The 144,179-nt window shown below is 38.2% G+C and overlaps 2 protein-coding genes across 2 annotated transcripts; both read left to right on the top strand.

Annotated features, from left to right (window-relative positions):
- Positions 1–36,111: 36,111 nt before the first annotated feature.
- Positions 36,112–51,685, top strand: IDO1 (indoleamine 2,3-dioxygenase 1). Its single transcript, XM_059156155.1, has 10 exons — positions 36,112–36,320; positions 40,642–40,737; positions 40,865–40,984; positions 43,880–43,998; positions 45,182–45,196; positions 47,150–47,249; positions 48,241–48,358; positions 49,439–49,490; positions 49,952–50,100; positions 51,099–51,685. The coding sequence occupies exons 1-10, from the start codon at positions 36,222–36,224 to the stop codon at positions 51,410–51,412; spliced, it is 1,182 nt and encodes a 393-aa protein (XP_059012138.1). The 5' UTR covers positions 36,112–36,221; the 3' UTR covers positions 51,413–51,685.
- An 18,644-nt stretch (positions 51,686–70,329) lies between these two features.
- Positions 70,330–126,082, top strand: IDO2 (indoleamine 2,3-dioxygenase 2). The gene is made up of 10 exons (XM_059156212.1): positions 70,330–70,554; positions 84,541–84,636; positions 94,864–94,983; positions 97,547–97,665; positions 99,844–99,858; positions 101,117–101,216; positions 102,581–102,698; positions 117,125–117,176; positions 123,572–123,720; positions 124,917–126,082. The coding sequence occupies exons 1-10, from the start codon at positions 70,456–70,458 to the stop codon at positions 125,270–125,272; spliced, it is 1,224 nt and encodes a 407-aa protein (XP_059012195.1). The 5' UTR covers positions 70,330–70,455; the 3' UTR covers positions 125,273–126,082.
- The last annotated feature ends 18,097 nt before the right edge of the window (positions 126,083–144,179 follow it).

The following is a 144,179-nucleotide window of genomic DNA, read 5'->3' as shown; positions in this document are numbered from 1 at the left end:
ACTTGGGGCCCCTTGCATCCCATGGATAAATTCCACCTGGTCATGGAAGATAATCTTTTTAATGTACTGTTGGATCCTATTGGCTAGATTTTGTTGAGAATCTTGGCATCCATATTCATCAGGGATATTGGTCTGATATTCTCCTTTTTGGTGGGGTCTTTGCCTGGCTTGAGGATCAGGGTAATGCTGGCTTCATAGAAAGAGTCTGGAGGTTTTCCTTCTGTTTCTATTTTTTGAAACAGCTACAGAAGAATAGGTATTATTTCTTCTTTGAATGTTTGGTAGAATTCTCCAGGGAATCCATCACGTCCTGGGCTCTTGCTTTTTGGGAGGTATGGATCACTGTGTCAATCTTGTTACTAGATATTGGTCTATTCAGGTGGTCAATTTCTTCCTGATTCAGTTTTGGAAGTTTATAGGTAGAACTAGAAGAAAAATTAAACCTAACGTTGGCATAAGGAAGTAAATAACAGAGTAGAAATCCTTACCTCAGGGCTTAGATATCTGTGCCTCTACTTTTGTGGTAGTGCTATCCCATAAATAGAGTTAGCTTCAGAGTAGGGCAGGAGAGAAAGAAAAGAGAGGAGAAAAGAAATGAATATTCACTCTCATGCACAATTTCCAACAGCGAAGAATACTTTCTCCATTCCTTTCACTAGAAATATGGCCTTTTTATTTAGTGCCTGACAGACCTGTTTGGAATTAAAACCAGGAAAAAAAAAATAAAATTGCAAACTTGGGGCACCTGGGTGGCTCAGTGGGTTAAGCCGCTGCCTTCGGCTCAGGTCATGATCTCAGGGTCCTGGGATCGAGTCCCACATCGGGCTCTCTGCTCAGCAGGGAGACTGCTTCCTTCTCTCTCTCTCTGCCTGCCTCTCAGTGTACTTGTAATTTCTCTCTGTCAAATAAATAAATAAAATCTTTAAAAAAAAATTGCAAACTTTATCCTCCTACAAATTAATACTCAGATTTTGACTTTAGTCTTCAGTCTACCTGACAGTGTGTATTTTCAGAGTTCTTAGTAGTTTATTTTATATTCTGCCTAGAGTATTTAATTGTAATCAGTAGGAAAATAGACAGAAGGCATTTTATTCCATCTTGGCTGCATAATGCAAATCTTAAATAAAAAGTAAAAAGAAAACAAGAAAAAGGGAAAAAGGGGCAACAATGTATTCTTTCAGCTCATGGAAACTCTATCTTAACATTTATATGAACTACTGTTTTAGAACAGTGTATCTTACAAACATCTTCAAGGAAACTTCCCCAAAGAAATTATTATTTAAATGCCATCAATTTCTTGTTATATAAAGCCAATTAAACATTTAGAATATAATAGGAAATTTTATCTTTTTTATCATGTCTTTCATTATCAGAAGAAAAATGGGAAATCATTGAAAGCCCTGAAAATACTTAAAAGGTAAAAAAGAGATAATTAAGCAATCATTAAGTAAAAAAAAAAAAAAAAAAAGAGTCATAAAGGAAATTAGATAACACATTTTTTTAAAAAGAGGACAAAAACACAACATAGCCAAATATATGAGATAAAATGAAAGCCCTACCAAGAGGCAAATTTATACCATAAAATACTTACATTAAAAATATCTCAAATACAATTTAACTTTACATAACAACGAGCTAGAAAGAGGAACAACAACAACAAAAAAGACAAAACCGTCAGGAGGAAGGAAGTAATAAAGATTCAAGTGGAAATAAAGAATAGAAAAGCAATAGAGAAATTCATAACACCAAGAGTTGGTTCTTTGAAAAGCTCAACCAAATTGACAAACCTTCAGTAAGACCGACAAAAAAAAAAAAAAAAAAAAGACTTAAATTATTAAAATCAGAAATGAAAGTAGGAACATTACTACCAGTATCACAGAAAGTTTTTTAAAGTATTATGAGAAAACTTTGAACAATTGCATGCCAATAAATTGGATCACCTGGATGAAATGGAGAAATCCCTGGAAGAAACAGACACTATCAAAATGAATTCATGAGGAACGAGAAAATCTGAATAGACCTGTGACAAAAGATTAAGTTAGTAACCAAAAACCTCTCCAAAGAGAAAAATCTTGCACCATAAGATTTCAGTGATGAGCAATGCCAAGTATTTAAGAAGATTTTACACCAAACTTTGTTAAACTCCTCTAAAAAAAAGTCAGACAGGATGAGACACTTCCAACTGTGTTTAATGAGGTCAGCATTTCCTTTAGAGCAAAGCCAAACCAAAGTACCACAAGGAAAGAAAATTATAGGCCAATAACCATAATGAATTTTGACACAGAAACAATTGATGACAAAATACTAGCAAACCAAATTTAACATCTATTAAAGAAGTATACACTATGACCAACTGGAATTTATTTCTGCTCTGCCAGTCTGGTTCAAAGTACAAAAATCAATGTAGTATATCACCTTATATTTTTAAACTGTAACTTTATTTTTTTATTGTGTTATTTTAGTCACCATACAGTACATCATTAGTTTTTGATGTAGTGTTCCATGATTCACTGTTTGTGTGTAACACCCAGTGTTCCATGCAATCTGTGCCCTCCTTAATACTCACCTCCAGGCTCTCCCATCCCCCCATCCCCTCTCCTTTCTAAAACTCTCAGTTTGTTTCCCAGAGTCTATAGTCTTTCATGGTTCATCCCCCACTCTAATTTCTCCCCCTTCATTTTTCCCTTCTCCTAATGTCCTCCATGCTCTTCCTTATGTTCCACAAGTAAGTGAAACCATATGATAATTGACTTTCTCTAGTTGACTTATTTCACTCAGCATAATCTCCTCCAGTCCCACCCAGTTGATGCAAAAGTTGGGTATTCATCCTTTCTGATGGCTGAGTAATATTCCATTGTGTATACAGACCACATAATTTTGTGGGTTTTTTTTTTTTTTAAGATTTTATTTATTTATTTGAGAGAGAGAGAAAGAGAGAGTGAGTGAGAGAGCATGAGAAGGGAGAGGGTCAGAGGGAGAAGCAGACTCCACGGTGAGTAGGGAACCCTGTGCAGGACTCGATCCTGGGACTCCAGGATCATGACCTGAGTTGAAGGCAGTTGCTTAAATAACTGAGCCACCCAGAAGCCTCTATGGACCACATCTTTATCGATTCCTCTGTTAAAGGGCATCTTGGCTCTTTCCACAACTTGGCTATTGTGGACATTGCTGCTACAAACATTAGGGTGCATACAGCCCTTCTTTTCACTACATCTGTATCTTTGGGATAAATACCCAGTAGTGCAATTGTAGGGTCAGAGGGTAGCTCCGTTTTTAATTTTGTTTTAAAGATATTTATTTATTTATTTATTTAAGAGAGAGACAGTGAGAGAGAACATGAGAGAGCACAAGGTCAGAGGGAGAAGCAGACTCCCCGTGGAGTTGGAAGCCCAATGTGGGACTCAATCCTAGTACTCCAGGATCATGACCTAAGCCAAAGGCAATTGCTTAACCAACTGAGCCACCCAGGAACCCTGTTTTTAATTTTTTAAGGAACCTCCACACTGTTTTCCGAAGTGGCTTCACCAAGTTGCATTTCCTATGAACAGTGTAAGAGGGTACTCCTTTCTCCACAACCTCTCCAACACTTGTTGTTTCTTGCCTTGTCGATTTTTGCCATTCTAACTAGTATAAGGGGTATCACAATGTGGTTTTGATTTGAATTTCTATGATGACTAATGATGGTGAACACTTTTTCATATGTCTGTTAGCCATTTGTATGTCTTCTTTGGAGAATTGTCTGCTCATGTCTTCTGCCCATTTTTTGACTTTGATTATCTGTTCTTTGGGTGTTGAGTTTGAGAAGTTCTTTAAAAATCCTGGATATCGGCGCTTTGTCTGTAGTGTCATTTGCAAATATATCTCCTATCCTGTGGGTTGCCCTTTTGTTTTGTTGACTGTAACCTCTTAGACATTGGCCACATCAACCTCTTTCAAGACTCATCTCCAAAGGTAAGGGAAACAAAAATGAAAATGAACTTTTAGGACTTTATCAAGATAAGATAAAAATCTTCTGCACAGCAAAGGACATCACCATAATAGACTAGGGTACATAAATATGATAATTTCAGTTGATTCAGAATAAGTATATAACAACATTTAAGAAACATTTAAAATAAAAACTCTCATAAAACTAGAAATAGAAGAAAACTACATCCACATAATAAAGGTTATAGAGGAAAAGATCATATACCCAATGGTGAAAGATTGAGAGCTTTCCTTCTAAGAGTAGGAACAAAACGACATGCCTTCTTTCACCAGTTCTATTCAATTCAGTACTGGAATTATAAGCCAGAACAAATTGACAAGTAAAAGAAATGTAAAAATATCTACATCAAAAAGGAAGAAGTAAAATTATTTCTATTCACAGATGACATAATTTTATATCTGTAAAAAACCCTACAGATTACACACACACACACACACACACACACACACACACACAGTTAAAACTAATAAATTCAGCAAAATTCAGGATATAAAGTCAATATTCAAAAATCAATTGCATGTCTGTACAATAACACTGAATAATATGAAAGGAAAATCAATAAGACAATTTATTTAACAATAACATCAAAAATAATGAAATAATTAGAAATAAAATTAACCAAGGAAGCAAAAGACTTGTATGCTGAAAACTGCAGAACATTGCTGAAGAGATTTTAAAAGACATGAACAAGTGGAAAGACACTGGTGTTCACAGATTTGGAGTTTAAATATTAAGATGTCACCAAATCACATGTGTCTGTTGGCCATCTGGATGTCTTCTTTGTAGAAATGTCTGTTCATGTCTTCTGCCCATTTCACAGACCTGGGGATAAAAATATATGTATATAAAAAATATATGTTTATAAAAAATAAAAAAAAAAAAATAAATAAATAAATATTAAGATGTCAATTCAATGTAATCCCTATTAAAAACCAAGGGGTATTTTTTGGAAAAAATAGAAAACAAATTTTTATAAGATTTAATTATTTATTTGAGAGAGAAAAAGAAAGCACAAGCAGGAGGGGCAGAGGAAGAGGGAAAGAAAAAGTCAAGCAGACTCCCAATGCCAGTCTTGATCTAGACCTTGAGATCACAACCTGAGCTGATACCGAGTCAGATGTTTAATCGACTGCCACCCAGGCACCCCAAGAAGAAGCATTCTAAAACACATATGGAATTTTAAGAGATCCTGAATAGAGAAAACTATCTAGAGGGAGCAAACTTGGAAACTCATGAGTTCTGATTTCAAAAATTTTTTTTTATAAACATATATTTTTATCCCCAGGGGTACAGGTCTGTGAATCACCAGGTTTACACACTTCACAGCACTCACCAAAGCACACACCCTCCCCAATGTCCATAATCCCACCCCCTTCTCCCAAAACCCCTCCCCACAGCAACCCTCAGTTTGTTTTGTGAGATTAAGAGTCACTTATGGTTTGTCTCCCTCCCAATCCCATCTTGTTTCATTTATTCTTAATACAAAACTGAGGAAATCAAAATAGTATAATTCTGACATAAAGATAATATAGAATACTGCAATAGAGAGCTCAGAAAGAAACCCTTATCTATATGACCAAATGATTTTTGGCATAAGTACCAAGGCCATTCAATGAAGAAAAGACAGTCTTTTCAACAAATGGTTCTGGAAAAAGTGGATATTCACATGCAAAGGAATGAACTGGATTTTTATACCATACATAAAAGTTAACTCAAAACAGAACAGCAACTTAAATGTAAGAGCTAAAAGTATAATATTCTTAAAAGAAAACATACATGAAAGGCTTCACAACATTGGATTTTGCAATGATTTCTTGGAAATGACAAAAAAAAAACACACCAACAAAAGCACGAACAGGTAAGTGAGAATATATCAAACCCAAAAGTTCCTCCACAGCAAAGAAAAAAAAAAGTGAAAGGCAACCTATGGGTTGGGAGAATATGTTTGCCTACTGTACATCTGATAATGAGTTAATGTCCAAAACATATAAAAAAAGCTCTTACAACTAGTAAAACAAAAAACAAAACCAGAGAGTCTGATTTTTAAATGGGGAAAGGTCTTGAACAGACATTTCTGCAAAGAAAACAAACACACAGCCAACAGATATATAAAAAGATCTTCAATCACTAATAATCAGGGAAATTTGAATCAAAACAATAATGAAATATCACCTCAAGTCTATTAGTAAAATTAATAAGAAAGATAGATAATAAATGATATATAGCTAGATAGGTGATAGATAGATGATAGATAGACAGATAGATAGAAGATAGATTAAAAAAGGAAATAACCTGTTGGCAAGGATGGAAAGAACTTAGAAAGCTTGTAAACTATTGGTGGAAATATAAAATGGTATCGTTACTTCGGAAAACAGTATGGAGGTTGCACAAAATAAGAATAGAACCAGCATATGATCCAACAAGACCAATTTCAGATATTTATCCACAAAAATTGAAATCAAGTCCTCAAAAAGCTATTCCACTTCGGGGCGCCTGGGTGGCTCAGTGGGTTAAAGCCTCTGCTTTCGGCCCAGGTCATGATCTTGGGGTCCTGGGATTGAGCCCCACATCAGGCTTTCTGCTCCCTGGAGAGCCTGCTTCCGCCTCTCTCTTCCTGACTGCCTCTCCTGCCCACTTGTGACCTCTGTCAAATAAATAAATAGAATCTTAAAAAAAAAAAAAAAAAAAGCTATCCCACACCCATTTTCTTTGCAGCATTAGTCACAATAGCAAGAGGTGAAAACAACCTAAATGTTTGCTGATGGATGAATAGATAAAAAAAAAAAAAAAAAGGTAAGCTAAGCATTCAATTTCATTATTTTGCCTGTGGATGTCCAGCTTTTAAAAATACCGCTTGTTGGGAGCCTGGATGGCTTAATCAGTAAAGTGTCTGCCTTCAACTCAGGTTATGATCCCAGAGTCCTGGGATGGACTCCTGCATCTGACTCCCTGGTCATCTCCCTCTATCCTTCCCCTAGCTTGTGATCTCTTTCTCTCTCTCTCTCAAAATGAATAAATAAAATATTAAAATACCACTTGCTGAAGAGGCTTTCCTTTCCTGATTGTGTATTCATGATCCATGAGTTGGCCATTTTTTTGTGTTTTTTCCTATGCTCTTAATTTCCTTCTGCCTACATGTCTGTCATTATTCCAGGACCATGCTGTTTGATTACTGTAGATTTGTGATATGTTCTGGAATCAAGAAGTGTCAAACCTCCAGCATTATTCTGCTTTCTCAATATTGTTTTGGCTATTTGTGGACCTTTGTGGTTTTATATGAATGTTAGTTATTTTTTTCTATTTCTCTAAAACGTGCTATTGAAATTTTTAAGGGAATTGCATTGAATCTGTAGATTGCTTTTGGATAGTATGAACAACTTAGCAGTACTTAGCAGTACTAAATTTTCTAATCCATGAACATGGAGTAGCTTTTCATTTAATTGTGTCTTTTAAAAATTATTTTCAGCGATGTTTACATTTTCAAATGTACAAGACTTTAAACTCCTTGGTTAAATTTATTTCTATGTATTTTATTCCCTTCAGTATATTATAAATAAAATTGTTTTCTTAATTTCCATTTTTAGATTGTTTTCCACAAGTGCATAGAAATGCAACTGATTTTTGTGTGTTGATTTTGTATCCTGTAACTTTGGTGAATGTGTTTATTATTTTTAACAAATTTTTGTGGAATCTCTAGGTTTTCTACATTTAAGATCACATCATATATGAACAAAAATAATATTATTTCATATCCTATTTGAATGCCTTTTATCTTTTTCTTAACTAATTACTCTGGTTCAGTCTTCTAGTACATTGTTGAATAGAAGTGGCAAGAGTGAGCATCTTTGTCTTGTTCTTGATCATAGAAGAAAAGCTTTCAGTTTTATACCACTTACTGATATGTCTCCTGTGGTCTTTTCATGCATAGCTTTTGTTATACTGAGGTAATTCTCTTCTATTTCTAATTTGTTGAGTCTTTTCATAATGAAAATGTGTTGCATTTAGTTAAATGCTTTTTCTGCACCGGTTGATTTTTGTCCTTAATTCCCTTAATGTGATGTGTCATATTGATTTACTTCATATATTGAACCATCCTTGCGTCCCAGGAATAAATCCCACTTCATCACAGTTTATGGCATTTTTAATGTGCTGTTGAATCTGATTAGCTCATATTTTGCTGAGGATTTTTGCATCTGTATTCACCAGGGATATTAGTCTGTAGTTCTCTTTTCCTGTAGTTTCTTTGCCTTGGTAAGTCTAATGTTAGCCTTATAAATTGAGTTTTGAAGTGCTTCCTTCTATCCAGTTTTTAGGGAGAGAATTATTATTATTAGAAGAATTATTGTTAATTGTGCTTTAAATGTATAATAGAATTAACCAGTGAAGCTGCCTGGTCCTGGGATTTTCTTATTGGGAGGTTTTTGATCACTAATTCAATCTCCCTACTAGTTCTGTTCCCTTTTAGTTCTGTTCAGATTTTCTGTTTCTTCATTAATCAACCTAGGTAGGGGGTTTATGTTTCTAGGAATTTATCCATTTCTTCTAGAGTATCCAGTTGTTGGCAAATAATCATTCATAGTAGTCTCATAATCCTTTGTATTTCTGCAGTATCAGTTGTAATGCTTCCTTTTTAATTGTGAATATTTTTATTTTAGTCTAAAGGACTGTCAGTCTTCAAAAAACCAACTCTTACTTTTGTCAATGACTATTCTATTTCCTGTATTGTGTATTTCTGCTCAAATCTTTATTGTTTCCTTTCTTCTGCTAATTTGGGATTATTCTTCTTTTTCTAATTTCTTGAGGTATAAAATTCTACTGTTTGGTTACCTTTCATTTTTTTAATGTAAGTAATTAGTGCTGTAATTTCCTTTGGGGACTCCTTTTGCTGTATATCATATTTTGATGTTTTCGTTTTTATTTTTTCTTGTGTCAAGATATTTTCTAATTTCTCTTTTAATTACTTTTTGACCCATTTATTGTCAAGAATGTGTTATTTAATTTTCACACATTTGCTAATTTTCCAGTTTTCTTTCTGTTATTAATTTCTAATTTCATTTTATTATGGTAGAAAAATGTACTTAAAGTGATTTCAATCTTAAATTTGTGAAGAATGGTAAACTGACATGTGATATATCCTGGAAAATGGTCCATGTATGCTTAAGTTGAATGAGTATTTTGTTGCTTTCAGAGGGAATGTTCTGTATATTTCTGTTAGGTTCATTTGGCCTATAATGTTCACCTTCTTGATTTATTTATTAATCTGCTGTTGGGAAGTTTTATTTATTATTGCTTTTTCTCTAGTTTTGTTAATATTTGTTTCATACACTTAGGTGTATTGATGTTGGCTCTTTATATATATATTTATAATCATTATATCTTCCAAGTGAATTGACAATTTTATCACAATATAATGTATTTATCTCTTGTGGTAAAACAAAAGCAAAATGATGTAGTTAGGGATTATAACATCTTTACTTCAATCACATACAAAAATTCTGCACTTTTATTTCTCCCCACCACAAACTTTGTTATTGATGACACATAACATCTTTTTACATTGTATATCCATTAACATATTTTTATTGTCAGATTATTTTTAACCTCCTTATCTTATATGTTAGAATTGAAAGTGATTTATGCATGGCTGTTTCTATAGTACAATATCCTGTATTTGTCTGTATACTTGCCTTTAACACAGAGCTTTATACTTTCATATGCTTTAGGGTTCTTTTTAGCACTGTTATGTCAACTTGAAGGATTCCCTTTGACATTTTTGTAAGACAGGCCTAGTAGTGATGGACTTTCTCAGATTTTATGTGGGAAGGTCCGTATTTCTTTCAAATATGAAGGACTTTTTTTTGTCCAATATACTATTCTTTATTGGCAGGTTTTTTTTTTTTTCCTTTCAGCACTTTGCATATATGATGCCACTTTCGTTTCACTTTTTCACTGGCAAGTCTTTTTTGTTTTTCTTTGTTTGTTTTATAAGGGTTTTATTTATGTTAAAAATCACTTTTTCTGGGGCGCCTGGGTGGCTCAGTGGGTTAATCCTCTGCCTTCGGCTCAGGTCATGATCTCAGGGTCTTGGGATCGAGCCCCACATCGGGCTCTCTGCTCAGCAGGGGGCCTGCTTCCCCTTCTCTGCCTGCCTCTCTGCCTGTATCTCTGCCTACTTGTGATCTCTGTCTGTCAAATAAATAAATAAAATCTTTAAAAAAAAAATTGGGTTCATTTAAAAAAAAATCACTTTTTCTGCTTTCAAAATGATTCGTTTGTTTTTACGTTTTGACAATTTGATTATAATGTGTTTTGTTGTGAGACACTTTTGATTTATCCAATTTTAAGACTTTTGGGCTTCTTGGACCACATGTTCGTTCCCCAAATTTGGAAAATTTTTGCCTGTTATATATTTCTTTACTTAAAAAAATATTTCTCCAGGTTCGCTGAAGTATATTTGACAAGTAAGAGTTACATATTTAAGGGGTACAATATGATGTTTTCATAATCATATACCTTGTGAAATGATTATACCAATTTAACTAATTAACATGTTCATCACCTCACATAATAACAACTTTGTGTGTGTGTGGTTGGAGCACAAGATCAATTATCTTTATAAAATTCACATACACAGGAGAGCATTATTAACTATAGTCACCATTCTGTAGGTTAGTTCTCCAAAATTTATTTATTCTACATAAGTGAACATTTGTACTCTTTGACTAACATCTATCCATTTTCTACACCCCTAGCCCTGGAAACTCCATTCTGCTCTCTGTTTTTATGGATTTTATTTAATCCATATTTATTTATATAATCCATTTTATTAACTACATATAAGTGATACCAGGCAGCATTTCTCTTTCTATGCCTGGCTTATTTTACTTAATCGAATTTCCTTAAAGCTTAACAGTGTCACCACAAATGGCAGGATTTCCATCTTTTTTATGGCTGAATTATATTTTCACATTTTTTCTATCCATTCATCCACCAATTGACATTTACGATTAGTTCCATATCTTAATCATATCATAAATAATGCTTCAATGAACATAATAGTGTTATATTTCTTCAAGATACTGACTTAATTTTCTTTGGATATATATATACCAAGAATTACAACTCTGGATCATCATTTAGTAATTCTATTTTTAAGTTTTTGAGGAATCTTCATGCTGTTTTCTATAATAGTTGTGTCAAATTGCATTCCCAGCAACAGTGAGCAAATTTTACCCTTTCTGCATTGTTTCCAACATTTGTTATCTTATAGCTTTCTTAAATTGCTATTTTAAGAGGTATGAGGTGATATTTCACTGTGGTTGTCATTTGCCTTTCCCTGATGATTAATGACGTCTATCTTTGTCCATTTGTGTATCATTTTTAGAGAAATGTCTGTTCAGGCTCTTATCTCATTTATTTTGTTGTTTTTTAGCTATCTGTTTGAGTTCCTTGTTTGGTTTTGACATTAGCCCCCCTTATCAGCTATATGGTTTAAAAGTACACTCTCCCATTCAGTAGGTTACCTCTTCATTCTGTTCGTTGTTTTCTTTGTTGTGCAGAAGCTTTTAGTTTGATATAATCACATTTGTGTAATTTTGTGTCTGTGGCCTGTGCTTTGGGTGTCATATCCAAAAACTCATTACCAGGACCAATGTCAAGAAGTTTTTGCTTGTGTTTTCTTCTAGCTGTTTATAGTTTCAGGCTGATGTTTAAATGTTTAATCTAATTTGAGTTGATTTTGTATATAATGGGTACTAAGGATCCAATTTCATTCTCTGTGGATATTCAGTTTCTCCAACCACTTGTTGAAGAAATGATCTTTTCCCTATATTGTGTTCTTAGCACCCTTTATGAAGATCAGCTGACCAGGCATTTATTTTTAAGCATTCTATTCTATCCCATTAGGTAATGTGCCCTTTTGTGCCAGTACCACACTGTTTTGAATACTGTAGCTTTGTAATATAATTTGAAATCAGGAAATATTATGCCTCTAGCTGTGTTTTTCTTTCTCAAGATTACTTTAGCTATTTGAGTCTTTTGTGCTTCCATAAGAATCTTATAATTGTCTTTTCTATTTTTGTGAAGAATATCATTTAATAGGGATTACAATGAATTTGTTAGTTGTGTAGATTACTTGGAATAGTATGAACATTTTAACAATATTAATTCTTGCAATCCAAAAACATGGGGTGCATTTCTATTTGTATCTTTTGTAATTTCCTTCATCAATGTTTTGTAATTTTTCAGTGTACAATTTTTTGTGTTTTGTTTTGTTTTTACCTTCTTGGTAGTTTGTTCTTAACTTTAAATATTTTTTATTTTAAAATATCTTAAAATATTTATAAAATATTTATAAATATAAAAATATAAATATAAAAATATAAAAAGTATTTATAAAAATATTTTTAAATATGTAACTTTAAATGTTTTTGTCGGTGTTGTAAATGGCATTGTTTTTTCTTCTTTTCCTTTTCAGATAGTTCATTGTATATAGAAATGTAACTAGTTTCCGTATGCTACAAATTTGCCAAGTTTACTTATTAGTTCTAACAGTTTTCTCTTGACTTTCTAAGGTTTTCCACATAGGTGATCATCTCATCATCTGCAGAGTTAATTTTATTCAATTTGAATGACTTTCCTTTCTTTCTTTTTTCTTTCTCTCTTTCTTTCCTTCTTTCTTTTAATCTAATTGTTCTTGCTAGGTGTTCCTATACTATATTGAATAGTACTGATAGTGGGCACTCTTGCCTTAAACTGTATCTTATAAGTGAAGCTTTTAGATTTTACCCCACTGATTATATTATCTGTGGGATTTTTCATATATGGCCTTCAATGTGTTAAGGAAGCTCTTTCTGTACCTAGTTTGTTGCAAGTTCTTATCATGAATAGAAGTTGAACTTGTCAAAAGTTAAACTGGACCAAAAAGAAATAGAAAACCTGAACAGACTAATAACAAATAAGGAGCTTGGATCAATAATCAAAAGTCTCTTAACAATGAAAAGCCCAGGAACAGAGGGTTTCATCAGTGCATTCTACCAAACATTTAAAAAAGCAATAATACCAACTCTTCTCACTATGACCAAAACAGATGAAAACAATTTCAATCTCATTTTATAAGGCAAGTATCACCCTAATACCAAAGCCAGAGAAAGACAACATAAGAAAAGAACACTATAAGCAAATATCCTTGATGAATACAGATGCAAAAATTCTTATTAAAATGGTGGCAAATTCAATTCATTAGTACATTAAAAGGACTATAAACCACATCCAAATGGTATTTATTCCTTAGAATCATAGATATTTCAAGGTTTGCAAATTAACTGATGTGATACAACACATTAACAAATGAAAGAAAACAACATATAATAATCATCTTAAGACAAAAGACATTGGCCAATATTTTTCTCAGTAAGCTTTTTTCTCCTTTCTCTCCTTTCCTTTTGGGACTCCTACTATGCATATATTGATCTATTTCATGAAGTCTCCTTAAGTCTCTTAAGGTTTCTTCACTCTTTTTCATTGTTTTTTTGTTTTGTTTTGTTTTGTTTTTTTTGCTTCTCTGATGCCACCAACTTTGGTTTTCAAAATGCCATGAATTTTTTTATTGTCTTCATTTTGGCTTTCCACAGCCTCCCTCTTCATCTCAGAGCCTTTCAACACGTTTGTGGATTTCTAACAAAAGGAATTGGTCCATGTTGTTGAATCAGCAGGTTTGTGAGAGCAAGGAGGGTCCAGGGTTTCATTTTCTATCTCTTGCTGATTCAAATATAGTAACTTTGAGAAAAATAGAACTTTCAAAACTGACCTAACAACATATGGAAAATTGGAATAAGCATATGTTTGTTAAATAAATTAAAATCGTAATTTGAAATTTCTCCATAAAATAAACCCTTAGGCCCACATTGTTTCATTATTATACTCTATGAAAAAGTTAAAGCAAAATAGTATCAATCTCACCCAAATCCATTCAGAGACTATAAAATAAATAAATACTTCTATGCTTATTTTTTAAAACCTGTGTAATCTTGATATCAAAATCTGGCACGGACATGAGAATAAAAAAAGAAAGAAATAAAACAAACAAAAAAAATAGAGAGAAACTCCAGAACACAAAATTTTAATAATTAACAAAATATTAGCAGAGGAAATCTAGCAATATATAACAAGAATAACATATTATGAGAGTACACTTATCTTGAAGAGCATGAGTGATATATGGAATTGTTAAACCTTATATTGTACACATGAGGTGAATATTACACTGTACATTTACTACAATGAAATTAAAATTTAAAAATGAGAGAAATAAAGGGGAAAATTTTAAAAAATATGTATTATGACCAAGAGAGATTTAACCTGGGGATGACAGATAGCTCTAACAGTCATAATTAAAGGTAATAAGTAGAAAAACTACATAATCTTCATGGATTTCGAAATGTGTTCAATAAGATTCAAAACCAATTAAAAATATTCATTCCTCTCATGAAAGAAAAAAAACTTCAATAAGTAAATAGCATTCACACTATATATATATATATATATATATATATATATATATATATATTCTGATATTCAAATACTGAATGCTTTTCTCTAGGTCTAAAATAAGGCAAGAACATGGGCCCCATATATTCTATATATTGTTGTCATCGAGGAACTAATAAATGCACTAAGTTAGATAAATAGATCAAAGCAGGAAATCAAATAGTCGATATTTGCATTTGATAATTGTATATGCAGAGAATCTAAAAGAGTATCAAACCACTTATTAGAACAATTAAGAAAATCTGAAAAGGTCAAGGGACAATAAGCAAAAATCAGTTGTACTTATATACCAGAAATAAAAAAAAACTATTAGAAAATGAATTTATAGGAGATTACTGTCTATAAAAACATACCTAGAAACAATTTTCAAGACTTCCACAGTAAATGTTAATCACATTTTTTTACACAGCTTGAGCAGATAACTAAATTGATGGAGTTGTATTTATATTCATAAATTAGAAGACTCAAAATAAGATATAAATTCTCTTCAAATTGATATGAAGATTCAATGCAATGACAATCAATAGCCAAAGAGGTTTTTTTATTCTACTTTCAAAAAATAAAATGCAGAGGATCTGGAATAGCCAAAAAATCCATTAAAAGATCGCTATTTCAATGAGTAGTGTTGGAACAACTGAATATTCATATACAGGAATAATTAAAAAGAAAGAAAATATTTTTATTCAACAATATAAAAATCAATTGAATGTGAAATAAAAACTATAAAATTTACTAGCAGAACACAAACTAGTCTTTATGAATTTGGTGTAGACGTTTTCTTAGATACGATACTGAAATGTCCCAAACATGAAAAAAACTGATATAGTGATTATTTTTAAGATTTTATTTATTTGTTTTACAGAGAGAGAGTACGGGCAAGGGGAGCAGCAGGCAGAGGGAAATGTAGACCTCTATCGCAGGACTCTGGGATCATTACCTGAGCTGAAGGCACCTAACAGACTGAGCCACCCAGGCACTGCTGATATATTGATCTTTAATTAAAAATCCTTCACCGAGTACACCATTAAGAAAGTAAAAAGGCTCCTTACTGGTTATGGGTCTGTTCAGGCTTTCTATTTCTTCCTGGTTCAGTTGTGGTAGTTTATATGTTTCTAGGAATGCATCCATTTCTTCCAGATTGTCAAATTTATTGCCGTAGAGTTGCTCATAGGATGTTCTTATAATAGTTTGTATTTCTTTGGTGTTAGTTGTGATCTCTCCTCTTTCATTCATGATTTTATTTATTTGGGTCCTTTCTCTTTTCTTTTTGATAAGTCAGGCCAGGGGTTTATCAATTTTATTAATTCTTTCAAAGAACCAGCTCCTAGTTTCGTTGATTTGTTCTATTGTTTTTTTGGTTTCTATTTCATTGATTTCTGCTCTGATCTTTATGATTTCTCTTCTCCTGCTGGGCTTAGGGTTTCTTTCTTGTTCTTTCTCCAGCTCCTTTAGGTGTAGGGTTAGGTTGTGTACCTGAGACCTTTCTTGTTTCTTGAGAAAGGCTTGTACCGCTATATATTTTCCTCTCAGGACTGCCTTTTTTGTGTCCCACAGATTTTGAACCCTTGTATTTTCATTATCATTTGTTTCCATGATTTTTTTCAATTCTTCTTTAATTTCCCGGTTGACCCATTCATTCTTTAGAAGGATACTGTTTAGTCTCCATGTATTTGGGTTCTTTCCAAACTTCCTTTTGTGGTTGAGTTCTAGCTTTAGAGCATTGTGGTCTGAAAATATGCAGGGAATGATCCCAGTCTTTTGATACCGGTTGAGTCCTGATTTAGGACCGAAAAAATGAACTACTGGGATTCCATCAAGATCAAAAGCTTTTGCACAGCAAAGGAAACAGTTAACAAAATCAAAAGACAACTGACAGAATGGGAGAAGATATTTGCAAACGACATATCAGATAAAGGACTAGTGTCCAGAATCTATAAAGAACTTAGCAAACTCAACACCCAAAGAACAAATAATCCAATCAAGAAATGGGCAGAGGACATGAACAGACATTTCTGCAAAGAAGACATCCAGATGGCCAACAGACACATGAAAAAGTGCTCCATATCACTCGGCATCAGGGAAATACAAATCAAAACCACAATGAGATATCACCTCACACCAGTCAGAATGGCTAAAATCAACAAGTCAGGAAATGACAGATGCTGGCAAGGATGCGGAGAAAGGGGAACCCTCCTACACTGTTGGTGGGAATGCAAGCTGGTGCAGCCACTCTGGAAAACAGCATGGAGGTTCCTCAAAATGTTGAAAATAGAACTGCCCTATGACCCAGCAATTGCACTATTGGGTATTTACCCTAAAGATACAAATGTAGTGATCCAAAGGGGCACGTGCACCCGAATGTTTATAGCAGCAATGTCCACAATAGCCAAACTATGGAAAGAACCTAGATGTCCATCAACAGATGAATGGATCAAGAAGATGTGGTATATATACACAATGGAATACTATGCAGCCATCAAAAGAAATGAAATCTTGCCATTTGCAACAACATGGATGGAACTAGAGCGTATCATGCTTAGCGAAATAAGTCAAGCAGAGAAAGACAACTACAATATGATCTCCCTGATATGAGGAAGTGGTGATGCAACATGGAGGCTTAAGTGGGTAGAAGAAGAATAAATGAAACAAGATGGGATTGGGAGGGAGACAAACCATAAGTGACTCTTAATCTCACAAAACAAACTGAGGGTTGCCGGGGGGAGGGGGTTTGGGAGAAGGGGGTGGGATTATGGACATTGGGGAGGGTATGTGATTTGGTGAGTGCTGTGAAGTGTGTAAACCTGGTGATTCACAGACCTGTACCCCTGGGGATAAAAATATATGTTTATAAAAAATAAAAAATTTAAAAAAAAAATAAAAAAAAATAAAGTAAAAAGGCCAGAGTCTGGAGAATACGACATGTACCTGGAACAGTATTTGTATCCATAATGAATCAACAACTCTTACAAGTCAATAATAAAAATTAAATCACATTTTTAAAAACTTTAGGAAGTCGTGAATCAGCACATTAGAAAAGATATATGAATAGCAATTATTACCATAAGGAATCCACAGTGTGATACCACTTACATCTACTAAAATAGCAAGGAAAATTTGGTGAGAATGTGAAGCAACTACAAATTTTATAATGACAGTGAGAATATAAAATGGAAAACGACCTTGGAAAACTATGTAGCCGTTTCTAATAAGTTATTACAGAATAACTCCACTCTTAGCCAAACACTTCAGAAAAATGAATTCACACACACAAAAACATGGACCAATGTTCACAGAAGCTTTACTCTTTCCTTTTTTTTTTTTTTTTTTTTTTTTTTATTTTTTTATTTTTTATTTTTTATTTTTTATAAACATATATTTTTTATATACATATATTTTTATCCCCAGGTCTGTGAATCACCAGGTTTACACACTTCACAGCACTCACCAAATCACATACCCTCCCCAATGTCCATAATCCCACCCCCTTCTCCCCAACCCCCTCCCCCATCAACAGATGAATGGATCAAGAAGATGTGGTATATATACACAATGGAATACTATGCAGCCATCAAAAGAAATGAAATCTTGCCATTTGCAACAACATGGATGGAACTAGAAGCTTTACTCTTAACTGTCAAAAGCTGGGAACAAATTAAATACTTATAAGGAGAATGGTTAAACAACAAAATCAGTATATTTATATAATGAAAAATGACTGAGCAATAAGAATAACAAGTTATTAATAATTCAATAATGAATCCTCAAAACACTATGCTGGGTGAAAGAAGCCAGATCCTAAGTGTACGTATTGTATGATTACATATGTATTAACTTTAAGACCAGACACAATTAATCTCTGGTGATAAAAATCAAAATAGTGGTTGACTCTGGGTGAGAAGGGATTGAAAAGAGGCAAAGGGAACATTCTAAATGATGTAAATTTTCTCTATCCTAATCTAGGTGATGGCAAATCTTATTAATCTTATAATGTAACACTATTATTTATTCTGTCAATGGCTCCTTGAGTGCCAGCACCTGCCCTGGATGTTTTGACTTTATCCAGCTATTTCCCATGTCTGGGTATCTATCCTCAATGTGTGTTGAAGCAATAAGTCTCATGAAGATCTCCCTATTTTATCCCTTTCCTCTTTTCCATATTCAAATATCCAATGTGAATGCTTCCAGGATACTTCAAACTACCTCACTCATGACAATAAAGGTATTTACTCATTGCCCATAGGTAATTCCTCTGCTTCTTCCTTGCCTACTATGATCAAACTTTGGGCTTTTGGAGACTGTGTGGCCATCTGGGTCTATTTTGCCTCCTTTTTTAGAAACTGTGAGTGTAATAAATCCTTTAATTTTATCCTCATTTCAGAGTGTAATTTCACAACCGCACTGAAATGATCCTTAAAGAATCCACAAGGGGGAGTTACTCTTCCATTTACAACACAAATCCCTAACTGAAAATTTAGGTACTTTCCTGTATATGATTTATATACCTATTAAGTCCTGTTTCCATATGAAATTAAATACTGAAAAAAATAGCGTTCAAGTGCTCTTACAGACTTTTAATGTGAATAACTGCTATTTCATTCCTAACTTTATTAAAAATTATGTAATAACAAAAAGTCGTAAGTATAATGGAGATTCTCTGTATACATTAATCACTTATTCACACCCATATACAATGTGTATAATTTTTATAATTTTTTATAAATAATGTGTACTTAAAAATAAATAGATGCATTGGAAATTAAATGTGCATCTGTTGACTCTAGTAATAAAAACGTGGTATTTTATATTTTACCCATTTTATTTTATTTTTCTAGTAAATAATTTGTATTGCATTTTTTTTGCATTTTTTTAAAAGCAATAGTTTAATAGGATTGAAAATAAAAAGAATATCTCATTCTTAACCATAAATAATTTGAGAAGTACTTATCTACAACACATAATTGTATAAGAATTAGCACATTAAAATATTAAAAATTACAGATCAATACATAACTATAAACCTCTCCAATCAAAATTAGCCAAAAGACACAATTATTTCACAGAGTAGAAAATACAGTTTGCCTTAAACATCTGAATAGATGGTTAATCTCACCAGTAATCATAAAATGCAAAGTTTAAAAAAAAAAGGAAAAAAAAAACTCTATGATTCTAAGTATGTGGCATTCTGGAAAAGGCAAAAGTATGAAGACAATAGAAGATTAGTGGTTAACAGAAGTTTGGAGGGGTTGAGTTGATGAGGCATGGCAATTTCTAGGAAGTGAAGGTACTCTATAAATACCGTAATGATGGACACTTTGATTATATATTTATTGAAACCCATGGAATGAACAACATAAAGAATAAAACCTGATCAACTGTTACAAAAGCAGTGACCAGTACAAGATATAAATAATAGATAAACAGTATGGAATCAGAGTAGAACTGGGGAGAGGGAACTCTGCATTTTTTTTAATCAATTGTTTGTTAAACTAACTCTGTTCTAAAAAAAATTAAACATAAGTTCAAAAAGTACAAGCACACAAAGAAATGGCATTTTTACATTAGCCATATGAGCAAAAGTTAAAATTACAAACACTAACAAATATTTGGTGAGGTTGAAGAATGTCTCAACAAAAATATGATGAGACATTCTTACACACTTGGTTGGAAAATGTTTTGGTAGAAGTACCTTGTAAAAAGTGGCACATCTTTGCCTCTCTATTCAATAGTTCTCCTTTTCTACATGTATTACTTTAGTCACTCTCAATCACATGCAACTTCTGCCCTCAGGGGACATTAGGCAAGTTAGAAGACATTTTTGGCTGTTAGAATTGGACAAAGAGGCACTACTGGTATCAAGTGTGTGGAGGTTAGCGATGCTGTTAGACATCCTCAAGTGCATATGACAGCCCCACACCTAACCAAGAGACATGGCCCAAATGTGAATGAGACAAAGGTTGAAAAATTTTGCTTTAAATAAACTCTTTTATAGATTCACCAGAAGATTTTTATAACACTGTTCTTTATAGCAAAAACAAGAAAACAAATAATAAAAAAGAAACAACCCAGAAATAGCTTTTATGTACAGAAACATGAAAATTGATAAATGTAACATATTTATAAATTGAATGCAATAAAGTGGTGAAATATAATGACAATTAAATGTATCAATATGGATGACTGTTACAAAGATAATGATCATTGAAAAAGGAAATTGTAAGACATAACCAATGGAGTATCATTTTCAAAATTTTTAAAAGCAAGTAATAGTCAACATATAGTTTACATGCAAAACTTGTAAAACTAAAAAAAAGTAAAAATAATGTTTAAAAAATGCATTCATATTTATTTAGGTCCCCTGCCCATTTTATTAATCATACTGTTTCCTTTTTGGGTGTTCAGTTGTGTAAGTTTTTTATATACTTTGGATATTTAGACCTTCTCAAATATATCATTTGCAAATATCATCTCCCATTCAGAAGGTTGCCTTTTTGTTGTGTTTATGGTTTCCCTCACTGTGCAGAGTTTTTTACATTAATGTGGTCTCAATAGTTTATTTTTGCTTTTGTTTTCCTTGCCTTAGAAGACATACCTAGAAAAATGTTACTAGGGCCAATGTCAGAGAAATTACTGCCTGTGCTGTCTCCTAGGATTTCTATGGTTTCGGGTCTCACATTTATCTATTAATCCATTTTGAGTTTATTTTTGCATATGGTATTAGAAAGTGGTACGGTTTCATTCTTTTACATGTAGCTATCTCGTTTTTAAAGAATCCTTTATTGAAGAGACTGTCTTTTCCCCATTTTATATTCTTTCTTCCTCTGCCATGGATTAATTGACCATAATAATTGTGGGTTTATTTCTGAACTCTCTTCTCTGTTCCTTCAATATAGGTGTCTATTTTTGTGCCAGTTCCATACTATTTTGATTACTATAGCTTTGTGGTTATCTTAAAATCTGGAATTGTGATAAGGAAGAGGTGGTAAACACACACACACACACAGAGGAATATCATACAACCATAAAAAAGGACATGATCATGGCATTTATGACAACATGGATGGATCTAGAGGCTATTATGCTAAAGTGAAATAAGTTAGACTTGAGAAAGACAAATACTATGATTTCACACGTTTGAAATTTTAAAAAATGGAAAAACAAACAAAAAGCAGAATTAAACATGAAAACACAGAGACCAAACTGATGGTTGCTAGAAGAGAGCATGGTGGAGGAATGGGCAAAATGGGTGAAAGTCTTCCAGGTAGGCAAGGAATAAGTTATGGAAATAAAAGGCACATCATAAGGAATACAGTCAGTGTAACAGACAGATGGTAGCTACACTTGTGGCGAGCATAACAAAATGTATGAACTTGTTGAATCATTATGTTGTCATCTGAAACTAATGTACCATGTGTGTCAACTACACTAAAAAAACTTAATAAGAAAAAAATCCCCACACATGCATTCAGGATACTGTTTCCCTGAAATAGGAAGGGGGTCTGGGGGAATGTGATTGAGAAGGAGCATCCAGTTTGGGTATTTGGTGATATTCTATTCTATAGGCTTGTTTTAGTATTATCCTTTATAACTTAAATGTAGTCTTCATATGTTCACTGGTCTTTACCAACATTTCACGATAAAAATATTCAAAATGTAAAAAAAGAAAACAAACAAAAAAACCCCAAATATTAGGTGAAAGATACAGTGATAAATAAAAAGAAATTTCCTCAAGAACACGTTCCTGAAACCTGTCTTTGTCTATTTGCCCCTCACAATACTTTATATTACTGGACCCTAAGCAAAATATTACAAGATCTATTTGGTAGAATATTTAGAAGTTTGGGTTGGCAACCTGGCATTCCCTTTGGCATTAGGATGAAGTAATGAATTGAGAAAGATACTTCCACATATGTTTTTATGAATTTCTTTAAAGGGAGATTAAATGATAATTTCCTATTGTCTCAGAATTTTGGTTGAAGCTCAAATCAGAGAATAATGTTCAACTAAACTCATAACAATTCTAATTCACTAATTTTCTATATAGCTGTATAAGTTCTGCTATTTATTATGAATGTTAACAACTACTTTTTCTATACCAAACTTCTGTCCTTGGTTCCTTTTCCCCTTTCCCTGTTTTATTCTCATTGAAAATTGCTTCTCATTTTTCCTTTTATTATTTAATATATGGAGATTTCTAAGTACAGTTAGGTTGGGATCTCTGAATAAAAATATATTTTTTCCATGTAAAAGTGCTCTCTTGACTGTGGGGTGTTTGAGCTATAAACAAATAGAGGTATACTAGCATAAATTTCACAGAATTATCACAACATGTAATTAGTTTGTAGAAAGCCTCTCCTGGAAACTTGTGTAACTTGTTAAACCCAGAAGTGAAAGAAAACAATCAAACAAAACCAGTGCTTTGTAGTCCCTTACCGGAGGCTCCATAGCATAACAGTTTTAAAATCATGGACTCTGGAACCAGACTGCTTAAACTCTAATCTTGTTTTTTCACACTTATTTTGTGAACTTGGAGAGTTACTTAAATCCTGCATTTCTGGGGTGCCTGGGTGGCTCAGTGGGTTAAAGCCTCTGCCTTCAGCTCAGGTCATGATCCCAGAGTCCTGGGATGGAGCCCCGAATCGGGCTCTCTGCTCAGTGGGGAGCATGCTTCTTCCTCTTTCTCTCCTTGCGTCCCTTTCTGCCTTCTTGTGATCTCTGTCTGTCAAAAAAGTAAAATAAAATAAAATAAAATAAAAAAATAAAAATCCTGCATTTCTTATATTTCTCACCAGGAAAATGAGAATAATAGCATACATACCTTTTATGATAATTGCAAGGATGATATGAGTTAGAATTTATAAATTGTTCAGAAAAAAACTTATTTAAGGACTTCATAATTAAAATATTGATGACGATTTGATTTATAGGGCATTCTTACAAAAATTCATAAGAAAAAATTCATATTTATTCCATATAATTTGGACTTCATTTTAGTTAAAATTTGCAACAACAAAAAAAGTGGCACATAGTCTCACTTAAATATTAATGTTTTAATTGACTGTAGCATTCTAGTGATGTTCCTTTTTTCATTCCCGACATTAAGATATTTGGTCCTTTATTTTTTTCTTTATTATTCTTATCGGGGGTCACATTTTTTTTCAAATATATATATATATTTTTCTTTTACTTTTCTTTTTTTTAATTTTTTTAAATTAATTTTTTATTTTTTATAAACATACATTTTTATCCCCAGGGGTACAGGTCTGTGAATTGCCAGGTTTTCACACTTCACAGCACTCACCAAAGCACATACCCTCCCCAATGTCCATAACCACACCCCCTTTTCCCAAGCCCCTCCCCTCAGCAACCCTCAGTTTGTTTTGTGAGATTAAGAGTCACTTATGGTTTGGCTCCTGCCCAATCCCATCTTGTTTCATTTATTCTTCTCCTACCCACTTAAGCCTCCATGTTGCATCACCACTTCCTCATATCAGGGAGATCATATGATAGTTGTCTTTCTCCATTGACTTATTTTACTAAGCATGATATGCTCTAGTTCCAACCACATTGTCGTAAATGGCAAGATTTCATTTCTTTTGATGGCTGCATCGTATTCCATTGTGTACATATACCACATCTTCTTGATCCATTCATCTGTTGATGGACATCTAGGTTCTTTCCATAGTTTGGATATTGTGGACATTGCTGCTATAAACATTTGGGTGCACGTGCCCCTTCGGATCACTACGTTTGTATCTTTAGGGTAAATACCCAGGAGTGCAGTTGCTGGGTCATAGGGCAGTTCTATTTTCAACATTTTGAGGAACCTCCATGCTGTTTTCCAGAGTGGTTGTACCAGCTTGCATTCCCACCAACAGTGTAGGAGGGGTCTCCTTTCTCTGCATCCTCACTAGCATCTGTCATTTTCTGACTTGTTGATTTTAGCCATTCTGACTGGTGTGAGGTGATATCTCATTGTGGTTTTGATTTGTATTTCCCTGATGCCGAGTGATATGGAGCACGTTTTCATGTGTCTGTTGGCCATCTGGATGTCTTCTTTGAAGAAATGTCTGTTCACGTCCTCTACCCATTTCTTGATTGGATTATTTCTTCTTTGGGTGTTGAGTTTGCTAAATTCTTTATAGATTTAGGACACTAATCCTTTATCTGATATGTCGTTTGCAAATATCTTCTCCCATTCTGTCAGTTGTCTTTTGGTTTAGTTAACTGTTTCCATTGCTGTGCAAAAGCTTTCGATCTTGATGAAATCCCAATAGTTCATTTTTGCCCTTGCTTCCCTTGCCTTTGGCGATGTTCCTAGGAAGATGTTGCTGTGGCTAAGGTCGAAGACGTTGCTGCCTGTGTTCTCCTCAAGGATTTTGAAGGATTCCTTTCTCACATTGAGGTCCTTCATCTATTTTGAGTCTATTTTTGTGTGGGGTGTAAGGAAATGGTCCAATTTCATTTTTCTGCAAGTGGCTGTACAAATTTCCCAACACCATTTATTGAAGAGGCTGTCCTTTATCCATTGAACATTCTTTCCTGCTTTGTCAAAGATTAGTTAACCATAGGGTTGAGGGTCTATTTCTGGGTTTTCTACTCTGCTCCATTGATCTATGTGTCTGTTTTTGTGCCAGTACCATGCTGTCTTGATGATGACAGCTTTGTAATAGAGCTTGAGTCTGGAATTGTGATGCCACCAACTTTGGCTTTCTTTTTCAATATTCCCTTGGCTATTTGAGGTCTTTTCTGGTTCCATATAAATTTTAGGATTATTTGTTCCATTTCTTTGAAAAAGATGGATGGTACTTTGATAGGAATTGCATTAAATGCATAGATTGCTTTAGGTAGCATAGTCATTTTCACAATATTTTTTCTTCCAATCCAGGAGCATGGAACATTTTTCCACTTCTTTGTGTCTTCCTCAATTTCTTTCATGAGTACTTTATAGTTTTCCGAGTATAGATTCTTAGTCTCTTTGGTTAGGTTTATTCCTAGGTATCTTATGGTTTTGGGTGCAATTGTAAATGGAAGTGACTCGTTAATTTCTCTTTCTTCTGTCTTGCTGTTGGTGTAGAGAAATGCCACTGATTTCTGTGCATTGATTTTATATCCTGACACTTTACTGAATTCCTGTAAAAGTTCTAGAAGTTCTGGAGTGGAATCTTTTGGGTTTTCCACATATAGTATCATATCATCTGTGAAGAGTGATAGTTTGACTTCTTTGGAGATTTGGATGCCTTTAATTTCCTTTTGTTGTCTGATTGCAGAGGCTAGGACTTCTAGTACTATGTTGAATAGCAGTGGTGATAATGGACATCCCTGCCGTGTTCCTAACCTTAGCGGAAAAGCTTTCAGTTTTTCTCCATTGAGAATGAAATTTGTGGTGGGTTTTTCATAATTGGCTTTGATAATATTGAGGTATGTGCCCTCTATCCCTACACTTTGAAGAGTTTTGATCAGGAAGGGATACTGTACTTTGTCGAATGCTTTTTCAGCTTCTATTGAGAGTATCATATTGTTCTTGTGCTTTCTTTTATTGATGTGTTGTATCACATTGACTGATTTGTAGATGTTGAACCAACCTTGCAGCCCTGAAATAAATCCCACTTGGTCGTGGTGAATATCCTTTTAATGTACTGTTGAATCCTATTGGCTAGTATTTTGGTGAGAATTTTCGCATCTGTGTTCATCAAGGATATTGGTCTATAGCTCTCTTTTTTGATGGGATCCTTGTCTGGTTTTGGGTTCAAGGTGATTCTGGCCTCATAAAATGAGTTTGGAAGTTTTCCTTCCATTTCTATTTTTTGGAACAGTTTCAGGAGAATAGGAATTCGTTCTTCTTTAAATGTTTGGTAGAATTCCCCTGGGAAGGCGTCTGGCCCTAGGCTTTAGTTTGTTTGGAGATTTTTAATGACTGTTTCAATCTCCTTACTGGTTATTGGTCTGTTAAGGCCTTCTATTTCTTCCTGGTTCAGTTGTGGTAGTTTATATGTTTCTAGAAATGCATCCATTTCTTCCAAATTGTCAAATTTGTTGGTGTAGAGTTGCTCATAGTATGTTCTTATAATAGTTTGTAATTCGTTGGTGTTAGTTGTGATCTCTCCTCTTTCATTCATGATTTTATTTATTTGGGTCCTTTCTCTTTTCTTTTTGATAAGCCGGGCCAGGGGTTTATCAATATTATTAATTCTTTCAAAGAACCAGCTCCTAGTTTTGTTGATTTGTTCTATCGTTTTTTTGGTTTCTATTTCATTGATTTCTGCTCTGATCTTTATGATTTCTCTTCTCCTGCTGGGCTTAGGTTTTCTTTCTTGTTCTTTCTCCAGCTGCTTTAGGTGTAGGATTAGGTTGTGTACCTGAGACCTTTCTTGTTTCTTGAGAAAGGCTTGTACCACTATGTATTTTTCTCTCAGGACTGCCTTTGTTGTGTCCCACAAATTTTGAACCAATTTGTTTTCATTATCATTTGTTTCCATGATTTATTTCAATTCTTCTTTAATTTCCTGGTTGACCCATTCATTCTTTAGAAGGATCCTGTTTAGTCTCCATGTATTTGGGTTCTTTTCAAACTTCCTCTTGTAGTTGAGTTCTAGCTTCAGAGCATTTGGTCTGAAAATATACAGGGTATGATCCCAATCTTTTGATACGGTAGAGCCCTGTTAGGACCGAGAATGTGATCTATTCTGGAGAATGTACCATGTGCACTAGAGAATAATGTGTATTCTGTTGCTTTGGGATGAAATGTTCTGAATATATCTGTAATGTCCATCTGTCCAGTGTGTCATTTAAGGCCCTTACTTCCTTGTTTATCTTTTGCTTGGATGATCTGTCCATTTCAGTGATGGGAGTGTTAAAGTCCCCTACTATTATTGTATTATTGTTGATGTGTTTCTTTGATTTTGTTATTAATTGGTTTATATAGTTGGCTGCTCCCATGTCGGGGGCATAGATATTTAAAATTGTTAAATCTTCTTGTTGGACAGACCCTTTGAGTATGATATAGAGTCCTTCCTCATCTCTTATTATAGTCTTTGGCTTAAAATCTAATTGATCTGATATAAGGATTGCCACTCCTGCTTTCTTCTGATGTCCATTAGCATGGTAAATTCTTTTCCACCCCCTCACTTTAAATGTGGAGGTGTCTTCGGGCTTAAAATGTGTTTCTTGGAGGCAACATATAGATGGGTTTTGTTTTTTTATCCATTCTGATACCCTGTGTCTTTTGATTGGAGCATTTAGCCCATTAACATTCAGGGTAACTATTGAGAGATATGAATTTAGTGCCATTGTAATGCCTGTAAGGTGACTGTTACTGTATATTGTCTTTGTTCATTTCTGATCTACCACTTGTAGGCTCTCTCTTTGCTTAGAGGACCACTTTCATTATTTCCTGTAGAACTTGTTTGGTGTTTGCAAATTCTCTCAGTTTTTGTTTGTCCTGGAAGCTTTTAATCTCTCCTTCTATTGTCAATGAAAGCCTAGCTGGATATAGTATTCTTGGCTGCATGTTTTTCTTGTTTAATGCTTTCTGGCCTGCCAGGTCTCTGTGGATAAGCCATCTGCCAATCTAATATTTTTACCATTGTATGTTACAGACTTCTTTTCCTGGGCTGCTTTCAGGATTCTCTCTTTGTCACCGAGACTTGTAAATTTTACTATTAGGTGACGGTGTGTGGGCCTATTCTTACTGATTTTGAGGGGCATTCTCTGCACCTCCTGAATTTTGATCCTTGTTCCCTTTGCCATATTGGGGAAATTCTCTCCAATAATTCTCTCCAGCATAACTTCTGCTCCCCTCTCTCTTTCTTCTTCTTCTGGAATCCCAATTATTCTAATGTTGTTTCGTCTTATGGTGTCACTTATCTCTTGAATTCTCCCCTCGTGGTCCAGTAGCTGTTTGTCCCTCTTTTGCTCAGCTTCTTTATTCTCTGTCATGTGGTCTTCTATTTCACTAATTCTTTCCTCTGCCTCATTTATTCCAGCAGTGATAGCCTCCATTTTTTATTGCACCTCATTAATAGCTTTTTTTTATTTCAACTTGGTTAGATTTTAGTTCTTTTATTTCTCCAAAAAGGGCTTTTATATCTCCCGAGAGGGCTTCTCTAATATCTTCCATGCCTTTTTCAAGCCCAGCTAGATCCTTGAGAATTGTCTTTCTGAACTCTAGATCTGACATATTACCAATGTCTGTATTAATTAGGCCCCTAGCCTTCGGTACTGCCTCATGTTCTTTTTTTGTGGTGAATTTTTCTGCCTTGTCATTTTATCCAGATAAGAGTATATGAAGGAGCAAGTAAAATACTAAAAGGGTGGCAACAACCCCAGGAAAATATGCTTTAACCAAATCAGAAGAGATCCCAAATCGTGAGGGGGGAGAAAGGGGTTAAAAAGAGATTCAGAAACAAAGAAAGAAAGAAAAAAAGAAAGAATGAAAAGAAAAGAATTAAAAAAGAAAACGAATAAAGAAAAATATAAAAAAGAGAAAAAATATATATATTAGATATACTAGTTAAAAAACGTTAATAAAGAAAAGGGTTAAAGTTAAAAAAATATTTAGCAGAAGAATAGAAAAAAATTGAAAAAGAAAAAAAATTAAATTAACTGCTAGACTAAAGAATCATACGGAGAAAGCAATGAGTTCGGTGCTTTGCTTTCTCCTTCTCTGGAATTATGCTGCTCTCCTTGGTATTGAAGCTGCACTCCTTGGTAGGTGAACTTGGTCTTGGCTGGATTTCTTGTTGATCTTCTGGGGGAGGGGCCTGTTGTAGTGATTCTCAAGTGTCTTTGCCCTAGGCAAAATTGCACCACCCTTACCAGGGGCCGGGCTGAGTAATCTGCTCGGGTTTGCTTTCAGGAGCTTTTGTTCCCTGAGCACTTTCCATAGAGTTCTGGAGGACAGGAATACAAATGGCGGCCTTCTGGTCTCCAGCCCGGAGGAGCCGAGAGCCCAGGGCCCCACTCCTCAGTGCGCCCTCAGAGAACAGCGCCCAGTAACTCCCGTCTGCCTGACCTCTGGCCGTGCTTCAAGCTCACCGAGCCTGTGACAGGTTCAGGGTGCCCCCGAGCTGTGAGCTCACTGTTGGCTCTGTCTCTGTAGCCGGCTTCCCTGTTCTAATACCTTTAAGCTCTGCCACACTCAGACACCCCCGATCCTTCTGTGACCCTGCGGGATCTGAGGCCACGCTGGCCCCTCGTGGGCTTCACCCCGGTTTAGCCTCTAAAACAATGTCCCTCAGCAGAACAGACTTTTAAAAGTCCTGATTTTGTGGTTGTTGCTCCGCCACTTGCCGGGAGCTGGCCCCTCCCCCGGCGGTCTATCTTCCCATCGCTTTGGATTCACTTCTCCACCAGTCCTACCTTTCAGAAAGTGGTTGTTTTTCTGTTTCTAGAATTGCTGTTCTTCTTCTCTTCGATATGCCGATGGATTTGTAGGTGTTTGCAATCTTTAGATAAGCTATCTAGCTGATCTCCTGCTAGCTGAAGCAGTCTCATCCTGCTACTTCTCCACCATCTTGAATCCTCCCCCTATATTTTTCTATTTTTTAATGTCTTCACTTATCTACCTCCTTTCACATCATTATTTACATTTTTTAGATTAATACATTATTTTCCCAAAATCATGAGAATAGATACAGAGTCCTTTTTAAATAATTTATGCATCATAGATTATGCATTTTCCTTTCAATATGACTTTAGCTGCATCCCAGAAATTTTTTTTAACCATTATTCAAATAAAAATAGTTTCTAGTTTCCGTTTTGGTGGGTCTTTTGACCTATGAATTATATAAATGTATGTGTTCATTTTCAAGCAGATTTTCATGTTAACTTTTTGTTATTTATTTCACCTTTCTTAAAAAATATATTCTGTAGGATTTAATCTTCTGGAATTTTTGAAATTTGACTATGCACCTGCATGTACAAATACAGTCATTTCCTGTAAATATTCCATTGTACTTGAAAATAATACATATTCTGAAATTGATGAATTTGATATCTATACATCTTAATTAGATCAAGTTCATTAATCCTGTTTTTTAAAATTGCTTACATATTTAATGATTTTTGACTAGCTGCCAGTGAGAATTTAAATAAAAACAAAAATTTGAAGTCTAATTATGGGTATATCTCTGTCTTTTGTGTTCCATCTCCATCAGTTTTTGCTTTACATGGTTTGAGATTATGTTGTTAAATGTATAGAAAATTTAGTATTGTTATTTATATCATCTTTGTAAATTAAACACTGTATTATAAAGTACTCCCCTTTTAGCTCTGTGATACTTTGTTTTATGTCAACTTGGCTTTGCTATAGCACCCAATATTCAAGTGAACACTAAGTTAAACTGTTCTGAAGGTATTTTGTAGAGGTAGTTAATATCTATAATTAGTTGGCTTTAAGTAATAGAGATCAGGTGTGATAACTTTGGTGGGCCTCCTCTAATTGTTGAAAGGACTTAAGAGCAAAAACCTAAATTTCACTAAAAAAGAAGAAATTCTGCCTATGAACTGCAACATTAGATCCTGTAAGAGTTTCCAGTTTGCTGGATTTCCCTCCAGATTTCCAGGTTTCACACTTCCTAGCCCCCACAATCATGTAAGTCCATTTCTTGATATCTGTTTATCTATCTATAAATCTACATTACTACCTATCTTTCTATCTACCTATCATCATTATAATCATCTATCTATCCTCCATCTCTGTCCATCTAAAATATCTCCTTATTGGGCCTGTTTCTCTGGAGAACTCTACCAGATACAATCTCTAGTACTGTTTAGTCTATGCTACTTAGTATTTATATAGGTATGACAGATATTTTTATTAGTGTTTGCTAATATATAATATATATTTTTATTATTTTTTTATTAGACTTTTTGTAGTCTTATATTTCCAATTTTTATATTTCAAACAGCATATAACTATGCTTTCAAAAGAGCAGTCTGATAATCTTTGTAATTTTAGATGAGAAGGTTTGGCTCATTTATATAAAATATAATTAATGATATATATGATTTTAAATCCAATGTTAAATTATTTGTTTTCTTTTTAAAATTTTATTTATTTATTTATTTAGCCATTCATTCATTCATTTATTTGTTTGTTTTGAGAGAGAGAGTGAGTGAGTGAGCAGGGGGATGCTCAGAAGGAGGGAAAGAATGAGGGAAAGAATATAAAGCAGACTCTTCATTAAGCATGGAGTTCAATGTTGGGCTTGATCTCATGATGCTGAGATCATGATCTGAGCAGAAATCAAGCGTCAGATGCTTAACTGCCTGAGCCACCCAGGAACCCCAGCATCTTTATTTTTTTTTTTTAATGTTGATGTTTATTGATTAAGATTTACTTATAATCATTTTTCCCATCTATTGGCTTGTTGGTTTTCATTATTACATTATTTATCTGTTGTAGCCCTAGGGATTAATACAAATGTATGCAAGTTTTCAAAACCTTTATAAATTAGTTCTTATCAGGAAATGCAAGGAATTTAATTATGTTTCTATGCCTCCTCATATTTATACTGTTGTTGATATATATTTTTAATTCAATCCATCTATCTGAATAATAATTTATCATTTTTTGTTATGCCTGAAATTAGTTTTCCTTCATAAAAATAAACCTTAATTTTTCCTTGATTGTGGGTTAGCTGGTAATACATTCTAATCTTTTGTTTGTTTAACTGAAAATATTTTTATTTTATTTATATTCTTGAGTATTATTTTTTGTAAATATATAATTATGATTTGATTTTTTTCTCAGCATGCTTTTAAGATATTATTCCATTGTCTTCAGGTCCCAATTGTTCTTTGAGAATTTAACTTCCAGGCTTTTAGCTTCTTTGAAGATAACTTGTTATATTTTTTCTAATTTTAGAATTCAAAGGTTTTGGGGCTGCCTGGGTGGCTCAGTTGGTTGAGCATCCATCTTCAGGTCAGGTCATGATCTCGGAGTCCTGGGATGCAGCCCAGCATCTGGCTCCTTGCTCACTAGAAAGTCATCTTCTCCCTCTCCCTTTGCCCCTCCTTCTGGATCATGCTCTCCCTCTCAAATAAATAAATAAATACAATCTTAATGAAAAATAAAATAAAATTTAAAGACTTTTTTTTTGCTCTTTTACTATTATGTCTATAGGTTTCTTTTCATTTAGCCCTTTTAAATAGTGTTTGTCTATTTGTGACTTAGAGTCTTTTATCATGTTTAAAATTTTCTCAGACTTATTGCTTCTCTCTACCTTCTATCTTTTCTTCCTTTGAGACTGAGATTGCATTTCTGCAAGATTTCCTCACTTTACCCTCTCTCTGTGTTCTTCATTCTATTTCTCTCTCTCTTTCCCATCTTTTTTTTTCCTCTTCAGGCTTTAATCCAAATTTTCTTCTGCTATAGCTACAAATTCATTAATTCTCTTATCAATGATGTCAATTCCAGAATAGTCATTTGGTTTTCACATTTTCTGAAAAATTTCCCAATCTTATCTTTTATTTTTTGAATATATTAAACAAATTACTTTTAAAGTCTGTTTCCCTTTTCTTTTATCTAATTCCCTATGGATCTCTTCTATAATTTGTTGTTTCCATGATACTACAAGGTGTGCCTGATTATTTATCTAATAACTGCCAGATATCTATAAAAGTAACAGAAATACTTAGGGGTACTTCTTTCAAGGGAGTATTTAATTTTATTTTGTTCAGGCAACTAGAGGCACAGGAAATCCTGAGCTACCTTAATTTCTTCTTAGGATTATCATGAGGATTTCCTCATAAGATAATAAATGCATTAAAAAATTTTTAAATTCCTGACACAAATAAGGGTTCAGAAAATTTTTAATATTATTAATGTAAACAAAAAAAAAACAGTAGAAAACATAATCACTAAACATTAATGGTGAATGTCAGTGGATATCAGTATTTCAGTGATTTTCTTCATTCTTCATGTATGCTTTAGATCACTTTATTTTTTAACTGAAAAATCCTTTATTTAAAACAAAGCTACTCTCTACGTAAACTAGCATAACTTAATGGCAAAGAGAAACTTGAATTATCATATGTGATCCCATGTTATCAGGGAAAATATTTGTGTTTATCATGGTCCTGGATAAAAGTCCATTTATAGGTCTCCTCACAATAGTTCTGATATTGTGCCCTATGAAACAAGATAACAGAATTTCCAGATGGAGATGTTTACCAGGCAACTGGAATGTAGTTTAGAGCTGTGGAGATAAGTCAGGCAGTACAATTATTATAGAGAAGAGTCCTAGTCATCAGAACGGGTGATATATACAAGATAGATTCATATCTGTCAGAGTTGGGAGGCTGTAGAGCAAAATGCTGAGTTTCAACTTTCAGGAGCCTTCTCTCACAATGAGTTGGCCACAGGTAAAAAGTGAAAGAAAAAGATAAGGAATCTATAGATAATATTAAGATCAAGATGTTTTTCCAAAGGGTTGCCTGGGTCAGGCATCTGACTCTTGATCTCCACTCAGGTCTTGACCGCAAGGTTGTAAGTCAAAAAATAAATAAATAAATAAATAAATAAATAAATAATGTTTTTTGGGCACCACGTGAAAAGGGATTTTCTTTTTTTCTTTTTCTTTTTTTTTTTTTTAAGATTTTATTTATTTATTTGACAGAGATCACAAGTAGGCAGAGAGACGGGCAGAGAGGAAGAGAGGAGGAAACAGGCTCCCTGCTGAGTAGAGAGCCCCGATGCGGGCCTCGATCCCAGGACCCTGAGATCATGACCTGAGCTAAAGGCAGAGACTTTAACCCACTGAGCCACTCAGGTGCTCCTGAAAAGAGATTTTCAATGAGATGTGATTATTGCTGAAGAAAAAGTAAGACAAATGAGGACTGAGGATCAATTGAGAATGTAGTTTCTGAAATATGAAAAGGGTAAAAGTGTGTAAATAGAGATAAATAGGTAAAGAATGAAGCAGGATACTAAAGTATTATTGTTTCTGCAGTCAAAGGTAGGATGGATTTTTTTAAAAGATAGATTTATTATTTATTATTTATTTAATTATTTTAGAGAGAGGGTGTACAAGCATACATGAGAAGGGGAAGGGGTACAGGAAGAAGATTCAGCACAGGGCTTGAAGTGGGTCTCAATCTCATGACCATGAGATCATGACCTAAGTCAAGTCAAGAGCTGGATGCTTAACCTACTGAGCAACCCACCACCCCCCCAAAAAGTAGGACAAATTTAATGAAGTAGTTGGATAATCAGAGTCAAGAAAAGTTTTTATCAAGCTAAAAAAAATCAGTCTTTTTCAAGACCAAAAAAAAAAAAAAAGACAAAATTATCTGAAACTCTATTCCTTGTATCTTTTTTTGATTCACCCATGAAAACAAATTCAGGTACAAAAAGTGAAAAAACATAGGACTAACACATTCTCTAATTCTTAAAAGGTTTTTGGAATTTTTGGCTTTCATATAGATATGATAGCCCAACATGACACATTTTTTGTTTCTTTTGCCTTGGGCCTGGTTTCAGGAACATCAGCCTTATGAATCATTCATTTTCAAGAAGCTTAGCCAAGTGTTCTCTTTGCTGTATAATTTTGGTTTCAATTTCTCTTACTTTTATTATCAGGAGAACATATTCTTAAAAAACTATGATGTAGAGGAAACCCATGATGCAAGAGGAAAGAACAGTCTGAAAGATATTCTAGAATGCAAAGTCATGCACCATCAAAAGTTACTTCAAGTACTGATAAGCTGTATTACAAAACTGCATTTTTATAATGTACTGAACACTAATTTCTGCTTTTGAACATCGAAAAGAATGATATGGTTTCTGCTCTTGCTTCAGCTTCATTAATAAGATCGAACAATACCTGTAAGGGACCACAGAACTTCCTGCAGCCTCAAAAACCTTTACCAAATGCAGTTTTAATTTACAGTTTGAAAGAGACATTTTCAGAGCATTTCATCCTTTATTTAAACTTCTAACACATTACAAGCTCTCTAAATGTGAAAGACTATTGCCTCATCATCAGTCCTGAGCAGTTAAATATAGACGAGATGCATAAAAATCTTCCTAAAAAGGACTTATAAGGAATAGGAAGAAGAAAGAACTGTATCATTGTGAGCACAGATAAAAGACTGGGTAAGAAAATGGAGGTGTAGGGGGTACTATCTTAATTCCTCATGTGTTTCTATTTTTTTCTGGTTTGGAGTCATCAATTGGTTCAGTGTACCACAGGTTGCCTTTTAGGGCTGCAAAATAAGGCACTAAAACGTTCAAAGAACCCTGGAGACTTTAAGGAAAAACCAATGACAGTGCTGACTAAGTGATGGTTTAGGACTTTGGCCTAGGTCAAATTTGTTATCTTAATTCAAAGATTTAAATAGTCCCATAAAAAATGTTTTTTTTCTGCTTACCTATTTTCATGGTTTTGATTATTTCAGTTTCCTTCTGACTTCCCTGATGGCAGTAAACAGATGATGTTCTCATTAATAAACACTTCATAAGAAAAGAAGCTTTCAGTTTCTTCTTGTGATGAATAGAGATGCTTTTGTGGTTTTATTGTTTATCAAATTACAAAGAAAGAAAATGAAACTATTCCAAAACTGGAAGTAATTTTTTACTGCCTACGTGTTAAGTTTGTGGTCATTGGCTATGGCCACCTTTATAATAAATAGATGCTCTGAAACCGCATCAAACTGAGAAGGACCACAGGAGAAGACTGCAAGGATGGCACATAATGCAACAGATTTTATGGGAAATTCTCAGGAAATTTTTGAAAAATACCATATAGATAAAGAGCTGGGCTTCGCTCTGCCAAAACCACTGGTAAGATGGGGCTACTGAGATATGGGCAAAAATGTTTTATTATCATTGCTAACCTGGACAAGTCTACTTCTATTGAACAAATGTGGTTCAGTAATTTTTACTAAACAATTGATAAAACAGTGCCAAAGTTAGAGGCAGATTTTAATAAACTGTTCATACTTAACTTAAAATTTTCTGCCTAGAAATTTAGTATTAAATGCAGTTTTTAGTTACCTTACACAAATAAAGAAAGTGATGTGATAAAGAAACTATCAAAGTTTTTTGTTTTAATACAACTGCATTTTGGGGGGGCATTTTGAAAAAGCCAAAGTAATAAATGATCCATGAGTCAAAGGAACCCTCTTTCTTGGGTGATATATCATAAACTGAATGAAGTATGTCTGCCTGCTTTGATTAGGTTTTTGAGATGATCTATCAAGCAACTTTGTGTTGTATTAATAATGCTTGTTGTCACTAAGTGTAAGATTCAAGTGAGTCTAAACTACCTTTAAAAAGAGGTAATTTAAGCTTTGCTTAAAAATAGTAAAAATAGTAAGACATGTAAACGTTTGACTTTAAAACTACATTTTTCTAAGTCATATTCCAAAGAATGCTGTGAAAACCATCTTATTATCTATTTCAATTATCAAATATTCATATAGAATCTTTAAGCAATTTATAAATATTTTTACTTCGTCTTTACAAACATGCTAAAAGGTATCCTAAATTTTCCTGATGAGAAATTTAAGTCATGAAGAATTTAGGTAATTACCCAAACTCATACAGCTAACGATGGCAGAGATGGAATGTGAACTTGACTCATCTGGCTCCAGAGTTAATGATATTAAAATTATTATAATATGCTGCTTCTCTTAAGAGAAGAAGATATCACCAGGTTTACAAACCTGGTGATTCACAGACCTGTACCCTTGGGGATAAAAATATATGTTTATAAAAAATAAAAAAATAATAAAAAAAAGTGCTATGTATGTTGTAAAAAAAAAAAAAAAAAAAAAAAAAGAGAAGAAGATATCATAAAGCATTACTTTCTCCCTACCCCACTCCTGAGTTTAATAAGGTTCATGAGATTCCAAACGATTTCTAAGAACCAGCTGCATGTTGTGATAATTCTATGTACAAGTATGTATCTATTTATTGTGGCTCAGACTCTGTATTCTAGAGGACATCTTTTATCTTAGAGAGAGAGAGAGAATGAGCGAGGGATGGGCAGAGGGAGAGAGAATCTCAAGCAGACTCCCTGCTGAGTGCAGAGCCTGATACAGGGTTCAATCTCACTAAGCTGAGATCATGACCTGAGCTAAAACCAAGGGTCCGACGCTCAACTGATTGTGACATCCAAGTTCCCCTATAGGGCATCTTTAAATGCAGATCCAAATTGACTGTACTTAGAAATAACATCCTATAAATATCTTGTATAAATAAAGGCAAATCTAAAGCAAATTCTTCCTCCCAATCTTATTCTTCTCTTCAAATTATTAATTTAATTTAATGTTATTGATAAAAGCACCTAGTTTGCCTTATATTTGCAAATCAGTTAATACTCAGACTTGCTACTGTTTCATTCAAGAACACCAAAGTGAGAGAATAAGATGATTTTGAACATGTATAGTGGTACAAGAACAAAAATCTTTTTCAGGAACTGTGAAACCTCATATCACTTTTCCCCCACAGTAAGTTCTCTTAAAATTAAGACAATTGGGGCGCCTGGGTGGCTCAGTGGGTTAAAGCCTCTGCCTTTGGCTCAGGTCATGATCCCAGGGTCCTGGGATCAAGCCCTGCATTGGGCTCTCTGCTCAGCAGGGAGCCTGCTTCCCCCTCTCTCTTTGCCTGCTTCTCTGTCAACTTGTGATCTCTGTCAAATAAATAAATAAAATCTTTAAAAAAAAAAAAAAAAGACAATTATGACAGTTATGGAGACCTCTAGAACAGATTTCCAGGGGCAAAGCAAAACCCCCAAACCAAAGCAAAACAAAACCTTTCCTGAACTGTTTAAAAAATAATGTTGTGGGGCGCCTGGGTGGCTCAGTGGGTTAAAGCCTCTGCCTTTGGCTCAGGTCATGATCGCAGAGTCCTGGGATCAAGCCCTGCTTTGGGCTCTCTGCTCAGCGGGGAACCTCTTTCCCTTCCTCTCTCTCTGCCTACTTGTGATCTCTGTCTGTCAAATAAATAAATAAAATCTTTAAAAAAAAATAATGTTGCTACTTAAGATGCTTAGGAAGTTAGATCATGTCCCGAAACAAGAGAAATAAATTAGGAGCTATTTTTATTTCTTCACTGAAGATATTTCCTTGAAATTATAAACTAAAAAATGTCCATTTCACCTCATATAATCTATTAGCTTTCTATTCCAAAAGAAAATAATATGTCTTCTAATTCTACATAAATACAAAATACATTATATAATCTAGCAGTAGTTGACTGACCCGCTGCGTTATTTTTTACTGATTTATATTATACCATTTAAGCACCCTCCAAACCAGAAGTGTGTGTGTGTGTATACACTTCTTATATATCTTTTATATATATATATATATATATATATATATATATATATATATATATAAAGATTTTATTTATTTATTTATTTGAGAGAGAGAGGGGGAGAGAGAGCACAAACAGAGGGAGCAGTAGGCAGAGAGAAAAGCAGGTTCCTCACTGAGCAAGGAGCCCAATGTGGGACTCAGTCTCAGAACCCTAGGATCATAACCTGAACTGCAGGTGTTTAACTTATGAACCACCCAGGCATCCCTGAACCAGAAGTTATTATTGATTGAATTTTACATCTGTTGATAGTTCTGTCCAACAGGAGGCTAATCATGATATATAACCAAAAAAAAAAAAAAAAATCCATTCTTTGGGGAAAATAGTAACAACCAAAAATTAAGTTATGTTACATGGTAGAAGGCAAAACAAAACAAAACAAAAGATATGTGTATTACTAAAAACACTAGACGATAGCATTTTTTGTGGATAAGGAGAAAAGTTCAGAGAAACAAGAAATGTGACTATCTAGTGCTTGGATCTTTCATTGTTAAAAATCTGCCCCAACAGAGACAAAGACTGTTCTGTTACCTGCAGCCCGTGAAAATGTTTGAATTTTATGTTATATTTGCCTTTTTGTTTTATAGCTTACTTATAATATTAACTTTGTTTTGTAGCTCAAAACTTCATCTACATTGGTTTGAGTTAATCTAATGTTGCTATATCTCCATAGTTCAGAATTGATGACCTCAAGGACATGAAGGAGGAATAGGAAAGAGCATATGGGAAGTTGTGCAGAGATCTGAATCTCATTTCAGGGTGTTGTCTAGGTCTTTGCTATATGTTTTCCTTTGAGATGAAAGTACAAATGTAATAAGAACCAAGGAGAAACTTTTGTTGGTCTTTTATTTGCACTTACTGGTTGAAATATAAGCCTATAGTACCAAAGCAGACAATCAATATGGAAATATACAGCATTTCCTACATGTCCAGTATTGTCCCAGGTTCTGTGAGAAATAGAAAATTAAAAGCATGATAAAATCCTTGCCCTCAGATAGTGGGATTTTAAAAGAGCATTGATTTTTCAAAGCAGGAAACACTTATATATTCAATGACAATAAACTACATATTCGAAACAACTTCATAAACTGAGCTTTGTTTTCCTCATTTATGAAATGGAGATAACAATAAACATTTTTGGTCATTATAACATTTAAATATTTATTGAGCAAAATGTCTAGTCTATTGGTGACATCTAAAAAAAAAATCTCATTTGGGGCGCCTGGGTGGCTTGGTGGGTTAAAGCCTCTGCCTTCGGCTCAGGTCATTATCCCAGGGTCCTGGGATCGAGGCCCGCATCGGGCTCTCGGCTCAGCAGGGAGCCTGCTTCCCTTCCTCTCTCTCTGCCTGCCTCTCCGCGTACTTGTGATCTCTGTCTGTCAAATAAATAAATAAAATCTTTTTAAAAAATCTCATTTTTCTCCCATTCAAAAAAATTTTTAATTTATCCAGGAAGAAAAAATAAATAACAGATAACAATAAATTACTTAATAGTGTAAAGGTATAACATAAGGGTAGACTGGAATAATCAGGATGATTTCAGTGGACTTTTTGAGATGAACTGTGAAAGACAGGCAGGTGAAAGTGCTTGAGAAGAGAAAAAGAAGGTTGTGAGCCCTGGGTGGCAATGCAGGGACTGGAGTTACTGGACGGGGAAGTGTGTGACAGGACAGCATTGCACAGAACAGATCTAGAGGCGAGAGAGACTATCAGTCAGAAGCAAAACTATTTTATAAAAACTTTTGCTACTACATAAAAGTCCCCTTTCTTTTTTTTCAAGGAGGAGCTACCTTCACCTTATGATGAATGGATTTCCATCGCTAAGAATCTACCAGAACTGATTGAAAAAAATAAACTACGGGAAAGAGTTGACCAGGTCTGGAAAAGCATTACATTACATTATATTACGTTACTCCTATGTTAGCTTCTTAACATTTTTAACCTGGCTTTGAAGCTGTGCTATCCCCCATATCGATTTGAATCAACCTCTCTTTTATTTTCAGTTACAAATTCACAGTATTGATGGCCTCAAAGATCACAAGTCGCAGCGCCTTGCACATCTGACCCTGGGGTATATCACCATGGCATATGTGTGGAATCAAGGTGATAAAGATGTTCGAGAGGTTTGGAGATTTTTTTGATATTTCTTATGGTACATGACAATTGACATCCAATTTAATATAAAAACATTCTGAAACTATTATAACTAGATTTTGTGATGCTTGGATAACAGGAAAAAAATAAAAAGGAAAACAATCATTCACTGATTTAATATCCAACTGCTATCATTATTGGATTTTTCATCTCTTACTTATGTAACACACTTGCTCTATCCTGTGTATATAGGTGTATGTTCTCTATCTTTCTCTGAAAGTATACTGTAAGCATTTCTTAGTTAGTACACAGTCCTTCTAATCATCATTCGAAATCACTTTATAGTTTTTTAATGAGTTCCTGAACTTCATTTATTCTGTACTTATTTTTAACATTTTACCATTGTAAATGACACCATAATCAGTATATTTGAATATGAAATTTTTTTCTATTAATGAGTTTTGGGAGATGTAAACATATTATGGCTTTTCTTAATATTAAAGTGCTATCTTACATCCATCAACATGGAAGAATATATGGGTTTCACTCTACTCCCATGAATAGTAGATAACTTTAGATTTAAAATATCATCTTGTATTTTATCTGACAATTCTAATTTCATGAAACCAGTGCAGATTGTAATACTGACTCTTTAAACCACAAAGAGATAAAATAGATTCCAGAAGCACCTTCTGCCATTTAAAGAATATTTTTTTCCCTCCTTGACAAAAGTAATTGGAATGTTATCTTGTTTGTCTTTCCACATGCTGTTTAAATATACAACAACACATATTGTCCACTTATGTGATATGTCATCCCCTGATATCTAAACAAAAGGAAAAAGCTGCTCTGCATAATCATGGGATCATCTTAAATTTCTTTATAATCATTAAACTATCATGTCTAGATTTTTGTGATACAAAGGTATTAGATAGCCTGACAACTTAAGGACCCAACCTCACTAGACTTGCTAAAATCTGAGTCTCGCTAAATGTGTAAGCATTGTATAGAAAGATCATCAATAACAAAGGTAGCCTGTGCTAGATGCAGAAGCATGAGAGCCCAGAATAGCTAAAGAGTAGTTGGTATAATAAAGTGGGAAGGAAGAAGCGGGACCTGAACTACTTCTTGAAAGATTGGTAGAGCTTACCCAAAGAGGAGAGGAGCAGAAAAGAGAAAGAAAGGACCAGCAAAAAATATGGAGACCAGAATGTATGTGGACTAATCAAAAGACAACAAATTTATGAGAGTGAAGTCAGAATTCTAAAATAAAACATGAAAATATATTTTCAATTTATCTAGTTTTTATATACTACATTATTCCAAAAAGGATTTTAGAAGCCAGCAACAAATATATTTAAGTGAGGAAATTGTAGAAAAGTAAAGTAAATGGATAAAAAATAAGATACATCAATATAAGGCACAATTTTCTTTACAATGGGCTAGAAACTAGCGTCTGAGTTTCTTAGTAACTGCATGTCTCTAATAGATTAAGATGTGTTTGAGCATTTCTTTTTCCTGTCATTCCAAATTAACTTTTTAATTAAGCAACTTTCCTTTTGTTTCCCTTTGATCTTTTCTTTAATTCAGAAAGAGCAAAAAATTTCCTTTTGAAACAAGTAAATCAGTTGCAAACCAAAATATTTCAATTCCCAGAGGCAAAGCTCTGTACCGGGGAGCACACATCCAGGTGTCACTTTGATAGCCAATGTTTTTCCTTCTAACATTTTGTTCTTTGTTAAACCATCATCTCGAGGTCTATTAAGTTAATATAAAGCCACTTAGGTTATAGCTCCCATAAGTTTTGCAGAACTGTGGAGAGGACCTCATCATCATACCGCCTCTACCATTGCAATCCCACTGCCCACAACTCCAGATGAGCTACACATCCCTGTCCTTTGCCTGGTTGGATACACATATTCCAACCATCAGCTGCTGATGACAAGTGTGACCTTAATTATTATATGGGACCATCTAGTTATAAACCAAATGATAGTTAGATGAGGAAGTCAGTGAGATAAAGAATAAAAGGTCAGCATTATGATTAATAGAGCAGTTAGAAAATATGGCTTGCATGTGTGGTGAAAATGGGCCTGCTAGAAAAGCATATAGCCATTCAGGATTGCCCATGGGGATAGTAGCCTTTTAGAGTGTGGCCAGGCACAGAGCAGATCCAGAGTAATAGGGTCAGGAAAAAAGTGTTGAAAACAAAGTCTGCTGAGCAGCAGTCCCACTCCCACAGTCAATGGTCAGATAAGCCTCTATACCTCCTCTGAGGAAGGATGAGTGAAAGAGCCCAATGTCAGTCCAGTTGGTGTACTCCGCATGGAAACAGAAAAGAAGGCTAAAGGAGATTCCTTCGGCTGACACAAGCGCGTCTTCAAGGATAAGCCCCAACGTCACTCTAAAAAATCATCCAGGAGAGAGTTTGTTAGCGCTGTGCTCAAGGGCAGCCAACCACTTGCCCTTTTACTATGTATAATATCCCAAAGTCTTAATTACAAGTGATTTTGAGTTTCTTGAAGACAATTGACTTTATTCTTATATTGCCTATTGATAAAGAGCTCCTCACATAGAGAAACCGTCTAACAAATATTTATGGGATGGATACATGAGTAAATAAATGACTACAAGTAACTCCAGGCCATTAGAAAGTCAAGGATGCATTCTTGTTCCTTGTACCCTCTACGTCCTTTTGCTCTGACTAGATTATGTACACAACGCACATCTAAAACATAAACATATAATGATTACTAGGACTAAGTTATGAAACGAGGAAGAGAAAATTATGATTGTTTGGCTTCAGAGTGCCGTGATGAACAGCTCATGTTTTGGCACTAATAGAGTAGTTGGAATGGTAGCAGGAAGCAGAAGAAAATGTAAGACACCTCGAAGGCTAATACTAAATTTTGTGTTTTCATTAGGTCCTGCCAAAGAATATTGCTGTTCCTTACTGTGAACTCTCTGAGAAGCTCGGTCTGCCTCCTATTCTGGTTTATGCAGACTGTGTCTTGGCAAACTGGAAGAAAAAGGATCCCAGTGGGTATGTGAATTGTGATTATAATAGGAACTAAAGAAGCGCATGCTATTTTCATCAATAGGGCACTAGCCATTGATTTAATTTTCGGCAGCACAGCTTTCTTCTCTGTTTTGGAGGTATGATTTCTTTTGCTGGCATATAACTAAAAATATATAAGAGAAAGTTGTGTAATTAATATACAGTGAATTGCACCATCCTAACTGCTCAGTTTGTTGACTTTGCCTGTTCTATATACAGGTTAGCTCTAAGCAAGATACAGAATATCACCTCTGTGGCTCTTTCCATTCAGTTTTCTCCTCTACATCCAAGTAAACCTATTCTGATTTGTCATATTAAAAATTAATTTTTTCTGCTATTGGATTTCATATTAATGAGATTATAGAGTATGTACTCTTTTTGTGTCTGGCTTTCCTTAATTAACATGTTTTGGAGATCCTACAAATTTGTTTTTTAACTATTCAGTTAAGTTAAGAGTTGACACATTTTCAGCAGTAGAGATGGCAATGCCTGGGCCTTCAGTGCCATCTGCTGAGGTTCTAGGCCCCTCCTCTCCTTTAAGCAATGCGATCTGTTACCATAAAGGGACCTGAGACTTCTGGTGTCCCAGGACTCTGGGTGCGTATCTGCAGAGGAGTACTGTAGAGAGCAAAGTGTAAACTGAAAGGATTTGATCTAGAAAAGAATAGAAAGGTATCAGAGAAGGAGACAAACCAGGAGAGACTCTTATCTATAGGAAACAAACTGACGGTTGCTGGAGGGGAGGAGTATGAGGGGATGGGGTAACTAGGTGATGGACATTAAGGAGGGCACATGATATAAGGAGCACTGGGTGTTATATGCAACTGATGAACTACTGAATTCTACATCTGAAACTAATGATGTACTATATGTTGGCTAATTGGATTTAAATTTTAAAAAAAGTTTATTAGTAGCAACTGGTTTTGACTGACCATGTGTGTTCCTTGAATATTTATTATTTTTTTTTTACTTACAAAGTCCTAAGTGTTTGCAATGCATAGTTGATATTTTTAAAAACCACACATGTATATATTTTTCTCTTTTATTTATATCTTTGATAATTCAGTAGTATTAAATTGAATAAGAATAACTCAAAGCTATTTGATTTTTAAATTGATTTTTTCTTTCTCTTCTAATTGATCCATTGCTTCATGGATGTTTTCAAAAGGCCCATGACTTATGAGTAAGTATTTGCTTCTTACTTTATTATAAGAATTGTTATTCAAAGTGGGTATAGGTTTATCAATATCCTCTAAATGTACTTTTTAAAGGACCAATTGAATTCAGGCAAAAAATAACTCGAGTAATTGTTTAAAGAGCAAATAATCCCAATCCTTAACTAGCTCTATAACTGTGATAGGACTGTGTCTGCTTGATATTATAGCTACAGATAGATATAAAAATAGCACTTGCATATATAAAAATGCAATTAATATGCATAAATGCAAAATGCATATACATCTGTGTGTCTTTGACTTAATGACCATAGTGCCCAGATACATAAACCTGTTCTTTTGGACCCAATCCTTACCATTTTGAGTTTATGTATCGGGCAGAGGCTAGGAGTTAGGGATACAAAGGTAAATAACCTAGGAATAATCCTGCCCTGGCGAAGAAAGCAGATATAGGAAAGTTATGTAAATTTCTTTATGATTAAGAGGAGAGTAAGAGGATAAAGTGCTGGGAACTCCAACTAAAGGAAAGGGATGAATAAGGAATCCCTGTAGCGAGTTATTCAAGCTGAGTTCGGAAGAGTAAGTAGGAAGGAATTAGCTAGAAGGAAAGGATGAGTGTTCATAGTGGAGGAAACAGCAAGAGTGAGGGCCTCAAAGCCATGAAAATTGTGTTGCATTATCAGAAGTGAAGGAAGGCTAATGTCACTGATAAGTAGTGACTGATGGACGTAGTAGAAAAGGGATAGAGAAGTAAACGTAGCAGAAAGATTATATAGGACTTTTGGCTATGATGAGGGGTTTAAATAGTATCTTAAAATCAATGGGAATCTATGGAAGGTTTTTATTTATTTTTTTTAAAGATTTTATTTATTTATTTGACAGAGAGAGATTACAAGTAGGCAGAGAGGCAGGCAGAGAGAGAGAGGAGGAAGCAGGCTCCCTGCTGAGCAGAGAGCCCAATGCGGGACTCGATCCCAGGACCCTGAGATCATGACCTGAGCCGAAGGCAGCGGCTTAACCCACTGAGCCACCCAGGCGCCCCTATGGAAGGTTTTTAAATGAGAGGGTGATATCATCAGTCTCATTTTAAAGATGAGAACAAGGAGGCAGAAACGTGTCACGCAGCAAGTTAAGTTGCAGAAATGTACTGGCTTCAGAGTCCGTGAATTTAACCACCATGAATGTATAGATCTACAGATATTGAGACCTTGTTTGCTCTAGTGCAAAACTACAATAAAAGAGAAAATGGCGAGGGGGCACCTGGGTGGCTCAGATGGTTACGTGTCTGACTCCTGGTTTCAGCTAAAGTCTTGATCTTATGGGTTCTGGGATCTAGCCCCACATAGGGCTCCACACACAGGGCAGAGCCTGCTTGAGATTTTCTCTTTCCCTCTGCTCCTACCACTGATCGAGCTGTCTCTTTCTATTTATCTGTCTTTCAAATAAATAAGTCTTAAAAAAAAAAAAAAAGAAAGAAATGAGGGTCTAATCAGTTATTTGCATTTCCCAAATTCATGTAAAGCAGGTAAACCACTGAAAAATTGAATCAGGTTCACAGACAAAAATATGGACATAGATATATTTATTTAAAGCCAAAAGACTACTTAAAATTATACCTTACAATTGTCTCCATAAGCATTGAGTATGTATAAACATACAAATACAGTAATATATATGCATGCGAGAAATTAATGAGAGAATAAAAACAGAAATGGTCTTGGTATTTCTAGCCCTAAATTCTAAAATGGAATTTCAAGTCCCAACTTACCCTACTGTTAGATCTTAGACAATGGACCTAACACTCATATTCCCAACAATGTAACATAGATAGTAAAACTTATACTTAACCTCACAAGATTTTTTTGAAACTAGAATGGAATAAAAATACTTGAAAACTACAAAGCACTCAAATACACCAGTGTTACTGCTAAATTCTTGACTTCCTTGACTTATTTTCTTAGGAACATGGATGTTCTGTTTTGGTTTCCTGGTGGAGACTGCTGTAAAGGATTTTTCCTGGTTTCACTATTGGTGGAGATAGCAGCTGCTTCTGCAATCAAAGTGAGTCCATCCCTACAAGCAAATTTTTATCTCTATTTGCATAAGCAGCGCAATGACTTAGTAACTGAACTATATTATGCATGAAATATATCTTGATATATTTAATATCATAAGTATTATGATTTATAAATATATAAATCATAACATAAATAAATAAATACTGCATTTGATTATTTAATTGGCTGGTAAATGAACATCTGGTAGAAATATTTTATTTTTGTGTATCACCTAAATAAAAAATGTAAGACCTATTTATTTATTTATTTATTTATTTATTTTAGAGAAAGAGAAAGCACAAGCGGGAAGGGGCAGAGGGAGAGAAAGAATCTTAAGCAGGCTCCATGCTAGGCATGGAGCCTGATGGGCTGGATCTCATGACCCTGAGATCATGACTTGAGCTGAAATCCAGATTTGGATGCTTAACCCACTAAGCCACCCAGGCACCCCAAGACCCATATATTTAGAATTAAGTTTAAAACCTTAATAGGGGAGATGCATTTTTTTTTAATTTTTTTATTTTTTATAAACATATATTTTTATCCCCAGGGGTACAGGTCTGTGAATCACCAGGTTTACACACTTCACAGCACTCACCAAATCACATGCCCTCCCCAATGTCCATAATCCCAACCCCTTCTCCCAAACCCCCTCCCCCCGGCAACCCTCAGTTTGTTTTGGGAGATGCATTTTTAATGCAGGTTGGCACTGAAACCAGATCACATAGTGACATAAATCTAATGGTTTTGATGATTAGAAATAGAAATGAAACTATATAAAACTATATAGATTTATCTCTAAGTGATAAATAAATAAAAATAAAACCAAACTTAATTAAATATAAGGAGATTAGTCAAACAATAAAAGGATACTCAGCCCAAAAATGAAGTGGAAATCCTACATTTAATTTAGGGATTAAGAATTAGGAGAATTTTATTCTATGCCAATATTTAATGCTAGTAAACCTTGTATGTTCATCTTTTTTTTTTTAAAGGTAATTCCCGATTTATTCAAGGCAGTTAAAAACGAGGACCAGAATGCTTTGCAAAAAGCACTACGTTATATAGCTTCTTCTCTGAAGCAAGCCCGTAAAGAGTTTGAAAAAATGCATAGTAAGTACTGTATACCCGAAAACATGCAAGGCTCACAGTCACGTGCTTCTGATTTTCTGAGACTAAAGTTGTTGAGAAAACAGAAGAAAAACACTCTCACTTAGTGAGTGTGTTTTCACTTTATCTCCCTAAATGACTATATTTTCCTGTGGAAGGTTTTATTATGTGCATTTTATGGATAAGGTAATCTAATGGAGAGATAAGATAAGTGGCCCAAGGTTACACAGGTAATAAATTGTGAAGCCAGGTCTGCTTAACTGTAAATAATGTCATTGCCTCTCACTGAAATCATGGAGAAACCTGTGGAAGGTTCAGGCTGTTCTAAGTTCTGAAGTACTTAGCTTCTGCTTTATAGGAACTCCCCCAAAATTCTGCTTTTTCACAATTTAAGTAAGAAACAACATAGAAAAGCCACTGAGCTCAAAATTTATTACAAAATTAAGAGCCAAAAAACAGCAATAACTAAAAAAGTATGTAAACAAGGATTTACACACACACACATACGCGCGTGCGCACACACACACACACACACACACACAAATTGCGCCCTGCTGGACAGCCTTAACAATATGTGATTGTGTACCACTGGGCTTTGAGTTACTACTGATTCGTCCTTGGCAGAAAGATTGACCTTTAAATCAGAAAAGTTAGTAATGTTTGGGGAGGGAGACGCAGGGACGGTGTCCATAGAGCCCCTGAGGCTCTTGTTTCTGCTTTTCATTTTGTGTAGTTTTGTTTCCTTATGTAAGTAGTTTATCTGTTATATCAGTAAGCAGATGAAATAGCTTTAAGGAAACGTTGACAGTTTAATTGCTCTCCTGAAGATGAGTCTTGGGTGGGCCTATGTTCTTTGACCCAAGCTGTGTGTCAGCTGATGGTAGACCCTTTGAGTAGATGTGGGCTGCCCTCGAAAAAATCAGGTGAATGAGAGCTTGTTCTCAGGGACTTGTTCTGCACAGGCTGACATAATGCCTTTCCTGCAACCTAAACCAAAACCCATTATCAGTTGTTTACAATATCTTGATCTCCTCTGAAAATTCTGATAACTGCTTAACTAAACACACCTCATCTTTTTTACAGAATATGTGGACCCAAACACATTTTACAATGTTCTTCGCATATACTTGTCTGGGTAGGTAATCTTATGCTTGAATTTGTTTTAAACAATTCACATAAAGTACACATCAAATTCCCACTGATAGTCCCCATTATCCATTGGGTTTAGGACAAAATTCCTATCGTAAAATACATGTTATAAAGAAAGAATAGACTGTCTCTCTGTTATTCCTTGGCCAAGCATGCACTGGAGTATGAACAGGAAAGGTAATCATTTAGAAACAAACAAACAAACAAAAAAAGAATGATCTTTGCTAGTGCAAAGGTAAAATTCCATTTTTAGAATACTTTTGCCAAATTTGCTCAGACCGTGTTATTTGTCTTTCTCAAACATGAACATGACTGGAAGGGGAACGTGGAAGAAGAATAATGAAGTTGATCTTATGTCACTTTCCATTCATCCTCTAGTATAAGATTTTATACCAGAAAATTTGGCAATTATCCAAATAGTGATTATTTTTTTCCTTCCTGGCCTAGGTGGAAAAACAGCTCCAAACTGCCAAAGGGTCTGAAGTATGAAGGCTTCTCGGACACTCCAAGGGAGTATGCAGGGGGCAGTGCTGCCCAAAGCAGCATCTTTCAGTGCTTTGATGTTCTGCTGGGCATCCAGCAAAAATCTGGTGAAGGTCAGTGGACAATGACAAATAATAATCATCTCATATACAATAGTGCTCTGATGTCTAAAAAATCAGCATCTCATCTGACCTTATATGACACTTGTAGAAGAATTAGTAAGGCAAGACTATATTGTCATCATCCCATTCCACAGACAGCCAAGCAGGAACTTCTAAGTTTCTTTAGAGGATAACTGATAGGCTCCTTATTAACCAGCTAGAAAGTAGTGAAGCCAGAACCAAAACCCAAGTTCATCACCCTCTCAATCTTGAGATTTGGGCATGTACATAAGGTCCGAATGGTGAAGCCCATAGCACGTGTTCTGGAAATGTATGAGATCAGTTTCAGAAAGAGAAAGTCACCTGCAAATGCCATGGGACTGAAGTTGGGGAGGTGGAGACCTCAGTGGTAAGGGGAGGCTTGGCAGTGCTCTTGGCCGGCTTACTGACCCATTCGCTCAAATTTTAAAGATGAACCAAAGGTGAAAGATGAACCACATTCATTATATTCCTTCTAGGGGTTTAGAGCAGGCAGAAGAAGCTCCAGTAAGAACTTTTGTACTTTTCTCTCTTTTCCTAAACTTCTATGTAATTGTCAAAGGGAAAGATATTGACATAGGTGAAAATATGCTTTTTTTTTCTTAGTTAATTCATTTATGTAAAAATTGTCCCTTAAACTCTCTTGAAGTCAGTGCCATGATCTGTCAGGTATAGATTAAATATACCCTATCTATATCATCAGCTTTTTAGAAGGATCAAATACAATAGGGAAGTGAGAAAGGGCACACAAAAAACTTTATTATGAACGAATGAGTTCAGCTCATGTGGTTTTCAGCATTAAGTATATATTACAATAATTATCATTACTAATAGCAAGACCAATAGCACTAATAGGATAGTTGTAAACTCAAGCTGCAATGGTCATGTGTGATCTCCTACCCACTCTTCTCACATGGATTGGGGGAACACTTTGGCTTCTCTTCTACCTAATCTCTCTCTTGTTCTTTCAGAATCTGCTGCCAGATTCCTCCAGGAAATGCGAAAATATATGCCACCAGCTCACCGGGAATTTCTTCTCTCATTAGAGTCAGGCCCCTCAGTCCGTGAATTTGTTCTTTCAAAAGGTGATACTGAGCTGCAGGCAGATTACAATGAGTGTGTGAAAGCTATGGTTTCCCTGAGAAACTATCACCTAGAAATAGTATCTAAGTACATTGTGCGTCCTTCATGCCAGCAAGACAATAAAGGAACTGGAGGCACTGACCTCATGACTTTCCTGAAGAGTGTGAGAGATACTACTAAGAGCTTCCAGCTTGAGAAGTAATTAATGAAACTCAAACAAGGGCACATTTTGCCAAGACAAAGATGTGTGTGTGTGTGTGTGTGTGATTTCTCATTATATCAGACCCATGAATTGATAATACACAACTCTTTAATAGTACTTGTAAAAATTTTCAAAATGATTTTTCAGTATCTGTGCCATCCTTATATGAATGTAATAAAAATAAATTAGATTAGATTATAATCTCTATTATGGGATTAGAACATAATGATGAAATTCAATAAAAATTGATATAATAAAATGTCTAAAAATTGCTTTAGTCATAACTATAATTAAATACTCCTCCAGATAAGACCTCATCTACACTGTTATCTTTTAAGCATGGCTAATCAATTCCTATACTTCTCCTACAATAATATCACACTTATTTATAAATACCTGTGTACTTTTCTATTTTCTTATTACATGTTAAGTAAGCTTTATGATATCAGGTATACTGACCCATGCATCCTCCGACCTTAGAAAATACTTCACAAATATCTGTTGAATAAATATATAAAAGATCGAGTGACCTCATGAGTAAATTAATCTGGGCTAACAAGAAGAGGGCACTTTTGAAATATAATTTCTCCTGGGATGTCAGGGTTATTTGACACTCACAGTCTGGCATGAATTTACTTATTAATGGAATGCTAGAGAAAAGCTTAAAAATTATATAAACCAGACTCATTTTAAAGGTGACAAAATTGAGGCTCAGAGGAGTGAAGTTGCTGACTTAGGGTCACACGGTTACTTATAAATGGGAGGAAAACTTAAGTTTTTGACAGCTCTCATCTTTTTCACGGGACTTGACGTAGACCAGGTTCAAGAGGAAGGGAACTTGGGAAGGAGAAAGGGAGAATGATATGACTTGACAGAAACTCATGAAGTAGTAGGATATGATTAGCTGGAGATTGGGTGTGCTAGTAAAGAAGAAAAGAGAAAAAAGGCACAACAGTTGCCTGGATGCAGAATTAGCAAGAACTTTCAAGCCCGGGTTGAAAAGATGGGTTGGGTGTACACAAGCAGACTCAAGGAAGGAAATGTAGTCACATATTTCTAAGGTCAAACATCTAAAAACTATTTTAACATTATTTTTCAAATACACCCTAACCCAGTAAAATTAATGAAATCTTCCTGCTCATAGCAATGTTCTTGATTCTGGAGAAAATATATTAAATGTCAATGGTAATAGTTTTTAGGTGCATGGGACACATTTTCTCCTTCATTCTCTTGTCATTATTTCTGCAATGAGCATATATAAGATTATAATTTAAAAATATGGGACTGCCTGTGTAGCTCAGTCAGTTAAGCATCAGACTCATGATTTCAGCTCAGGTCATTATTTCCAGGTCATGAGATCAAACCCCACATTGGGCTCCATGATGTGCGTGGTTTCCACTTAAGACTCTTTCCCACTCTCCTACTGCCCCTTCTCCCTCCCTGCTCATGTGAAGGTGCAATACACACATCATCTCCCTCTCTCTTTCTCTCTCTCAAACAAAAAGTATGCACGCATGCCTGAACATATGCATGTAGACTAAATACACATATGTCTGTAATTTTTAAGTGTTGGCCAGAAAGATAATCATGTCTTAGGATTTGATGTAGTTCAGAAAGCACTAAACTGAGACTCAGGAGACCAAGATGTGGGTTCCATTTTGCATATCTATCACCTTTGAGACCTCAGGCAAGTCACTTTGTATTTCTGTACAATGAGCAGCATGATTCCTGTCCTGCCTCATTGACAAGGTTACTACTAAAATATTAGAAAAATACAAAGTACTACTATGCAAAGTACTACTAGATTATAAGTAAATAAATTGCTAAATTTGTTAGCTCCAAGTTAAGAATTTTTCCTGTCCTGTCTTCTACACCAATCACTCTGGCTTCACAACTACATACCTAAAGCTTACACATTAAGAATTTCTCCTCCAGAGCTGGTTTCACCTAATTAGTAATAAATCACCTTGACATGCAAAACATCTTTGATTCCTTCAGCCAGACCCTGCACCCACATCTTCCCTTTAAGAACATCATTTATATCTGAGCTGGAGGGATGAAAAGTAGGGAGAGGGAGGGAGAAGCAGGGGGCATTGTCCCCAACACAGCACTGTTGTTAGATTAGTAGACAGACTGAAACTGGGCTTCAAGTTCTCCACAAGTTCTCCTCCATGCTTATTCCTCAAAGGCTACTCTCTTCTATCTGTCCAAATAATAGAAATCATGATTCTTGCTTTACTTTTCACTCATTCAACTCTAGACTAGAATACAATGAAATACTAGATGTGTTTCTAAAGAAGTACTGGTATTCTTGCATCCATGTCACGTGGGCTCTGCTCATCACAGTGAGTGCTCCTGGAAGAGGGGTCATTGAGTCACTGGAAGAAGAAGATAGTCTACTACCATAAGAAAAGGTTTTTAGTTAGATTCAGTCGATTCTTAGTAACATGGGTTCTATTTGAATAGAATTAAAAATAATTCCATCCCACTCTATGTCTTAGGAAAATTAAAAGTGTATAGTGGCATACTCCTCAAGGAAAACTTACCTAATAATATGTATCTTTTTCATATCAAATATTAAGAAAAGTAAGTAGCCCTTTCACCCTTCCTTCTATAATATCTTCTGCACAATAAGTGATTGAATTTCCTTTCATAAAATTCATATCATATTTTTCTCACTCTAATATATTAAATATAATATTACATCATAGAGAGGGAATATTACTCAATTCATATACTCTGGATTCCTCATACATTCCACAAGAGTGGAATTAATATTTAATTATTAGTAGTAATTATTGTTATGCTATTGTTATGACTAAAGCAATTTTAAGACATTTTATTATATTGATTTTTATTGAATTTCATCATTATATTCTAATTACATAATATAGATTATAATACATCTAAAATAATTTATTTTTATTACATTCATACAAGGAAGGCACAGATACTGGAAAAATATTTTGAAATTTTTTATAAGTACTATTAAAGAGTAATGTATTATCAATTCATGGGTCTGATACAATGAGCAGTCAAACACACACACACACATCTTTGTCTTGGCAAAATGTGCCCTTGTTTGAGTTCCATTAATTATCTCTCACAGAGATATACAGTTCTTATGGTGAGCCATGAACTAAAGATAGGAATTTATTCATTTTTCACAGAATTGTTTTATATAACAATAAACAACTGAGGAATGCCTGGGTGGCTTAGTTAAACATCCACCTTCAGCTAAGGTTATGATCCCAGGCTCCTGAGATTGAGTCCCACATTAGGGGGGCTCCTTGCTCAGCAGCAAACCTGCTTCTCTCTCTTCCTGCTGCTCCCCCTGCTTGTGTTTTCTCTCTCTCTCTCTCTCAGACAATAAATAAATAAATAAATTCTTGAAAAAAAATTGAAAAATTATTTCATACAGGCTAAAAAATTTGGCATATAAACATACACTTAGTGGTCTCTAAGGTTCTTGCCAACTATGAGATATGATGGCCAATACAACCCATGAATCCCTCTCCAATGCCTCTGACAATATAGAAAACTATTTGGAGCTTATGTATATCAAATCACTTAATTATTTCAATGGGCCAATGAGATAAATACTAGCTACTTTTAAGGAAATTGAGACTTGATGAAGTTCAGTGGCTTTTAAAAGCTACATAGCTAGTATATGGCAAAGTGAAAGGTTAAACCCAGGCAAAGTGACTCCAGAATTGTCAAACTATTACAGAGTAAAAACTCCACTAAAAGAAAAGCTGTCTGTACACAGAAGCTCTACTTCTTTTGACCGTTGAATAGAAGTATGGGGTACTTGATTGCATGGGCATTCCCCCAAATTTCCAATGCATGCATGAATTTTTTATTATGTTGTAGTAATGAGAGTAATGGAGGTCAGATGATAGTATTGTTCCCATGACTTCTATTTTGTCAGCCAGCCTTAGTTTTCCAAAATGGAAGTTCAGAGGCATAATCCTAACTTGGAAGATGTCTTGGAAACCTTTTTGTGGCTGTGTTTTTTCCATTAGAACTGTAGCCATGGGTAGCCTAATGGGAACTGAGCTTAATAGGGGCAAAGCCAGTGTCTGGAAATATGTGACCTCTATGGGAGAAAAGGTAGGAAATTTGAAAGTTGGAAATCTGCTTGGTAAAGGATCATTTGCTTATCTACAGAGCTGAATTCATTCATACTGACCTTGAAGTTACAGTCAAAATAACAGATAAGAAAAGAAGAATGGGTAAAAAATAGTCTAAAAGGAGGTAGAAAGGCACTGCCAATTGGATCAGCCTTCTACTCTAGATCTTTATAACTATTTTGAAGATAGAATGTATGTGTACTTAGTATAACTCAATGCTGTAAAAGCCATATATGAAAAAGTCACCGCGAATATCATCTTCAAGGAGAAAAAAATGAGAACTTTTCTCCTAAGGTCAGGAACATGACAGGGATGTCCACTCTCAACACTGATGTTCACCATAACACTGAAAGTCCTAGCCTCAGCATTTAAACAAAAAGAAACAAAAGGTATCCAAATTCCCAAAGAGGTCAAACTTTCACTCTTCAAAAGACTGCACCTCAAAATTGCTAGAACTCATACAGGAATTCATCAAAGTGACAGGATATAAAACCAATGCCCAGAAATCAGTTGCATTTCAATTCACTAACAATGAGACAGAAGAAAGAGAAATTAAGGAATCGATCCCATTTACAATTGCATCAAAAACTATAAGATATCCAGGAATAAACCTAACCAAAGAGGTAAAGTATTTCTACTCTGAAAATTATAGGATACTTATGAAAGAAACTGAGAAAGACACAAAGAAATGGAAAAACATTCCATGCTCATGAATTGGAAGAAAATATATTGTTAAAATGCCTATGCTACTCAGAGCAATCTACACATTCAATCCAATCCCTATAAAAACACCATCAACATTTTTCACAGAGTTGGAACAAATAATCCTAAAATTTGTATGGAAAAGAAAAGGCTCCAAATAGCCAGAGGAATGTTGAAAAAGAAAACCAAAGCTACTGGCATAACAATTCTAGACTTTAAAGCTATATTACAAAGCTGTCATCATTAAGACAGTATGCTGGCACAAAAACAAACACATAGATCAATGGAACAGAAGCAAGAACCCAGAAAGGGACCCTCAACTTTATGGTCAACTAATCTTCAACAAAACAGGAAAGAACATACAATGGAAAAAAGACAATCTTTTCAACAAATGGTGTTGAGAACATTGGACAGCCACATGAAGAAGAATGAAACTGGACTATTTTCTTACACCATACACAAAGATAAACTCAAAATGGTTGAAAGACCTAAACGTGAGACAGGAATTCATCAGAATCCTACAGGAGAACACAGGGAACAAGCTGTTGATCTCAGTTGAAGCAGCTTCTTGCTAGACACATCTTCAAAGGAAAGGGAAACAAAAGCAAAAATTAATTGTTGGACTTCAAGATAAAAAGCACAGCAAAGGAGACAGCTGACAAAACCAAAAGACCACCTATGGAACGGGAGAAGATAATTGCAAATGTCTTATCGGATAACGAGTTGGTACCCCAAATCTATAAAGAACTCATTAAACTCAACACCCAAAAAACAAATAATCCAGTCAAGAAATGGGCAGAAGATGTACAAATGGCCAACAGATACATGAAAAAATGCTCAACATCACTCTGCCTTGGGGAAATACAAATCAAAACCACAATGAAATGTCACCTCATACCAATGGTTAAAATTAACCAGTCAGGAAAAAACAGGTGTTGTGTTGTGGTGTTGGTGAAGTTGTGGAGAAAGGGGAACCCTCTTACACTGCTGATGGGAATGCAAGGTGGTATAGCCACTCTGGAAAACAGTATGGAGTTTCCTCAAAAAGTTGAAAATAGAGCTACCCTATGACCCAGAAATTGCACTACTGGGTATTTATCCAATGTCACAATAGCCAAACTATGGAAAGAGCCAAGATGTCCATTGACAGTTGAATGAATAAAGAAGATGAAGTGTATATATATATATTTTTTTTCCAATGGAATATTACTCAGTCATTAAAAAAATGAAATCTTACCATTTGCAATGATGTGGATGGAACTAGAAGGCATTATCCTAAACAAAATAAGTCAATCAGAGAAAGATAATTACCAAATGCTTTCATTCATATGTGGAATTTAAGAAACAACACAGAGGATCATAGCAGAAGGGAAGGGAAAAATAAAATAAGATGAAATCAGAAAGGGATACAAACCATAAGAGACTTTTAACTCTAGGAAACAAACAGAGGGTTGCTAGAAAGGAGGGGCTGGAGGATGGGATGACTGGGTGATGGGTATTAGGAAGGGCACTTGATGTAATGAGCACTGGGTGTTATATGCAACTGATGAATCACTAAACTCCACCTCTGAAACTAATAATACATTATATGTCAACTAATTAAATTTAAATGAAAAATGAAATGTATTATAATAAAAAAAAGAAATATGTAAAAAAAAAAACTGAATGAAAGCCTTTTAAAAAGCAAAGCTATGCACCAGATGGTCACAATAATATTGTATCCTCATTTTCATTACATACTACCCTAGGAACTCTCCTCTATGTAAAATGTGAAGATTAAATGGCCCATTTTAGACTAGCAACTTAATTGAAAATGACATTATAAAAAAGCACTATATTTTATTTGATACTCATTTACCCAAGAAATTGCAATTCAAATTGCACATGGACTTGGATAACACTTGGTCCATGGGCTGTAAGCTTTAGACATTACTTATTTGGAGGACAGCTTTCACACTGACATAGTAAAAAATTCATTAAATAAAGTAGTATTGGCAGATTATAAAATGTTAACATTTTTTTTTTTCCTGAAGAAAGCGAAACCTGAGGTGTGGAGCCACAGTTGTGTTATCAGAAATGTACATTGTAAACCATCACATCTTTTTTTTAACTAGTTACAGGTTAAAATCAATAAGACTGAAAACCATAAATATGTTGCAAATATGCTTTATTTAGAGAATGGGTGAGCAAATTTTCTAAAGGAATTCATATATCTGCTCTTTGAAATGTGATTATTATTTATTACCCAAATGATGTAAAAGGTTTTCTCTTGTTCATAGAACGTGCTTACCTGCTGACAACATCATAGGTACAGACTTGACAAATTACCAGAAGTATTGCAGGAAATAGGAATATACACCCAGGTTCATACCAGATCTTAAAAGATCTGAGACTCTAAAAGATCTAAGACTCTAAAAATCACCTACTATGCAAGGTAGTGTAAATGCACTTTGATGGAAAAGTATCCTGTGTTGGCTTTGAGGTTTGGTTTTATGATGAGCCAAAAATACCCCAAAGAGAATAGTGAAGTCAGGTGGTTGATACAACTGGGAAATCTTACACCTTCATAGCAGATGCTTAAAATTAATAGCTTGAAAGAGGACGTAAAAGATATATATGGTCCATGTCATCAAAAGTCATTGCATTTGCTTCACATTGGGACCCATAATTTGAGGAAAGGAAAATAAAATTTATGTCTACACAAAAATATGCATATGGATGTTTAAAAATTGTTTCATATTTATTTATTTATTCATAATTGGCACAACTTAGAAATGAGCAAGATGTCCTGCAACAGGGAAATGCAAAAAGAAACTGAGTTACACCATAGCAATGTAATATTATTCAGCACCTTATTTTTTAAAAAGATTTATTTATTCACTTTGGAGAGAGAGAGCACAAGTTGGGGGAGGAGCAGAGGGAGAGGGAGAGATAGCATCCCAAGCAGACTCCCCACTGAGTGTGGGCTCAATCCCACCACCCTGAGATCATGACCAGAGCCAAAATCACAAGTAGGATGCTTAACCTACTAAGCCACCCAGGTGCCCCTTATTCAGCACTTTAAAAAAATGAGTGATCAAGCAAAAAAAAAAAAAAAAAAAAAAAAAAAAGAAAGAAAGAAAAAAGTGGAGGAAACCACCATGCATATTAGTAAGTTTAAAAAGTCAATCTGAAAAGGCTACATACTGCATGATTCCAACTATATGACATTCTAGAAAAGACAAAAGCATAGAGACAATAAAAGAATCAGGATTTTCAGGGGTTAGGGAAGAGGGATAGGTGAATAAGCAAAACAGGATTTTTAGTTCAGTGCAATTATTCTGTGTGACACTACAATGGTGGATACATATCATTATACATTTGCTAAAACTCATAGAACAAACAACTCTGGGAGTGAACCCTAATGTAAATTATGGACTTTGGATAACAGTGATGTGTCAATGTAGGTTCACTGATTTTTAACAAGTGTACCTCTCTGGTATGGAAAGTTGTGCTTGTGGGGGCAGATTAATGGGAATTCTCTGTACTTTCTTCTCCATTTTGCTATGAATTTAAAACTAATCTAAAAAAAAGGTTACTAAAAAGAAAACAACAATGTGAGCTTAATAATTCACTTACCTTCACTGGTCTGTTTGTACACTTGTAGAAGATCAGAAATAAATAGACCATCTTAAGGTGATTTCCAACTATGATTCAATTGTATATGTGACCTGCAAATTCATCCATGAAAAAAAATCAAATAAAAGTTTGGGTCAATCTAATGGAAATTTTAAACAACCTAAAGTCAACATGTGTTCAATATTAGAACAGCACTGATATTTCTTCTAGATTACAAAAATAATTATTTTGATGTAACAAATATTTTTATATATTTGTATATTTTACAAACTTATAAAGTCAACAGCATGGTTTCCCATCAAGAACCCTGCCCGTAGTGATTTACGGGCAGGGTTCTTGATGGGAAACCATGCTGCTGATTTTATGGAAATTCTTTTCATTTTTTGCTAATTTTCTTTTTGTTAATTTTTTAAAATTTATTTATTGGAGAGAGAGAGAACGAAAGCAGGGGGAGCAGCAGGCAGAAGGAGAGGGAGACGCAATCTCCCCACTGAGCAGGGAGCCTGATGTGAGACTTGATTCCAGGTCCCTGGGACCATGACCTGAGCCAAAGGAAGATTCCCAATAGAGGTACCCAAACACCTCTATTTTTTGCCAGTTTTCAAAAATGTTGGTGGCAGGATGAATGAGGAAAGAGCAGTACCAGAATAACCTATCTTCGGAAGAGAGTGTCTTTTGAAGAATATGCAAACCAGGCCCTCCAAAATTCTAAGGATGAGTAAAGCCTTGTGAACCCTGAGAAGAGCTCCAGTGATCATGCTGATACCACCACCTCCCACATATTCATTTCTATTTGAGAACCACTATTTTAGGCCATTGCCCAAACCCAAACTGAGCTGAAAACTCAACTTGTAGGGAAGTTTCTCTCAACTTTCTTCCCATAGAGTTTTAAAATTCTATTTTTGAACATGCCAGTTTTGCTCTTATATTGTGATTATGGCACTCTCTGTGGGGTGTGCGTGTGTGTGTGTGTGTGTGTGTGTGTGATCTCAACTGCTAATTTACCAGTTTTCTATAGATAGGCTCCATGGCTTTCTCATTCTTACATCATAGCATTTAGCAATGCATTTAAAATTTTGGCTGCTAAGAGAAGAAATACACAAATGTGTATCGACTCAAGCATAATTTCATTAATGGTGTTAAATCTTACCCTATACACATCAGAACTTCTACCCTAATTACTCATCTGTTCAGTAACTATTTAGTGTGCAAACATGGTGTGCTAGTCCCTAAGCTAGATAGTAGAGATAGAAAGATTAAGAACACTTACCTTACTTTAAGGAGCTCACTAGTGGGGAAAGGGACCAATGAAATAATTCAAAACAATGGGATGGAAGCTATGCAAATACAAACAGAGAGAGCCTTTGCCCCTGCCTTCATGAAAGTTAACTTAGGATATGTTCTATGCGTTCAGATTTTCATATGGAGCTTCCATGGAACAGTCAAGCGAAGACCTCTAATAGATGGCAGAAGAGATCCAACTAGAAACAAAATGTTGAGAATCATCAGTCTAGAGATGACAGCCAAAGTCTTTGAATGGATGAAGTCACCGAAGAGGGAGCAAAGTAAGGAGAGGGAGGTTGGGATCTGAACTCTGGAGATCACCAACAGTAAACTGTAACTAGAATTAACAGGAGAGAATAACCAAAGCAGGGAAGTCCTGCCCCTAGTGGTTAGTAGTGGGGAGTTTATCTTATTTTATTTTTATTTATTTTTAATTTTTTATTCCCTCCACCTCCCCTAGGAGTGGTGACTTTTTTTTTATTAAGATTTTATTTATTTATTTGGCAGACTGAGATCACAAGTAGGCAGAGAGGCAGGCAGAGAGAGAGAGGAGGAAGCAGGCTCCCTGCTGAGCAGAGAGCCTGATGTGGGGCTCCATCCCAGGACCCTGGGACCATAACCTGAGCCGAAGGCAGAGGCTTTAAACCACTGAGCCACCCAGGCACCCCAGGAGTGGTGACTTTAAAGTCAGATTGTTTATGTCCCAGTCCTGACACCACTTATAAAACGTATGACTTTAGACTTTTACTTAAGTTTTACAAGCTTCAGTTTCTTCAACTAAATTATGGGAATAATAGGACCTAAGTCTCAGGTCTGTGTGAGGATTAAATGAGATAATTCGTTGAAGAAGACTTGTCATAGGAGATAAATCACTGAGTATTAATTACTATTTTTTCCTTATTATTTTTAAGTAAAATCAAACCAGAAATAATAGATGTCCTAGAAAATGTCAAGAAGAGGAGAGATAAAAAGAAAAAAAGAAAAAAGGATAGAGGGGAAAGAGAAGAAGAAAAGGCAAAATGCCAGATTCCCACATGGTTCATCAAAGAGGAATGAAAAGTCCCACTGAAATTACAAACAAAGAAGGGATTAATGAGCTATACAGGAATAGCCACAGTGTACCAGCGCTATTTGGGTTGATTGTTGGCGACAAGTCAGATGAACTTAATCAGTTTGAAACTGAGACTAAGTATATCTGAAATTTCCACAATTAAACATATAAATGATACCTTGGGGTGCCTGAGTGGCTCAGTCAGTTAAACCTACTCTTCACTTTAGCTGAGGTCATGATCTCAGGGTCATGAGATTGAGTCCCACATCAAGCTCATGCTCAGCACAGTATCTTTGTCCCTCTCCTCTGATCCTCCCTCTTCTTGTGGTTTCTCTCTCTCACTCAAATAAATAAATAAAATATCAAAAAATAAAATAAACTTATAAATGATGTCTTAAAAAATTCAATTCAGAATATTTTCCTTCTCTGAAAATCCCTCATTCCATTTCCAAAAGGTCCTAATACCCAGTAGAACAAAAGAACCCTTGTTGCACACGGATTCTATTGTAACCTGTGGGAAAGCTGATTATTGAACCCAAGACTCTAAAATTCCAAACATTTCTCTTAGGAGAGGAAGTTCTTGTTCTCAATTATATTTCACCAACTTCCCCTTAGTAAATAAGAAAGATGCCAGGCAGAGCTTCGTGGACTGTGTGGCCACTGTGTCCCTTAGGGAAGAGTAAGTCTCCAGGGCAGGGCCAGTACAAACTTCTACCTGGCATCAAGACACTGGTTCTAAAAATATGAGGTCCACCATGAGACTCTGAGAGACGACTCACTTAACAAAGACTTCTTTTTTTTTTTAAGATTTTATTTTTATTTATTTATTTGTCAGAGAGAGTAAGCACAGAGAGACAGAGTGTCAGGCAGAGGCAAAGGGAGAAGCAGGCTCCCTGCGGAGCAAGGAGTCCGATGCAGGACTAGATCCCAGGATGCTGGGATCACGACCTGAGCCGAAGGCAGCCGCTTAACCAACTGAGCCACCCAGGTGCCCAACAAAGACTTCTTGAGCACCAAACGCTGGACATATGCTGCTAAAGGAAGATGCAAAGTTAGTATGAATTCTTCAAGCAGCTTGCAGTCCTAACAGAAAAGATGAGATAAATATGCTGGTAACTGTCAAACCAGAACTTGAAGATCTTGAATGGGATATGAAAGAATTCCAAAGTGATTATTGAATTTTGCACAGCTAGAAAGATTATAAGGTGTCAGACAATGAACATTATTGAATGCTAGATCAAGAAAACTTGAACTTGAGGGGAGGAATCAAGAGGGCGGAGAAGTAGCAGGCTAAGACTACTTCAGCAAGCAGGAGATCAGCTAGATAGCTTATCTAAAGATTGCAAACACCTGCAAATCCATTGGCAGATAGAAGAGAAGAACAGCAATTCTGGAAACAGAAAAACAACCACTTTCTGAAAGGTAGGACTGGCGGAGAAGTGAATCCAAAGCAACGGGAAGATAGACCCCAGAGAGAGGGGCTGGCTCTCAGCAAGCAGCGGAGCAACGGAGCACAAAATCTGGACTTTTAAAAGTCTGTTCCGCTGAGGGAAATCGCTCCAGAGGCTAAACTGGGGCGAAGCCCACGCGGGGTTAGCATGGCCTCAGGTCCTGCAGGGTCACAGAAGGATCAGGCATGTCTGAGTGTCACAGAGCTTGCGGGTATTGGAACGGGAAAGCTGGCTACAGAGACAGAGCCAACAGTGAGCTCACAGTCTGACTTACCTTGAACCAGTCGCAGGCTCGGTGAGCTCAGAGCGCGGCCGGAGGTCAGGCAGACGGGAGTAACTGGGCGCTGTTCTCTGAGGGCGCACTGAGGAGTGGGGCCCCAGGCTCTCGGCTTCTCCAGGCCTGAGACCAGAAGGCTGCCATTTGTATCCCCGTCCTCGGGAACTCTACAGAAAGCACTCAGGGAACAAAAGCTCCTGAAAGCAAACCCAGGGGATTACTCATGGTAAGGGCGGTGCAATTCCGCCTGGGGCAAAGACACTTGAGAATCACTACACCAGGCCCCTCCCCCAAAAGATCAACAAGAAATTCAGCCAAGACCAAGTTCACCTACCAAGGAGTGCGGTTTCAATACCAAGGAGAGCAGCAGAATTCCAGAGGAGGAGAAAGCAAAGCACGGAACTCATGGCTTTCTCCCTGGGATTTTTTAATATTGCAGTTAATTTAATTTTTTTCTTTTTCATTTTTTTCTCTTCTGCTAAATTTTTCTTTAACTTTTACCCTTTTCTTTCTTAACGTTTTTTAACTAGTTTAATATATATATATTTTTTTCTTTTTTTATACTTTTCTTACTCCGTTTTCTTTTTTTAATTCTTTTCTTTTCTTTTCCTTTCTTTTTGCACCTCTTTTTACCCCTTTCTCCCCCCTCACGATTTGGGATCTCTTCTGATTTGGCTGTTGCCACCATTTTGGTAGTTTGCTTGCTCCTTCATATACTCTTATCTGGACAAAATGACAAGGCAGAAAAATTCACCACAAAAAAAAGAACAAGAGTCAGTACCGAAGGCTAGGGACCTAATCAATACAGACATTGGTAATATGTCAGATCTAGAGTTCAGAATCACAATTCTCAAGGTTCTAGCCGGGCTTGAAGAAGGCATGGAAGATATTAGAGAAGCCCTCTCAGGAGATATAAAAGCCCTTTCTGGAGAAATAAAAGAACTAAAACCTAACCAAGTTGAAATCAAAAAAGCTATTAATGAGGTGCAATCAAAAATGGAGGCTCTCACTGCTAGGATAAATGAGGCAGAAGAAAGAATTAGTGATATAGAAGACCAAATGACAGAGAATAAAGAAGCTGAGCAAAAGAGGGACAAACGGCTACTGGACCACAAGGGGAGAATTCGAGAGATAAGTGACACCATAAGACGAAACAACATTAGAATAATTGGGATTCCAGAAGAAGAAGAAAGAGAGAGGGGAGCAGAAGGTATACTGGAGAGAATTATTGGAGAGAATTTCCCCAATATGGCAAAGGGAATGAGCATCAAAATTCAGGAGGTGCAGAGAATGCCCCTCAAAATCAATAAGAATAGGCCCACACCCCGTCACCTAATAGTAAAATTTACAAGTCTCAGTGACAAAGAGAAAATCCTGAAAGCAGCCCGGGAAAAGAAGTCTGTAACATACAATGATAAAAATATTAGATTGGCAGCTGACTTATCCACAGAGACCTGGCAGGCCAGAAAGAGCTGGCATGATATTTTCAGAGCACTAAATGAGAAAAACATGCAGCCCAGAATACTATATCCAGCTAGGCTATCATTGAAAATAGAAGGAGAGATTAAAAGCTTCCAGGACTAACAACAACTGAAAGAATTTGCAAACACCAAACCGGCTCTACAGGAAATATTGAAAGCGGTCCTCTAAGCAAAGAGAGAGCCTACAAGTGGTAGATGAGAAAGGAACAGAGACAATATACAGTAACAGTCACCTCACAGGCAATACAATGGCACTAAATTCATATCTCTCAATAGTTACCCTGAATGTGAATGTGCTAAATGCCCCAATCAAAAGATACAGGGTATCAGAATGGATAAAAAAACAAAACCCATCTATATTTTGCCTCCAAGAAACTCATTTTAAGCCCGAAGACACCTCCACATTTAAAGTGAGGGGGTGGAAAAGAATTTACCATGCTAATGGACATCAGAAGAAAGCAGGAGTGACAATCCTTATATCAGATCAATTAGATTTTAAGTCAATGACTATAATAAGAGATGAGGAAGGATACTATATCATACTCAAAGAGTCTGTCCAACAAGAAGATCTAACAATTTTAAACATCTATGCCCCCAACGTGGAAGCAGCCAACTATATAAACCAATTAATAACAAAATCAAAGAGACACATCAACAATAATACAATAATAGTAGGGGACTTTAACTCTCCCCTCACTGAAATGGACAGATCATCCAAGTAAAAGATCAACAAGGAGATAAAGGCCTTAAACGACACACTGGATCAGATGGACATCACAGATATATTCAGAACATTTCATCCCAAAGCAACAGAATACACATTATTCTCTAGTGCACATGGAACATTCTCCAGAATAGATCACATCCTCGGTCCTAAATCAGGACTCAACCGGTATCAAAAGATTGGAATCATTCCCTGCATATTTTCAGACCACAATGCTCTGAAGCTAGAACTCAACGACAAGAGGAAGTTTGGAAAGAACCCAAATACATGGAGACTAAACATCATCCTTCTAAAGAATGAATGGGTCAACCAGGAAATTAAAGAAGAATTGAAAAAAATCATGGAAACAAATGATAATGAAAATACAACGGTTCAAAATCTGTGGGACACAACAAAGGCAGTCCTGAGAGGAAAATATATAGCAGTACAAGCCTTTCTCAAGAAACAAGAAAGGTCTCAGGTACACAACCTAATCCTACACTTAAAGGAGCTGGAGAAAGAACAAGAAAGAAACCCTAAGCCCAGCAGGAGAAGAGAAATCATAAAGATCAGAGCAGAAATCAATGAAATAGAAACCAAAAAAAACAATAGAACAAATCAATGACACTAGGAGCTGGTTCTTTGAAAGAATTAATAAAATTGATAAACCCCTCGCCAGACTTATCAAAAAGAAAAGAGAAAGGACCCAAATAAATAAAATCATGAATGAAAGAGGAGAGATCACAACTAAAACCAACGAAATACAAACTATTATAAGAACATACTATGAGCAACTCTACGCCAACAAATTTGACAATCTGGAAGAAATGGATGCATTTCTAGACACATATAAACTACCACAACTGAACCAGGAAGAAATAGAAGGCCTTAACAGACAAATAACCAGTAAGGAGATTGAAACAGTCATTAAAAATCTCCAAACAAACAAAAACCTAGGGCCAGACGCCTTCCCAGGGGAATTCTACCAAACATTTAAAGAAGAACTAACTCCTATTCTCCTGAAACTGTTCCAAAAAATAGAAATGGAAGGAAAACTTTCAAACTCATTTTATGAGGCCAGCATCACCTTGAACCCAAAACCAGACAAGGATCCCATCAAAAAAGAGAGCTATAGACCAATATCCTTGATGAACACAGATGCGAAAATTCTCACCAAAATACTAGCCAATAGGATTCAACAGTACATTAAAAGGATTATTCACCCCGACCAAGTGGGATTTATTCCAGGGCTGCAAGGTTGGTTCAACATCCGCAAATCAGTCAATGTGATACAACACATCAATAAAAGAAAGAACACGAACCATATGATACTCTCAATAGATGCTGAAAAAGCATTTGACAAAGTACAGCATCCCTTCCTGATCAAAACTCTTCAAAGTGTAGGGATAGAGGGCACATACCTCAATATTATCAAAGCCATTTATGAAAAACCCACCACAAATATCATTCTCAATGGAGAAAAACTGAAAGCTTTTCCGCTAAGGTCAGGAACACGGCAAGGATGTCCATTATCACCACTGCTATTCAACATAGTACTAGAGGTCCTAGCCTCAGCAATCAGACAACAAAAGGAAATTAAAGGCATCCAAATCGGCAAAGAAGAAGTCAAACTATCACTCTTTGCAGATGATATGATACTATATGTGGAAAACCCAAAAGACTCCACTCTAAAACTTCTAGAACTTGTACAGGAATTCAGTAAAGTGTCAGGATATAAAATCAATGCACAGAAATCAGTGGCATTTCTCTACACCAACAACAAGACAGAAGAAAGAGAAATTAAGGAGTCAATCCCATTTACAATTGCACCCAAAACCATAAGATACCTAGGAATAAACCTAACCAAAGAGGCTAAGAATTTATACTCGGAAAACTATAAAGTACTCATGAAAGAAATTGAGGAAGACACAAAGAAATGGAAAAATGTTCCATGCTCCTGCTTTGGAAGAATAAATATTGTGAAAATGACTATGCTACCTAAAGCAATCTATGCATTTAATGCAATTCCTATTAAAGTACCATCCATCTTTTTCAAAGAAATGGAACAAATAACCCTAAAATTTATATGGAACCAAAAAAGACCTCGAATAGCCAAAGGGATATTAAAAAAGAAAGCCAAAGTTGGTGGCATCACAATTCTGGACTTCAAGCTCTATTACAAAGCTGTCATCATCAAGACAGCGTGGTACTGGCACAAAAGCAGACACATAGATCAATGGAACAGAGTAGAAAGCCCAGAAATAGACCCTCAACTCTATGGTCAACTAATCTTTGACAAAGCAGGAAAGAATGTCCAATGGAAAAAAGACAGCCTCTTCAATAAATCGTGTTGGGAAAATTGGACAGCCACATGCAGAAAAATGAAATTGGACCATTTCCTTACACCACACACAAAAATAGACTCAAAATGGATGAAGGACCTCAATGTGCGAAAGGAATCCATCAAAATCCTTGAGGAGAACACAGGCAGCAACCTCTTTGACCTCAGCCGCAGCAACATCTTCCTAGGAACATCGCCAAAGGCAAGGGAAGCAAGGGCAAAAATGAACTATTGGGATTTCATCAAGATCAAAAGCTTTTGCACAGCAAAGGAAACAGTTAACAAAATCAAAAGACAACTGAAGAATGGAAGATATTTGCAAACGACATATCAGATAAAGGACTAGTGTCCAGAATCTATAAAGAACTTAGCAAACTCAACACCCAAAGAACAAATAATCCAATCAAGAAATGGGTAGAGGACATGAACAGACATTCTGCAAAGAAGACATCCAGATGGCCAACAGACACATGAAAAAGTGCTCCATATCACTCGGCATCGGGGAAATACAAATCAAAACCACAATGAGATATCACCTCACACCAGTCAGAATGGCTAAAATCAACAAGTCAGGAAATGACAGATGCTGGTGAGGATGTGGAGAAAGGGGAACCCTTCTACACTGTTGGTGGGAATGCAAGGTGGTGCAACCACTCTGGAAAACATGGAAGTTCCTCAAAATGTTGAAAATAGAACTGCCCTATGACCCAGCAATTGCACCCAGCAATTTAGGGTAAATTGGTATTTACCCTAAAGATACAAATGTAGTGATCCAAAGGGGCATGTGCACCCGAATGTTTATAGCAGCAATGTCCACAATAGCCAAACTATGGAAAGAACCTAGATGTCCATCAACAGATGAATGGATATAGAAGAAGTGGTATATATACACAATGGAATACTATGCAGCCATCAAAATAAATGAAATCTTGCCATTTGCGACAACATGGATGGAACTAGAGCATATCATGCTTAGCGAAATAAGTCAAATGGAGAAAGACAACTATCATATGATCTCCCTGATATGAGGAAGTGGTGATGCAACATGGGGGCTTAAGTGGGTAGGAGAAGAATAAATGAAACAAGATGGGATTGGGAGGGAGACAAACCATAAGTGACTCTTAATCTCACAAAACAAGCTGAGGATTGCTCGGGGGGAGGGGGGTTGGGAGAAGGGGGTTGGGGTTATGGACATTGGGGAGGGGTATGTGCTTTGGTGAGTGCTGTGAAGTGTGTAAACCTGGTGATTCACAGACCTGTACCCCTGGGGATAAAAATATATATTTATAAAAAATAAAAAATTTTAAAAAATAAAATAAAATGCAAAAAATATATATATATATATGCCTTCCTTATTGTGCTTAATGATTTTGAAAAATGATTAAACATTATTTCTCAAAGAAAATCAAAGCAATTGTATGTTAGAGTATGTTGTTCAGTGTGTTAGAGTATGTTGTTGTTTGAAACCCTCTTTGGTTCTGACATGCATTTAGAGTCTTCCTCTCCACGCCAGTCATCACCAGCCACTGAATTATCTGTCTAAATGGAACTAACATCCAGTTTTAACAGTTTACTCCTTGGAGAAAAGTCTATACAGATAAGGTTACTGTCAGGGTATATGGGATCAGTCATGACCAAAGTTCTAGTTTAGTTATCCTTTTCCAAAGGAAAACATACTTATGTCTGAATTCAAAACCAATATTCTCATATACTACACCTTTGAGGAAAAAAATATATATACTTTTTTCTGTTGTGGCTTTGTTTGCCTGTTTGTTTTAATCAACCATCTCTAATTGTTTACTCAGCCTTGTGTCAGAGAAAGTTCATGGCAGTCTGGAATTCAACCTCAGACCAAGGTCCTTCTCCGTAGCTGAGGCACTTGCACAATTAACCTCAGAGGGAGGATGCTATTCTGAAGGTCCCTTACCCTAGACCTTTGATATGTGTTGGGGAGAGGGCACTCAGGAACTTAGGCTGTAATGTAGATACTTCAAACAAAATTATGGAGCCTCCAAGTCAGAATGTGAAGACAACACCATTATTATCTTTAGGAAGATTTCACATTTCTGAAGAATATGGCTTCCTTCTTCCTAATCCTCTGGTAAGTATAGAGCCTTGGACCAGGGCAGAATAGGTTTCTCAAGATGTCGATTTGTTCCTTCTTTTGTTTGCTAAATTTATGTGGTCATTGGGAGACAGGTGATCTAAATCCCTGGACAAGACACAACGACTTAACATATAATTATAACCAAAAAAAAGTGACAGTCCCGGCTCAGCACAGCACAGCTCAAACAGAATGTTTTAAGGCCAGCCGCTTTGAATAGATTGTCAGTCAGTCCAATAAACTTATGAGAAAATCTGTAGTTACTAAGGAAAAGTCGGAACTTATAGATCAATTAAAAGAACAAATCAGTTTTTCTTGGCTTGCTAGTGGGAGAGCAAAAAGAACTCTGGAGGTCGGGGTACTTTGGGCATTGGTGGGAGGAATCAGATATTCACAGACATTGATGAGAAGAGGAAGTAATCCTTGAGAACTAACAATATTTATTTCTTAATTGTACTAAAGTTACAATGTAATGTAATTCTTTCATTACTTAACTTTTAACAGCACCGCTTACTCTCTCGAATGTTAAGCTGTAAGACTGCCTAGAAACCATCCTGTCCTAACTTCCTGCTTTTACATTTGGGTTACCTAAAGTTCAGAGGAAGTGACTTGCCAAAGTCATGTAGTGTCAAAAGCAGAACTAGTACTCAAGTCTCTTAACACCTTTTTTTCCTACTACATCATAGATAAGATCCAAACTACTTGGTTGAGAACAAGGGGTCCAATATTGCAGCTATTGCAATAACTTAATAGATCCAATTCCTCCCCACAAGCCTAATTTGTCATTTAACTACGATTAAAGAATGGTCTAGAATTCAATGAGCTTTTATTGACTACCTACTCTAATGCTCATTTACTTTCAACCGTTATTTGAGGAATACCGATGAAGATATCATCTATTCATTGGTTTCAAAAGCTGTCTGTAGAGCTGTTAGTTGAGAGAACAGGTCTTAGAGCTACAAGTAACTTGAACATCAGAAGTAATGTCTTCAGCATGCTGTGGAGAGTAGGGCTGTAGCCCAGAGTACAGATTGTATTCTCTGACTGCCACTGGGGTGACCAAGAATTTGCTTTTGCCAGGGACTTAATGGAGTCCCGAGATGTGGGTCTTTCAGGGCTAAAGCAGGAAAATCCCGAGCAAACCAGAAGGGGTCAGTTGCCCTGACTTGAATTTACTAACTCTTGCAATCCTGTGTTTATCACAAGAACTGCCTGACCCTGTTTTCACATGGAGTGGATGGAGATCTAGTGCCCCTCCTACTGGACTGCTGTGGAATGAAACATTTTAAATAAATCCGATCTAGAAGCAGTTCTCCTGCCCTTCAGTCCAATGCTCATTACGAACTCCATTCTATGTGTAAAACTTGATTCGGGAACATTCTCACCATCCCCGGTTCACAAGGAAGAAAAGGCCAACAGGCTAACACACTCTTATTGGGATTGAATGTATACACTAAGCTGAGGAAAAATAATCTTATAACGTATGTAACTTCATAACACCACAATGATTGAGTTCCACTCGGTGTTTCCTTCTTGACAAATAAGAAAACTAGATAAGAAACAATAACTGGTATCCAGTGTTTGTGATATCCGGAGCCAGATCGTGTTTATCTTGTGACTTGGTTAATGGATAACCCCTTAGAAAAAATTTCCATTCTGAGTTTATATAAGAAAAAAAAAAAAATTCCCTGGCAAACTGGGCCTTCTTTAGGGTAGTCATATGTCAGATTTCTGAAAATGTGATTCTGTGTTTCAGTTTTAGTTTCCTTTGATTTGTGTGAAAATTTTAAACATCTCTGTTTCTGGGAAGAGGTTTGAGGAAGAAGTTCTAATCAGAATCTGCCCCAGGTTGCTCCGTCCATCAGAAGGGATTTTTGTCATCAGTGGTACGAGGCAGCTGGTGTCAAGAGAGGTGTTGAAATTGATCACAAATTAGGAAATGTCTAACACTGACTTTTCTAAGGGCACAAACAGGTCTTGCTTCCCTTTAGTGTAAAGGCAAGTGATGGGAGAGCTTTTCTGTCATGTCAACTAACCCAAAGATACTCTTTCGGCAAGCTTGGATGCTTACTATGAATATTTACTTCAAGACTCTAAAGAAAACAGTCAAGCTAACGAATAAGCAAATATTGTGGCTTTAGGGAAGGGGGCTGGCTCCTAGAGTGTTGAATACTCGACCCCACTGTTTCTGTCCACTCTCAAATATTTCCTGGGGCTAATGTTTCAGTGTGGGAAATGTACATTTGTCAGGCTCCTGTCCATAAATATGTTGCAAAAATCATTTGCCAGATCATGTGTCCTGTGCCTCTGTATGTGTGTTTGGGTGGAGGGAGGTGGGAAGTCATTTTTCTTTAGACATAAAGAATACAAGGAAACCAGTCTGGCAGAAAAGGAGGGACCTACAGTAGATTACAGCCATAGATTAGATGAGTACGGAACAGAGATCTCCAATGTTAGGCTCAGGAATCTGTATTTCACGCATCTGGCAACTGAGATAACCCAGCTGGTGTTTGAATATTTTCCCAGCAGGATGTTAAGTGCAGGGTGAATTAGAGCAGCAGTTCCTGGACTGCACACCAAAATCATTTGGAGGGCTTTAAAAAATACTGACGCCAGAGCCCCACCCCAACAGTTAATTCAGAATCTCCAGGCTAAATGGCTTGTGCTTGAAAGCTACAAAATGCATCGAGGACAATGCAGGTCCAGGCTGGAGATGAAGACTATAGAAATAAAGTTGTCATGGCTACAAGAAACACTGAGTAGAGCTCAGAAGTAATCTCAGTACAAAACCAAAGGATGCTTCTGTGAACATAAGCTTCTTGTCAACTATTATCTTTGATTTACTATTCTTACAAGGGCAGGAAAAACACTTGATTCTTTCCTTCCTTTCTTTTTTTTAAACAGTTCCAAGCTAAAGCGTTAGTTCCCAGGCTTCATCCAAAAGTAACTCACAAGTGGAGAAGAAATGATGGAGTTAGAATATCACTATCTCTCCAAATGTACCAAATCAAATGTAGGCATAGCTGTCACACACACACACACACACAAAAGGCCACAGACAGCCCCGTTCTTCACTACACACTCCTGCTCCAAGTAACATTTGAGTACCGTGGTGGGTGCTGGTGGGTGTGAGAGAAGTCCAGTCCTGCTCCTAAAGTTCTGGTCTGCTGGGGGTGTTTCTCTAATGGGGAGGACAGGATGGTCAGTGGAGTCACAGACTATGCAGGAGGACTGCCATTAGGGGAACCTCCTGAGAAAAGCTTTGCTGAGGAGTGAGTTAGGGGAAATTGGATGGGGAGACAAACCATGAGAGACTGTGGGCTCTGAGAAACAAACTGAGGGTTTTAGAGAGGAGGGGGATGGGGGGTTGGGTGAGCCTGGTGGTGGGTATTAGGGAGGGCATGGTGTGGTGCATAAACAATGAATTCTGGAACACTGAAAAGAAATAAAATGAAAAATTTTTTTTTTTAACTGAGCCCAGCCTGAAGGAGAAAGGCAGCCCTGGGCACTGGGAGGGGGGCGGTGGTTAAGAGTGGGAAGAAAACAAGAAATTCATTTGTGAATCAGATGTTGTCCCTGCATTCTAATCCTCTTTGGAATGCGGGCTGTGCTGTAGGTATCAGAGGAGGAAAAAGATGTGATCTGACCAGCCCTTATTAAGAAGGATCTGAAGGGCAGCAGCAGGGGTGTTGGGGGGGAGGCACATCTGGAGTTGGCAGGTGGCAGCTACTGGAGAAGCAGCGACAGCCTGGAGGTAAAGGCACCAGCAGCAAAGGAAAGGAGGCAGGAGCATGAGGTCTTCCATCTGGAATGGGTGGGAGGGTGCTTTCTGTCAAAAAGATTCTAGCGCTGAATGGGAATTTAGCTGAAGGAGGAGGACTATAATGCTAAAGGGTCTACAGGATGACATATGGGCAATGATAGAAAGGATTAAAGCTGTTCTGGAGAAGAGAAGCTTTAAAGAGTTTCGAGGTGATCCTGGTGCATACCAGAAGTGATGGGGAAAGCTTCCTGGAGAAGACAGAACTTGGAGCAAGTTTGCAAGGTTAAGTGATCGGTTTGGATAGACAGAGGGGACTCCCACACATCATCTTACCTAGACATAGTTTTAATGTTCTTTCTATTGGTTTGTCATATTTTATTTTCTTACGGATTGCTTCGGTAGCATTACTAACCACTTATTTGGGTTTTTTTTCTTAGTTTAATTTTGATCAAAATATTTATTAAGCATATTTTATGTGGGGGAAAAAAAGGAATATCACCATCTTATTAAAACCAGTGACATAATGGACGGAGGAAAGAATTGTCAATGGCGACTCAGGACCAGACACAATGCATCTCCTAAGAGAAGTGCACATTCCTCACTGCCTGTGAACTATTCTGGACAAAAATTCTGATGAGGCTGGCGGTGCTTCTGATGGCTCAGCGTTCTCAAAGACGATCTTTGTCCAGGGCTCAGAAGTTCTCACTGTTTGGCAATAAACCCATAACTGATCCTTTAGCGTACACACACACACACACACACACACACACACACAGGAAACAAACTGAGGATTGTCGGAGGGGACATGGGTGGGGAGATGGGGTCACTGGTTGATGGGCATTGAGGAGGGCACTTGGTGTGATAAGTACTGGCTGTTACATGCAACTGATGAATCACTAAATTCTACCCCTGAAACTAATAATACACTATATGTTAACTAAATTGAATTTAAAAAAAAAAAAAAAATAAAAAAATAAATTTAAAATTTAAAAAAAAAAAAAAAGGAAAAGGGGAATTTTAAGTGTGCCATGGAGCAGGAGAAAAGGACTGGTGCCAATAGTCTTAGGGATGTTGGGAACTTTATTCTTTTTTTGGACTTTTTTTTTTCATTTTTTAATTTAAAATTCAGGTAATTAACATACAGTGCAATATTGGTTTCTGGAATAGAATTCAGTGATTCATCACTTACAAAGGACACCCAGTGCTCATCATAACAAGTGCCCTCCTTAATACCCATCACCTGTCCAGCCCATTCCCCTGCCCACCTCCCTCCATCTCCCCTCAGTTTGTTCTCTGTCATTAAGAGCCTCTTATGGCTTGTTTCCCTCTCTCCTTTTTCTCTTTCCCCCCTTACCTGTGTTCATCTGCTTTCTTTCTTAAATTCCAGATATGAGTAAAATCATATATTTGTCTTTCTCTGACCGACCTATTTCATTTAGCTTAATAAATCCTAGCTCCCTCCTTGTCATTGCAAATGATAAGATTTCATTTTTTGATGGAACAGTACTATCCCATTGTATTTAGATATCACATCTTCTTTATCCATTCATTAGTTGATGGACATTTAGGCTCTCTCCATAGTTCGTCTCTTGTTGATAATACTGCTATAAACATCTGGGTGCTTCTCATTTCAAAAACTGCCTTTTGTTTTGTTGTTTCTTTCACTGTGAAGTCCCAGTAGTTCACTGAACTTTATTCTTTTATAGGGATCAAATAACTATTTGGGAAAAAGAGACACATATATACTGCCCTGTAGAAATTCACAATCCTTGATGGAACCCCAGATGCTTAGAAGGAGGAATAGAAAAATAATTGCTTCAGTACTATTTTGTAGCATTGGAGGCTATAGTTTTCAGATAGAAGTTGTAGGTAGGAAATATTCAAATATTTTCTTGAGAAATTATTGCCACCTCCCCTAGTTTCTGGGGCATGCCTGATCATATTGAAGGGGGATTTGAGGTTTGATGGCAATAAAGTACAGGCAGAGACCAAGAGATCAGATTTCATAATAGGTAATGTAGATCAATATGAAAAAATGTGTTTGGGAGAAGGAAGATTGGATGGTGTAATTCTGTACCAAAATTAAGGAACCAAGAAAGGTCCGGGCAGGGGGGTGGCTGGGTGGCTCAGTCAGTTAATCAGCTGCCTTCGGCTCAGGTTACAATCCCAGAATCCTGGGATTGAGCCCCACATCAGACTCCCTGCTCAGCAGGGAGTCTGCTTCTCTCTCTGCCCCTCACTCCACTCTCATGCTTTCTCTTTCTCTTTCAAATAAATAAATAAAATATCAAAAAATAAAAAAAAAAATAAAGGAACCAAGAAAGGTAAGTCGAGCCAAAGGGGAAATTGGCAGACAGAGATAAGCAAGTAGAAGCAGGGGTAGCTAAGACAGTCCTCTGAACATTGGAATTTTAAACACTGATGCCACTTTAAGTTTTCTGGTGCAGGAAATCTCAGCTGCAGAGAAACATGTGATGATAAGGGGAGACAAGCTGACAGATGCTAAGAAAGAATGAAAAAATTGGCCATAGGAAAATACAAATATGCTCTTTTCACTCAAAAGGAGGCTCAGGGCATTTATTTGTTTCCCTGGACTGCTGCGACCAAGTTATCACAGTCTGGTGGCTTAAAGCAACAGAAATGTATGCTCACAGAATGCTGGAGAGCAAGTCTGAGGCCAGACTAGTTTCCCTCCGGAAGCTCTGCAGAATCCCTACTGGCCTCCTCTGTCTTCCCGTGGCTCCAGGTTTTCCACTTTCATGGCAGAAGAGCTCCATTCTCGGTGTCGACCTCCATGTGGCCTTCTTTGTGTCTCTATCTTCTTCCTCCTCACTGTCACTCTTCTGAGGACACTTGTCCTTGGAGCCACCTTAATCCAAGATGATCTCATCTTGCAATCATTAACTCAACTACACCTTTTCCCAGATAAGGTCACTTTCGCAGTTTCCACGTGGGTCTAACTTTCTCTCTCTTTCTCTCTTACTTACTCTCTCTTTTCTCTCTCTTTCTCTCCTTCCTCCCTCCCTTCTTTCCTTCCGACCTTCCTTCCTTCGTGGAGGCATACATTCACTCCACCCTGGGAGTGAGGTGAAAAGATAAAAGCATTCCAGGGAGAGAGGGACCTGAGCAACCAGAAATACGATTGTCCTAAGATCTCCACCATGCACGCATGGGACAGTAAGACAACAAAGCAGGTTCACGGCCAAGCTGAGAGCCAAATATGGGGCTGGATCCTAGGTCCCAGGGATCATGACCCGAGCCGAAGGCAGACACCTAACAACTGAGTCACCCAGGCACCCCTGGCTCATTATCATTAAGCCTACTAATTTGATTTCAACATTCTTTTTTTAAAACTCTATAAATACCCAGTTTAACAAGTGCTTTTGAACCAACTTTTCCATCTTGCTGATTTCCTCATTAAGGAACCAAATGTATTTTGGACATACATTCTCTATTTGTGTCAGCAATTTTCTTTAACTTTTTGAAAATTATACTTTGACAGAGGTGTAATAGGAAATCGGTTTTTATAAAGGAAAGAAAGCCAAAAATTTTATTATCTTTGCCCATCCCATGCCTGGATCTTCCAGTTATTGGAATGAGAGTAAGAAAAACACACAAGTTTCAGTCTCCTACCCAGTTACACCCATCTTCCATCCCCCTATGTCCTCCATTCTCTCTGTGTTTACTCCAGGGTGGTTGGTGTTAGTGCACTGAACTCTGAGTCAGAGTAGGTTGGGTAGCCTCAGGAAAGCAGAAAGTCATCCAACATCCCTGGGCTCTATTTCAAGATGGAAATGAGGTAATATGTTCTTTTGTTATTATTTTATTTATTTGAGAGAGAGAAAGACAGTGAGAGAGCACAAGTGATGAGGGGAGGGAAAAGCAGGCTCCCCGAGGAGCAGGGAACCCTATGTGGGGCTCCATCCCAGAACCCTGGGATCAAGACCTGAGCCGAGGCAGACACTTTGACAAAGCCACCCAGGCATCCTGAGATAATACGTTCTAACCCATGACATGTTCAACACAAATGTAGATGGATTACAGACATAAGCATCAATAATTAAACTAGAAATAGCCTAAAAGAAATAGTGTTGGGACGGGAAGAAGTTTCTAAAGCATCATGTAAAAACCCAATGGCATAAATGAAAATATCGGTTCACTTGACTATCCCGTTGTGAACGTTGTGAACGGTGGTTTCACACACTATACAAAATGTAATGATCAAAGCATATGAAAAGATCTTCAGTCTTGTTAATAACCACTGAATTACAAATGTATCCGATAATATGATAGCATGTACAATTTCTGGAAAGCTACTCAAGAAATTTGCAAAGTGTTGTTATAACTAGATAGGAGGATGAGAATCAGGGTACTTCTACTTTTCATCTTATAAGTTTTGTGCTTTTGAAATGTTTTGCTATAAATATTGATTGCATTATTTTTAATTATCATTTCCAAAAGTTATATATTTCTTGTGAAGTTATTTTAATAAATTTATTAAACATTAAAACCTTTATAGAACTTTAATGCAATAATACAATACATATCCTATCTTCAAAGCATAACAAAATGAAAAAACGTTTGGTAATGCCCCTGTCTAGAAACATCGAGAAACATCACTAAGCAGCACTCCCATTATATATCACATACTACAACGACAATTATAAATTTATGTAATTTTTCTGTTAAAAAATCAAGAACTGCTTTTCAGCCTTTCCATGTAAAGAACCTTTAATCTAGCAAATCCACTTTCAGAGATTTGTCCTAATAATAAGAAAATATCCAGAAATATATGTATAAGGATTACTGTTTCAGATTTGTTAATAGTGAAAAATTAAAAACAATTGGTAGTATTCGTTAATAGAATACTGGAATACCATACAAGTTTTTAAAACCGATGTGCTAGATATGTGTGAACTGACAGAAAAAAAAGTGCTAGCTTATGAAAAACTCATCAGCTAATCCTGTCTCCTACCTTGTAATTAAAAAAAAAAAAATCTGGCAATCAAAAAATAATTAACAATTCAATACTTTCTTCTGTCTTTAGAGGAAAAGCTAGAAAGAGACACTACATTCTTAACAGATGATGAAATACCTTCAAAATCTTTTCTTCCCTTCTTGATCATTTTCAGGGTCCCACAGCAGTGGTTTTCAAACATTGGAGCACATCAGCTTCACCTGCAGGGTGTGTTTTAGGAAACCCTGGGTCCCATCCCAGAGTCTCTGATTCAGTAGGTCTGGGGTGAAGCCTGAGAACATGCATTTCTAACAAGTTCCCATGCTGTTGGACTAGGGAAGCACAATTTGAAAGTCCAGATCATCATGAAAGCATGGTTTTCTTGTGTTTGTGTGATGTGTGAATCACAAACATCAGAACTTTTAATTTTTTCTTTTTTTCGAATTTTTATTGAAATTCTATTTAGTGAACACACCGTGCACTGCTGGTTTCAGGAACAGAATTCAAAGATTCATCACTTGCGTACGACACTCCATGCTCATCACACCCAGTGCTCTCCTCGATGTTCATCACTGCCTAGCCTCTCTCTCCCTGACCCACCTTCCTCCATCACCCCTTGGCTTCTTCTGTGTTTTTAAAAATCTCTTATGGTACGTCATTTCCCTCTTTCTAAAGAGGGGAGAGGAAAAATCAGGAGGAAGGCAGAGATTCGTCTAGGAATCTAAGGGAAAAGAAAACGTAAATACTCCACCACAGCTAGCTGAAGGCAGGAGGTAGTATGTATGGATTTCCATGCAGGTGAGAAAAGCAGAAATCCAGATGCCTCCATTTAATTTTCAGAATAGGATCACTAGCGTAGGCATCAAAGAAGGAAGGCCGAAGGTGATGATTTGGTTACAATTTTCCTTGTTAAAGCCTAGTTTATTTTATTTTAAAGATTTTATTTATTTATTTGAGAGAGAGTGAGTGTGTGGCAGGGGGGAGGCAGGAACAGAGGGAGAGGGACCAGTAGACTCTGTGCAGAGCACGGAGCCCCACATGGGCCTCAATCCCTTGACCCTGAGATCAAGACCTGAGCCAGAAATCAAGAATCAAGACAGTCAACCAACTGAGCAATCCAAGTGCCCCTTGAATGCTGTATCTCTGCATCTGTTTCTTTTATGCAGATTATATTCCATTGTCTGTAAAATTGCATTCACTTTTTGTTCATAAAACATACGTATTATACAAATGAGATGACAAACAAGTTGCCAGTTCAGAGTCCGTTTACCACAAATGTCTCTGCCTTGATTCCTGCTCATAGTCAACTCTGCGTCCGCTCTGTAAACCCCCAAACTTGCGTCACTGTAATTATCAGCCCTCTTCGGCTCTGCACCCATCGCTGAGCAATGCTGGGGAAGATTATCCTACCATCCTTATAAACTTTTTCTCCCAGGGAGAAGAGCACAGAGCAAGACCGATTCCTTCCCAGAAGCATGGGCATTGTGTGAAGAATGTGCGAGGATGGGGTTCCTGGGTGGCTCAGTTGGATAAGCATCTGCCTATATAGCTCAGCTCATGATCCCAGAGTTGTGGGATCAAGTCTCAGATCTGGCTCCAGCAGGGAGCCTGCTTCTCACTCTGCCTCGCCCTCCCTCTGACTGTGCTCTCTCCCTCTCTGTCCCTCTCTCTCCCTCTCTTTCTGACGAATAAATTAATAAAAATTTTTTTAAGATTTTTATTTATTTGACACACAGAGAGAGAAATCACAGGTAGGCAGAGAGGCAGGCAGAGAGCGAGGAAGAAGCAGGCTCCCCACCGAGCAGAGAGCCCGACACAGGACTCGATCCCAGGACCCTGAGATCATGACCTGAGCCGAAGGCAGAGGATTAACCCACTGAGCCACCGAGGCACCCAAATTAATAAAATTTTAAAGGAAAAAAAGAAAAAGAGAACACCTGCGGAGGAGAATGTGATGGAATTTTCTTTCCATGACATCTGAATCTACAGTAAAAATAAAACTAATATGATGCTGGGGTGCCTGGGTGGCTCAATTGTGAAGCCTCTGCCTTCAGCTCCAGTCATGATCTCAGGGTCCCTGGATCGAGCCCTGCATCAGGCTCCCAGCTCAGTAGGAAGCCTGCCTCTCTCTCTCCCACCCTGCCTGTTTGCGTCCGTCCCCCCACCCCTCTCTCTCTCTCTGTGCCAAATAAATAAATAAATAAAATCTTTAAATAAAAACAGCATCATGATGATGACGGTATAATCTAATTTGTTGTGAAAACTAGTAGGGGATTCTTAGTTTGTCTTGAACTGATTCCGTTTTAAAGATAGCAAAGACAGGATTAAATAAAGTCTAATTTTCAGAGATTGTGGATTGGACATTAGATTCACCCACGTTATGAATTAATTAGGAGTTTGAACCCCAATTTGTCTCACATTCTGAGAGACAGAAGACCGCCTCTAACAAGTAATTTATGGGTAGCTTATAGTTCCATATGTCTTCAAACTGTGCTGGGTCTTATCTAGTATTATAATACAGCATAATGTACATAATATAAAACAGTGTACTGTTCGTATTTTTATGTTTAATTTCCCATTCCTTCTCCCATCTACAATTAATTTAACACCAACCCCTTTCTTCAAGTCATAGAACCTGGGCTTCAGTCCCCTTTGGTGAGAAATTGAGTGCATAAAGAGCAAATTCCCTCAAACTCCAGACTTTCACCTTCTATCACTTCAAAGCCAGGTGCTTCATTTGGCCTTTTACTCCCCTCTTCCCCTTCTTCCCTGACATTTTGCCTGTGATTACTCCTGTCTGTCCTTTATCTTCAAAATCTTCCTCTTTCAAGACTAAACTGCTCAATGTTCTCATTTTAAAATTGAGATAGCTCTCAAACCCACATGACTTCTTGCTAAGGCCCAAGACTCTCCTAAACATAGTAATTTACTCTTTCAGTCCCTATCGGCTCACTTCCTCAACACACTAAAATTTGAACCCTGCTTCCATGACCCTGACCTAAACTTATAAATTTATATGTGTGTGTGTGTGTGTGTGTGTGTGTATCTAGATATAGATATAGATAAAGATATAGATATAGATAGAAAGACTGATATATACGTGGGTACCTTCTTAATTTTTTTTTCCAAAGTGGACAGTCTTCCTTTAACTTTCCACAGAAACACTTGACCTTCTGATAAGTCCCTTCTTTGACGTCTCCTAATGTCTAGACTTCTGTAGGGGGATTCTCTTCTGGCCTACTGAACCTCTTTTCGATCTGTGCTGCTGGATTCACTTCCTCTGCCTGCTTTGTCACTGTTCCCCAGTGTGTGCTGATCTGAGCCTTCTCCTCTCACTGGGAGACTTCTCCTTAATGACTTTATACAATTTTGTGGTTTTAACTTCATGTGAAGTTTTTACCACAGTTATGCCTCCCAACTGTGCATTTCTAATACTGATTTTTTTCCTGAACCTCAAACTGCAAATGCACTTGTCCAGTATGTGGCCATATCCTGACATTCTAGGCTATAAATACTGAACAATAAACTCACTATTGTTATGCCTTCTCCTTGACTCCCTGCATTTCTGTCTCAATCTGTGTTCCCATCGATACATTCAGTAATCTATTTCCTAAACATGGAAACCATCCTTACATGGCCTCTCCTTCTTAACCCACAGACACAACATTCAGTTGCAGTTTATACTCTGAAAAAAGAAGGTCCAGACCGTAGGGATAGATCAGGAGTTGACAAATTTTTCCTATAAAGGGTCAAATAGTAAATACCTGAAGTTTTGCATACCGTATAGCTTTCTTGTTGCAACTCCCTGACTCTGCTGCTGTAATGTGACGGCAGCCGTAAACAATGTAAACATATGAGTGTAACTGTGTTGCAATATAAGTTTATTTATAGCAAAAGGTAAATTTTTGGTAAAAAAGGTAAAAAAAAAATTCCACTTCCTGGGATGGAGCTAGGATTGCTGAAACTCAGCCTATGTTCTACTTGGCTAAACCCTGGGTCCAGCACAGTCAATGCTATTAGACTAGGAGTCATCTTGCCTTCAGTCCCTTTCTCTAAATTTAATCACTCATCATTTTAATTTTACTTTCCAAATATATATTTTTTAATTAATTAATTAATTAATTTGAAGAAGAGAGTGCAAGCTGGGAGAGGGATAGAGGGAGAGAAACACAAGCATTCTTCCCCTAGCCTGAGATCATGACCCTAAGATCACCCTGAGCTTAAATCAAGAGTTGGACACTCAACCGAATGAGCCACCTAGGTCCCCTTTCCAAATATTTCTTGAATATCTCCTTTCTAAATTCATTGTCATTGTCCAAATTTAGTCCTCAAGTAGTACTTCAAAGCTTTCTTAATCTGATTTTATATCTTCAAGTCTTATCAACAAAATTATCGTTCTAAAATTCAGATCAAACCATGTCACCAACTACATGAAAAGAAAATTCTTATGCACTTTATAAAAAGCACATTTGATCTGATTTTCTGGTCTCATCATCAACCACCTTTTCTCTTGAGCTTTATATTGCAGTAACATGGAGTCACCTGTAGTCCCAGGAAGCACAGCTTTCTCCTATATCCACTAACACTTCTGTTTTACTTCCTTTCCATTTTCAAATTTCCCCCAGCAAAGTCACTTTCAGACTCTAACACTGACCCCCATTGTCATATTTCTACAAATACTTCCCTTTTATTTCCCACAACTGTTGACAGAATTAACAATTTCCTCTTCTTTGCAAGTTCTTAAGCTTGCCCACAAGTCAGTAACTGAAAATATTACACTGCATTGGGATATACCTGACTACATTTTTTTTCTGACTTACTAGATTACATGCTTCTTAAACCCAAGGGCTGTATTTCAATCATCTGTGTGTTTGTAATGCTTAGCACAGGGCCCAGCATAGAGTGAATTTTCAATACTTGTTGAACTAAACTGACCTGAATTCTAATTTAAAACTGAAATATGAAAGCAGTTACTCCCCCAAGCTGCTTCCCAGAAAGGTCTAAAATACTGAGATGGGGGCGCCTGGGTGGATCCATAGATTAAAGCCTCTGCCTTTGATTCAGGTCATAATCCTAGGATCCTGGGATTGAGCCCCACATCGGGCTCTCTGCTCAGCAGGGAGCCTGCTTCCTCCTCTCTCTCTCTCTGCCTGCCTCTCTGCCTACTTGTGATCTCTGTCTGTCAAATAAATGAATAAAATCTTTAAAAAAATAAAATAAAATAATAAAATAAAATACTGCAATGTTTCCATTTTGAATGCAGAAAGAACTTCCAGATCATTTTAGGCCTTGGATGGAAATCGCCAATGAACTGCCTCATTTGATTGAGACTCAGCAGCTTCATGCTCGAGTAAATAAGGTATATCTTTTTCATTCTTCTCTTTAAGTTCTTTTTTTCTGTTTAAGTTCTTCTCATCATCGTATTTTCATCCCCACACTACATTTCTTTCTCAGAATTATGAAAGTGGGTCAGTGGACCCAGGGACACCAACAATTGCCATTGAGATTACCAAGAAAGCTACCTTACCTTTTCTGAAGAGTGGAATGACTTGTTCCTCATATTACACATGCATTTCCTTAAAATTTCCACAACCTGCACAAAATAATTTCTGAAACACATTAAGCACTGAACAAATATTTGTTTACAGAAGGAAGGCCATCTGGTTGGGAATTATAGGTAAGCTGATGGATAAGATCTAGCTGGAGAAGGGTAAGCATTGAGATTCTCAGTGTCCTCCTTGTATGTCACATGGTTGGCACTCCTCTCCCTTGGGTTCTGCAGAAACAGTTGATAAGAGGAGCATTATTTCCCAAGAGTGAGTAAGAAACAGTGAAACTTCTTGGTCCCTGGAGCACTGACAGTATCCCACAGTAATAAATAAGATGATGTAACAAGAAAACATGACTTTGATTCAGGAAGACCTGAGTTTGAATCTTGGCTTTATTATATAGTAGCTATCCAACTTGAAAACAAATTATTTCATCCCTGTAGTTCTACCTCCTTTTTTACAGAAGGGGAGAAGTTCTGGTCTCATGGAATTGTTAAAGGGACTAAATCACTTCTTCTGTCCCTGCCATTCAGCAGCATTGAGTATATATTTATACTTTCCTCTGGTCTCTTCTCTAGTTTGGAGTGCTGTGAGATTTCAGAGATACAAGAAAGCTTTCCCATGCTCCCAAATTCTCCATCACTGACTTAAACATATTTAATATTTATAAATACTAACGGATTTAAAAGTACTTACTAGATGCCTGTTAAGTGCAGGCACAAGGTTGGAAATCCTGTAAAAGACGTAAGAGACTGACTTGAGTGTTTATGAAGATAGCAAACTAAACCTAAGAATTTATTTTCCTGCTGCATGAAGTGTCATTAATAAGACCAAAGAAATAAAAAAAGAAGAAGAAGAAAAATAAGAAAATATCTTTAAGTGCAGGGAACAAGAGAAAGTACCAAAGATGGATAAAACTTTAAGAATGTTTGTTTCATATTAAGCAAATTTTATCATAGTGTATTGTACCCACACAAAGCATACCACCAAAGCAAACTGAACCTCTGTAGCCTCCTTCTCCCAGTTCAGAGTAGCAAGACAAAAGCAAGGTGGATCCAAGAACAATTTGTAGAAGGACAGATTAAGGTTCTATTTGTGAACTACACAGTTCTCTGCACCAGGCTTTCCTTAGGCTTTATTTGATTACACTATCAAGAGTGAAGTGAAGGATTCATTGAATTGGTGCTCCTCATATGTGAAATATCAGTGAGAAAAGGCCAGGAGTGTACAGCTGACTTCTGGCTACTGAAAACATGGAAGTTGGCAAAAGAGTTTAGCACAGCTGTGAAAATAATCCCCTGACACTTCTACTGGGTTGAATAGTGTTTCTCCAGAAATTGTCCACTTGGAACTCAGGACTGTGACTTTATTTGGAAATAAGGTCTTTGCAGATGGAATCAAGGTAACTGAGGTCATACTGTATTAGGGTGTACTCTAATCCAGTGTGACTGGAGTCCTTATAAGAAGAAGGAAATGTGGACACAGACCCACAGATACACAGGGAAGAAGACCATGTGAACATAGAGGCAGAGAGAGAGAAGAGATGCATCATCTACAAGCCAAAGTGTGCCAAGAGTTGCTGGTAATCACCAGACACTGGGAAGGGAAGAGGGAACAGATTGTCTGTCCTTCAGAAACTCCAGAAGGAACAAATCTTATAAATACCTTAATTTCAGACATCTATTGCCCAGAATTGTGAGAGAATACAGTTCTATTGTTTTAAGCTTCTGAGTTGGTGTTTGATTGTTGAGGTGGCCCTAGGAAACTACTACAACACTTGTGGCCAGTCTCTACATTTCTAATTATGTATAAAACATCTAATTACATGAATCCGCTTTTAAGACTTCACTGGGTCCCCTGGCAGGCTCATTTAGTAGAGCATGCAACTCTTCATCTTGATATAGGTTCAGGCCCCACGTTAGGTGTAGCAATTATTTAAAAATTAAAAAAAAAAAAAAAACCTTAAAAAAAAAAAAAAGACGTCATCAGCACAGGCTGAGACTGAATCAATTGGAAATCAGTCATAAAAAGCAAATATTATGGCTTCCAGGACCATACATCGAGCTTCAGACTAAAAAATTGTTCTCCTGAGCCCTTTGCTTGGCACAGATAACACAATAACTGGATTTACATTTTTTATCTTAAAGTACCTCCAGACCAGCCACCTTGCTCTTAGAAAGCCCCAGTATTTTTTTTAATATTTTATTTATTTACTTGACAGACAAAGATCACAAGTAGGCAGAGAGGCAAACAGAGAGAGAGGGTAAGCAGGCTCCCTGCTAAGCAGAGAGCCTGATGCGGGGCTCGATCCCAGGACCCTGGGATCATGACCTGAGCCGAAAGCAGAGGCTTAACCCACTGAGCCACCCAGACGCCCCTCTATCCGTATTTTGGTAAAAAACCAACCAACCAACAAACAAACAAAACTTGTTTATTTGTTTACATACATCCTTCTTATTCCAGAAAGAGTCCCCTTTCTCCACTCCACTGTCACAAAACACTATAGGCAACTGACTTGCTCCCAGAAGCTACACAAGAGGAGACTCAGCAGCATTCTGGAAACATGATTAAGGAACGCTTTAATAGCTACTAGTTATGATAGAACTGACCACAGTCCCTGAACATGAATCGATAATAACAAATTACCTCGTCCTATGAAAAGAAGGAATAAGTCAAAACACAGTAGGAGGGATTGGACATTCACAACTAATGAATCTGATGAGATCAATGTTTTTGAAATTCTAATTAATCTCTCCAGTTTATTTACTTTGTAAAAATAAGTGAAGTTGTACATAAAAGGAACTATTGGGGAGCAAAGAAATAAACAAGCAAAAAACTCAATATAATCTCAAATAAATCAGAGACGCATTGGTTATAGAAAAAGGACACACTTTTCATAAAGTATAAAGCAAAAATTAAAGAAACATCAACTCTCAAAAAAATAAAGTATGGAAAAGGAGAAATAGATGACCCAAATTTTACAAAGTAGAGTTCCCCAAAGCAGAGTGGCATAGGTGGAGGAAAAGCAAAGCTTCAAGCACATAAGAAAACGTTTTCAGATCTTAGGAAAGATTTAAGTATTTTATCACAAAGATATTGGGGTTGGGGGGATACATATAGATATCCCTGTGAAATTTCAAATTTTTTAGAATAAGAAGAAAAATTTTCAAGTTCTAATCAGGAAACAATAAAAAACAAAACTGGTTTACTTATGGAGTAACAGGATTATTTATAATAATAAGTATTAAGAGGCAATTTAACACGCCTTTGAATAACTAAAATTAAAAAAGAAAATTCAGCATTATCAAGTGCTGATGAGGATATACACCAAAAGAGACACTCTTTCATTCTGCTGATGGGAATACAAAAAAATAGTACAGCTACTTTGGAAGATGGTTTGGCAGATTCTCAGGAAGTTGAATATAGACTTTCCATATGACCCAACAGTCACATTCCTAAGTATCTACCCAAGTCATGTGAAAATTAATGTGTGTGGAAAAGCTTACATGTGACTGTTTATAGCAGCTTGATTCATAATCCCCCAAACTTGAAATAATCAGCCTGTCTCTGAACAGGAGAATAGTCAAATTCTGAGAGTACATGGACTGATTGTAGATTTTGAACTCCTAGTTCCCAATATGATGGTATTAGAGGGTGGGGCTTTGAGGAGATGAATTAGTCAGGGTTCTCCAGAGAAGCAGAAGCAAGAGAATACAGACCTAGAGAAGAAGATTTATTAGCAGGGACAGGCTCACATGGCTATGGAGACTGCAACCTGCAAATCAGGGACCTAGGAATGCTGAAGGCCAAGGAAGCCAAGAGTGTTAAGTCCCAGCCTGAGTCTGAAAGTCCGAGCATGGAGAGCACTGATGTTCCAAGCCAGGAGAAGATGGCTGTCTCAGCGTAAGCAGACAGAAAATCCATCCTTCGTCTACTTTTTTATTTTATCTGAGCTCTGATGGAATGAATGAAACCCACCCAAACTGCTGAGCACGATGTTCTTTACTCAGCCTACAGTTTAAATGCTACTCTCCTCCAAAAGCACCCCCTCGAAGACACACCCAGAAATAATGTCTTACCAGTTACCTGGGCATCCCTTAGCCTGGTCAAGTCAGCACATTAAACTGACCAGGAACAGAATGTAGCTAAAGTGGTTCCTGAGTGCTCTCTGGCCCTCTTCAGCTACAATGTGAAGATACACCAGAAAGACAGCAGTGCACAACCCAGAAGAGGACCCTCCCCAGAACCCAGTCACACTGGGCCCCCAGCCTGATCTTGGGCTTCTAGCCTCAAAAATTGTAAGAATTAAATGTCCAATGGTTATAAGCCACCTAGTCTGTGCTACTTTTGTTATAGCTGCCCTGACTGGATGAGATACTGAGTTAGAGCCATACAACGGTATGCTACTAGGTGTCAAATGTATCTTGCTAAATGAAATATATCAGACCCAAAAGACTGTATATTGTAAGATCCCATCCAAATGACATTCTGGAAAAGATGAAACTGTAAGGACAGAAAACAGATCAGTGATTACCAAGGACTGAGGCGGAAGAAGTGGGTGGTTGGCTACTACAGGAGGAGTTTTTGTTCTGTGGGGTATTCGGGGTGGCGAAACCCATTGAATTGTATATCACGAAGAGTGAATTGTATGCAAATTTAAAAAACCAATTAACCAGAACTGGGGGGAATCTTGGGGTGGAATGTAGACTACAACAAATGAGTATGTGTTCCAGATGCGTGACATCATTTCATGGGGAGGAGTTGGGGAGAAAGGAGCTGACCTAAGCCATGGTGGGAAATGATGCTGTGGCTAGACTCTGTATGGCCAAAGGGAAGAGGAACTGCACAGTATCATTATACTCCAGCTGGGAAACTGGTTTTCCTGTGGGGGTATGGTTTCACAATTCTGAAACTGCTTTATATGTATATTAGATTGAGCAGATAAATAAATGGATAATACTTTGCTGTCAGAGATGAAAGTTACAAATTGGCCAAAGGGGAATTTGAATTAACCTGCAGCACTAGATTAGAGTTGGAGACAGGAGTGTAAAGTCACGTTTAGCTTACGTATGTGGGTAAATAGATAAACGTATGTGGATAAATCAATATTATATGGATATGGATAAATATAATATGTGTGCACACCCATGCACACCCACACATGTCTTAGCTTTGTCCTGTGGGGACCTAGGAGCAGTGGAACCCAGGAGAAATGGGCAAGCCCCATGTGGGGACACTGTTCTCCAAAAAAGGAACAAGGGCTCCTTGGAGAAAGGACTGATTATAAAGTTGGAACAGGGCAAACACAAGGTGAACAATGTTACACTGCCAGGAAGTAAAGCAATGCTAACAAAGGGAAGAGTTGGGGCATGTCAAATGGGACACAAAAGCCAACCTGAAAGAACCCCCAGTGGCCAATATGGAACAGCATCACAAGCAAGTAAACAAAGTAGCATTGGGTTATGATCCAAAGTATAAAATAAATATGTATCTGTCTATACTGGTATTTTTAAAAGATACTGTATGAATATTAATAAGATTTTAGAAAAAGGTGTTTAGAATCCAGATTTTAGTAATCATCCATGAGCACTAAAAAAAGTATCAATCAAATCAAGAAATAAGAAAATACACTATCCAAACACTTTGTCTCAAATGTTCAGAAATTACTCTAGCATCACGACTCCAAATCAGAATAAAGGACTCAGGAAAGACAAAAAAAAAAAAAAAAGAGTATTTAAGAAAGACTGCCAAATAATGAAATTAATGAAATATATGGTGAATTTTCTTGGGGGCGGGTAATAGTTACTTCTTAGTAGTCACTGCTAATGTGTCTGTGAAATAAAAAAGAATTTCTAAAATAGTTTGTGCATGCATGTGTGTGTGTATGGACATAGTCTTTTGGCCAAAGTGCATTAATATGATGATGGAGTTGAAATTATATATTTATTTTAAACAAGATGTTAAAAAATGTGGAAGTTGTGAAAGTAAAATATTGCTTAGTTCATCATGCATGTTACATAATAAATGAACAAATATATGTATATTTAACAACAGCAAGTTGAGAAGATTTGCCTCATCAATTATCATGACATAATATAAAACTACAAAAATTAAGATCAGATGATATGGGAGGGCAGCAATAAAAAGAGAGGACCACTGGATTGGCTATTTTTATCATAAAAATAAGTTCATTCCAGATAGATTAAGAATTTATATGTAAAAGACAAAAATTTAAATGCTATAGAAGAAAATTTAAAAGAATATGTACTTGGAGTAAGGAAGATTTCCTAATGACTTTGGGATATTTTTTGATAGACTTAATTTCATTAAAAAGAGCCTCCAGGGGTGCCTGGGTGGCTATTGGGTTAAAGCATCTGCCTTCAGCTCAGGTCATGATCTCAGGGTCCTGGGATCGAGCCCCGTATCAGGCTCTCTGCTCAGCAGGAAGTCTGCTTCCCCCTCTCTCTCTGCCTGCCTCTCTGCCTACTTGTGATCTCTCTCTGTGTGTGAAATAAATTGCAAAATCTTAAAAAAAAAAAAAATAGACCCTCCATTCATCAAAATAGACCATAAAGAAAATGAGAAGCCAAGCCATAAACTGGAAGATGATGTTATCACATATATAGCCAAGAAAAAGATTATATCCTGGATATACAAAGTCTTGGAGATAAAATAGAAAGACAAACAACCAAGTTAAAAAACTGCTGTAAACATGAACATTTTACAAAATAGCAAACATGAATGACCAAGTAACATATGAAAGATGCCAACATTTATTAACAATCAGGAAAATGAAAATTAGAACTGTAATGAGATTGCATTTTACAATTTCTGTATTTACATTCCATCTTATAATAAAACACAAATATGAAATCAAGTTCATTACTTTAAATTCAGAAAAACATTAAGTTTATGACTCTTTCTCTCCCTAACCATTTCATTGTTTTTTGTAGAAAAAAACTTCTGTTGCAAAGAGTATTTGTTGTCGCTGCCTATTTTTTTCTAAAACATTTTTTTAAATTATTTGTGTTTGATTGGAAAGGAGAGCCCAGGGACTCTGGAATGTGCAAGAAATTTCCAAAACATCTCTAACCACAATGAGATATCACCTCACACCAGTCAGAATGGCTAAAATCAACAAGTCAGGAAATGACAGATGCTGGCGAGGATGCGGAGAAAGGGGAACCCTCCTACACTGTTGGTGGGAATGCAAGCTGATGCAGCCACTCTCGAAAACAGCATGGAGGTTCCTCAAAGTGTTGAAAATAGAACTGCCCTATGACCCAGCAATTGCACTATTGGGTATTTACCCTAAAGATACAAATGTAGTGATCCAAAGGAGCACATGCACCCGAATGTTTATAGCAGCAATGTCCACAATAGCCAAACTATGGAAAGAACCTAGATGTCCATCAACAGATGAATGGATCAAGAAGATGTGGTATATATACACAATGGAATACTATGCAGCCATCAAAAGAAATGAAATCTTGCCATTTGCAACAACATGGATGGAACTAGAGCGTATCATGCTTAGCGAAATAAGTCAAGCAGAGAAAGACAACTATCATATGATCTCCCTGATATGAGGAAGTGGTGATGCAACATGGAGGCTTAAGTGGGTAGAAGAAGAATAAATGAAACAAGATGGGATTGGGAGGGAGACAAACCATAAGTGACTCTTAATCTCACAAAACAAACTGAGGGTTGCCGGGGGGAGGGGGTTTGGGAGAAGGGGTTGGGATTATGGACATTGGGGAGGGCATGTGATTTGGTGAGTGCTGTGAAGTGTGTAAACCTGGTGATTCACAGACCTGTACCCCTGGGGATAAAAATATATGTTTATAAAAAATAAAAAAATTATAAAAAAAAAAACAAAAAAAACATCTCTAACCAAGAGCCACATTCCCAAATCAGACTTTGTTCCTTTACCCTAAGATGGCACTATAGGTAACCAACGGGGCTTATGGCTATTGAACATCTGAAATGTGGTTAAGACAAACTGATGTGTAAGGTATTCACTGGATTTTGAAGATTTACTATAAAAAGAGCAAAGTATTTCAATATTTTATACTGACCATGTGTTAATAATATTATGGATATACTGATGTAGAAAAATATATTATTAAAATAAATTTCATGTTTCTTTTTAGTATTTTTTTTTAATGTCCCTGGCAGAAAATTTGAAATTACACATGTGGCTCTCATTTCTACCAGGCAGGGCTAACTTGAGAAAGTGGGACAGTGGACGGAACTACAGTAGTACCCTGGCTCAGTCCCTCGACTCTGTGACCCTGTGCTTATCCTCTCTGACTCAGTTTTGGCCTGTGCGTTTGGCGGAAAGCGGAACTTGACCTGGCCTGGGAAGTTTCTAGCATCCTGCCTCCGGAACACTTTAGTTAAGAGGCTTATAACAAGTACTCAATAAATAGCTATTGTTAGTATTTTCTGGCTGCTTCCCATTGAAATGCAACATCTCAGCAGCCACCCCCAACCCCATACACACAGGCAAGCACGTGAACCTAGAGCACATTGCTTTTGGGACTCTTTCAGAGCCAATTTTTAGAAAGAATAAACATGCTGCTGAGTGGGGAGTACAGACACGGAAGGGCTGCCCTCTAGCAGAGAGCAGAGGAAGGATTCCATGAGCCCGGGCGGGAGGAGCAGCGGGTCAGAGGCTGCTCTGCCATGCCTGGAGCTTAAAAGGATACAAGATGCCCTTCAGCAGATGAATGGATAAAGAAGATATGGTCCATATATACAATGGAACACTATGCCTCCATCAGAAAGGATGAATCCCCAACTTTTGTGTCAACACGGACAGGAGGAGATTATGCTGAGTGAAATAAGTCAAGCAGAGAATGTCAATTATATGGTTTCACTTACTTGTGAAGCATAAGGAATAACATGGAGAACGTTAGGAAAAGGAAAGGAAAAGCGAATTGTGGGAAATTACAGGGGAAGATGAAGCATGAGAGACTGTGGACTCTGAGAAACCAACTGAGGGTTTTGGAAGGGAGGGAGGTGAGGGATGGGTCAGCCTGGTGGTGGGTATTAAGGAGGGCACTTATTGCACAGAGAACTGGGTGTGGTGCATAAACAATGAATCTTGGAACACTGAAAAAATTAAAAAAAAATTAAAAAATTAAAAAAAGATACACAAGACATTCGCCACCACCTTTTGTGGCAGTTAAGGACCCCAGAGACAGGAAGAGCTGGAGCTTGGTTTCTAGAGCTGGGGCAGCCATGGGAGGAAGAGCAGAGGTGGGGAGAGCAGAGGCGAGCAGAGGTGGGGAGGGGGCGTGCCAGGAACCTGCAGCTCCTTGTTGGTCGGTGCCAACGAGGACAGGCAAGGCTATTCCAAGCAAAAGTGAGAAACTGGACCTTGTGTAGGCAGGGTGACTTGTGGGCAGGGTGTGACTTTCATGAGGTCACCATCTGTAAACTTCCAAGGGACACATTTCCACCAGGTAAAGGGCATGAAGAAGAGAAAACACCCCTCCAGGGTCACTGGAAACGTTCCAACAAGGACTGCCCAATCCTGTGGCCCAGCTCAGCTAATGCCCTCTAGGGATTTGGTCAAATTCCCAAGTCCACTGAGCCTCCTTTTAGGAGGGAATGAAGCTGAAAGAGTAAGGCCTGCAGGGCAGGTCTGTCGTCTGTCTTTTATGATGCCACGGGAGCTGCCACAGTTACACTCCAGGAAGGAAACAATCCTGGTCTGGGGAATTCGTTATGCAAGAACACCTGACCAATCTGTCAGCTCTTTGGTGGATGTGACCAGGGGCTGGCACTACCATGGGGGCCATTTGGGAGCGTGGATGGAGTGGTTCAGTACTTCCCAAACAATGTTGCCTGGAATCCCTCCATACTGCGGGGTCCTCAGATCAGGGGGAGAATGGGAGTGCACGGAGGCTCCTTCTCCCTCCACAAATATATAAGCTGTTCCCTATATGCGAAGAACCCTTTAAGTCAGAGATCCCCTGTGCCCAGCCTCAGCCCTGCAGCTGATAATGTGTGGGTATTGCCTTTAACAGATGCCCCTCTTGAACTGCCAGTTCCTCCAGAGTTACCGGGAACAGCGCCTGGCCCACTTGGTTCTGAGCTTAATGACCATGGGCTACGTCTGGCAAAGAGGAGAGGCACAGCCCCAAGAGGTAAAGGACAACCAGATGCCCACCTTGTCTTCTGCCTGTTCTGCTGCTCCTGGAATACACTCCCCGTTTGGTCTCACACTGTTTTTCCGAAGACAGTTCCCTTCTTTTTCTTTTATCTGGCTATCCGTTGGAAGAAGGACAAGTGGCCCACTTCAACGAAAGAATTTTTTTCCTTAAGAAACTAAGTGTTTTTTCCTTTTTTAGAACTTGTAGCCATTTCTCCCTTTCATTAGCTTTCACATCTGTTTTCTTTCTGGCAATAATGCTTCCCAATGCATTGAAGGCAACAACTGAGGTCTCAAAGTACTTAACGATAGCTTACCTCTTAGGGTATTTTGTCTGCCTCTGCACTACATTATCTCTTGATTTTCACAATCCCATAAGGTACGTGAAATTCTACTGTGCCCATTTTATGGACAGCTGAGGACTACAGAAGGTAAAGTCCCTGTCCAGGGTCAGAGAGCAATTGAGGGTAAAATCCAAGTCCACGTTCAGAACTTCTGATTCACCAGTGTAACCTTCTTTCCCTAGAGGCACTCATTGACATGAACAAGATTAATTTTAATTTTTAATTCTTCTTTCTTTCTACTGATTACTGGTCTCTTAATAATTTATTTAATTCTCTTCTGAATCTTGACTTCACATTTTATGGTTTCAACCTGAAGATTATAACGTGAAGTCTCTGAGTTCCACGAAGCAGTAGAAAAGACTACTCCCTTTCATTTTGCAGAAGTGTCCCTTCCCAGGAATCAGAGTTAGCACTGTTCTAGTACTTCATGTTCACTGAGCAGCCCTGGCCTATTTGGTTTGCTTGATTGATCTTGTCTCCTTCTTACAAGTAAACATGAGAAACTGCCCATGAGAAAAGGAAGGGAGGCTGAGAAAGGAGAGAAGAGTTGCTTCAGAGGTTTTGGGTTTTTTTTTTTAAAGATTTTATTTATTCATTTGACAGAGATCACAAGTAGACGGAGAGGCAGGCAGAGAGAGAGGAGGAAGCAGGCTCCCTGCTGAGCAGAGAGCCCGATGTGGGGCTCGATCCCAGGACTCTGAGATCCTGACCTGAGCCGAAGGCTGAGGCTTTAACCCACTGAGCCACCCAGGTGCCCCTGCTTCAGAGTTTTTAAATGTCAAGACATCTTAATTTTTTTTTTAATTGTGTGTCTGATATAAGAAAGTTTGAAATCTAGGCACACTACCAACCATTCCACTAGGCTCCCCTCCCCTCTTGTGTTCTCCAAACCATAATCATATTAAAGAATTGGAAGAAATGGGGCCATCTCATCTCTCTAAGTAGATCTGAGCTCTGGGAGAAGAAGGACTCTCTAACTTCAAGGTCTGTTCTTGTAGTTCCAGATGAACAGGGAGCCCCTGTCCACAGTCTCAGATCATCTCTTTCTCTGCATCTCATCTTTTAACTTTTCACTGAAATACACTTCCCTTCTGCACTGCCCTCCTCATTCCCTGATTCCCAAGGGACTCTTTAAAGTTCTTTTTTGTTTTCTACCTAAAAAACAGTTCTGTCCCAAGTCTAATCTAAAAATCTAAGGAAAAGCAAAGGCAGAAGAGGGACTCCTTTAATTGAAACTTTTATCTTAGGAGGAAATAAAAATGGAAGTGGGAGATAGGGAGCATGAGAATGTTCTTTTCAATCTAAACTAATTTAGCCTTGTCTGCAGTTAAAAAAAACCCCACAGACCCCCCATAGATTCTGGACTTGTGGACAGATAAGTCTCCTTGGAGCAGTCCTCAGACAACTTAGGGGTTGAAAGGGAACTGTCTTGAGGTGACTTACTTACTTGAAGTTATTATTGGGTCTGACTTACGAAATGATGGACAGAGTTGGCTGCCACACAGGATGAAATGTTCTATCATCCCCATAACTCTTCCCGATTGACACAAAAACACACACATGTGCGTGTGTGTGTGCATACACGCATGTATATATGTGTTTGAGATCTTATACATATAAACATATATGCTTATATGCTGTAACACATATGTTACATATATGTTATATATGTGTATATATGTTACAGCATATAAACATATATTTTTACAACATCAACATCAACATATTGATGTAGTCGTCCATGTCTATAGATAAGTAGATAGATACAGAGATTTTTGTCCTGCTACTTATCAACTCAGTCCCCAGTTCATGCTCAAAACATTTAGTAATGCCCTTTTTTGCAGTCAACTTTCAGAGATTATTTTATACTGTAACTCTATGTACGTGCTTCAGTTTTGTAATATTCATATAAATTTCAGCTTATATTTATGAACAATAGATCCACTAGAGTAAACAGAAAAAATATGAGAGCAAAGTGTGCGTTTACAGATCACTCAGATAATACCAGTTTTATTGCCCAGGTCCTTTCTCCACCACAGGGTTGCTGGAATAGAGGGCAACCATGATTACCTTCTCTGCTGCATTTTTCCTAGAATATACTAACTGAATATTTTGTCATATCATATCGTAGTCATATGTATCTGGATTTATCTATCAGCCGTATATTCCATCTATCATAACGTAATCGTATCTATCTGGATTCGTATCTAAAAGGTTCTGCCAAGAAACCTTGCCCTTCCCCTTGTCGAAGTCTCCAGAAACTTGGGGCTCCCTCCGATCCTGGTCCACTCAGACCTGGTACTGACAAACTGGACCCCTAGGAATCCAGAAAGGTAAGACGCGGAGTGAGTGCTTTGGATGTAAACAGACTGAAACTGAGTAAAGGGCAGGCCTGTGACTTTGACTCTCCCTGAAGTCAAGTCCCTGGCTTTTTCAGCCCCTTGCAATTAGAGATGTTCATATTTATTGTCTGCTTTATGGCTGTAAAGAAGGATGAACCTGAACTCAAGTTCAAAAATCACACGTCCCAGCAGTTTCACTCTGAATCCATGGGTACAGGCTACATTTTTCTTGTTTGCTTCCATATCTCATCTGAATTTCTCAACTTGACCTTCAAGCTCCTGCTTCGCTCATACTTTCTCACCGAATTATCTCCTGTTTTCTAAGATGCCCTCTAGTCCTGTCAAATTAGGACCAGTGCCTTCAGTAAGTGATCATGATGTAGTTATCATAAATGCATGATTATGGGTGAATAAAGGTGAAACAGATAAACTGGATTGAGAATTTGATGGCTGATACTACCTCTTCTACCTATCCAGCATCAGTCCTCTGAAAGTTGGGCTGCGAAGTAGGTAGGCATCAGTCTAAAGAAGAAGTAGCACGGGTTTTTAGCAATCATTAGAGTGGGTGGAAGAGAGAAAGTATTAATATCCCTTTGAACTTTATTATCACAGCCAAATTTATTTCAGGCTGTAGATGCAAGAGATAGTGCTTTGTGACTTAATAAAATAGCTAAAGGGACATTTAGGTCAAATGCAGGAAGGTACTTCCTCAGCATAAGGTTTGTGGGTAACCACAGGATTTCAGAGGAGATGATGGGAATCTGTTCTAGAGGATTAAACACTTAACAAACAATGTAACTTTCTTGACTAATCTGTGTCCCCCTTGGAAGACACGAGGCCATCTCATCTCTCTAAGTAGCTCAGAGCCCTGAGAGGATACATTTTCCATACATATTAATAATGATCTTTGACCAATTCTGCTTTCATAATGAAATTGATGACCAATATTCTCATTAAAGCTGCTGAATCTGGCTCAGGGTTTTGACAGAAAAAAAAATAATAAATATACGTGTAGAAATGATTCTGGCCAGGGCGCCTGGGTGGCTTAGTTGGTTAAGTGTCTGCCTTTGGCTCATGTTGTGATCCCAGGGTCTTGGGATCAAGTCCTGCACCAAGCTCCCTGCTCAGTGGGGAACCTGCTTCTGCCTCTCCCTTCACTTGTGAGCTCTCTTTCTCTCTCTGACAAATACATAAACAAAATCTTTAAAATTAAAAGAAAAACCTCATTAAACACACACACACACACACAAGTGAATTACCCCATTAAGAAAAACTAAGTTCGGACTTATTAAAAAAAGAAAAACCAGGAAGCACCTTGGTGAGGGGGTGAAATTCATCTAAGGTACGTGCTAAAGGTGAGTAAGAGTAGAAGAGTTATAACAGAAATGTGGGTTTGTGGTAATTACAAACATATAAAAGGAAGGAGATAATTTACAATGCTGGCCACTGGCTAAACGTTCTGGGGCTCCTGTAGGAGCTGAGATTTGGCTCCTTCTTTGTCCCAGTGACTTGAGGGAGAGGAAAACTTCTCCCTTCTTCCCTTTTAGGTTCTTTGGCTGATCTGATCATTAAATTGACATAAGAGAGGTTAATAAGAGAAAAATGTACATACGGAAGCCTCTAAAAATATGAGACTCAAACAAGTGACCCAAACAAGCAGCTTCTATACCTTTTAGACAAGAAAGCAATACAGTTGGGAAGACTTGAAAAAATGAAGGGGTTTGGACTTAGGGCAGCAAATTAGTGAAGGAGTAACAAGATGCCTTTCCTCAGACTTCTCAGCCCTGAATTCCCTACTGCAGGAGATAAGGACAGTTTCCAGTCTCCTGGTACAGGAAGGTACCTTTTGTGTAGCACATTTATTTCCTGCTCTCAGGGGAACAAAGGAGATCAGAGTGTCCTACTTGGACCAGCTCTTTCTGAAGTAATGCGAGTTCAAATAAATAATGTGCCCAAGGGGGCATTTCGGGGTGGCATGTTCTGCTCACAGTGTAGTCACTCCCTGTGACATCCAAAGTGTGCATGGGTGTGTGTATGCTGTAAGTGCATTTGCACACAGACGTGCATGCCTGTGTATAAACTGATAAGCAGCTTATAACTGTATAAACAGCTTATAAACTGATTTGTCCTTTTATTTTCTTTTTCTCTTTGGGGTTGCCTATACTGAAGACCCATGGAAATTGGGTAAGTTCTCAGAAGTCCTTCACTCACTTTTGAATCCATACAAACTCATAGCTTACAAATAAACATAAAAGAGAGCATACCAGTTTTTAGGTAGGGTATGTAATCTAAAAATGCCTGAAAAAAAGACTGGGAGAACATGTACCAAAAATTAACAGTTCATAGTTAATGGTGGTGCCTCAGCTTTGTAAGGATTAGGGGATTAATTTTCTTTGCTATGTTTTCTAATCTGTGTATAATGAAACAAGTAAAGTGCAATGCAAAAAAAAAAAAAAAAAAAAAAAAAGAACAACAATAAAAAAAAAAAAAAAAAACCTTACCAGTTTTCTAATTTCCTGTGATTCTTTGAAGTTTGAGGATCTGAAAAAGATCTTGGGTCTCGCCATAAAGTCTGTGAATGGCCAAATGGCAGGCCGTTCAGAAGAATGCCTTTGAAATGTCTTGTTTTGCACGGACTGGTGCTCATGGGCCAGAAATCCTCAGTCTCCTCTTTACCCAAAGAGCAAAATCAGCCTCTAAATGAACCAAACCTCAGCTCATGAGGGAGTTCAGTATAAAAGCTGTAGCTCAGAAGAGGGAGGCTGGAAGGGCAAAGACGCCACTTTCCATGCTAGTGACCCTGACCACATGGTGGAGTTCCTGACTTATTTTTCTTCAATGTTTGTTTTTCATCTCTTGTCATGCATAAGAGGTTAGAGGGAGACGTGATTAATGGATGAAGTTTTCAGTTTTAGAGACTGGATTGACCTCTGGGATATTTGAATCTATGTGATGACTGCTCATTTAAAATTGATCCCTGTATAACAGTCTTTCTGTCATTTCACTATAATATAGCACTTGCGGAGGGGGGGTGGTGGGCGGGCAAGAATCACTGATGAGAAAGAGCTCTAGTCTGAATTAGGAGATCTTCCTGCCCTGGTCCAGTGACTCATTAGCGACATGACTCTGGGGAAACCATCATGCTTCTCTGGGCCTTAGTTTCAGGTCTAAAACAGGCACAGGGAATTAGCTCTGGCCTGTGGTCACTACAGCTCTGGGACTCTCTGCTTCTGATGGGAATGATGTGATGAGCCCCAGGTTGGCCCGGTGGATAATCAGCAGTTGGAGGTGGATGCTCCTCTCCAGGGCTGTCCTGTGGAGCCCTGGGGATTTCTCTCAGAGTCCATTTGCTCTCACGGTTGTCTGACTCTGAGGAGGCCTGGGGGCTCTGCGCCTCGCTGTCTCCAAGCCTTGCTAACCACGTGGTTATTTCCTTCCCAAGGAACTTGGACATCATTGTCTCATTTCCTGGGGGAGAGAGTCTGCGTGGCTTTATACTGGTGACTGTTTTGGTGGAGAAAGCAGCAGTACCTGGGATTAAGGTATTTTCTCCACAGAACTTTTTTTTTCTTCTAAATGAGAAATTAGTGCGAGCTTTACTTCCTACCAAATCCCTTTCCCTGTGGTGAACCAATCAATACAGATGAGCACAGACTTTGTCCTAGTTGGTTTATGTCTGAGAAAAGAGGTCTGAATTCTAGCCCACGAAGAAACCTGCCATTCATCAACAAAGGTAAAACTCGGAATGGTCATTTGTCCATTCAGCAGACAAGTCTAGTTCTAAGCAATGAATGTCTCGTGGAATCAGAGAGACACTGTTCTGGTGCCCACAGAAGCTCACCATCCAGGGGAGGAAGATGGACCGATGCACAGGGTAACAAGAAAAAAAAGTCAGTGTTTCATGAAAAGACATCTAAAACCTAACCCAGACTTGTAGGGTCAGGCACAGGGAAATGAGAGCTGGAGTTAAAACTCAAGTGCTGTACAGAATTAAGCAGGAGGTGGGAATAGGGGGTTCCTCCTGGTCCAGAGAATGGTTATGCAAAGCCTCAGAGGTCAATGAATCACCACTGAGATCTCCTCGCCCCAGGGGTTTGCAAACTTGAACTCCTTCAGGGGTCAGGCAGGTACTGGAAAGGTCAGGTGTAAAACAAAAGTAGGTGAAGTGGCTGGTGATCAGCAGATGTTTTGTGCCTTACCTAAAGACACCTAAGTGAGATTTGTGTCCTTCCTCTCCCTTGCTTGCTGCCTTCCCTGGTGAGCATGCTCTGAGTGCTTGCTGTGTCCTCAGTGGAGTGAGCAGATTGTGGTACAGTTATTTTGACACCTCTCTTGCCCTCTCAGAAGTGAAACTGTATGGTTACTCTATTTCTCATTCCTGTGTTTTGTTCACTAAAAGACGCGGAGTGAAGTATTGGTCTTCTAGATGTGGCTTACATTAGGTGGAGACTGCTGGAGACAAGGAAGGCTTCCTGATGGAGGGGACTCCGAAGCTGAGGGATCTATAGAGTCTGATTTTACGTACAAAAGAGGTCAAGAGTGAAGGTGCCTCAGTCCAAGATCACAGAAGGAGCAAGCAGAAGTAGAAATGATCATAATGTGAGATAAATCCAGAAGAAGGAACAAAATTGATGGGGTTATGTCCTTGAGAGTTACAAGAAGTAGCAGCCCATGGGAAAGGTCCAGAAGGATTTAACTAGGGATCTATCTGGGAGGTGCCCAGAAAGATTCTGGCTCTCAGGAAGACCTCACAGCACATTTAGATCAGGAATGGCCCCCAGGGAGCCCTGCCAAAGAACCCAGCAGTCGGAGGGGTGCCCTTCCTTTGGATTCCCATAGCTCTGCAGCTCACTCCCCCTCAATGGACTGAATGATAATGAATTAAGAGAATGAATCTCCTCTTTAGGCACTCATTCAGGGAGTGAATGCCATCTTGCAGCGCAGCCAGAACTCCCTGCTCCAAGCTCTGCAGCAACTGAGACTCTCCATTCAGGATATCACCAGAACCTTAGGACAAATGCATGGTATGAGGCTCCTGAAGAGAGAGGGCTCCACTTGGGTCAAAAGGGCCTGGAGATTTGGCAACGTCCACAAAACAGTGTTGGTGCATTAGCTTTGTTTTAAGGCAACCAATTGTTTGTGCTCCTGGGAAACAATCTCTGTGGTTTCTTCTTCTAATTGACTACATATTTCTTTCCATGTCAAGGTCTTGTATGAAACTGGGGAGGGAGGGGTTTAGCACAAAGCATTGGTTATACACGCCTCTACTCAACAACCTTAGATTGGTCCAAGGGAGTTGGTGCCTTGTCTCTAAAGCCTCTTTGATTCTTTGTTCTGATGTGGGATCTGAGATGACTGACCTTGGCTTTGGGCCTTATCTGAGGGCCCTTGCAGTGCTCCTCCTCTGTGGCTAGCTTAGCGTTGAGTTATCCTGGGTGTGGACAGTTAAGTGGTCTACCCTTCCTGTGATTGATTATATCTTATTCTGATGTTGGCAGCTCTTCAACTTCCTCTGAAAGAAGAATTGAGAAAATGTAACTAGTGTGTGTTGAGGAAGGTGTGGGAGAGGGGTGTGATCTGTTTAACAAGGAGTGAGGATCTAAGTATCATTTTCCCCAATCACTCTTCACTGACAGATGGAGGGAATCCAGGAAAGAAGAGGTTTATGGGAAACAGGACAGGCAGGAGGGAGGGAGGACATAGGGTGGTGCCCAGCTTTATTACCTTCTATTAAAGGAGTAAATTTATTTGCCATCTCAGGTTCACGGCACAAGTGGAAATTCATCTGAAATCACCGCATGACGTATTATGTAAACGATACATTAATTTCAACTTCTTGTTTTATATTTCAGATTCACATTTCCTCCATTTCCCTGAATTTTAATTTCAAAGCCCTCCTGATCACATCAGGAGGTCTCCTGCCAAACAAGCTCTCCACCCTGAATGACATGGCTTTAAGCCTTGCCAAGGGACCCTGGGTTTATTACTCAGGACACCAAGACCAGGGCAGGCATTTTGCAGGTGTACTCAGATCATATGAATGAGTCAAAGTGAGGCCCTCCACCCCATCACAGTGCCCGCGGTGAGATGGCACAGCCCTGTCCATCATGGGCTTTCCTGGGGCCCCTTATCAGAGGCACTTACTTTTCCAGCTCGGGGCCAGCCCCACTACTCTCTTAACTATCATCTGTAGGACGTTTGATGGCCCTTAGAAGTACCAGAGCCACTTCCCTTGTTTCCCCGAAAAGGCAACTTTTCCCACACAGACAATTTCTTTTAAAGGTTTTACCTGGGGTCACTGCGGTGAAATAGATGAATGCATGAGTCTGCATTTTTCCAACGCGATTCTGACATGCCTGTGGTCTGTGTCCTCGCATGTGATGTGGGCCAGCTCGGGACATGCCTGTCATCAACAGCATGCAGTGGAAGTGACCCCATGTGAGCTGAGAACAAGCTAGAGGAGGGGCTGTGACTGCCATGTGGTAGCCAACATGCCAAAATGCCACTCACTCAGGGCCCACGGTGCTGTGAATGAGGGTGTAGGAGCACACAGGGAGGCCACATGTAGATAATTCCCTTGGCCCCTGGCCGGGGAGCGAGTGAGCCTTGACATCTTTCTAGGTTCCCACCTTCGGATCATCCTCAGTCTTCAAGTCTTCCCACCCGAGGACCCAAACACCGTGAAGCAGAGGAAAGTCATTCCCTGTGTCCTGTCCAAATTTCCAACCCACAGAATCCATGAGCATCATATACTGGCTGTTTAATGCCACTGGCTTCAGAGTGGTTTCTTATGCAGCCATAATAAACAGAGAAATGAAATTATAAAAATAACAAATACTAGAAACTGCAGGATCAACAGACTCACACAGATGTGTTAGTCACTGTGTCTGGTTTATGGTTAATGACGTCTTCCTGCACGATCAGCAGAGCTCAGCTGCCCTTCTTCCCTCTGTTTCCTTCCCACCAATGGAGCTCTCCCAAAACTTCTTTCTTTCTGAGCTCAACTTTGGCAAGAGGGGTGGGCTCTACTCCCTTCCTCTATACGTACCTCACTGCCAGGCAGGACAGCCTGAAAACACGCCCAAAGCAGAGGAGAAGGTACTCTTTAAGCCAAGCAGAGAGAGCCAATTATCATATGGTTTCACTTATTTGTGGAGCATAACAAATATCATGGAGGACAAGGGGAGTTAGAGAGGAGAAAGGAGTTGGGGGAAATTGGAAGGGAAGGTGAATCATGAGAGACTATGGACTCTGAAAAACAATCTGAGGGTTTTGAAGGGGCGGGGGTGGGGGGGAAGTTGGGGTACCAGGTGGTGGGTATTATAGAGGGCACGGCTTGCATGGAGCACTGGGTGTGGTGAAAAAATAATGATACTGTTATGCTGAAAATAAATAAATTAATTTAAAAAAGAAAAAAAAAAAAAGACCGCAGTTTTCTTTGCTGAGAACCCTTTGTCCAGCCCACACGTGACTTCTACCTCACAGTCTTATGGAATCCTCAGTCTGTTTTCACAGCCTGACTTTTTTAAAGGCAGAAGTCTGTACCGGCACCACACTAATTGCCTGTGCCCATCCCACTGCGTGGTTTGTGCTGCCAGTCGACCCTGGGCGCCTGGGGGATCCGGGCCTAGCGCAGCTTTACTTGGTGATTTGCAGAAATCTCAGCCGCTCTGAGTGTTGTGCTCTGTTGGAAGGCTAAAATATGTTCAGATTTCCAAGCATATCTGATTACACTGGCGTGTCTTTTGGCATGTTTCTCAGTAACTCTTGTTTTTAAGAATTAATTTCCTTCTTGGAACAGCTGAGGGATAAATTGCGTTCCAAAAAGCCACGGAAATTTTTACCTTATATTTCCTTCTGCATCAACACAATTTCTAGCTTCCCTGACCGATTGGTAGCTGTTAAGAATTTTTTCTTTAATACTACAGCAAGGAGTCAAATGTTTCCTTCTAACAGTTTGGTATGTGTTTAAATCCGGTTCCTAAATCAGTGAATTTGTGCAAAATGGTAGTGGCAACTTCAGGGACTGTCCCCATATGATTGGTCCATTTAATTTTGTCTGAGGGCTTTTTTTTTCCCCCTAATTTGAAAACCCACTTTGTCTAAAACCAATTGGAAACAAAGTTCTTGTTTCCAGTTTTATTTTAAATTGAAGCTTAAAAGTGGCGTGTAATTAGGACATTAGATTTGTTGAAAGCATTTTTGATATTTGTATAAAACAATTTATGATAAAGCTGCATATCCAGGTGCTCACCAGAGAGCCTCATAACAACTAAGTTTTGTTTTGATTTGTTTTGTTGTAACTGATCTGTTTTCATGCATTTATAGTCAGTATGAAAGACTGTCTGGATGTTGGGGCAGCTCTGTGCTTTGGGTCTATAATCTGTAATCACTAAATTCAGTATCTTAGATTTATGTTTAGGTCTTAGGACTTTCTTGATGAAAGTTACTCCCCTTCCCTTCACAACCTACTGGTATTAACTGACTTCTGGAGCCAGAGCTCCCTGTGCTGTCTGCAGAAGGTTTTACAGTCAGAACCACGTACTGGTGAGACAAGCCTCTGCTGGCAATAAAAGCTGTCCAGCCTAAGAACTGCTTATTCAAGGGGCTGAGCCTGGGTGGCTCAGTGGGTTAAAGCCTCTGCCTTCAGCTCAGGTCATGATCCCAGGGTCCTGGGATCAAGCCCCGCATCAGAGAGCCTGCTTCCCCCTTCTCTCTCTCTGACTGCCTCTCTGCCTATTTGTGATCTGTCTGTCAAATAAATAAATAAAATAAAAAAAAAAGAACAGCTTATTTGAAAAAATTTTAAAAAAGATAATAAATAAAGCAATCAGAAAATAAATTAACCCATAATTCTTCCTCTAGTAAATACCACAGGATAATAAAACCACTTGCATATTTCTAAAGTTGGCTTCTCTCGTGGATTATTTACACACGGTAATCTGGGATACCCTGGTCACCTGAGCCACTGTATTTTATCTTAAATCCAATTTAGTATGTCAATGCATCAAATCTAGAAGCATGCTGACACAAAAACAGTTCTCCAAATACTGAAGAGTACCATAAGTCTTCACAGAAGTTACAAGGAAGAATGTACATTGTATGTCACACATCAAAAATATCCAGAAATATACAATGATGATTATTGTTGCATATGGTTAAGATTCACTCAGATTTGCTTATATATTTATAACTTTTTTTTTTTTTTGCTTCTCCCTCTGACTCTCTCTTACCTGGCTTGCGCTTGTCTTCTCTCTCTCAAATAAATAAATGAAATCTTAAAAAAAAAAAAAACAAAACAAAAAAAACAACTTTACACTCCATCACACTCATTTCTTTTGCCACTAGGATTTCCTCTAGCGAGGGCCTGCTACTGGCAAACTCTCTCGTCTACCAGCTGACAGATTCACTCCCATTCCTGAAGAGTATTTTTGCTAGCAGCTGTATTCTTTCAGATGTTGAGCAGATCACTATAATTTTGGTTTCCACAGTCACTATTGAGAAGTTAGATGTCAGTCTGTTACTTGTTTAGGGCAACCTATCTTTACCCCCACTGCTTGTGAGTTTCTCTTTATGGGTCTGTTTTTTCCCATTGTCCCATTTACTATGCGTGGGCTTCACTGTGCTTCTTTAACTGATACGAATTATCATTCTGGAAAGTCCTCTTTGGGGCACCTGGGTGGCTCAGTGGGTAAAGCCTCTGCCTCCGGGTCAGGTCATGATCTCAGGGTCATGGGATCAAGCCCCCCATCGGGCTCTCTGTTCAGCAGGGAGCCTACTTCCTCCCCTCTGCTCTGCCTGCCTCTCTGCCTACTTATGATTTCTCTCTCTCTCTCTCTCTCTCAAATAAGTAAATAAATAAAATTTTAAAAAATAAAATGAAATAAAACCTGGAAAGTCCTCTTCAACTAGCTCCTTGTGGTTGTGCCTCGCTGTCCTCTGTCTTCCTACCACAGCTGTGACTCAGGAGGTTGGATCCCGCTCTATCGTCCTCCATGCCTTAAAGCCTTGCTGTTTTGTCCCATCTCTTCATTTCTCTGTGCTGCATTATGGATTAATTCTTCTGATCTAATTAATTCTCAGCTGCTTCCAACTTCAACTGTATCTTCAACCTGCTGCTGAATACACACATCCGATAGGTTATTGTCTCAGTTCCCAAAGTTGTATTTTATTATTTTCTAACCCATTCTTATTTTACAGTGTTCTGTTCTTTGTAGACATTTTCAAGCTTGCTTTTGGTTCTCTTCAGCATACTATGTATGTGTGGCTGATTTAGATTTATATGTGATGATTCTAATATTGGAAACTTGATTCTTGTTTCTTCCTTATTTCTCCTTTCCTACTGGTTCTCATTGCTGGCTGTCATGTTTTCTTATGTCTGTGCTTGCTTGTTTTGCTTTTCTTTCCCCTACCCTGCTCTCCCAAATATTGCTCATCATCCTCGAAACCTTGTTTGTAGGCAGTCTTTTGGAACTGGGGTAAAGAAATCCAGTTCTTCCTGGTTCTTGGGGACATTAACATTCTGGACTATCTTGAATCAAGTTCAGCAAGCGAGGGCCCAAGTACCAATCAGGCAATTAAATTTAGGCTGAAAATGTGCAAAAAAAAAAAAAAAAAAAAAAGTCACAGCTTTGCAGGGACAAGTTTTGTTTGTTTGTTGCCTTCCTGTTTTGCTCAATGCCAAGGTAGCTCTGATTTTATCTCCTAGGGCAAGCAGTGGCAGGGTGGGAGCTCTCACACACACTGATGTTGAGATATACGCAGTTGAGACCCCAAGATTAATATGAGCAGGGTATCCTGTAAAATGTCTCATCATGGCTGGGATCAGGGTCTTACTTATGGCACATACCGCTCAAAGCTACCAAAACCAAGCCCCGGTGTACCTGGATTGGCAAATGCCTTCAGGGAAAAGTGGTTTTGCCACTCTAGTTTTCTGCCTCCCTTTCTGGGGGTTCCAACTTTCCCTTAGTTTTTTGCTTGTGTGTTCCTTGCTATTTCTTCAGCTCCTTGATGCCTTTAAGATGTTTGCATCTCTAGGGGCGCCTGGGTGGCTCAGTGGGTTAAGCTGCTGCCTTCGGCTCAGGTCATGATCTCAGAGTCCTGAGATCGAGTCCCGCATCGGGCTCTCTGCTCAGCAGGGAGCCTGCTTCCCTCTCTCTCTGCCTGCCTCTCCATCTACTTGTGATTTCTCTCTGTCAAATAAATAAATAAAATCTTTAAAAAAAAAAAAAAAAAAAAAAAAAAAAAAAAAAAAAGATGTTTGCATCTCTTATCCCTCTTTTTGGATTGTTTTTAGTGGAAGGAGCAGTCTGAGTGACATAGCACTCCATTACCCCAAATGGAAGTCTCTTTCTGGAGAATCGCTTGCGTCCCTTCCTTTCTCGCTGTTTCCATTACTTGCTTTGGACCTGGGTCTCCTCACCACTTGCCAGGACTCTGCAGCGACCTTCCACAACTCTTCTCTCATCTGCCCTTTTCCTAGTTTAATGCATTCTCTACACACAAGCTGGAAGTGCAGGTTCCACCACTCTTACCGCTAAAACTCTTCAGTTTCTCTCCTGGAACGGTGCAGGAAGGTAGCCTCCAGCCATCTGTGGCTACTGAACATTTGGAATGTGACCAGTGTGACTGGGGAACTGAATTTTAATTATTTATTTTAAACAATTGAAGTTGACATTTAAAAACGTAATCAATGTAAAATAGTTTTTTGTTACACAGCTTTATTATGGAATGGTCATATTTCACTTAATTGCTGAAAATTAAGCATCCAAGTTGAAATGCAGTATAAGTTTAAAATACTTTTTTAAAAGATTTTATTAATTTAACTATTTGAGAGAGAGAGAGAGAGAGAGAGCAAGGGGGGAGGCAAAGGGAGATGGGACAAGCAGACTCTGCACTGAGCAGGGAGCCTGAGATCATGACCTGAGGTGAAATCAAGAGTCAGGCTTACATGTGGGGTCCAGTCTCCCTATGTGTAAAACAAATTTTAACTCTGTAAGCATATACAGAAAATTTTAAAAACTTATTACAAAAAATACATTAATAATTTTATATTGATTATCTTTTGAAATTAAAATATTTGGGGTGTTGTGGGTTAACTAAAATATAGTATAAAATATAGTATTTGTATTAATTTTACCAACTTTTGAAATATGAATACTAGAAAATTTTAAATTACATATGCCTATCACATTACATTCCTATTGCCAGCACTACTTTATCCATTATTGTAAGAATAAGCCCAAAATCCTTAATCTGTTCTTCATGACTCAGAATGATCTAACCCCAGAATTTTAATTTCGATTTATCTTTATTTGACACCATGTTTCCTTTCACTTGTTCTGACACTTGCTTTTAGTTCCTGAAAAGTACTTTAAAAAAAAAAAAAAGATTTTATTTATTTATTAATTTCACAGAGAGAGGCACAGTGAGAGAGGGAAAACAAGCAGGGAGAATAGGAGATGGAAAGCTGGCTTCCCTATGAGCAGCAGAGAGTCCAATGCAGGGCTTGATTCCACAACACTGGGATCATGACCTGAGCCGAAGGCAGACGCTTAACGAATGAGCCACCCAGGCACCCATTGAAAAGCACTTTTCTCAAGAGCATGCTATGAAGACACATGGATGAATTGTGTCTTTCCACAGTGTTAGCTTTATCCAGTCCTAAAGCAAAGTTAATCATGGTTGTAAATCAGGTTCAGGATTCCAAACTCAGTGACAATTCACCAAGTGATTAAACCTGGCTTCTTACTCATCACCCGGGGCAGGAGAGAAGACAAGTCACACAACCAACAAGATAACAGAAGGGCGCAGGCAGTGAAGGTACCAAACCCAAAGTCAGTCTGTGGGCGTGTGGTTGAGATAAAGCCTTGGTCTCCTCTGGGTCCACACTCTGGGTCCACACTCTGGGTCCACACTCTGGGTCCACACTGCTCCTCAGGTTCCAGCAGTATTCGCAGGAACAGGGCATCTCTAGGGGATAAGGATCTTGGTTCTGTTCCAAGATCGCTGAGATCAATGGGCCAGAGCCTTGGGGGCAGTTACCTTCTGAAGTGGTTGGACAGAATGGGGTCATATCTGAGGAGTCTGAAGGTTTGCGGTGAAATTCCTTACCTTTTGAAAGGGTAAATCAGTTTGGGGTCTCTGCAGACCTCCTCTGGTTCTTGGTGATCAGTTCTGGGAATCAGCTGACGTGGGTGCCCGCACTATCTCCTAGCTGCAGTACCTGAACTGCTCCCGTCATTGCTTGACACAGGCCCCTGCTTGACGCGGGAGACTCCATTTTGCTCTCTACAACTTTCTTCAACTTCAAGGCTAGTTTACACAGTATTCCTTCTGCTTCGTACATTCTTTCCTATTCGCCCTCTGCCTGGTTCACTGCTGCTCCCATAAACATCAGGGTTAAGCCCTGGAGTCATCCAGGCATATGCAGCCACTTACCCTCTGCCAACAATGCTACCAAGTCTGGGCAAAGGGGAATGGGCTAGAGCAGTCACAGCCACAGAAGAGATGAACCACAGACATCAAGGAAAAGCACGAAGGATTGGCAGAGTGTAGGTATGATCAGAGACAGAAAGAGGAATCCAGGAAGTAAATATGATTTCAAAACTGTTTAAAAAGTAATCACAATGCCTCTGGCAAAGACTTGTCACTTGGAAGATTGAATCAAGTTCTGCTTGATGGGTTAACTGGTTTTCAAAGTAACTAGGGACACAGAGGAAGGATGATGAACTTGCTTTGAGATAGGTCATGCTTAAGGTGATGACAAGACATCCAGCAGAGGGGCGCGTGGGTGACTCAGTGGGTTAAGCCTCTGCCTTTGGCTCAGGTCATGATCCCAGGGTCCTGGGATCGAGCCCTGCATCGGGCTCTCTGCCCAGCAGGGAGCCTGCTTCCTCTTCTCTCTCTGCCTGCCTCTCTGCCTACTTGTGATCGCACTCTCTGTCAAAAAAAAAAAAAAAAAAAAAAAGACATCCAGCAGAAATATGTGGCTTTGACAGTGTGAATTACATAAAAAACTTAGTTTGGTGGTCGTGAGCATCAGATGTATGGTTCTGTTATGCATCTAAAATGCTTTATCGTAAGGGGCAGAGTACCTGCTGTGTTACTTCCCTGAGTGGGACCAGATGAATGTTACTAAAGTAATGTGAAAACACTAGTAATTCCATGTGTGTGGTTTTCCAGCACTGATCCAAAGCAAAGGTTTTCTAGCTTTGCTTTGTGTAAAGACTACTTCTCAGTATAAAATCTAAATCTCTACCCCTGAAAACTTTAACAGCAAGTCTCCTTAGGTTTTCCAAACAAATCAGAAATAATGCTTATGACACAAAATTATTATCGGTGTAAATGAATCAAAAGCAGACATTATATTTCTCTAGAGATTCACTTGGATTTAAAAGAGAAGGATGCTTGATGCACAGGTTTTGTATTTGGCTGAACACAACCAAGGAAACACTGGAAGATGCCTGGCCAGGCACTAAATGGACCTGCAATTAGCCATCTGGGCAGAAGGTGTAGTCGTTGGTGCCTTTTTCCCACTTTACTGGCAAGCCACGTGGAAGGAAAAGGAGGAGGTGTAACTCAGGTGTGTTCTTAGATCCTCTGTGACACTGGCTTTTAAGAACCATCCTTCTTAGCACACCTCAGACCCAGAAGCCAAAGTGCTTACGTGGTCCTCCCACCTTACATGTTAATAAAGCAGGAAGTTTTCTACTTGGTATTTTCTGAACAGTGTTCAGAGTGTGCCACCAAAATATATTTCCTAGTTGTCTGTTCTTTATGATTTTTACTCTCTGTTGAAGTTATTTTGTTCGTGTGTGGTTCTCTTGATTTCACTGAATTGCCTTTCTGTTTCCTTTTTTAAAATTTAAATTCAGTTACTTAACATAGAGTATTATTGGTTTCTGAGGTATGGGTCTGTGTTATGTAATACCCAGTACTCATTCCAACACGGACCCTCCCCAAAGTCCATCACCGAGTTACCCCATTCCTCCATCCCCCTCTCTTCTAGCAACCCTCAGTTTTCTTATAGTTCACCTAGCTTCCTTAAAACCGATACTTTGAATTAATTTTATCAGGCAAATCACAGGTCTGTGTTTCTTTTGGGTCAGTTGCTGGAAAGGTATTTTGTTCCTTTGGTGGTATCATGTTTCCTTGCTTTTTTTTTTTTTTTTTTTTTTTTTTTTTTTTTTTTAACGTTCCACGAAGCTCTGCATTGCTTCAAGACATATTTGAAGAAGTATTCACTTCCTCCAGGATCTACCCACTGGGTTCAGGAGAGAAAAACCTTCCTTCAGCCCTGGGAGGGATTCCAAGGCTTTCTCAGACCCTCTATGGCGATCCCCGCTCCATACTTCTTGCTCCCCCTCGTGGCAAAATCTTTAACGGTGTGTGCCTTTGATCCTGGAGCTGCCTGCCTTCCATTTGCCTTCCCTCGGGCAGTGCCCAAGGCAGGAGTCCGTGTGCTTTCTCCCAGTCCACAGAGTCAGCCAGCTCGCTGCAGGAGCTCACGAATCTCCGCACAGGCTCTCTCTCTCTCTGCCCTCGGGAGCGCACGCAAGGATCCGGCCACGGGCTGGGTGAGGCCCCTGAGCACTGAGGGTGTTGGGGCGATCTGCCGGTGAAGCTTTCATAGCATCTCATGGGGGCGATTCTGAATGGAACCTGTGAGGTGACCAGTGTGACCCGCGTCCCTTGAATGCCCCCAGGGCCCTGTGTGGCATGCTCCTCGCTCCTCGCCACGCCGTCTCCGCATCGGCGCAGCACGCCTCGTGCTCTGGATGCGGTGAGAAGGACGTGGGTCTGCTTGCCAGGATTCCACGCAGCGGGGGGACCCGGGCACTCACTCCCAGGCTCCCGCTTTCCCTCGCGGGAAGAATCCCAGCCCTGGAAGGGGTCTGTTAGCACCGAGCCGTGCTGCCTTGTGGACACGGTGATGGGATCCACGGTGATTTTATCCGCCTCACGACGGCCAGTTCCGGATCGTTCTGCTCAGGGGCGTGCCGGACGGTGTGCATGACTTCCCGGATCCTCACAAAGCCTCTCTGGTCCACGCGTGATTGTCTGAACAGTGTTCTTTGCGGGGCAGACAGTGGAAACTCCTACTTTGCCATGGTGATGACGTCAGTCCAGCAGTCTCTGATTTAACGCGCGTGCGCGTGTGTGCGTGCGCGCGTGTGCGCGTGTGTGTGCGCGTGCTGGTGGGTCCCACCACCTCAAGCCTCTCTTTTGTGAACGCGTGCGTTTCCTTAGATTTTTAACGGCCTTTTATCTTTGATCCCTTTGTAAGTTTTTTTGTACATCCTAGTGGTCTGCTCTTTATGAGTTATATGTGTTGCAAATACTGTGGTTTGTCTCATGACTTTTGAAAACAGAACTTTCTAATTTAGATATAATCAAGGTATCTGTCGTTTCTTTTGCAGAAGTCTGTCTCTTAGAAGGTCTTGCCTAAGATATTGCTTCATGATCGTAGATCATAAGTATATTTTCCTGCATTTTCAAACTGTTGTCTTTCACATTTTGTCCTTAATTCACGTAATTATTATCTTTACGTAACATGACATAGAAATGAATTCAATTTCCTTTTTTTTTTTTTTAATAATCCCTACTCTGCAATATTGGTACTGTCTTATATCAGATTTTCTGAAATGACTGGCTCTGTTTCCAGGTTCCCTTTTTTTTTTTTTCTCTCTCTCTTTTTTTCATTGTCTGTCTTTCCCAGCAGGATATTCCTAATATCATTTGTTTTAAGAACTATAGCTTTATAGCATTTCTCATTTTCATCTTGCCCTTCTTTTCCAGAGGTAACTGTGCTATTTTTGACCCTTTGCCTTTCATGTAAAATGCTAGAATCAGCTTTTCAAACTGATTGGGAAAAAAAATCTGTTAAAAATTTTGCTCACATTGCATTAAATCCATACATTAATTTGGAGAAAAATGAAATGATTCTGATATTATGTCCAGTCTTTCTGTCTTATGATCAAGAAAGTGGAGAGTCAGAGAATACCACAGAAACACCAACTAGGGTTGTTGGACAAGCCATTCCAAATCTTGCCTTCATATTGTTGGCTACTGGCTAAAATTTATCCAGATAGAGAACTCTTTTTTAGATATATTTCTTCTCCTTGATATTGATACTGAGTTTTCTTCTCTATTAACATAGATTTCTTCTTAAATTCTTGAATTTTAAAAGATTTTATTTATTTATTAGACAGAGAGAGAGGGAACACAAGTAGGCAGAGAGGCAGGCAGAGAGAGAGTGGGATGCAGGTACCACCTGTGCAGAGAGCCTGATGTGGGACTCCATCTCAGGACCCTGAGATTATGACCTGGGCCAAAGGCAGAGGCTTAGCCCACTGAGCCACCCAGATGCCCCGAATATGGTGTCTTTTGACTTAACTAACTCCTAACTAATGAAACTATTGAACTAACTATTGAAACTATTGAACTAATCAAATTGATATTTGACTATTAACCTTGAACCTACTACCTTGATAAAAACTCTTACTAATTCTAATAATTATTTGCAGATTACTTGGGTTTCCAATGTTAAAATGATGTTATTTGAGAGTCGTGTTTTGTTCCTTCACTTATAATACTTGTAACTTTTATTTCTTTTTTTTAAAGATTTTATTTATTTATTGGACAGATCACAAGTAGGCAGAGAGGCAGGCAGAGAGAGAGAGGAGGAAGCAGGCTCCCTGCTGAGCAGAGAGCCCAATGCGGGGCTTGATCCCAGGACCCCAGGATCATGACCTGAGCTGAAGGCAGAGGCTTTAACCCACTTAGCCAACCAGGCACCCCATAACTTTGATTTCTTTAAATATATTTTTTCATACTCTTCTGGCTAAGATTCCTAACACTGTGTTGAATGGAAGTGATGATGCTTGTTTTGTTCCACATTTTAAAACACTTACTTTAAATCTTTCAATATCAAGTACAAAATGTACAATAGGCTATGTATTTCTTTTATCAGTTCAGATAAAAGTCATCTGAATTTGGCTATTCTTCATTGGCTAATTTTTCTATTTGTTATGATCATAAATGGATTTTTTTCTATCTTTTGACAATTTTTTTACATTAAAATTATTTTATATCTATTGACTAATCATTTTACTTTTATGACTATAACGGTCATTGTTGGTGGTCATTGTTGCTTCAGCCGAAATTTATATGTAATAGTTAACATTTTTGTGGGAACAGAGCACCAGATGGGGAAGACATAGAAACAGGGCCCACATAAAAGTCCAGCACATGGGACATTGTCACAGAAGAGCAGAGAGATTGTGACATCACTCAGGAGCACCAGGAAGTGCTGAGGCTAAAAAAAGATATGAGTGACCTCGGCCTATGGGGTTTCAGAGAACATAGAGATGGAGGAACAGAGAATAGGTTTGACGGTAGAAAAGGGAATTGATGTATAGAGATGACATTACTTGGGTCTCAAAAAAAAAAAGATGTTTTTTAGGGTGTTTTGTTTTGTTTTATTAAAATTTTTTTTTATTTATTTTACAGAGCAAGATGGAACAAGCAGGAGTAGTGGCAGAGGGAGAAGCAGACTCCCCGCTGAGCAGGGAGCCCAAAGTGGGGCTTGATCCCAGGACCCCGGGATAATGACCTGAGGCAAAGGCAGCCACTTGAGCCACCCAGGCACCCCTGTTTCGGTTTGGGGGGGTTTTGTTTTGTTTGTTTTTGTTTTGTTTTGTTTTTCTTTCTTTTTTTTCCCCTCAAAGAGGGAACATAGGAATCCAGGTGAGAGAAACATGCCAGGTCACAAAGGGGCCCTACTATGTGGAGAGGAAGGAACAGTCTTCAAAAGTTAATGAAAAGAAATGTGGTAAATATGCGAGGATGTGTTTCTTTAAACCCAAGTTAGTAAACTAGTGAAATCAGTTAACCCCACACATTGGCTTAGAGGCAAACTAGCTGCACAGACCAAGGAATGCAGCTCCAGGAACCTACACCGGACCTGGGGTAGCAGCCCCTCAGCAAGACACTCTCCGCTCTGTCCTTGGTTGCCTGCCTGTGCAGAACTTTGCTTGAGCACCGATGACTTTAGTTTTCCTCTATTGTGAAAGCCTTGGGAGAGATGACTCTTTTTTTCTGCTTTTCTTCTTTCTACTTCCTACGTTCTCTCAAATATCATGTCTGTTTCAAAATGTTAATTTTTTAAAGATGGCCTTGACCTCTCCTTTTGTTGTTATGAAGTTCAGAAAAGGGAAGTGCCACAAATAGAAAGGGGCAGCATTTGGAAGAGTTTAAAAGTTCTGTAAGTGCCAGGCAGGGGCCACAGAAGAGAACATTCCATCCCCCTCCTGCTGCTGTCTTCCTTCCAGGTTTCCATGAAGATCAGATAGAGGGGGTGACCCCAGGAGAGCAGCAGAACCCAGGCACATGTAACCAATTGCTTTTTTTGCCTGTAGTAAAGTTCACATTTTGATTGCTTCTCCAGATTATGTTGATCCAGACATATTTTATGCAGTCATCCGGATCTTTCTCTCTGGGTAAGTACAGTTCAACCGTTTTCCTGCACGAGTCCTCTGTAACATATTCCAAATTTATGAGAGGAGACAGAAGTGTCCTAGAGCAAGAAACGCACCAAGAAACCCTTGCTGGCAAAGTGATCATTTGGATCCACTCTGGGTAAAAGAGGTATAGATGGGTACCATCTACATGACAAATGACACTGGAGTTGAACTTTTAAGCTTAGAATAGTTTTCCTTAGAATCTAACCATGTTAGATTCATTAGTATTCACTTAGAATCCCATCTCAATGGCAGAAAAAAAAAAGCCCAGTATGCAACCACAAAGCTCTACCATTTATATCCATTCTCTCCCCCTCGTTACTAAGGCAGAGGGGAGCATAGAAAGTGGCCTTAAAGCTTTCTTCTAAAGATCCTAGAAGAGCTTCCCCAAGTCATTTGTCTATATTTGCAGGTCCCTTTTGTCACATGGCCTGTTAATTGCTCCAGATAGAGAACTCTACCCTTAGATACATTTCTTCCTTTAAATACACTAGTTATACCTTGACATGTTTTAATCAAATTGCTTTCCTACCCATGTTAACTAAGACAATTAAGTTTGTTTGTTTGTTTGTTTTTATTTTAATGGTGAGAAGTGGAAAGTAGAGGTAGTGAATGGATGAGGTGAAAAATGTGAAATAGAACTCATCTAGTGTTCCGTCTTGATAACTAGGAGATGCAAGAATGCTACAACAGAAAGACTCTGAAGCTGTGCCTAGAAGTAGTAAGAGACAAGTCCAACATCCAAATCAACAGATTTATTGATTTGTCAGTAGATGGAGTGGTATATTACATTGGTGCAAGAAGGGGGTGACAGCGTGAACTCAGTATTTCCTCTAGATCATGTAGGTCTGGAGTGTGAGACAGCCTAAGGGGAGACCAGCCTGGGTAGGCATTCCTCACTGCAGGGCTCAGAGAGTGGAAGCAGGAAGGTTTCTAGAGAATAACTTGAAAGAAACAGGTACCTGATTGATGAGGAAACAAGAAAAAACGGAGTGGGGGGAGATACAGAATGAAATTGGAAGTGTTTCTCAGAATTCAGACTTTTGCTGTGTATGCATTCAGTCCCCAAATTCTCCCCTAAAGAGATTATCTGTCGTTAGAACTCTTCTTGTTCTCTGTGCATCTTGCACGTGTTCAGGGTTCAGACAAAGATCTGATTGTACAGTAGTGATCCTAGCAACAAATATTAAGCAAAACTTACAGATAGGTTTTGGTAGAATTAGAGAATAAAAGGTCATTTTTTAAAAACATTTTAAATAAACATTCCTAAATTCCTAAATAGGGATTTAGGAAGCACTTAAATCTGGGAAATCTCTTTGTGCTTCACTTTGGGGTCTAAGTTGGTATTTGTCTTCCACTATTGCATAACAGAGCACCACAAATTAAAACAGCAGTTTAGAACAACACACATTCATTGACTCACATTTCTGTAGGTCAGAAGGCCAGGCAAACTCAGCTTGGTTTTCTGTTAGGGTCTCCAAGCACTGAGGTCAAGCTATCTGCTGGGCTGAGCTATTATCAGGAGAATCTGGGGAATCATTTGCTTCCAGACTCCTTCAGGTTTGTGGTAGAATCCAGTTCTTTGTGGTTTTGGAACTGAGGTCTGTTTCCTTGCTGTCTGTTAGATAGGATCTGCTCTCTGTTTAGAGAGGCCTCCCCCCTGCTTTCCTTGTCACATGGTATCCTGCAACACAGTCATGGTGCTTCCAATTTTTCTAGACTTAAATCCCTCTGATTTCTCCTCCTGCCACTAGCCAGAGAAAATCTCTGCTTTTAAGGTCTTACGTGATTATATTGAGCTCACAGAAACAATGCAGAAAACTCCCTATCTTAAGGTCAACTGATTAGTAACCTTAATAACATTTGTGAAGTCTCTTTGGTCTTGTTGTATAATATATCATATTGACAGGTATTATAGCTCATAATATGAAGAGTTCTAAGAATTAGGATGGAAATATTGGGGCAATATTTTTAAAATTCTACCCATCATGATGATATGGTCACTGCAGGGTGATACTGTTTTCATTAAAATAAATTCAGGGTCAGTGATGCATCTTATCTGTGATCTACATCTTCCCCTCTGTCTGATCCTTAAAGATATTTTCCATATAGCACAACCAAGTGGCCAGCACCAAATCTTAAATGTATTGACAAGTGTTGATGGCTGAAATCATCTGGATTGTTAAGAATTCTCAAGAGAGTTGTCTTGAAAAATTGAAATCTACTCCTATATTTTTGGTTTGTCCTATGTTTGATTTACTGTTTTTATTTACCTCTTAAAAAGATTTTTATTTAGGAAAGTTTCATCATCTGTAGATTAAACATATTCTTTGTATTTCCCAATCACATTAAATTTCACAGGGAAGTCATCAGCCACTGTGGAAAAATGTCATCTCGTCTCATTTCTTTCTTTTTTTTTTTTTCTTTCTTTCTGTTTACACTTCCTCTTGGGTTTCCTAGAAATATGCTATCAGAAAGACTAAACATAACCTTGTCTACAGAGATTTGAAAGGAAACTAATTCATTTGCTTTACAGACAGCAGTTTGGGCCTGAGAGTGCATGGGAGCAATCCTTGAACTAGTCAGAGAAACACCATTTCCTTTCCTGAGACTAATCTCATCACAGGGGAGAGAACATGGGTTTTGAAAGTAGATCCCCTTGTTTTATCTTTTTTGCCTTACATGCTGGTATTTTCTCTATCGCTTTCAATGTGGCTTTAATACATCCTCTTCATGTTGGGGCATCAAAAAGAGATTGATCAACGTCTCTTGGCCATTTGAGTATCTGATAGCTCTTTAAAGCTGGTTAGGTCCTTTCCAGACAAATATTTGGATCCACATATTCTAGATATGGAATTATAGAATGATATTTTTTTCATTCATTCATTCATTCATTCATTCACAATTTAGTGAGTGATTACCATACGCCAGGCACAGTTCCTGGTTCTGGGAATGGTGCAATAAAACAAAACAGCAACTTCATTCCCATGGAGCCTACATTTTATCTATTTATAAATTTATTTATTTATTTTTATATTTTATTTATTTATTTGACAGAGAAAGAAAAAGAGTGAGCGTAAGCAGGGAGAGCGGCAGGGAGAGGGAGAATCAGGCTCCGCACTGAACAAGGAGCCAGAGGACACCCCTGGGATCATGACCTGAGCTTAAAGCATATGCTTAACTAATTGAGCCACCCAGGCATCCTGGAGCTTACATTTTAATCATGGGAGACAGATAATGCATAAACAAATATAATTATGAGACTGACGCGCTGCCCACTGTGCTAAGAGGGCCACAACAAATATAATTAAAGAACGTATCATAAAATACATGTTACAACAGTAAATAATATTGGGAAATGTAAAGTAAGACACAGGGCATCAAGGGAGAGGTAGGGATGGCGGCTGAAGTTTCTTATTTATTTATTATTATCTGGGAAAGCCACACTTCTAGGTGACAATTGTACAGATACCTGAAAGAAGTGAGACCTAAACCATCTAGACACCTGTTCCAAGCAAAAAAAAAAAAAAAAAATTGCAAGGACTCTGAGGTTGGAGCATGTTTGTCATGGAGGAATCGTTGCAGTGACAGTGTCACTGGAATGGAATATGCATGGGGAAGAACGAGAAAGATACCAAGTGATGATCGTGTTGGGGCTCATTGGCTCCTTTCTACAAGAGAAGAGCCACAGTAGCAAGTCTGGAGACAAATGACAGGATCTGTCTTAAGTTTCAAATCATTGCTCTATCTTCTAAATGGAAAATAGACGATTTGAGAACAAGAATAGAACAGGGAAGCATTTAAGAACCTATCCCACAATCGAGCATGGTGATTGGAATAACGTGGAAGCAGCAGAGGTGCTGAGAAATGTTCATTTGGGGCATGACTGACGGTATACTTGACGGGACATCTATCAGATTGCTTACGGAAGGAGAATAGGATCAGTTGAAGATAACTCTAAGGTATTGGACTGATCCCCTGAAAAAATGGAGCTGCCATTTTCTCTGAGGCGGAAGGCTGTCAGAGGAACAAATTTGGCAAAAGGAAGGGAAATTGGGAGCTCAGTTTGGGACATGTTCATTTCTGGTAGAGATATCTATAAGTAGGCAGTTGAATACATGAGTCTGGACCATAAGGGAGAAGCCCAGGTATACGTCTTTGCTTTTCAGTAGTCCTAATACAGTTGCTTTCTAAATCAGTGGAGCTAAATAAGACTGCTTGGGAAGTGAAAGTAGCAGAAGTCCAAGGACTGAGCCCTGAGAAAGTCCAACACACAGAAGTGGTTATGATGAGGAGGGACTGTTGAAAGAGACCAAAATGACCATCTAAGATCATCCACAGGATGGCAAAGACAACTCTGAACCCGCGTGGCCGCTGTCATTGCTCCTTTTATGTTTTTCATAGTCCTTCCCCATAAAATGTAGAAATTTTATTGAAGCAGTGTCCTGAACTATGACAAGTCATAAAACTTCTCTAGAACCTATTTAATAATGCAGCAGTTTAGGAAGTAGGTGCAAATTAGGACCAAGATTCATAAAGGTGCGTGCAAAGTCAACAACATAATGAACGAAGAGAGCAGCGATTCCAACTTGCTCTGAATACTATAAAATGGCTAATATTTAGCAAATGCTTAGTATGTTCCAGGCCCTGAGTGGGTAGTATTTTAATTAGCTCCCACAACAACCCAGTAAGGTAGATCCTAACACTTGGTTAGGGAACCTGGGGCTCAGAGATGTTTAACTAAGCCAAGGGTCACAGTTAATAAATATCAAAGCTGAGATTACATTGTCTATCTGCCTGAAAAAGAGCCCTTTCCCCCAACAGCTACAATGTGCTCTAATCTTACAATCAAAAACCTTCCTTTACTGTCCTCCGGCTCTGCTTTCTGTGCCTCATCTGTTTCCAGAGTGATAGCATCCCCACTGCAAAGACCACTCTGACATTCATGCAGTGGCAAACCATACAACAGCTGACCAAACCAGCCTCCAAAGAAAACAGCCAAACTCCTTGTAGCATTTCCTATCTCAAGGAAGTATTGGAAAAAGTCATGAACAGCAAGCTGAACAGGCTGGCTATGGCTTTTCTATGTGTGTGATGTGGTTCCCTTCTTTTGAACAAAATGACTTTTAGAATTACAGGAAGAAGGTGAGACATCAGTTTAAGCCTGTTATTTAAACTGTTCACAACAGGGACTGTGTGTGGGTCATTCCTGGCAATCAGAGGGAAAAAAGACTATTTCTTAGTAAAAGTGCAAATCCTCATGCAGGGGTCTCGAGAAAATGAAAATAGAAAAATTATAAGTTTGGGGTGCCTGGGTGGCTCAGTCTGTTAAGCATCTGCCTTTGGCTGGACATGATCCCAGGGTTCTGGAATCAAGCCCTGAGTCGGGCTCCCTGTTAAGCAGGGAGCCTGCTTCTCCATCTTCCACTGAAGCTTTTCCTGATTCTGCACTCTTCTCTCTCTCTCTTTCTCACTTTCTTTCTGTCAAATAGAGAAAATCTTTAAAAAAAAATAGATATTACAAGTTTGGGATTTCCGTTCTGGTTTCCCCATTTTCTAACAATGTGGCCCTGGAGCGTTAACAGCTTTGAGTCTTTGTTTGCTTATCTGTAAAGGAGGTTTAAAAAACCTGCCTATATCTACTCAAAAGAGGTCAAATGAGAACAGGAATGTGCAGGGGCTTTATAGGCTAACATCTTGGGAGAAATGGAATCAGGGAGACAGAAGAGAGGAAGGGAAGAAAACCCATTTTGTGAGAGCAAGACTCAGAGCCTCAATTCCAGTCCATCTCCACGTCCCTCTGGTAACCTGCAGGGTTGTACTGTGTTCTCTTTATTGCTGCCCTTGTTATCAATACCTGCTATCAAGAACATATTTGACAAAGGTGTTCCCACAAAGGTAGTATTTAAAACTGATAGTTCAGGATGACAGCTGTTAAAGCTATTTCAGGGAAGGGCAAAGGGGTGTGTGTGTGAGTGTGTGTGTTTGCTCTCAAAGCACTATTTGCAGAGTTAAAGGTATCAGGCCATCCAGGTTGAGATTAGGTAAAGATTTTTCTAGAACCTCTAAGTTGCTCCTATTCATCAGCACTGATAGCATCTTTATAAATGAATTTTTCTAATAAATATGTCATAGGACCCATGCTAAGGATTCCTCTCTAAATATCCTCCACTTCTCTGCAATGATCCTTCAACTGAGGAAAGGAACAGCTGTATTCCGTGGCTTGTTATGAAATCAAAGTATGCTTAATTACATATCCTACAAAAATATCCAGCCTTGTGCTCTAAAATTACCACTGGAATTGTTTTTGCTTTCTTACTTGCTGTTTCCATATCAGAAAACACGCCTTCTCTTTGACTCTTCCTCTGGCTTAGATGGAAGGATAACCCAGCACTGCCGGTGGGGCTGATCTATGAAGGAGTCTCCACAGCGCCCCTGCAGTACTCTGGGGGGAGTGCAGCTCAGAGCTCAGTGCTTCATGCCTTTGATGAGTTCTTAGGCGTTCGCCATAGCAAGGAAAGTGGTAAGTGAGACGCTTCCTTTCTCTTTCTGCTCCTTAACAGGGAGGAAGAACAGAGATGTTTTTAACAATTGATAAGACCAAGTGCAAGTGTAAGTTAAAATGCCATGAAGTCTGTACTCCTCCAAGTTAACCAGGAGGCTGTGTGCCTGCCAGATGTTACTGTGTCAAGTCAATGAATATTCAATCTCAGCAGGAGATTGGGTTTCATGTCCGAATCTTATAACACTGCTGTGTGTATGGTTGTTCTCTATAGTTTTGTCTGGATCCTTAGGTAGTAGCCTCTTTTCTCTAAAACGGGATTGAGATCTGGAGTTTGAAGGCTGTGGCATTAAGTTACTAAGTCTGGATACAGGTAGGGATGGGTCTGAGCTCCTCCACCAAGGCCTTTCTCCGAAAAAATGCTGTAACCACAGGCCAAGTCTATTTAGACTAGAAGAGGGGGTCTCCCAGTTTAGAAGCTTGAAATTGTTCATTTCCTTACCTGCCAGCAGCAAGCCACTGTTTAATAGTTGCAAAAGGGCACTGCAGACTACAGAGTTTTCAAGTTAGATCAGGAAAAGAAATGACTAGAACTTTGTGTCATAGGATCCAGTCTCGTCCACAAAAGTCAGTTGACAAGAACCATGGCAGTATTAATGGATATCCTATATCCTAATGGATATCCTATAAATGATCTCTTTCCACATTTCCTATAAATATCTATTCTATTTTTAAACACCTTGACTTCAAGAGGTGATTACAAAAAACGGTTAGTCATTCATTTTCTTGCCCCTATAAACTCTGTTACTTTCCTCCTCCTTAGCACTCCCTCCAAACAAAAGCACTTAGGAAGCAAAATTTGGCAGTGTTTAGCAAATAAGTTTAACGGTTTTATGTCTTATATTTGTAGATATTTCTCGTGATGATTAGCAAGATACTTTGCCCCATCTTGTGTATGGGATAAATATTTATACATGGGATGATAGATCTAGTTCCAACGCAGTGATCAGGGGTGTATTTATTTCTTTTTTCCCTCTCCATCTCCTATCAGTGGTCAAGAATATAGCATTTGACGTCTGTGAGCAAAAGATCTAGCAATGCAGATTGGACAGTTAGGACGAAAGCAAGTTTTTGCTGCATTGATGACTGGAAGAGCTGACAAGCTCTCTTATCTTTCCATGTGGAACTGTGATATTGTTCTGGTTTGTTTCTTTCAGCTGACTTTCTGCATAGGATGAGGGAGTACATGCCTCCTTCCCATAAAGCCTTTATAGAAGAAATCCACTCAAGCCCGTCACTGAGAGACCACATCTTGTCCTCTGCAAATGTCCAGCTTCGGACAGCCTATAACCAGTGTGTGGAAGCCCTGGCAGACCTGCGCAGCTACCACATAGCTGTGGTGACCAAATACCTCATCACAGCAGCCACCAAAGCAAAGGGCAGGAGGCCAAACCGTCTCCCTGGGCCATCTCAAGCCTTAGAAGAGAGGGGCACAGGTGGGACTATAGTCCTGAGCTTCCTGAAGAGTGTCAGGGACAAGACCTTGGAGGCAGTTCTCCACCAGAGTGACTAAGAAACTGCCCTCTGCCCAAAAAGGCAAACCCAGCAAACACGGCTTTTCCTTTACCCTCTACCCCAATGGAGGGCATGTGAGCCCGGCAAATAAGAATGTCTGGAATAATCTGAAAGGGACCTCAGCCTTAGTTATGCTCCTGCCCTACAGAACACCATCTCCTCCTTTGTTGAGAGCTGTTAGTCTTCACAGAGAAGAATTTTCATGGCCAGAAAATTTCCTTTCCCTACCTGATTACCGGTTAATAGTGAAAAGCTCTGGACACTTTCTCATTCAGAACTCCACGGAGGAGCATGCGTACCCCTGTCCTGTTTGCAAAGTGATAGAAAAATCAGTCTAAATTTCATAAACCAAATAAAATCTGCCTGTAGACAGATCCCCTTATCGATTTCTTTAGAAAGCAAGTTAAATATTCATGCATTCATTCATTCAGTTAACAACTTATTATGTTCCTGCTGAGCAGAGATTTTTTGGTGGCCCCAATCCAGCCTTCTTCTCCGTGTGTGTGCTGAGTTTGTGGCAGGAGGTTGGACAGGCTCCAGTGGTGACGTGGAGGAAAGAGCAGGCTCACATGCATCTTGGAAGTCAGCAGTATAACAATGAATAGTTAATGATGTGGGAACGGATGAGGCTCTTCCATGTGGTTCACCAATTTGCAAATTCTATTCTAGTTTTCCTTCTTTATTTTTAGGAGAATGATTCTTTCTTCTTACACTGAAAGTCTGTGTTTGTAAAATGAATAAATTGACCCGTTAGAAGTCCATGATCAAAATGGGAATAAATATTAAATCCACATGTTTAGTGTACAAACAGATGTAACTTTTTATTGATTCATTTTCTGTCTCAAGATCTCATTTCATCCAACAGTAGAAAGCTAGAACACTTAAGTCTTGCCAATTTAGGGTAAACTTCAGCAACTTAGTCTTGTCTCCTACTATGTGTAGGAGGATACATGTGTATGTAGGAGGGTGTATCCTCCTGCATACATACATGTGTCTGGGATAGTATTTACATTCCAGAAGGCCAATCTAGTATCATGGCCTCAAGGAGTGATCTCTGATGACTGGGGGCAGCCTCTGCCCAAGTTAGCATCTGCTGAGCAGAACCCCATCCCCCCAGGATGGATGCTGGTCAAATGGAGCTTGTAGGTTGTCTCATCCTTTCCACGAGGCCTTTCAGATTACTCAGCCCTCAAAGTCCTGTCATGCCAGTTGGAAAAACATCTGACTACTTTCCACATCCCCTAGGCCCTTAATCCCCACCCTGACGATACATATATAATATGTACTATACATGTGCTATAGTATACTATATACATGATAGATGATAGATAGATAGATAGATAGATAGATGATAGATACCAATTTTAAGAAATTGGCTTATGTGATTATAGAGGCCAGAAATTCCAAAATCTACAGGGTAGACCAGCAGACTAGAGACCTGGGAAGCACCAAGTTGAAAGGCTAACTGCCTTTTCATTTACATGTTCATCTCATCCAAACAAAACACCCTCATAAAAACATCCGGAATCATGTTTGACCAACTATCTGGGCACCATGGCCCAGCCAAGGTGACATAGAATCCGTCATTACAAGTCTTCTTGAGAAGAACCTGAATTAGGATACAGTTATGGTATCTGACACACATGCTCCCCATATCTCTGTTAGAGAAGAATCATCCTTTGTAATGATGGAGAGGAGGTAAAAAAATGGTGTGGAGTTTAGCTCCGCCCTAAGAGATGCTGGGAAGGGATATAACAGTGCATTGGAGTGAAACCCCAAGAGAAAAGCACAGAATACTGCCCAGAAGAATCTGACCATGTTGCCAACTAAAGCTCCCCTGCTGGGTGATCCATGTACAATGAAACCATTGTCTCTGTTAATAAAAATAATAACCTGCTGTTTCGAGGTTGATACTATAGGGCTAATGTTCACCTCGGAAAGGGAACAGGCCTTAAAGTATTAAACCTCGTATATAAGGGTCACCTTCACCTATGCTGCCCCTTGATCTAGTCATGCTTGGGACTTCATACTGTGCTCACGTACAGCTAGGATTAGTTTAGTAATTTTTAGAAGACTTTAGTAAAGACTCAGGGATGATTCCAAAAGGAAACAAACAAAAACCATAAAGGAATGTCAGATGGCATGGGTAATATTCAACGTTCATTATGTGGGGCACACGGGCCCTACACTTTCCTCATTCCTAGGTTGTATGCAGGTGAAAGGGATCCCCCAAATTCTCAGCTTACAGAGCGTCAAGCCAAAACTTGAGGCTCAGAGACTGAGTTTCTCCTCCCTCATTGTTAGTCTGAAATTTGCTTTTTGTTGTCCTAATGCAATCTATATAGGCTTAGAATCAAAATAAAACTAAACACCAAGGGTAAGAAATGCTCGAAACCTGTGACATCCTATCTGATTTAAGATCTGGGATATAAAACTTGCAGTACCTACAGGCCAATTATTCCTTCCACAACAACGATTTTCGCCCACCAAATTCTGTCTTGCATTTTCTTATGCACAGATGTACTATTTGCTTTGCTAATGGAAGAAAGGCTCTTCTCTTTCTTCACGTAGCGGTAAAGTTAATAAAGAAGTCGGATATCATTGCTTTCTGAAATGCAATCGCTAGTTAATTTTGCAGTTTAGCATCTGCTTCTCAGTAACATTAAAAAACGAGTTCTTGAATGTAAGCATCATCAAAAATAAATGATTTTTTTTTTTGCAAAGTAATTTCCTTCGTAAACTCACAAATCTATTCGTCCACATGGTTCTATGGCAGCTGTATAGAATTCAAACCATACTCAATTATGGTATTTACCTTTAATTATCCACAAATAGTGTTGTTTTTTTTTAAAGTATCAATCAATTTGGCGTCCCTGTACATTAGGAGCCATTTGTAGTGGGGCTTACACCCCACTCTGACCTGTCATAGGTCATATCTTTCTTCACAAGACAAGGAGTCCTGGGGCAAGTAGAACTTGCCTTAAGGATGATCAGCTTCTTAAAGAACCAGTCAAGGGCACAGCCATGGTAGACAAAATAATGATAATGACAATAATTAATAATAAAATATAAAAATGGACATAAGTGTTATTAATGTGTCACTAAAAGATGAAAAGTAAGCATCCATTTGAAATTATATTACCACGTTCATCATTATTTACTTCTCTTTTGCATAAATGCTATTATTTAAACAAAAATGGCTAGTTAACAGTGGCAGTAAATAGTAATTAGTAAGACTAAACAGATACTTTGTAATTGCTTTCATTTTCATTATCTAAACTTTTCAAAAGAGTTCTGGAAACATGATAATACTCACAATGTGAAAAATCACACTCATACTATCTCAATACAAAACACAAGAGTTAATCCACAGGCAGAGCTGCTGCCTCCTGTTCCTACTCAGAATGAGGACCTCCTTCGGATGCGGACTTTGGTCACATCATTTAGAGGGAGCATCAGGGGCCATCCATCTTTGTGGACCACAAACTGTCTTTGCCAACAGAAATGATCAGGAGACAGCCCACCCTCAAGGACAATGGAAGACAGATGATTTGCACCATATTTATTTCACACTGAAACAGGGTTGCCATCATATGGATTTTTCACTCTTAATCTTCCGACACAAGATTGAAAAGTGAGGCTTTTAACATCCCAGTGAAGGGCTTCACAGGACATGGGACTTCCAGTGCTAAAAGCAAGTCAGATTCAGGTAACCCAGTGTGGTCACCAGGCCTGCCCTCTAAGAGTCCACGCCACCTCCATAACCACCATTTTCCAGATCATGCTTTGGGGGCCTGGAGCTCCAGAATGCACAAATGGCCTCAAGAATTCTTCTGGAACCTGCACAGTCTTGTCTTCTGGGTTTGCTCCTCACCGTGCCATTGGTAATCATGTACCTCACAGGGAAGTCAGGGCTCTTTGCAGGTGTGTTGGTGGGGCTCAGGCAGGAGGCTGGGGTGTCTACAGGCATGATGGAGTGGTCCCTAGAAATTACAGTAGAGCCAGTCTGGAGTGAGGCTAGATCTGAGACTGTCCTCATGTCTCCATGTTTGATACAAAATTCTAAGGACTGAGAGACTTTTACCAGAATGGGCTTCCAGGTTATTTTGAAAGCATGTTTTTCAGTTAAAGATATAACCATCCTATGACCCAGCAATTGCACTACTAGGTATTTACACGAAAGATACAAAAATACTGATTCAAAGGAGAGCATGTACCAGGACATTTATAGCAGCATTATCAACAATAACCAAATTATGGAAAGAGCTCAAATGCCCATCCCTGCGATGAATGGATAAAGAAGATGCGGGTGCATATGTACAATGGAATACTACTTGGCCATCAAAAATATGAAATCTTGCCATATGCAACAACATGGATGGACATACATACGCATACATACGTACAACAACATAACACAGTCTGCTGTGTTATGCCGAGAGAAATCGGTCAAGAGAAAGTCAAATACCATATGATTCCACTCATGTGTGGAATTTAAGAAATGAAACAGATGAACATAAGGAAAGGGAAAAAAAAGAAAAAGGGAAACAAACCATAAGAGACTCTTCATAAGAGACAATAAACTAAGGGTTGTTGGAGGGAGGTGCACAGGAGGATGGGCTAAATGGGTGGTGGGTATTTAGGAGGATACTTGCTGTGTTGACCACCAGGTATGATATCACTAAATTTTACCCCTGAAACCAATATTATACACTATTAAGTAACTAGAATTTAAACAAAAATTTGAAAATATAAAAAATAAATTTAAAAAGATTATTTTCCTAGGTAGAATAATAGAACACCTTTTATTTCTTTTTTTTTTTAAATTTTTTTTTAATTTTTTATTTTTCTATAGACATGTATTTTTATCCCCAGGGGTACAGGTCTCTGAATCGCCAGGTTTACACACTTCACAGCACTCACCAAAGCACATACCCTCCCCAACACCTTTTATTTCTTTGCTGGCCTGATTTATGACTTTTACATATGTGTAGAGCAGAAATGGTACGTGGATGTCCGTTTGCCCCTAGCAAGCATTAGGGATGAGGATTGCCTGGTGCAGGATGAAGCTTGTGAAATTTTTAAACTTTGCTTGTATGTCTGGCCTGAGACCACCAGAGGGCAATCTTGACCTGCAATGCTCAGACCCAAAGCTCCAAGCAAGGTATGGATTCTCAGCTGATATAAGCCAAAGGTTTGTCCTTTTTTTTTTTTTTTTTTAAATATCTCTTTCTCCACAGCAGGACTCGGTCCAGTAATCTGGAGAGGTTATCACCCAGAACCCTGCCTCCAGACAGAACTACGCTAAATCAATCCAGATAGATGTCTGGGTCCAAAATCAAATGATATTCTATTCCTTTATAAATTTTAATAGGGATATTCTGGGTGCTAGAACTGTGGATTGCATTTCTCTTTTTATATTTTTTATATTTTTCTTTATTAAAAAGAAAAACATTAAATCTTTTTTTTCCTTTCTTTCTTTTAAAGCTGGAGAGGAATTCTTTGTCTTACCTCGGTGACTAGTGTTACCTGAGAACCTTTACTGTCAGGGCAGCTTAAATGCTGCCAAATTGTGAAGAGAAGATTAGTAATAGGACTGAACACTGAAGAGAAAGATCACATAAACACAGGAAACAGGAAAAGCCAAATAACTGCCTTAGGCTTAGAGAAAGGTTAGTCGGGGTTTTGTCTATAAGAAAAGAAAACTATGGTAATTCATTAAATATTTCTCTCCTCATGGCCCCCTCACACCCATCCCAACTCCGTGGCATTTAGCCATGTGTGCCTGGGGGGAGCACCTCCTATCATAATAGCTCCGTGACGGAATCTGCACCTGCAAGTGGGCGGTTCACTTAAAGATGTCCTATTAGGGCAGGCACAGGAGTGATATGCAAACTCTGGAGAGGGAAATGCAGATGGCCTGAGGCACCAGAGAGCACAGGCAATGTGGCCTCTAGCTGATCTGCTCCCAGTTACCAAGCCCAATCCGCTTTCAAAAAACAAGAGGCATAAAAGAAAACAAACTCAGAACGCTCTTATTTATCATCTTCCTAGTCCATTAACTTCCAATGACCAATAATACCACTGAGCAGAGAACTTGAAATTCTCATATGAAACTAATGAAAACAACAAATCTACTCTATGTAGCACTCAATCCCCTGTAGCCACATAATAATCATAAATTTGAGTTTAGGGATCTCCATGCAGAGTAAGAAGCCCACGCAAATCTACCCATAACAGCCTTCCTTTCTATGGCACCTGCCTGGGTACAAATCTTAGTTCCTCCATTGAATATAATTGTAACATCTTCATGTGTCCATTTTGGGGTAATAACCACACTTACAGGGTACGATAATTACATGAGTTATTACATGTAAAGTTATTACATGCACTTACACCAGCGTCTGTGTAGAGTGAACATGATCTAACTACTTGCTTCTATTACCATTATTATTATTAACTGCCAGAGACTATTAGACACACTGTTGAACTGTGTGGCAGAAAGCCTGCTTTCATAAACCCAAGACAGAGTCCTAGAAGAGTTCCATTTATTTCTGTCCTCTCAGGCTTCACCTGAAAGGAGAAATTTATGATCTAAGAACCCCAGAGGAAAGCCTTTGGAAAAATTGAGAAATTTCTATTAAATTGCTTTCTCATCTTTTTTAAGGGAAATATTTTTCTGAGACTGTTTGATGACTGTCATGTTCATCATACAAAAACTTCTCCAACACTCCTTCTAAATTCTAAATAATATAAAATATTTAGTTTAAAATCAAGCTAAAATCATGTCAGTGTTGTGGGAGAAGGGGAGATGGGGAAAGTTTAAAAAACAAACAACTAGAACGAAGATCAGAGCTAAAGACTCCTAAGCATATTGGCAAGAAGGAGTTCATTTTCTGGGAGAAGGAATGCTGTATCCTACTACCTGATGAGATTGGCTAAGTTGTAAAATATGGGAAGTTTATCCTCCACACTTATAACTTCGCCTCTCTGTGCTGCCTACATCTTGGTGACATCTCCCCTCTCAGGACAATATTGTATTTTATGTAATCAAAAATACCTCAAGGATAAGTTTGTTGTTCTCTCATGTTTTAAAATATCTAGGGATAGAATGGTGGCTCCATAGGGTCCTAAATGATTCAAGTTGCTCTGTGTCTTGATGTCTTCAGGGCGTTTCTTCCACCTCTTGGTTCATGATGGCTGCTGGAGCTCTATCCTTTCTATCTTCCCTATAGGTCATAAAAAGAAAGGAAAAAAAGGATAATTCTATGGGTTTTTTTTTTCTTTTTCTATTGAAAAAGAAAGTCTTAGTCTCACAGCCTTCCTACTACAGTAGAGACTGGCAAACATAGTCCTTAAGCAGAACAACCACATACCTTAGCAAAAAAAGAGTGTTCAGTTAAAAAAGGAAGAAGGGAATGAAAGCATGTTGAGGGGAGCAACCAAACCCATTTGTATTCTTTCTTCCTTAGTCAGATTTTCTCAGGGCCTTCATGTTTCTCAAAACTTTTCTTCAGAAGAGAATCTCAAATTCACTCTTGCAGAAGAGATGGATAAAGAAGGCAAAAGTATTAACCTTGCCCAAGGAATTTGAAATACCATAGGATGAAACCCTCAAGTAAGGTTATTAAACATAGCTAGTAAATTTAGCTAGTAAATTTTCAAGGGAGGGAGAAGGAGAATAAAGGGGGTAGAGGCGATGTTGGCAGGAAAGAGTATGAACTCCCTGCACATAGACAACCCCACCTCACCTGAGGCCAGGCACCGGACACTAAAAATCCTGACATGATCTTCAACTTGCAGGTATCTACACCAATACAGAAGAATTCCTGCCTGTGTAAACAGTTGCTCTCAGGTTGGAAGAAATTCTACCTGTTCTCAAGGTCAGGAGTAAATGGTTTCAATGAGTTGCATTCCATAAGTTTACAGCAGTTTACATCTGAAAGGTTAACTCTACCTCAGAGCTGGAAGTGTTTAATACAGATCAGGATTCTTATGCAAATGAACACCCCTGTGTAGCTAAATGATTGGATTTCTTCTGTCTGCCGATCTTAGGAACAGGGCCTTGTCTCACTGAATCTCTCGGTCTCTCGGATTATGAAGCAAGCTGGCTGCAAGGCATGGTCTCTGAGGAATTAGTTCAGTCTGTGATCTTAATTGGGAATTATTCTAAGCCCTAGTTGGTTCATTGGCATTTAGGCCGGACTCTGCTTGTTTGCATTAAATATAAGCAACATTTATGACAAATAGAGCGGTAAATAATAGACGGATTAATCATAGTTGAACAACGACATTCACCAGAGAAACCCGTCTTCTCCCTACCACCACCAGCTCCACTGAACAAGCCCTCCCTACGGCGTGGCCGTCTGCTCCTCCCAAACAGTATCACGATACATCTGAGTGACTATTGCTATTTGAAATAAATGAAATAACATGTTATCGTAACTCCTCAGCATTTATGATCGCTAACTAAGTCATTCAGTTCCACACAGGGCGAGCCCGGAGTTGCTCAGCACCTTCCCCTTCTGTCTCTTCGTGATCAACTCCCAGGTACCCCTGAAGATTCGGTTCAGGCATCAGCTCCAGGGCCCCTTCCCAGAACAACCACCCCTCCCCCACTACCTGCAGCCTGTCAGCGACCGAAACCTGAACTTGAATCTCATTCCAGATTTGTTTAATAGGGTGGTCCTAATCACCTGTTCTATAACTGCTTCCTCCATGCAGCTATAAATTCCATGAAATCACTGCTGTTTGTCTTATGCCAGTGTAGGAGTATTTAGTAGATAACCTCTCAAGAGTGAAGGAATGAGTAAGCTCAGAGAGTGTTTGCTGAGAACCTATTTGTGGTAGAGCCAACAATGCAAACACAGAACTTCTGGTAAAAGGGGAAAAAACTGCCTTAGCAGGAAACAGGAGTCTACTTATCCCTGTAGATTCTGCAGCCTGGGGCAAATTACCTCGCAGGTCCTTCCTTCACCAACTTTTATACTAGAAAAATCTTAAAATTTACATGGACCGAAGTTTTAAGTGCTGACAGATTTAGAGCATAAGCATCAGGCGTCGCTCGGATAGAAGCATTCAAGGCATACAATCATAGTAATAACAGTAATAATAAAAATATGTGTATAATTTCTGAAGTGCTTTCACAGATATTATTCCCTTTGATTTTTACCATGGCTGGGTCAGGGGGGTTACTATCTATCGTGGCCCTGCTTCAGCTAGTAAAGAAAATACAGCTCGAAGGAGTTAGGTGTCTCCCCAAGCTCAAGAGCACGGTAAGTGGTGGAACTAGAACCCAACCCAGATTGTTTAGCTCCAGATGCAGTGGCTTTGTACTGCTCTTTCATGACACGGTTGTCAAAGGAGAAGCGATTTTAAACCGTGGGGTGCATGTCGTCCTGGGGGCAGTGGGAAGAGAATGTCAGTCAGCCCGTCTTTGTCCCTCTCCTGTTTCTCCACAGAGGACTTGGTTTTCTTGCCTCAGCATTCAGTCACTTGGAGTCCTGTCCCAGGGTTGCAGCTCCGAGCTTCTGTCACTCTGGCAGCAGTACCCCAGAGATCCAGGATGCTAATGTGATGGCCCTAATTGGCGAGTCTACATTTAATGGCTTTGGGCAGAGATTTCCCCTACGGTGAATCACCCTTCAATCACCAGTGAGTCAGGCCATTTAACTCTAATCTTAAATTCATACTTCATAAACAGTTCCATTTACTTCAGACGTCTTTAATTTAAGAGCTAAGGGCCACGGGAGCAGCGATAGCAAGAAGTCCTCTCCCAGAGAGAAGAGAGTGGAAAATGAAAGCAGATGTCCCTTTTCCTTCTCAGCAGAAATACCCACTAATACGGCATCTCCCCCTCCCTCCCCGCTCTGCGTGGTCACCTCCTGGGTGCCTCAATGGTGAAAGAGGGAACAATCCAAAGTGCATTTGCAGTCTGGCCTCCGAGTTGTGGGATTAATCCAGACACAGGGATCGCTGCGTACGACAGCAGTGAGGGAGGAGCTCCACAGGTGTGACTTGAAATATCCTCTCCAGCGTTCCACGGGGCTTCCCTGGATGGAGAGAGCGTAACAACTTTGTTTTGGTGCTTCATCAGTGCTCATCTCTGAAACCCAAATGAAGCCATAAAGCTACAGACGGGGATTACTCTGTCCAAAGAGGAAAGAAAGGCTTGATTTGCTACCCCAGGCATAAGAAAAAAGATCCTAGACTCAAATTCTTAATGATACTGTCAAAGAACTGTCTGATGGGGCCACTAATGGGGGCACTTCTTATGGTTAAGGGGCCAAATCATGGTCAGCATATAAGCATTTATGTACAGCACAATAAAATAACAAAGCTAAAACAATTTAGTGATCTTAGAAAGGGATGAAAATATTAGGGAATGGATTGTATGCTTTCAAAACAAGGACACACTTTAAAGTCCTGATTCTTCAGAGCACTTATTTCTAGACCATCAAATAAATGATAATTTTTGAAACATACTTTACATTATACATGCCAGGCAAGAGAAATATATAAATAATATACATATAGAATGATCTTAAGACATGTCCTCAAAGAGTTGCTAGTCTATCCAAAAACTCAGATGAAGGGTAAGGTTCACACTACCAGTGTTATGCAGTACTTTGTAAAACACCAGAATGACTCTGCTCCTTGGCTCATACTTAGATCCTTGGGCAGAAAATGGTGCATTAACATTCAGTGTTTATACCAGGCAAAACGCTCCAAAACATCTATCACTCCATGAGTATTACGTATTTTAATAGGACTTGCTCTATGAGCTCTGTTCCTGGTCTACCTACCCCCATGATGTTTCACTCATGGTTTTAAGGGCAGCTGCAGACTATTCCAGAGTGCAGGATTTCAGTTTCCTTCATTACTGAGCTGAGGAAGATAGATAACATAGGCGTGATGATCACACGCTGTTTTTCATTTCTTTCTGAGGCAGAAGACTTCTTACTCCGTGTAAGCACACACTGAGATTAACCGCCGTGTTCAGAGATAGCCTGGTGCAGTCACAGGGACATTCAGATATCTTATTTTTCCTGCTTTGACCTTCTGTGTGACTATCTTAATGTCATATCTCTATGTCAAAAGTGCTCCATGTGTGGCCTCTTTCTATACACACCTTTACTTCTCTTTGCTGAAGTAATTTTTTTTTTTTTTTATCTCCTTCCCTTCTGTTTCCTTTTATGTAATCTTCTCAAATGTTCTAGTGTATTTATACCCAAGTTCTAATTTCCCACAGGCCTGGATCTACTTTACCTGCAAAAGCAACTTCCCACTCCTGTGAGTACTTTAGGATCAAGGTGAGGTTGGCTGTTTTCCATTTCATCTATTACCAGTGGGGCCAATTCCAGTTCTCCTGCCCACAGATGTGGGTGGGTGACTTGATCACATGTGAATGGGGTACTCAAGTACCCAGGCCAGTGGGGTTGGTTTGTGACTCAAACAGGGTCAGTCAGACTCTTCTCTGACTTCGGACATCTGGGTGCTGAGAGAAGTTCATGAAAATGTAGGTAAAGCCCTGTCTGAGCATAAAACCAACAGAAACAGGAAGTAGAGTCAAAACAGGGATGGGAGTGAGGAAGGTGGGGGATGGGGGCAGGGAGAAAGAGAGAGAGAGACAGGAGAGAGTTTAAAGACGTGTCCCAAGCCACTGTAACTGAACGTGACTGGCACTGTCCTTGGACTTTCCAGTTTCCTAAGTCAATACATTATATTTAAAAAAGAAAAAAAAAAAGCTTGGACACAATGAGCTACTGTCTGTAACTCTTTGTCCTCACTGTGTACCTGTCCTGGAATCTGCACCTGGCTTCCTTGTTTAATTCCTCCAGATGTGACCTCAGAGTCATCAGCAGAATTTCATGCTCACAGATTCCTGGATGAGGTTTTATATTCTCCCCGGTGCTAAGTGGGTTTCTCATACTGGCCATGCCTCTGCCTCTGTTTTTGCTTTAGGTAACTTTTAGTCTGGGCTCTGAACTTCCAGCTACGTCAGCCCATTTAAGCATGCCACACCCCACCCGTCTTTTTCATCCTACCCTTGGTTTTCTCTTCCCCCTTGGCCTGAAAGTACACACCAACCTTACCAACCTGCACAGCTGATATTGGACACCTATTCAGAATATCAAGTAGTGCTTGAAAAGAAAATACACCAAGTGTGGGAATATGTCCGCACTAGGACTGCAGCTCTTACTTCCGCATTTTGAAAACAGAGACATTGTAAGTGAAAAGGAATACACGTTTGATTTCAAGCAGCTGGACAGGTCAGGAGCTTTCCCAGCATTCTTCAAGCAGGGCCACACGTAAGATGTGTGGTGTTTCCTGCTCTGCTCCTTCTCCCTTATAAGGAAATCTGCTCCATCTATAGTCCCTGCTACCTAGCCAGCCATGTTTTCTACTGTGTTAACCCTGTCCTCTTGGAATTCACGTCAAGCAGCAGATCGACAGAGAGAAACAACTACATTTCGAATATTTGACTCACACTGAAGGAGAAACACTGTAAGACTTCAAAGAAGGTCCATGAGTAACTACAAATATTGACTTAAAAAAAAAGATTTCCCATACCATTATACATGAAAGAAATTAATATTCCCCTTTTGAGATCCTGGTGGTTACTTAGCTAGGTGACTTCCTGCCCTTGCAACAAATTATTTAAGTCCAATAAATCTAATAGAATTATAGTGTCTCCTTTACCAAATATAAGGATGGCTCTGCTCATCCTGATAGATTAAGCCAAGGCAGAATGCTTGGGGCAGGGACTTGGGGGTCAGGTTTTGTGTGTGAAATGCATGATTGTGTTCAGCAGAAAGGACAACACAAGTCAATTTTAACATCTCATTTTGACATAAGAGAAGAAAAGGACAATTCTAATCTCTGATCCCTTTTTCCATTACATATCTTCTAGAAGTCTTTTTCTTACTCACGTTCCGAGGATGAGATGAATTATTTATGTAAATGTTACATATCAGTTAGTGTAATTTGGTTGAAAGCAAGGCATACCACATTAAGCAAGAGAGGGGTTTATTAAAAAGATATTAGGAATTCATGGAACTCAAGAAAGGCTATATAACAAATTATTTTCAAAATTTTATTTAATATAGTTACAGATTGACAAAAAGTTGCATAGATAATGTGGAATGGTTCTGTGTAATCTTCATCCAGTTTTCTTCAATGGTTACCTCTTAGGTAATTGATAGTGTTATGTATTGAAACAGAAAATTGACGTTTGGATATTGGGGGGTGTGTGTGTGTTTCTATGTTATTGTTACAACTGTGTAGATTCATGTAACTACAACTTGTAATTATGGTACAGAAGTATTTCCACAAAGGGACCCCTTTTATTCCTTTTTATGGTGATATAAAATCATTGTCTCCTCCCCCACATTCCTAACCCCAGTAACCACGTATCTGTCCTTCACATCTATAATTTTGTCCTTCCCAAACTGCTATATATATGGAATTTCACAGCTTGCCACTTCTTAAGACTGACTTTTTTTTTTTTTTTCATTCAACACAATGCCCTTGGCATGCATCGAAGTTCTTGATGTAGCAATAGCTTATTTCTTTTGATTGCTGAGTGGTCTTCCATGATATTGTGGGAGCACAGTTTTTTAAATCCTCTACCTATTGTGGGAATGTGACCTGTTCCCTGTTCTTGGCTATTACAAATAAGCCTACTAGAAACAATCATTGTACTGGTCTTTGTGTGAACATCAATTTTCAATTCTCCAGGAAAAATGGCCAGGACTGTGATTGCTAAATCTTAAGGTTAAATGTATGTTATTGTTGTTGTTGTTGTTATTGTTTTTGAGAAGTTACCAACTATTTTCCAAAGTGATTGTATCATTTTACATTTCCACCAACAATGTATGAGAGATCCTGCTTCTCTGCATTCTTGCCAGGATTTGGTATTGTCATTATTTTTAATTTTAGCCATTCTGAAAAGTTGTAGTGACATCTCATTGTGGTCTTAATTTGTGTTTCCTTAAGGGCTAGCAATGTTGAACAGCTTTTAGTTTGCTTATATGCCTGCCTTATATCCTTTTGAGTGAAATATCTCTTTGGTTCTGTGCCCATTTTCCAGTTGGATTGTTTATTTTTTATTATTGAGTCAAAAGAGTCCTTTATATATTCTAGATATGAGTCTTTTGTCAGACATGTGGTTTGAAAATATTTTCTCCCTGTCTATAGTTTGTCTCTTTGTACCATTACCATGTATTTCATAGAATAAAAGATTTTAATTTTGATAAGGTCCAATTTATGTCCTTTTTTTTTCTTTTACAGATTATGTTTTTGGTGTTACACATTCCTAAACTCAGTAACAAGCTTTAGGTTGTGGAGATTTTCTCTTATGGTTTCTTCAAACAGATCTGTGTTTCTGCATTTTATATATATTTTTCTATAGATTTTATTTATTTTTTGACAGAAAGAGAGATCACAAGTAGTCAGAGAGGCAGGCAGAGGGAGAGGGGGAAGCAGGCTCCCTGCAGAGCAGAGAGCCTGATGCAGGGCTCAATCCCAGGACCCTGAGATCATGACCTGAGCCAAAAGCAGAGGCTTAACCCACTGAGACATGCAGGTGCCCTGCATTGTATATTTAAATTTATGATCCATTTTGAGTTAATTTTTGTGTGAGGTGTGAAGTTTAGGTCAAAGTATTTTTTTTTATTTTTTATTTTTGTCTATTTATATATAATTATTCCAGCATCATTTATTAAAAGGACTATCCGTCCTCCATTGAATTGCTTTTATATTTGGATAAAAAGTTAGTTGGCTCCACTGTGGTGGTTACTTCTGGATTCCCTGTTATTTTCTGTTGACATATGTGCTTATCGCTCCTCAAATACTACACATTCTAGGTTGCTATTGCTGTATAATATATAACTCTGAAAATGAGGTAGTTATTCTTCCCACTTTATACTTCCATCTCCCCTCAATTTTTAAGCAATTCTAGTTCTTTTCCATTTCCATGTAAATTTTAGAATAATCTTGTCAATATCTGCAAAATAGTCTTGTGGGAATATTAATAGGAATTGCTTTAAACCTATATATCAATTTAGGACAACTGACATCTTTACTAAGTTGGGTCCTTGAACCAATGAAAATAGTATATCATTCCATTTACTTAGTTTTCTTTGATTTCTTTCAACCATGGTTTGCAGTTTTTAGTATACAGATCTTGTACATGTTTTGTTAGATTTATACCTAAATATTTCACATTGTCAGGTGATTATAAGTGTTATTGTATTTTTATTTCAGTTTCAATGATCTTATTGCTAATGTAGTCAAATAAAATTAATCTCCCTATGTTGATCTCATATCCCGAAATTGCTAAACTCACTTCCTTGTTCTAAGTGTTCCTTTGTAGACTCTGAGATTTCTACAAAGACAGTCATGTCATCTGCAGATAGAGACAGTTTTCGTTCTTCCTTCCAATCCTTGTTGTATTTATTTCTCTTTCCTATCTTACTATACTGGCTAGAACTTCTGGTATGACATTGAATGGTAGAGGACATCTTTAATTTTTATTTTGGGAGAAAAGCATTAAGTCTTTCACCATTAAGTATGTTGGCCATAGGTCTTTTTGCAGAAGTTCTTTATAAAATTTAGGAAGTGCTTTATTCCTAGCTTCCTGAGAGTTTTAACCATGGATAAATATTGAATTTTGATAATTTTTTTTGAACAATTTTTATAATCATTTTCTTTTCCCCTTACCTGTTAAAATAGTGGGTTACATCATTTGATGTTCAAATACTGAAACAAGGTGCCTCCTTAGCACAGTAGGCAGTGCCTCAGTCTGAAATACAGAAATGTCTTGCATCCCTGGAATAAAACCGACTTAGTTATGGTGCCTCCCTTTTCCCTATGGCTGAATTATGAACTCAAATAATCTGCTATTATTTGGTTAAGGATTTTTACATTTATATTCATAAAAAAATACTGATCTATGGTAGAGTTTTCATAATATTCTCAATTGATATTTCAAGTAAGGTCTGTAGTGGTAGCCTTTATTTCTATCATTGACAACTTATGTCTTCTCTCTTTTTCCATTTGCCAGTCTTTTTTTTTTTTAAGGATTTATTTTTATTATTTTTTTTGTAATATAATTTTTTATTTTTTATAAACATATATTTTTATCCCCAGGGGTACAGGTCTGTGAATCACCAGGTTTACACACTTCACAGCACTCACCAAAACACATACCTTCCCCAATGTCCATAATACCACCCCATTCTCCCAAACCCCCTCCCCCCAGCAACCCTCAGTTTGTTTTGTGAGATTAAGAGTCACTTATGGTTTGTCTCCCTCCCAATCCCATCTTCTTTCATTTATTCTTCTCGTACCCACTTAAGCCCGCATGTTGCATCACCACTTCCTCATATCAGGGAGATCATATGATAGTTGTCTTTCTCTGCTTGACTTATTTCGCTAAGCATGATACGCTCTAGTTCCATCCATGTTGTCGCAAATGGCAAGATTTCATTTCTTTTGATGGCTGCATAGTATTCCATTGTGTATATATACCACATCTTCTTGATCCATTCATCTGTTGATGGACATCTAGGTTCTTTCCATAGTTTGGCTATTGTGGACATTGCTGCTATAAACATTCGAGTACACGTGCCCCTTTGGATCACTACGTTTGTATCTTTAGGGTAAATGCCCAATAGTGCAATTGCTGGATCATAGGGCAGTTCTATTTCAACATTTTGAGGAACCTCCATGCTGTTTTCCAGGGAGGTTGCACCAGCTTGCATTCCCACCAACAGTGTAGGAGGGTTCCCCTTTCTCCGCATCCTCGCCAGCATCTGTCATTTCCTGACTTGTTGATTTTAGCCATTCTGACTGGTGTGAGGTGATATCGCATTGTGGTTTTGATTTGTATTTCCCTGATGCCGAGTGATATGGAGCACTTTTTCATGTGTCTGTTGGCCATCTGGATGTCTTCTTTGCAGAAATGTCTGCTCATGTCCTCTGCTCATTTCTTGATTGGATTATTTGTTCTTTGGGTGTTAAGTTGGCTAAGTTCTTTATAGATTCTGGACACTAGTCCTTTATCTGATATGTCGTTTGCAAATATCTTCTCCCATTCTCTCAGTTGTCTTTTGATTTTGTTAACTGTTTCCTTTGCTGTGCAAAAGCTTTGATCTTGATGAAATCCCAATAGTTCATTTTTGCCCTTGCTTCCCTTGCCTTTGGCGTTGTTCCTAGGAAGATGTTGCTGCGGCTGAGGTCGAAGAGGTTGCTGCCTGTGTTCTCCTCAAGGATTTTGATGGATTCCTTTCGCACATTGAGGTCCTTCATCCATTTTGAGTCTATTTTTGTGTGTGGTGTAAGGAAATGGTCCAATTTCATTTTTCTGCATGTGGCTGTCCAATTTTCCCAGCACCATTTATTGAAGAGGCTGTCTTTTTTCCATTGGACATTCTTTCCTGCTTTGTCGAAGATTAGTTGACCATAGAGTAGAGAGTCTATTTCTGGGCTCTCTATTCTGTTCCATTGATCTATGTGTCTGTTTTTGTGCCAGTACCATGCTGTCTTGATGATGACAGCTTTGTAATAGAGCTTGAAGTCCGGGATTGTGATGCCACCAATGTTGGCTTTCTTTTTCAATATCCCTTTAGCTATTAGAGGTCTTTTCTGGTTCCATATAAATTTTAGAATTATTTGTTCCATTTCTTTGAAAAAGATGGATGGTACTTTGATAGGAATTGCATTAAATGTGTAGATTGCTTTAGGTAGCATAGACATTTTCACAATATTTATTCTTCCAATCCAAGAGCATGGAACATTTTTCCATTTCTTTGTGTCTTCCTCAATTTCTTTCATGAGTACCTTATAGTTTTCTGAGTATAGATTCTGTGTGTCTTTGGTTAGGTTTATTCCTAGGTATCTTATGGTTTTGGGTGCAATTGTAAATGGGATTGACTCCTTAATTTCCCTTTCTTCTGTCTTGCTGTTGGTGTAGAGAAATGCAACTGATTTCTGTGCATTGATTTTATATCCTGACACTTTACTGAATTCCTGTACAAGTTCTAGCAGTTTTGGAGTGGAGTCTTTTGGGTTTTCCACATATAGTATCATATCATCTGCAAAGAGTGATAGTTTGACTTCTTCTTTGCCAATTTGGATGCCTTTAATTTCATTTTGTTGTCTGATTGCTGAGGCTAGGACCTCTAGTACTATGTTGAATAGCAGTGGTGATAATGGACATCCCTGCCGTGTTCCTGACCTTAGTGGAAAAGCTTTCAGTTTTTCTCCATTGAGAATGATATTTGCGGTGGGTTTTTCATAGATGGCTTTGATGATATTGAGGTATGTGCCCTCTATCCCTACACTTTGAAGAGTTTTGATCAGGAAGGGATGCTGTACTTTGTCAAATGCTTTTTCAGCATCTATTGAGAGTATCATATGGTTCTTGTTCTTACTTTTATTGATGTGTTGTATCACATTGACTGATTTGCGGATGTTGAACCAACCTTGCAGCCCTGGAATAAATCCCACTTGGTCGTGGTGAATAATCTTTTTAATGTACTGTTGAATCCTATTGGCTAGTATTTTGTTGGGTATTTTCGCATCTGTGTTCATCAAGGATATTGGTCTATAGCTCTCTTTTTTGGTGGGATCCTTGTCTGGTTTTGGGATCAAGGTGATGCTGGCCTCATAAAATGAGTTTGGAAGTTTTCCTTCCATTTCTATTTTTTGGAACAGTTTTAGGAGAATAGGAATTAGTTCTTCTTTAAATGTTTGGTAGAATTCCCCCGGGAAGCCGTCTGGCCCTGGGCTTTTGTTTGTTTGGAGATTTTTAATGACTGTTTCAATCTCCTTACTGGTTATGGGTCTGTTCAGGCTCTCTATTTCTTCCTGGTTCAGTTGTGGTAGTTTTTATGTCTCTA

The sequence above is a fragment of the Mustela lutreola genome, chromosome 18 (genome assembly GCF_030435805.1).
Source record: "Mustela lutreola isolate mMusLut2 chromosome 18, mMusLut2.pri, whole genome shotgun sequence".
Taxonomy (NCBI): domain Eukaryota; kingdom Metazoa; phylum Chordata; class Mammalia; order Carnivora; family Mustelidae; genus Mustela; species Mustela lutreola.
Note: the sequence above shows the minus strand (reverse complement) of the source record. Positions and strands in the feature narration are given on the sequence as shown.

What these genes read in the sequence shown, in the direction of transcription:
- IDO1 (XM_059156155.1), top strand. Translation starts at nt 36,222, where the DNA reads ATGGCACATAATGCAACAGATTTTATGGGAAATTCTCAGGAAATTTTT. An exon ending in CAGCTGCTTCTGCAATCAAA is followed by an intron (nt 47,250 to 48,240) that starts GTGAGTCCATCC and finishes TTTTTTTTAAAG; the next exon opens with GTAATTCCCGATTTATTCAA. An exon ending in CCAGCAAAAATCTGGTGAAG is followed by an intron (nt 50,101 to 51,098) that starts GTCAGTGGACAA and finishes TTGTTCTTTCAG; the next exon opens with AATCTGCTGCCAGATTCCTC.
- IDO2 (XM_059156212.1), top strand. Translation starts at nt 70,456, where the DNA reads ATGGAGCCTCCAAGTCAGAATGTGAAGACAACACCATTATTATCTTTA. An exon ending in TCCTTCTTCCTAATCCTCTG is followed by an intron (nt 70,555 to 84,540) that starts GTAAGTATAGAG and finishes TTTTGAATGCAG; the next exon opens with AAAGAACTTCCAGATCATTT. An exon ending in ATCCGGATCTTTCTCTCTGG is followed by an intron (nt 117,177 to 123,571) that starts GTAAGTACAGTT and finishes CCTCTGGCTTAG; the next exon opens with ATGGAAGGATAACCCAGCAC.